Source organism: Dipodomys spectabilis, unplaced genomic scaffold, assembly GCF_019054845.1.
Source record: "Dipodomys spectabilis isolate Male_0828 unplaced genomic scaffold, ASM1905484v1 ptg000140l, whole genome shotgun sequence".
NCBI lineage: Eukaryota > Metazoa > Chordata > Mammalia > Rodentia > Heteromyidae > Dipodomys > Dipodomys spectabilis.
In genome coordinates this window covers 4,843,809-4,987,987 of record NW_024870817.1, presented here as the reverse complement: position 1 = coordinate 4,987,987, position 144,179 = coordinate 4,843,809, and the positions used below count along the sequence as shown (strand labels likewise).

The window sequence follows — 144,179 nt, the reverse complement described above, 5'->3', positions numbered from 1 at the left end:
CTATTTACTCCGTTCAATTATTTTTAAATCCTGTTCAGTTTACCTTGAATTTGTTTATAAAATCCATTATGTCCCTCAATTTATACCACCAACCATTTATTCTGTATAATTGTCACCATGTGCCAGCTGTATTTCCACAATACATGAACTTGTCTGAACTTCTCTGCTTTCCTTATTCTGAACTTCACCTTCCTGATAAAATGTCTTAGATAGCTTTGTAATTGTCATTGGAAAATAGTAACTCATACAGCCTGAAAATTTTCCTGTAGTAGTGCCCAATAGACACGCCAATTGTTTGAAGAGAGAAAATTTTAAGGAAGGCATTTATTTTCTCCATATAAGCCAAGAAATTACATGCTTTCTTTCCTATAAATGTTTCAAAATTGAATACCATGAAATAGGTGGTGCTTAGACAATTGTAGTCCTGTAGGAGACATGGGGATGTGTTCATGTTTTCTGCACTGGGAGTAGGAGAAAGAACAAGGCCTGGGTGCCACAGAGAATCACCTCCAAGAGGAGAAAACAGTTCATTCCTTGTTTTGTATGGTGAAGAGACTATGTAGATATTACTAACTTTTCTAGTAACACATGGTAAATTAGTGGAGAGATGAAAATCTCAGAACCTTCTGGGTTCCTATTTGTCATTAGAGTCATGACCACCAGAACAGAATAGAGAGAGAGTTATGTGAACTTACTTTTACTCATTGTCTTTTAGCAATAAATTTATTGATCAAATTTTCAGTTATTTCAATGGTAGTCATACGGAAATTTGTTCATGAAAAACATTGGTCAAGATTACAATGTTTGTCTTTGAGAAGACATATATATATATCCTTGGATGATGTCTCAGGGTATATGAATAATCTCCCAGTAACTCTGACCTGAATTCACAATAACTCATAAAATTGTGTTCCTCTCATCTAAAACACTCTGGAAGAAATGAAGGAGTATCTGTAGTTGAAGTAGCAGTTCAAGCATCAGCTACTCTGCCAAGAGTTCCTACTCTCCTCCCCTAGAAAGATTATGACAGTTCTCTGTAACACAATGGTTTATTGTTCTCTTGGTTTGCTATGGTTTTTGTATTAGTTACAGTTCTGAGACTGATTACCTATATCTTATATCATTATGCTCCAATCAACTTTGGGAGTTGTATTCTTCACAAGAAGAAATGCAGCATATAATGTAGCACTAAAATGACAAAACTAAACTGAATAATGTCTTCTAGTTAAATTATTATGCATTAATGTTATGCATTTCTTACTACAATCTACAATGTTGAAAATTTACTCATTTTGTAACACTATAGACTGTTAACACTGTTTGTAACATTATAGACTACTGCCATTTTCTTTCTGAAAGCTTATACTTTCTAGCATTTACAAAATTAATTGAATGTGTGTCTTACTTTTTTCCTGGAGTTAAAATTAGCATACGATATTTAGTCATTAAGAACTCCTTAAAGTCAACTAAAATATAGAAATTTTTACTATAGGAAACAATGATCCCATGATGAACAAAACTGATGAAGTTTTTTCATGAAACTTACCTTCTGTTGGACAATAAGCAATGAACAAATAAATATAAATTTGCTAGGAGATCCAGTGATTCAGATCAATGGGAGAATACTTCTAGGAACAGCAATATCCCATTTTCACTTCTACCACAGGAAAAAAAAGTTTCCTTTAATAAATGTTGATGGAATACAAAAAAATATAACAATCAAGGTATAGAATCAGTCCAAATTCCCTTCAACGGACAAATGGATCAAGAGAATGTGGTATAAATACACAGTGGAAATTTATTCATCCATTAAAAAGAATGATATTGAGCAGAAAAGTTCAAAAGCCACGTACATATGACCATATAAGATGATGCTAAATGAAATGAACCACAAGATATGGACACAAGGGGTTTTTCTTTGTTGTTGTTGTTGTTTTTAAATACTATGTGATTTTTTTTGTTTCCTTTGTATGTTCTTCCCCTTATGGTATATCCCCTGTTGTCACTGTACTTAATTTTGGTACCCTGCATCTTGCATATACATTTGTCTAATTTGGGGAGGGAAAGGGGAATAACAAAATGTTGAAACAAGGACACAGGATGATCCATTGCAACAATGATAACCCACAAGACAATGTATTGGAAACGAACTTTACAACTTCGTGAGGTGGGAGAGAAGGGATAATGGGAGAACAACAAGGGAAGGGGTAACAATGCTCAACAAAAAATGTACTCATTGCCTTACTCATGCAACTGTAACCCCTCTGTACAGCATCTTTACTATATAATAAAATTTTAAAAGAAAGATATTATATTATTTGTAAAGAAATGGAAAGACCTAAAGCCGGGTGCTGGTGGTTCACGCCTGTAATCTTAGCTACTCAGGAGGCTGAGATATGAGGATCACAGTTCAAAGCCAGCCCAAGTAGGAAAGTCCATGAGACGCTTATCTCCAATAAACCACTAGAAAACTGGAAGTGGTGTTGTAGCTCAAGCAGGAGAGCACTCACCTTGAGCTGAAGAGCTGAGGGACAATGCCCAGGCCCAGAGTTCAGGACCCACACCGACTAAAAAAAAAAAAAAAAGGAAAGACCTGGAAAAAATTATGTTAAGTGAAGTAAGTGAGGCCTAGAGAGACAATGGACGCTTGTTTTCCCTTTTATGTGAAAACTAAATTTAGATTATAAACTTATAAGTAAATAAGTTTTGTGGTATGCAAGTGTATACAAATGCATTAACTGAAATAAAGTAATTTCAAAGGATAATTCAATTAGCCTAATTTCTTAGAATGGCAAAGTCAAGGTTCAACCAAATAAACACTTGGAAGCAGACACTCCAAAGGGGAAAAGGATAGATGAATGAAGAGAAGAAAAAAAGGAGAATGTTGTCAACAATTCAATGCATATCCTCCAAAATTGAAGAGAGTGATGGGTAATAATTTTGACATGGGTGACAATTTTGACATGGGTGACCTTGATCACAATGCACTGTATTCATAAATTGCTTTGCTAAATGGCAACTCCTAAATGCAACTCCTTAAAGGTAATTTTTCCAAAAGAAAAGAAAATGAGCTTCTTATAAATGACAATAGATTTATTATAGTGGTATTTTATATTAAGAAAATCAGAGTCGTTCTCTTATAGTTTAGAGACTGTAAGTAAATTTGTTTAGAAATATGTATATACAAAAGAAAGATGGAAAATTTGACTCACCTTTGATTTTTTTTTTTTTTGTCAGTCATGGGGCTTGAACTCTGGGCTTGGATGCTGTCCCTGTGCTCTTTAGCTCAAGGCGAGCACTCTACCGCTTGAGCTACAGCGCCACTTCGGGTTTTCTGGTGGTTTATTGGAGACAAGAGTCTCAAGGTCTTTCCTGCCCGAGGCTGGCTTTGAACTATGATCCTCAGATCTCAGCCTCCTGAGTAGCTAGGATTACAGGCGTGAGCCACCAACTCACCTTTGATTTTTTTTTTTTTTATAGCTGTTTAAGCCAGTAGTGCCCATGCGTGTATAATTTTTCAGAGACAGTTGGGATTAAAGGGAAGGGGGCAGATGGATGGAGAAAGGAAGAGTGAGAGAATATATTATTTTCTTTTTTTTCTTTTTTTCTCTCTAAATATTTTTTTATTGTGAATATACTGTACAGAGGGGTTACAATTACATGGGCAAGATAATAAGTACATTTCTTATCAAGCATTGTAGCCTCCTCCTTTGTTTCCCCTTTCCATCCCTTCCCATTATATTATTTTCTTTGCACAACAAATAAGACATTTATAGGAGCAGTTCTAAAACTAATTGTTTATATAACCACTCAGTAGCCTTTGGTTTGCAGTATATGTCATTAGAAGAATAATATGGTGTCTATTAGATATCAAAATTACTCTCATTATCACTAGTGCCAAATCCATATGGTTTTCTATGCTATATTCTAAAATTCAAAGGTAATACAGCATATGTTTGAATTTTTGGTTCACCAACTGAGGTGTATATTAACTTGCAGGCAGTAAAGTGTTCAAGCAGCATGGGTGTCTTTGGACAGTAAGTTGCTAATCAGCCAAACTAGCAAACCATAACAAAAATGTTTGCTTTTAAATACAAAATGGATAAATAATAGTAATTATTATATTTTTCTCCTACAGAGATTATAATTTGGTTTTTTAAAAATCTTCATTAATAAAGTATTTTTAAAGCCAACCTAAAAAGGTGAATTTTTGTACATCATTGGGTTTTTTAAAAAATGAATGCTATAACTATATTTTTCACCCACACATTATGTCCCCCATGATCCTAGGGGAGCAAGAACTGATTAGGGCTCCTCTGAATGGGTCATTAGTTGAGAGAAAGGCATATGGCTCCGAAAGTCATTTACTATTTATTCTGGCAGAATGTTTTTTAATGCATGGTGCAACCTGGCAACACAATGGGAATGATTTTGACTTTCATTTTCTATAAAAAGGGGGGGAAGTAAGGCTTTAAAAGCTGTCGTTTTAAAAGTATTGTTAAGCCTACAGTTATTCAGAAATAGTCTTTACCATAATTATTACATAGAAAGAACAATCCATTAGCTCTTACAAAAAGATGGGCTAAATGAAAATGGATTACTTTACAAGTACAATTTATCCAAAAAGAACAAAGCCATTTTTGTTACATGAGCTATCCCTTTCCTCAGGATTCAAAAAATAAAAATTGCTTTTGTTTTGACAGTAATAATAGAGTTAAATGAAAAACAAATAACATGGATTTTTTTATTAGAATGTCTCATAGCTACAAAACAATAATAAGTGCTTGAAATTAAAACTGAATCAGTTCAGTTATATCAAATGTCAATATGCCTTTTCATAGAAAATGGTTTGCTCAGTTCCCAGGGCATGCATTTTATTTTTTAAATTAATATTAAGATACTTTTAGCATAGACCTAGTCAGATCAGTTCAAGCTAGAGAAATATGCCTATATTAAGCACTTAGTCTTATAAAGGAATGTTAGATGAAATGTGGGATAGGAAAATACTAAAACTTGACAGCTGGCCTCTAAGGGATTGCAATCTAGTGTGGGAGAAAGAAGTTTAAAGTAATTAACCATAAAATAAGACTTAATGTTTTAAGTGCTGTAATATAGATACAATGTAACAGGAGAGTAGAGCAAAAAGGAGGAAATAATTCTGACTAGGGAAGGGAAAGGATTTCTAGAAGTGTTAACAAGTTGCCTTTCAAATGTTCTCATTGTGAAGAAAGAAAATTTAGAAGGAGATAAGGTGGGCGGGGAGGTTTGAGTAGCACACAAAATAGAGGTCAATGGGGGAACTCCCAGAATTGACATTGAATCTACAAGAAAGACCTTTAGATGCGAACCTAGGGGATTTTCACTCTAGGTAATGAGAAAACACAAAACACTTCTAATCTAAGAGTATTTTATGACCCACAGAAAGATAAATGTCTTAGAGAAAGAAGTAGGTTGCGGTTGCTATTGTTCAAGCCTAAGAGTTCATTTAACAAATTATCAATATTTCAGCAGATAGACACATTGTGTCCAGGCACAGTGGTTAGTAATATCTAAAGGCAAAACCATGGGTCAAAAATTACTTTGGAGGGCTGGGAATGTGGCGGTAGAGTGCTTGCTTACCATGCATGAAGCCCTGGGTTCAATTACTTAGTACCCTACAAACTGAAAAGGCCAGAAGTGACACTGAGACTCAAGCGGTAGAGTGCTAGCCTTGAGCAAAAGAAGCTCAGGAACAGTTCCCAGGCCCTAAGTTCAAGCCCCAAGTGGCAATAAATAAATAAATGACTTTGGATACCAAAAGATTTTATGATGTCCACTGAAAAGACTGGAAAAGTCAGTGTGTGTGTGTGTGTGTGTGTGTGTGTGTGTGTGTCTATGTGTGTGTATGTATTTGTGTGTGTACACATATACATATATTCATAGCAAGTATGTGAAATTTTACTAAAAGATTAAAAGAATGCCCATGCTGCAAGAGATCAGAAAGCTCATGGAATCCAATTTTTCTTGACTGGCTGAGCATTCAGAAACGGCTCAGGAGATGTTGATGTATGACGACTGCTGTTTTGCCCCATGTATTCAATCTATATATCTGCTGAATATTAAAGATTCCTATGTAATATGAATACAGGTTTGAGTCTTTATGATAATCTGTATCTCTTAAAGATTACGCCAATATGTAGTTAGATTTGCATGTTTTTATGAGGCTCCCTTTCTTTGCAGATGGTGCTACCAGTGCAGCATCCTATGATTCTGACTCTGATCTAGACTCTGGTCTAATCCATTCTTATACATTGCTGCATGAGTCCAATCAGTGAAGTGTCAGGCTTTGCTTCAGAAAGTGAGAATATGAGAATGACTGATACTTATGTTAAATGCCAAGTCAAGAATCAGATTTTAGGCTTGAACAACCACATTGTGTGCAGAACTCTTGAGTTGCATCCCTTGTTCCACTCTGTCCTAATACCTAGTAGCACATGTCTAATTTACTTATCCCACATGGACTGATGTCACTATAAAAATCCGTATTTCTAAATTAATTTACCTTAACTCCAAATCTTCATTACAAGTTCCCACAAATATATAATGAGCTCATAATATACAGCTTAGTCATACAACACTGCTCATGTCTTATTCAAAATAAATTAATTTGAACATTGTTGTCTGTCCCCTCTGATCTGAGAATGTCCTCCAGGCTATGTGTGTTCACAAGGCGAGTCAGGCCTTCACCAATCAAAATGATCTCAGTTCTATACAGTTACTACCCCTCCGTGCCTTCCACCTAAGAAACAAGACACAGGAGCATTTTGATCTTTTATTTCTTTTACTTTCATTTCTCACCTACCACGTACTCTTAGGATCCTTTCCCAGGAGAGCTTTTCCTTTCCTGGTGTGAAGAGATGAGACATTGCATTGAGGAATATTCTGCGGTTGAATTTCCACATCTCTTCTTCCCCCCTAAACCAGTTTCTAATGAGATATTTGCTAATATAAGATCTTCAACAATCATTGCATCACTAAACTTAAAGCTGAGCGCATATAAATACTAGAGTAGCTATTTATTTACTTTTCTTAAATCTTGTCCTACAGTGATTAAAAAAAAAACTCAGCTTGTAGGATTAAGTAGGAAATAATAGAAAATAATAATTCTGATAACTTTCCATTCAGCCTAGCTATATTTTCAGTTCTTTGAATTTTATTTCTTCAGTAATAAAATACAGTTTTCCAGAGCTCTTAATGGGTAACAAAAATACTAAATAAGATTAATTAGTAGGCAACAGTTGATAGGAAGACTATAATTTTCTCTCATAGTCATAGTCTTTTGACAACTAGTCAACAATTGTTTGTTCCCAAAAGAAGCAGGCAGGTAATATATATGCTTAGGCTATATATCTGAATATTAATACATCTAAAATATTAGTGAATCATCAATTTCTAAGTGGCTGGGAGGAGCAGATAATGGTGCTATCTGCTTGATCTAAAGCAGCTTTGGAGACTTGTCAGATGCCATGATTAATTGGAATTTCTGAAGCAAAAGTCAAGAGTATCACAAAACCATGAACAAACATGAGACATCCAAATAAGCTCCCTCTAGCACAGCTCCATGACAGCCAAGGAACTCAGCTGTAAACTGGAGGTACTTGCTTGCCTTCTAAACTCATCAAAAAGCTTAGCCAACCAGCAAATGATAACAATAAACACCTAACCGTGCATGAAACAAGAAATCAGGGTTTTTTACTTGTATGCGTGCTTGAGCTAGGAGAAATGCCAGTCAATAAACTTAAAAAAAATGAAAGAGGAAAGAAAACAAAAGTAAATGAAAAAAAAAAGAAAGAAAGAAAGGAAAACCAGAGGCAATAACAAGATGACTACTTGAAATCTTTGTCAAGGACTAGGGAGATATGTCCAGGGCGCAATGTAAGGTGGAGAAGCTGTGGTCCTCTGAAAAGTGTCATTGCCAGATGCAATGTAGCAAGCTGTGGTTTGTGAGGCTTTAGGAAATGAGTTGCTTTAATAAGCAGAAAAATTAATCTGAAGTATCTTCCTACTTCTTTAGGTGAAAGACATGTCCTGGTTTTGTTAGGCAGAGATTACTGGTTTCTTCTTTTGGGATTTTCTACACTTATTTAACTTGTCAAGTTCATGTGCTGTTTATGGCAGACAACCTGGAAGCATCTCATTTCTGTCACTCTGACTTAGGTGGAGAGGATGTAGAGGATCTGTGCACGGGGCAGAATTGAAGAGATGCCACACTCCCTTGGGGAGAGATTGGGTTGTTCCCTCCCCTCACCCCTCTCCTCAAGATTGGATTTTGCTTACAGTATCATTATTTATAGAGAATGGGAAACAAAAAATCATGTGCTTTAGCCCTTGATTAAAAAGAAGATAATGTTTTGTTGGAAACGTCTGCAGCAGAGATTCCATCTGCATGTGGCAGCTTCTCCTTCTGAAAGGTTTTGATTTGTCTAATCACAGAGGTCTTTCCCGAATACTAACAAAGGATTCCAAGCAGAACAAATTCATTCCTGATGAAGTCTTGCAGCCGACAACGTGGAATAATTTGAGTCACAGACCTGTGAAATTTGATCAGGATAGAATTAAATGACTCTCCTGAAGTGATATGGCAAATCTCTTTTCAACCAAGAAGCTGCAGCAAAACTAGCTAGTTAATGATGGGTTATTTTTTTTTTTTTTTTTTTTTTTAAATTTAATTTTATTTTATTTGAGAACATACTGTACAGAGGGGTTACAATTACATGGGCAGGATAATGCATACATTTCTTATCAAGCATTGCAGCCTCCTCCTTTGTTTACCCTTCACCTCCCTTCCCAGCCTCCCCCCTCCCCCCCACCCAATCATACCCCCCCTCCCTCCCCCCCACCGACATTGTAAAGCTGGTTTTGACATGACATTTTGTACTTCTCATTGTTGCAACAGGTCCACCTGAATCCTTAAACGACTTGTTTGTCCCCATCTCCTCCACATGTTCTACTGACATCAAATATAGTGAAAGCGGGGGTTACACTGTGGGGGAGGGACGTACAAAGCAACAAAGAAATAATCTTATAAATGCGTTAGAAACACATGCATGAAAGAAACAAAAACATTAAAATACATATTTGAGGTTTTGTTTTCCTAACATCACATTATCTGACTTTTTCCGCTTGACTCATACCTATACTAGATATTGCAAATAAGGGAAACCATGGGACCTATGTTTCTTTGGGCCTGGCTTACTTCACTTAATATAATTTTTTCCAAGCCTTTCCATTTCCTAACAAATGGGGCAATGTCATTCTTTCTGATGGAGGCATAGAATTCCATTGTGTATATATACCACATCTTCTTGATCCATTCATCTACTGAGGGGCATCTGGGTTGGTTCCATGTCTTAGCTATGGTAAATAATGCTGCAATAAACATAGTTGTGCTGGTAGCTTTAGTGTGGCCTTGTTTGTGATCATTTGGGTAAATGCCCAAAAGTGGGATTGCTGGGTCGTTGGGGAGCTCTATGTGGAGTCTTTTGAGGAACCTCCATACTGCTTTCCAAAGTGGTTGAACAAGTTTACATTCCCACCAACAATGAAGTAAGGTTCCTTTCTGTCCACATCCCCTCCAGCATCTGTTGTTGTTAGAGTTCTTGATTTTTGCTGTTCTAACTGGAGTGAGGTGATATCTCAATGTTGTTTTGATTTGCATTTCTTTTATGGCTAGGGATGTTGAACATTTCTTCATGTGTCTATTGGCCATCCTTCTTTCTTCTTCAGAGAAGCTTCTCTTTAAGTCTTTCGCCCACTTACTTAACGCAATACCTATCAAAATTCCACCCTCATTCTTCAAGGAAATAGAAGAGGCAATCCAAAAATTCATATGGAACAATAAAAGACCCCGAATAGCAAAAACGCTCCTCAACGGAAAGAACACTGCTGGAGGAATATCAATACCAAATTTCAAACTCTACTATAAAGCCATAGTAATCAAAACAGCTTGGTATTGGCATAAGAACAGACCTCAGGACCAATGGAATAGAATTGAAAACCCAGAAATGAACCTACAGACCTATAGCCATCTAATCTTCGACAAGGGAGCTAAAACAATAGAATGGAAGACAGACAGCCTCTTCAGTAAATGGTGCTGGCAAAACTGGTTAACTACATGTAGAAAACTAAAGCTAGATCCTTATATATCACCCTGCACCAGAATCAACTCCAAATGGATCAAAGACCTTGAACTCAAAGCAGACACTCTGAAAACATTACAGGATGGAATAGGAGAAACCCTGGGTCTCCTTGGCTCAGGCCGAAATTTTCTGAATAGAGACCCGGAAACACAACAAATCAAAGAAAGGCTGGACAAATGGGATTGTATAAGGTTGCAGAGCTTCTGCAGGGCAAATGACATAGCTAGCAAGATCAATAGAAAGCCCACGGACTGGGAGAAGATCTTTACTAGCCATACAACGGACAGGGGTCTCATATCCAAAATATACTTGGAACTCAAAAAATTAAACCACCCAACAACAAATCCTCAATGATGGGTTATTTTTAATCTGCCTTTGCAATTAGGGTTCTATATCAAGAGGATTTTGGAGATGTGGACTATGGTGGTCCATGCTTGCTTACCTGAAGGTCAGCCCTCACATCATCAATTGTTATTGTTTGCAAAGACCTTCCTAGGATTCTTCCATGCTAGCTCTGCTTCTTGAGAGTGATGATATTTACATATTTTGCCATTTATGTGAAATATAACTTCTTCTAACTTCTGCTAAACTTTATATCTCCTACATTATACATAGTAGAATGTACTCACAAAGATTGAAAATTTGAAGTTAGCACTAAACTATCAGCCCCAGTTTGAACTACACTGATCCTCAATAGAGAATTTCACCTTACCTGGTATCCTGATTAAATATCTTGACTCCTTCTATGTTCTCTTCTTATCAGTTAAGTGCTGTCAGGTGGGTCTCTGAGCACAGGGTAGAGGTGAGAGGGTCAAACCAAAGTTGGAGAGAGTCTCCTCTAATTCTCTACATACCTATCAATTCTGCTTTAGAAAGAAACAATCCAGACATGATGGTAAAATGTCTTCAGAAAATGCTGATAAACAATTACTAAGATATGTCAACACACAAAAATGGAAGATTTGAAGCATGTTTTTAATGTTGTATGCTAATACCTTGATTCTTGGACAGTAGGTATGATGTATACTGCAGACAGTTCAAATAATTAAATCTTAGAAAAAATGTGTGCTAGCAAGTATAAGGTTAATATGACATCCATCTACAAAGGAAAAATGTGGAAAGAGAAACATCTGAGATGGACACACACACACACACACACACACATACACACTAGCTTTCAGAGAAATAAACAGAAAGGTTTAAGATGGCTGTTAGGTGAAGATAACCTTGCTGATGACCCTGCTCATTTTATTGATTGACCCTAAATGTCATCCAAGTGTGGTGATGAGAAACATTCTTTGTAGAACCAGAGTCAAGCAGCTGCAGGTTCCTCACTTCATGTTGTTCAATCAGTGGGTTTCTTGTTGGTGTAAACCATGACTTATCCAGTGTGAATGACATTGTGGGCAGAGGTCAGAATGTGTGGCCGTTACGTACAAGTTTGTATGAAGATGCCTATCTTTATTTTAAAATGTTCTCCAAATTCAAACAATTCCTTTTAAAATGAGCTTTTGCTCTTCTGAAATATGGAAAAATTCCCAAGATAAAAAGAGGTCCACTTCTTAAAAATAATTCATTATGTAATAATGTATTCCGATCTTACACACCAAAATGAGGAATTAATTAATTAATATTACATATTTTTCTCTTTCATTGGGTTACAGGAAAAGAATAAGTTAACCTCATTTTATTTGAATTCATTCATTTCTTGTAAATTCAATTGCATAAATAGAGCGATTGGAGCCTGCAGTTTCTGCTCTATGGCTTTAAATACAAAAACAATCAGTTTTCATGTAACTGAAATTTAAAAATACATTTCGTTTTGCTTTTTTGGTATGAGAGTTTGAACTCAAGCCTTAGCTGAGTCATGCCTCCAACCTTTTTTTCTATGTTTCAGATATGGTGTTATGATTTTTACCTTGGTTGCACTTGAATTGTGATCATTCTGCTTATGCCTCTCACATAGCTAGATTACAAACATGAAGATCATATCTAGCTTATTATTTGAAATAATGTCTTCCTAATTTTTTGTCTGGGTTAGCCTACAGCTCTAATCCTCCACCTCTGCTTCTGGAACTTGCAATAATGTGAGATTTGTACAGAAAATAAATAATGAAGAAGTGTATACTATTGAGTCATGGTGCATTATAATATTAAAAGAATGTGCTCTCTTCTACTGAATTCCTATGTCAGTATCAATTTAAGGCAAAGACAAATGATTTAAATAAGTTTGGAAGTAATTACTAGCCTGTGGTTTATTAGGGACCGAAGGCCTGTGCCACCCAGAGAATCCTTATACTGAAAAAGAAAGCTTGCAAAGTGATGGTATTATTAGGAAGTAAAGTACTTGGGATGTGATTAGGTTATGAAGGTGAAGCTTCCTTAAATGGGATTAGCACCCTTATAAAGAATTCCTGAGAGGTCATGGCAAAAAGTGAGAGACTCAACCCTGTGAAGATATAACAAGACAATCATCTTCAGATTAGGAAGAGACCTTAACAGATCTTTAACCTGTACATGCTTTGATCTTAGATCTCTCAAGTCTCTTCAATCTCAGCCTTCAGGATGATTAGAAATAAATGTTGTTTAAGCCATCTAGGGTATGATCTTCAGTCTGAATGAAGATAGCATTATATTCAACAAATCATTGTTGATCTCTGCTATAACTTAAACTGGGGAAGAATGCAGAAGATATGAAAATATTATTTTGAGAAAATTAGAGACATTTCTCTTGTTGTTCATTTTCAGTAATGTGCATGTTTGGTTTCTGATTTACTAGAACGAATGTGCGAAGTCATTGGGCATCTCCTCAGATTTAAAATATGCAGCTACCAAAAACAAAAAATATGCAGCTACCATGGACAGACCAATATCACTGTATCATGTAAAATGAATAAAAAACCAGAACAAAATTACTGATTATTAAAGATAGGGCCAAATATTAAAGGCAGAACCCCTCTGCATAGAGAAACTCCACGTCAAATGGTCAGCAATCAGACTTAGCCCCTTCGCAGTTTACCACAAACTTTGCTTAAGCCACTGACAAACTTAAGGTTTATCTCCAGCTGTACTGAATTGCTGTATTAGTCACGAGATTACAATAAACATCATTTCTGTAAGGAAAATTTCAATGCACCCCCAACCGTGGGAATGAGTTTCTAATGTTTTGAGATTTAAAATATACTATCCCTTCCCAAGGTTACGTTTTGACTTCTGTAGGCCAAGGATCTGTTTTGACTTTTTGTAATAATATATTGATCATGCTAAGTCAAAATTATGTTTTACCTTTGCTCTTGTGACTCAAGGCTAACCTTGCTTGCTTGCTTTAGTAAACATCACCTATGTGAAACCCCTTCCTATAAAAATCTCCCATGAAAAGCAAACGGAGCTGCTTCTACAGCTCTGTGTGCCACGTGGCTAATAAAATGACTTCCAGCCAGTGTGACGGAATGCTGGTGATTCCTTTCTCCAAGTGTGGTTTCAGGTCCCACCGGCTCATGGAGTTGGGATACAACAATTCACAATTCAGAAAATGGTTAATATCTCCAGCTGCTAACATTATTCATATATTTTCTTCCACACCTTGTGATGCAAGACAAAACAGAAAGTTTTGGGTTTTCTTATTCTGAAGGATAGAAATATTATTAGGGAAAAAATAATTGAACAACTAGTGAATGTTTTGAAAATACTTGGGTAGTATAAAAAATCCTGGCCTTTAGGCAACAGATAAAATTATCTGATCATATCTTAAAAGATATCTGATCATTATCTTAAAGCATTCTTCCTTCAACTGCTGTGAAGTTGTATTTTCTTTGTTTTTTCCTATTGACTCAGCCTTGCTCATTGCCTTGTTCATTACCTCTTTCCCCTTGTGTTCTATAAATATCATTTTGAGAAAAGTATGCATTCTCTCTTTCTATTCTTTTAACTTTATACTTCCATGAATTCGTCTTATTACTGTTGAATTCTAAAGTCTTTTTATCCTTCCTTGCTTCCTTCCTTGCTTCCTTCCTTCCTTTCTTCCTTCCTTTCTTCTTTCCTTCCTTCCTTCGTTCATTCCTTCCTTCCTTCTTCTTTTCTTTTCTTTCATTTGTACCCATGTTTGCTTGAATTCAGGGCCTGGTTGCTGCCCCTTAGTTTCTTTGCTCATCTGCTGATATGCATAGGCTGGTTTTGAACCCATAATCTTCAGATCTTGGCTCCATGATTAGCTAGAATTACAGATGTGAACTATTGGTTCACAGCCCAGACTAATTTCTTTAGCAGTAGCTTTCTCTCTGATTTCCCGGAGAAATGTTATCTCCTCACCTGTAGTCTCTGTATCTGCGTTCTCTGTGCTACTTTTGGTTTATAATAATTTTTTGACCATTTGGATTGGAAAATATGTTTACTTTGTTGCATTTGCTTTGAAATTACTACTCTCAAATTCTGACAACCTTTCCAATTAAAGCATCTTTACTCCAGATCAATACATGCAGTGCACTGAACTGATTCGTTAATAGTCCCAGGCTAATGTCAGATAGGTATAACAATTCAACTCATTAGAAACTGAGTTCTTGATTCACTACTCTCTTCATCTGATCCTTTTTAAGTGCACTTTTCCCTCAATGAAGGATACCATTTTACATATTGTTTTATAACCCAGTCATGTGCTACAGACATGTCAGATCTAACAAACCATAAAGCAAGACATTTGGCACATGTTAATGACCATTAATAAATAATAATATTCTCTAAGATATAGCTCATTATGAATCCAGTTATTGGAATCTTAAAAAAAAGTAACATTGAGTTATTTATGACATAATTCTGTTTTGGAAGATACAAACAAATCATTTTAATGTTCCTGGAAAATACTCAGAGGCACAGTTAATTTTTGCCTAGTCTTTTCTATATTATGTAAAGTTCAAAATAGATGATATATTTTAAAATATACATTACTATTACTCATAGACTGATTTCAGAAGCATTTAAATAAATAAATGTCAGTATTCAGGAGATAGCAGGCATAGCTTTCTTGTGGATAGTAGAACATGACTCAAATGTTTGATAACAACCACTCCTGTTAAGCCTAGGAAAGAAGTATAATAGGGCCTGATGGACATTCCAAATCACTTACATATCTCTGCTTTATCTCATTGGAGAGAACATGTCTATCAAGTTATCTGTTCGGAAATGGTGGGATTATGAATCTGTCTGGAAAATTCAATATACCCTCCAAAGGCAAAATCATCCATGCTTTACAATTTTTTGTTGCATAAAACAAAAGAAATCACCAACAAGTGAGCACATGCACAACAGTCAGTTTTGTTATGCTTTCAGTCTGCCATTAGTGGGAAGCCTGTTGTAAATGATTTACCTCTGTAAGCCATGAGTGTGCTAGATTGTACCAAAAATGAAGATCCTTAATGTACCTACAGTGGCCACTATGTTCATGGAGCCATAAGTACTGTCTATGCCTGGTATCACAGTGTATGTTGTGGTTACTGTTGGGGAGAGAAAATACCTTGAATAGTTGATTTTGATTGGAGGTGAGTGCCACAATAGAAAGGAAGGTGAGTAAAGGCTGGTGTTTACTAGGAACCTGGGTATCACTACATAATATCTCTCAAACATGGTCATTGTACTCATAGAGAAAACTTGCTCAATTCCTAATTATAAAAGGAATCCCCAATAATCTCTATCACCCTCAGGACCAGGCATCAGGAAAGTCTTCCAGGATGGCCTCTATCTACCTTGACCAAGAAAAATTTTCACAGACTAAACTTCTCATAACAAGTTATCGATCAGTGACTGAAGGCTCTTAAATTCTCAGTCTCTTTTGCTTGTAGATGACCTTGTAATGAAGACTGCAATTGAGTACAGTTAGCCTGTTAGCATGGGTAATTGTTGGACAACGCTGTGTTTCATAGATCATTATATGATTTAGCATTATATGTAAGTCAGAGACAGTTTTCAATTGAAAGTTGATGGGATTTTTGTTTTGCTACTTTAAAATAATAAGCTGAGGGACAATTTGAAAGCTTGTTGGATATCAGTTTCCTATGAAAACAAAGCTATGTGTACATTATCTACTTTTTCCCTAGGTCAAAATATTCTGAAGGTTTATAATGGATTTTTTGAGCTATTACAAGGAAAATGACATTTAGAATAACTTTTGAGTGATTAACTACAGCATGTCAAAATAGAAGGATGAGATGGGCATCAGTGCCTCATGACTGTAATCCTACCTACTAAGGAGGCTGACATCTGAGGATATTTGTTCAATGCCAGTCTAGACAAAAATAGTCCCTATGACACTGTTATCTAAAATTAAACATTCAAAAACCAGTAGTGGAGCTGTGGGTCAAAGTAGTAGATGCTAACTTTGAGCAAAAGAGCTCAGGGACACTCAGGGACATTCAAGGATATTCAGCCAGGCACTGATGGCTCAAGCTTGTAATCCTAGCTCCTCAGGAGACTGAGATCTGAGGATGGTGGTTCAAAGCCAGCCCAGGCAGGAAAGTCCATGAAACTCTTATCTCCAATTAACCACCAGAAAACTAGAAGTAGCACTGTGGTTCAAGTGGTAGAGCACTCACCTTGAGCTGAAATGCTGAGGGGCAGCACCCAGGCCCAGAGTTCAAGCCCCACAACCCACAAAAACCAAACAAAACAAAACAAAGTTAAAAAAAAGCAAAAACAAAAACCGAAAGATGAGTCAGAAACATGGAAAGAAATGGTCTGCACAAGTGAGTTGGGTATAAGAACTAAATTTTAGGCAAAGGCGGGATAGAGTTTACGGATAAAGGGAATAAAATGGGATGAGAGAGACACATAGTGCCACAAAATAGAGGCTTTTATAAAGCAGGTTGGAGATCCTTGGATTAATTCAAAAATTCATGGGGTTAAAGGCAAAGGATAGATGTCATCCGCCTGACTTTGAATTTGCCTTTGTGTGAGAATGGAGTTATGGATTTAGCAGGTCTGCATAAAGGATTTTGTAGTTTTCCAAGTGAAAACATATAGTATCCTGATTTATAGTGACAAAAAGTTTTAGAGAAAAATTTATATGTTCAAAAAGTATTTGAAGTTTCATGATTTTTAATTAATATTTGACTGTTTAGAAGGATTGAAGAAGATGGATGAATCCAAGTTTTGTTCTGAGTAACAGAATGAATGATGATATGTGTTTAGATGGGAAACATTAAAGAAAGGAAAGGAATAGAAATGAGTAAACGACTTCAGAAGATATTACATCTGTCAATAGGCAGTTGTGGCTATGAGTCTTGAAGAGGATGATTTAGGCTGAAAAGCTTCAACTAACAGTAGTGCAGAAAACATCACCTTGCTCACAGAAATGGAGGAGATTGTCTCCAGGGAATTTGAGCTTGAGAAGTGAGGTAAAGCAGTGCTTGTATTAGTGTATTAGTGTTTACTGAACCAGTATGGGCTTATTGTTCATCAGGACCCAAAGTAAAATTTGTTAAAAGATGTATAAATACCTCTTATGTTAAAGGCCTTATAAGAGCAATGATAGACTTTTGCATATTAATTATGGTTATGTGTAGAGGTATTAGGGCTTGAACTTAGGGTTTGAGCACTGTCCTTTAGATTTTCACTCAAGTCTAGTACTCTGCCACTTGAGCCACAGTTCCATGTTCAAGTGTTTGCTAGTTAAATGGAGATATGAGTGTAGACATTCATTCCTGCCCAGACTGATTACAATCTCTAAATCTCATACTTCTGAGCAGTTAGGATTACAGGTGTTAGCCTTTGCTCTCAGCTTTGCATAGTAATGTTTTTAAGTGAGTTTTGGACCCTGGGCTTCATGCTTGCTAGCTAAGTGCAATACCACCAATGTCATACCACCAATGCTGTTTTCTTATTTGTTTATTTTCTTACTTCTCCAACTAGTATATCTTCCATGTCATCACTTAGTAGTATCTAGCTTTGAGTCACATGAACAGAGTCTCACAATTTTTTTCACATTTTTTTAGATTTTTTCACATTTTTTTTTCTGACCAGGGTGGCCTTGAACTGTGATTCTTCCACTGTCAGCCTCCCACTTACCATTACAGGCGTGAACCTGCAATTGTAGCACCTTACTGAAAGATTAAGTTTTCTTCTTCTTTTTGTCAGTTGTGGGGCTTGAATTCAGGGCCTGTGCTTTTTGCTGAAGGCTAGTGCTGTACCACTTTGAGCCACAGCTCCATTTCTGGTTTTCTGGTGATTAATTGGAGATAAGAGTCTCACTGACTTTCTTCCTCAGGCTGGCTTTGAACTGAGATCCTCAGATCTCAGCCTCTTGAGTATCTAGGATTACAGTTATAAAGCACCAGCCCCCAGCAAAAGTTTTAAAGTTTGATGTTAGCCTTGAATTTAACATAGCCTTCCTCTGCCATGCAGCAGTTAGCCAGCTGTGTCAGAGCTGTAAAAACAAACCATTACTGTGGTCTGGACACAAATATCCTGGCAAGAAGTATCTGCAGAAGTTAGTTTCTCCAAGAAAATACACTTTATTGAAAATATTAAGTTTATGACTGACTTGTTATTTAATTCTTAGTAAGTGCTCACTAAATAAATAGCTGCCTGTGAAAATCTACATTTTGGAGATTTTAGTGGGGTGAGGAGAAAAGTAGAAAGAATAATTCCACATTTGTAGAAAGTAGAAAAAAATCCATTCATGCCTAAGAGAAATGACAAGGGAGATAACAGTCCCTTAGACCTGAAGCAAAATGTTAATCATTGTATTTGAAACTATTTATCTTTTAGTAAATGAATTTCATTATTATAACAAATCTTTCTTTAGAATCCATTACTGTACTACACATTGATTTTATTCACAGTTCATGTTACCTCTGTATTATTCCAAAGGATTACAGGCTAATTAAATTTTAAACCCTGTCAGGTTTTAGTTGTCACCTTAGAAAATAGGTAGCCCAATCACATCCTGCCCATGCGATTGGAAGAAAGTCCTTCTGGAGGGATGTTCTTGAGGAAGCAGTCTGCTCTGAGACACCTTAGAGACACATTGCCCTCCCTGGATTCACCTATTCAAGATATCTTAGGCTCTCAAGGGCACTGAGGGATAACTTTCAAATGGTAGGTGGCATTCTAATGCTTGTTGTGTTTTCACACAATGCAGGCTTTGATCATGTTGTCACTTCCCTTGACGAGACTCAGATAGAGAGGAAGTTCAGTCTGCAGCCAGTGCTATCACACATTTTCCAATTGCCTTTAGATTTCCCAAATACATTTCCATACCAAAACAAGGAGTAGGAAAAATGAGGTAGGTGAAACAAAGTCTTTTTTTCCCCCCACACTGTCCCTTTTATTTTTTATTTTTATTTATTTATTTATTTATTTTTATTATAGAAACCCAACCTTAAAATAGACTCAGGGTGATTTATCATTTAATGAAAATCACCATGAGGTTTGAAGTCAAATAGTCTTATCTTCTTTCTCAGGCCTCCAGTGGAGAGCTGACCTGGCAGTACCATTGGAGAGAGAACTACCATGACTTTGTGGACTGACTTTATTCACAGAGGGACATTTCAAAGACACAATGAAGCCGCATGTCGCCTTCAAATCTGCTTTGTCTGGGGATGTGCGTGTCAGCTTTTCCAGAGAGCAAAAGTTAGACAAGTTCATGGGCATTGTGTAAAGGAGAAAGGGAGGAAGTTCTGAGGACAATAGTTAGAAGCTGCCCGGCCTTCACCCCCCAACGCTAAGAGGACATCCGCAGCACTACACTGTGGCTTCAGTGGTTATGTTAGTGGAGGACTGCAGGGAGGCGCGTGTCTGTCACAGACATTCACATGTTCACATTCCCATAACCTGCACACCCTAGAAAGCAATGATGAAGCAGAACTCACCTGAAACATTGGTTTTTTGCTTGGCACATGGCCATGTAAATGTCTCTGTTGTCACCACAGACTCAGGATACCTGAACTGGGCTGTGAGAAATGCCTGGGTATAAGAAGAGATTAATTTCACCAATTGCTTCTGTTTAATTTCTCTTTATTGCTTTTCTCAGGCTTCTTTTTCTTCCTAGTTTCGTCTCACACAAATTTCAGAATTTACAACAGAGAATGGGTGTTGATGTAGGAAGAATGAATGCAAATGTTAGAAGAGGAGACAAAAGGATGATATTTAAGAAAAGATGGTTGTCACTCCACATTTTGCAAATATCTGTGAAAACAACTACACTAGGGATACAGAGTGATGAGAATATAATGTCAAAACGATTGTAATTTTATTCCTAAAGAGATTTGATGTGACCAAGAAGTCTCATCATCTTAATTATAAATAAATGAAGACATTAGTTTTATGTTGTCTAAAAAACAAATGAAGAATATCTTCTGGAGCTAATGCCTTTTCAGAATAGACAATGAAGAAGCATGGTGACAATATCCAATGTTATAAAGAACATAACTAACTCCACAGTGATTTTTTTTTTTTTTTTTGATCTGTCATGGGGCTTTGAACTCTGGGCCTGGGCGCTGTCCCTGTGCTCTTCAGCTCAAGGTGAGCATGCTACCACTTAAGCCACAGCGCCACTTCCTGTTTTCTGGTGGTTAATTGGAGATTAGAATCTCAATGGACTTTCCTGCCTGGGCTGGTTTTGAACCAAGATCCTCAGCTCTCAGCCTCCTGAGTAGCTAGGATTACAGGCCTGAGCCACCTGTGGATTTCTTAATTCCCTCAACTAGAGAGACCTCTTATCATAACTGGAAGTAAATGGCATTTTTATTTACTTGACTCTACAGCTCCAATTCTAGCTGTTTGGTGGTTAATTGGAGATAAGGGTCTCAGAGACTTTCCCTGCTAGGGATGGCTTCAAAGCATAATCGTCAGATTTCAGACTTCTGAGAAGCTGTAACTATAAGCATGAATGCCCACTGGCACTGGTATTGTTGACTTTTGTTTTTATTTTATGTTTTATTTTTAACCAGGTTATTATTCACATACAGATAAGCCACAGAATTTAGTGTCTCACACCTAACTGAATTCAATTAATAAAAAATATTCTTAGATTCTTTTTTTGGATTTTCTACATGTAGAATCATGTCATCTCCAAATCAATTTTAGCTGTTTTCTTTGTTTCCAGTTTGAAAGCATTTCTGCTTTTTGCTTATCTAATTGCTTTGGATAGCACCTCCAATGCTATGTTAATAGGAATGCTGAAAGTAGTCAGCTTTGCCTTATATAAGAAACTAAAAAAAAGTTTGGTTTTCCCCCATCAATTAAGTTGATAGCTATGGGATTTTCATAAATGATCTTTATTATATTGAGAAATTTTCCGTTCTGCACCCCACCCACCCCCAAGGGTTTGAACTGAGAGCCTCATGCTCTCAATGAGTTTTCTTGCTCATAGCCAGTGCTCTACCACTTGAGCTGAGCCTTTAGCCTGGCTTTGTGCTGTTAATTAGAAGTAGAGTCGTATAGACTCTCCTTCCCACGATCTTTTTGACCCTCACTCCTCCAGGTCTCAGCTTCTAAGTAGTAAGGATTTCAGGAATGAAGCATTGGCTCCAGGCTAGGAATTTCCTTCCTTATATAAACAGTGAGGACAGTGTATCAAGAAAGAATATTAAACTTTGCTATGCTTAGATATAGGTTGAGTGCAGCCCCAGCTTCCCCATGGTTTCATGTGCTAGAAGCTAAATCCTCATTGTGGAGATTTGAGAGGTGATGGAACCTTCTAGTAGTAGGTACTGGTGAGATAAAATGTTAGGTTGTTTATTTTGAAATTCTCCTTCTTCATGATGTACAACCTCTTTGATGGGTTACTGTACTTTGATAATTTACTGAGGGTTTTGGCATCAATGTTAATCAGGGGCATTGCTTGGTCTTTCTCTGCTCCCCTTCCCCCAAGTCAATCTCATCTTCCTAACATACAGAATGTCAACCTAATGCTGACTTAATGCATTGAGTTAACAAATTCTTTCCAATTATATTTTAGAAGTGTTTAATAAGTATTTTATTATGTTTTTTTTTCCTATGAAAATTTGGTAGAACTTGGATATATAGACATCTTGTTCTGGGCTTTAATTTGGTGCGAGGTTTTTAATTAGTACTTCAACTTCTTTGTCATTAGTGTCTTAGAGTTTCTTTTGCTTCTTTATTCACTATTTGTAGATGTAGTATTTGTGGAAATTTTCGGGGAATTCATTTTTCTTGGTTATGAAAATTATCGGCATGTAATTATCATATAGTTTCTTATGAACCCTTTCTTACTGGATCATCTGATGCAATTTTCCTGTTATCAGTTTCTGTATAGCTGAGAATTTTTTCTACTTTTGGTAGAGACAAAAATATTACCTAAGTGTTTATTGATTTTGTTATTTTTTTAAATACAAAATGATTTTTATTGGTATTTATGTATTCACTTTGTTTCTTCCTTTTGGTAATTGTGGCTTTAATTTATTCTTTATCTACAGCTGTGAGATAAAATGTTACGTTTTCTATTTGTCATCTTTCTTTCTTTACTTCTTTTTTTGAACTTTTTTTTGGGGGGTGGCTTGAAATCAAGGTGTGGACACTGTCCGTAAACCTTTTTGCTCAAGGCTAGTGCTCTAGTACTTTTAGCCACAATTCCCCTTCTGGTTTTTTGGTGGTTAATAGGAGGTTAGAGTCTCACAGACTTTCCTACCCCACGTGGCTTTGAATCTCAATCCTTAGATCTCATCCTCCTGAGTAGCTAGGATTTCAAGCATGAGCCAAGAGTTCCCAGTTTGTCATAATTTCTTTTTAAATGTAGGTTTTATTGCTATAAGCTTCCTTCTTCTGACAAGTTTTTTTGTTTGTTGTTGGCATTCTCTAGGGTCTGGTAAGTCGTATCTCCAACATCATTTGTCCACGTTAGTTTAAAATTTCCCTATTTTATTATATTTTGATGTATTGGTTATTCAAGAGCATGCTGTTTAACATTTACATATGTATGAACTTTAAAAATCTGTCGTTAATATGTTTTATAACATTTATATATAAATAATATATGCTATGATATCTTCCTGAGTTTTTGTTATCCAACATATAATATACTCTGTGGAATATTAATAGATGTATATTAGAAAAAATACATATTCTGCTGCCATTGGGTGAAAAGTTCTGTATACATTGATTATATCCATTTTGTCTAAAATGCAGTTCAATTCTAGTGTGTAGTAATTAATATTCTATCAAACTGATGTGTAATTTGTTGAAAGTGTGGTATTAAAGTCCCCTACTGTTATTGCAATACCCATATCTTTCTTTATATTTATTAGTATACACTGTATACTAAGTGCTTTGATGCTAGATATATCTATATCTATCTCTCTCTATATATCTTAATGACTGTTATGTTATATTCCCTTGATAATTTTAAGTTTTAGCATTGAATGATTATAATTTCAATCATTAAATTGTCATTCTTTTATTGAAAAATTATCACTTTTTTGGAAAAATTTTACACCTAAATTCTACTTCATCTGAGATGAAGCTATTCCTCTTCTCACTCAGATGGAATATGAGAGTATTTTCTTCTACTCTTTCATTTTCAAACTATATATAATCTTGCTTGAGGTTGTAGTATGTCTCCAGAAATAGCACATAACTAGATACTACTTTTTAAAATGCATTTAGTCATTGTATCTTTATTATTGACTAATTCAATTCATTATTTATGGAAGGACTTGATTTCTGATAATTTTGCATATCTTTGTTCAGTTTTTTTCCGAGGATATCCTTTTTGGTTTGCTTATTTTCTTCAGCACTGTTTTGATTCCGTTCTCTTTATCCTTTGAGTATTTAATAGCACTGTTCACTTTTAAGTTACTATGAAATTTACTTAAAATATTTTATAGTTATCATTGACTCATGCTAATCGCAACCTAATTTCAGTTGCTTACAAAAACTCTAAATTTTTATTCTCCCTCCCACAATTTACATGTTTGTAACATAATGATTATTATATCTTTTTGTATTATATATTTCTCAACAACAGACGGTCATTTGTAGTATTTTTGAGGTTTCTCCCTCATACAAATGAGTTATTTGATTTATGAAGTGTCATACCAGTGTTGGAGTATTCCGTACTGGAGTATATTTACCTTTATCTTTGAATATTAGGTTTTCTTATATTTTCATATTGGTAATTAGCATCTTTTTGCTTCCACTTGAAGAATTTCTTTAAGCATCTTTGTGAGGAGGTCTTAGCATTGATAAATTTCTTCAACTTTCATTTATGCAGGACACCACAGAAACTTAAATGCAGTTATGCTACAGAAATTATGGTCATAACTGGCCCACATTGAAGATGTTTATGTTTATTAGTTGAAAAAATATGTAGATATTTCACCATAAATTTAAATTCCCATGACATGTCTTTATAGCCAAGTTCTACCAAGGATTAGTTTTGATACTAATATATCTTAACCATTTTCTAGAGAGAATATTTCTAACTCATTTAATTAAGTCTGCATCTTTTTTCTGAAGCAACTCAGACCATTAGCCATGGATTTCTACACATGTAGGCTGGTGTGAAATGTAGTACACTGAAAATCTGAGAAGCATACCTCTGTCTAATTCTTCAGTAACAGTACTGAGGACTAAGAGATAACGGTGTCCTAGATCTATTTGGAGAAGGTTATCTATTATTAGGAAGAAGAAGAAACAGGTATTGCTAAGATATATAAATTTTATATTGTCTATTTGCATGAAGAAATCTGTAAATAAAATCAGGACATTTACATTTTTCATTCCTTACTTGGCTTTAAAATTTGTTCATGATAGGTAAAGTGATTTTTGCATTAATTGGAGGCTATTAGGAACATTTAACACAGAGAAAGTATTTCATAGCCCTAAGTGAAAAGATGAACATATGAATGAATGTCTTCATAACTTCTTGAATTTAGTTTATGAATATAAGCATGTGGTGAGACATTAATATAAATGTAACATTCTAATGATAAGTTTTAGATCCACCTAAGTAAATGCCAAATTGCACTGAACTTCAATGTACAAAATAACTGCATTTTAGTCATAAATAATAGGATTGTTAAAATAATCATATAACATTTTCCACTCCAATCCTTGTATTAGCTGGAGTATATTATGGTAGCCCTAGGATTTATAATGGCTTTAATTTCCCCCTCAAATCTATTTTATAGCCTCAATTATGTTCCAGACAGTTTGAATTGGAGACGATACTGCAGTAAATAACCAAAGTCAACTTCTTGCATTCTCAAAGAGAAGCAAAAAGAAGTAAAAACTAAGTGAAACACAGTTACCAGCTTGTCATGAGTATTAAGGGAAAAATGATGCAGGAGAGAAAAATGAGTTTAAATGTAACATAATGTAGTTGGGACAGGCCCAGTGAGATGATGACACCAGAGAAAAGTACAGAAGATGAAGTGACACATGAGACGTCGAAGCTAGAGGAAACTCCAGGAGTGGGTGAAATAGTGGAAATGCTCAGTCAGAAGCAGGGCTGGTGAATGAGATCACAGGGGAGCAGTGTGCTGCACTGGAGTGGAGGAAGACAGTAGGTGATTGTCACTTATATGTCACTTATAATCTCGGGACTGCCATGTTTGAGTGAGTTGACAACATTGGGAATTTCAATCAGGACTTTCAATCAAAATAATCTATATGGATTTATGCTATTTATTTAATATAAATTTATATTTGAGAGCCCATCCTCTCCTCTCCCCTCCCCTCCCTCTTCTCTTCTCTCCTTTCCCTCTTCCTCTCCTTTTCCTCTCCCTTTCCCTCTCCCCTCCCTTCTACTCCCCTCCACTCCTTTCCCCCCTCCTCTCCTTTCCCTTCTCCTCTCCCCTCCCTTTTTCTCTTTCTCTCTCTTGCCTGTCCTGGGGCTTGAACTCAGGTCTTGGGCACTGTCCTTGAACCTCTTTGTGTTCAATGCTAGTGTTCTATCACCTGAGCCACAGCACCACTTCTGACTTTTTCTGAGTGGTTTATTGGAGATAAGACTCTCCTGGCTGAGTTGGAAAAGATCCTCAGATATCAATCTACTGAGTAGCTAGGATTACAGGAATGAGCCACTCATGACAACGAAATTTTCTCATTTATTACTATAAGTTCAAATCAAGGCTATTCCCTTAGAGTTCAAATTTCTTCTTAAACCAAAAAATGGAGTTTTATTGCAGTTTGTCACCTATCCATTAATACTGAAAACATACATATAACAAATGAAAGGAAATGAAATTCTAGCAAAGTAGTTGATGGTCTAAATTATACTAGGTGTAGAGGTGTTTTTCCCATTATGAAAATCATAGGCTTACCTGCACAGAACACTGATAAGAAATGTGAGGTAAAACAGACTATGAAAGACATGTTCATGTATTCAAACATTTTACCCACCGCTGGATTTGGACCTGAGAACAGATCGCAAAACCTATACTTCCTGTCCAATGAGCTGCGAATTATCTAATAAGGTAGTGCTAAGGGCCTTTATGTCCTGACAGAGGCCCAAAAGGAGCCTTCAATATCCATTTAAGGAGTAATGATGCATTCTGGGTCATTTGTAGAAAAAACTATGTAAACATACATATATATGTATATTTATATAGTTTCTTACTCATAATTGAAAATAAAGGGATATATATATTTATATTGCACTTTTTTCAGTGTTACCTATTGATCTTGTTCAATGAAAGATCACAGATTAGGAATTTTTTAGAATAATGTGATAATTAGATTTTTTTAAATGGATAAAAATATCAGACACTGATGTTATTATTTCATCAGACACTGATGTTATAGTTTACAGCATAGTAGTTTTTGTATTTTGTGTATGGTAAGCACAACAACCTTGTAGGTACAAAGCCTCTAAAACTTTTGCTTATTAATTGAATAATGCTAACCTGATTTCCTGTCTCAAGCTACGAAGATTTTCTTTGTAATTTAATATTATTTAAAGATAATGCATTTCATCAAGTATGTTGAGTTCTTTTTGATTAAATTTTAGATGTGACAATTTGTAGTATTCAAATAAGCTAATGTTGCATGAAAGAAATAGTCCCACAACTTACTTTGAGAATTCAGAAGTAACAGAATGTAATCAATACTAATTTATAGTTATTAGCACATTTTCACATTATCATTACTATTTATTAACTGTCAAAAGAAATGGGAAAATGCAATTTCAATATTCACTCATCTTAATCACTCATTATCATAATTTTTTTCAAGGCTGGTACTCTACCACTTGACCCACAACTCCACTTCTGGCTTTTTGCTAGTTAATTGGAGGTGAGAGTCTTTTGGATTTATCATAATTTTTAGAGAACCAAATCTTCAGATGTAATAAATATTTAAATTTTGCAATTATTCTGTCAGTATCGTCACTGTTAAGCAGCACTCAGATTGAGAGAAGTCAAATTGTTAAATGTGTGTGACATTTGTTTTTTGGAGTCAATGTAACACAATGGTTAAATAATTCATCCAGTGGAAGTATTAAGAATTTACTGGGTGTTCATTATGGTGACAAGCTATCTACTCAAAACAAGGTGAACTGATAAAATACAATCTAGGCTCTAAAATGATCAACAATATTTAGATATTAAAAAATTATTACAAGCCAGGCTCTAGTGGCTTGTGACTATAATTCTAGATACTCAGTAGGCTGAGATCTGAGGATCTCCATTCAAAGCCAGCCCAGGCAGAAAAGTCTCCTTGAGACTCTTATTTCCAGTTAGCCACTCAAAATCCAGAAGTGGAACTATGGTTCAAGTGGTAGATGGTTGGCCTCAAGCAGATAGCTTGAGGACAGTACCCAGGACATGAGTTCAAGCCCCATAACAACAACAAAAGCATAGCAATAATGATAAAATAGATACAGTGTTGAAAGAGTGGGAAAATAGACTAATTTCTGACCTGAAACTCAAATTATAAACAGATGTTAGCCAATATGTTTAGTAGCCATGAGTTAAAGAGAGAAAGGATATTGTAACTGAAAGAAATAGACCAGAGGCAATGGAAAGAGTTTGGAAAAAAACATGTATTCTGATGCTGCTGTGAAATATTCAGTAGATGTCTGTTAATGTCTAGTTGGTCTATGCAGTTGTTTAGATCTGAGATTTCTATGTTGAGATTTTACCGGGTTGATCTATACAGTGGGGAGAGTAGGAAATGGACTCATTACCTTGATCATGTAACTGTAACCCCCTGTACAGTATTTTTACTATATATATATATATATACGTGCATATATATACATATTAAAAAAATAAAGTCACCAACAATTAGTGCCTTTGGATCTATGTGTGGGGGAACCTAATAATCAGCAATACTCATAAGACAATATGTTGGAAATTATCTGTACAACTTAAGGGGGTGGGGAGAGGTAAAGAGGGAGAAAAATGAAGAAAGGGGTAATAAGTTAGACAAGAAATGTAATCACTACTTTACTTACACAACGACAATATTTTTTTAAAAGATGATAAAGAAAAAAATAGTTTGGAAAACAAACAAACAATACTGCTTAGCCCTGATGAAGTTCAGGACATGCTACCGTCCAATACAGCCCCTTGATAGTTGAGAAAATAGCAGATACAGGAAGACCCTTTTCATTTTACTTCACTCTTCTTCCTTAAAGCAGGATAGAAGATCTAGAAAGGCCACTGTAATTTTCTTCCTTTCACTCTAGAAGACCCTCCTTCAGGGTGTATCCTCTTTCTATCCCAAGCTAAGGAACATGTTTATCAATGAGCTACCGAGACACAGAAAAAAAATCTGAACAAATTAGCTAGGTCATTGTCCCTACTGTATCTCAAGTTTTCACTATTAGATCACATTCCATTATCTAACCCTGCTTCTCTCAACCATAAAACTATACAGGTGTCCTCTTTCTTTATAGGTTTTCATTGCCAAAGACACATACATCATGCAAAACATGATTTTTGGTTTGTGTGTAAAATGTATGTAAAAACATACATATAGATTTGTATGTTTTTCTTTTTTTAATCTGTTCCTTGTTACACATGTATCAGCCATGACCCTAGAGATGGGTGAGAAAAAGTCAAATCTTTTGTCCAGTATATGCCCTCAAATTTAAGAATTAAGTAATGCATTTAGTGAGAAAAAAAAAAAAGAGCTCTTGAGGGCTGGGAAGGTGGCTCAGTGGTAGAGTGCTTGCCTTGCACGCATGAGGCCCGGTGTTCGATTTCTCAGCACCACATTAGCAGAAAAGGCCAGAAGTGGTGCTGTGGCTCAAGTGGTAGAGCATTAGCCTTGAGCTGAAGAGCTGAGGGACAGTGCCCAGGCCCAGAGTTCAGGCCCCATGACTGACCAAAAAAAAAAAAGAGCTCTTGAAAGACTGATGAGCTAAAAGTAACAGAAAAGTACATTTAGCTCTGTAACCACTATCATTTACTATAGTCAAGGTCCTTGTTACTTTCAGTGCATTTTCTTTTTGAGATACCCTGACTCCTTTGCAGCAATAGATTTAAAAACCTGTGTGAGGAAAAATGTTTATCTGGTGAATCGACCCATAATTAACAGAACTATTTTCCTTGTGATATGCATGTGTGAATTTGCCCCATACAGAGAAACTGACTTTGAATCTGAAAAGCTGGAGGTAGGATGTGGTCTCAAAATTATTCTTTTGAGTATTACAACACAGTGATTTTTTAATAAAGTGATTTTTTTAAACAAAGATGATATACAGTCAGATAGAGTACATTTCTTCTTGGAGGTTGTCACCCTTTCCCTTACTCTCTCCCAATTCTTCCCTCATATTCCCACACATAAGTTGTATTGTTCCTTTCCAACATAGTGTCTATTGAGTAACACTGCTGCATTTATTCACTCTTTGTCTCTCCAATTCTGTTCCTCTCCTTACCCCTCCAAAGACAGAGAAATGAATAAATATGGAACACAAATTTGAGTGTCATCTTTTCTCAAGGGCCATGCTAATCTTCTCTGTATCAATCCAACATTAGTATATGTGCTGCTGAATTGAGCACCAGAAAAAAATTAACATGGAATATGTTCATAAAATAAAATGTTAAATAATACTGAATATTTCAAAATATTGCTTAGTGCATTAACATCAGTATAACCCCCAAATACCATGGTAAGAGATAAACCTGATGGTAAAATGGTAAAAAAAAAATATTTATTGAGGTTAAGACTATGCAAAATAAACTACATATTTAATAATATAAACATGTAGGGATTTTTTTTCATGCAGAAATCAGATATTTTGCAATGCATTTGTTATAATGGTAGCCTGGTTATATTTTTCAGTATCTAGTAATCCCAGCAGATTACAGAAAATTTCCCATAATTAGAAATATTTTCTATCATTTATTGTTCCTTAGCATGTCTATGTTTCTGACACTGTGGGATATTATTATCTGTTGTTAACAGACAAGATGGAAATCAGATTTCACAGCAAATGAGATTTTATAGGCATCCTCAAAGACTTTGTAGGTCTGTGAACCACTTCACACAGACACAACCAGGTTATGAACTCTGGAGGTCACACCACAGTTTAGCAAAGAAGGAATCCCTTGAGCTTTGCTGTCTCAGTCAATAGTCATTAACCCTATGTTGCTATAACTATTATCATCCTGGTTCAGTAAAAGAAATACATTTATTTTTAGAAGCAATCATCTTCATGTCAAGTTCTCCATTTTAAACTTTGCCTGTTGTTGCTTTTCCTTCATCGAGGTCTCTGATTTTACATTAAAAAAATCACTCTTATACTAAAGCTACCAGCACAACTATGTTTATTGCAGCATTCTTTACCATAGCTAAGATATAGAACTAACCCAGATTCCCCTCAGTAGATGAATGGATAAAGAAAATGTGGTATATATACACAATGAAATACTATGCCTCCATGAGAAAGAGTGACACTGCCCAATTTGTTAGGAAATGGAAAGACTTGGAAAAATTATATTAAGTGAAGTAAGCTAGGCCCAAAGAAACAAAGGTCCCATGGTTTCTCTTATTTGCAATAACTAATATATGTCTGAGACAAGCAGAAAAGGTCAGATAAGAGGATGTTAAGCCAAATGAACCCCAAGATAAGGACACAATGTTTTTTTTTCTTTCTTGCTATTGTTTCTAACATATTTATAAGGTACCACATGATTTTTTTGTTGCTTTGTATGTCCCTTCCCCACAATATAAACCCTGTTTTCACTGTATTTGATGTTGGTATAATTTGGGGAGGGGAAAAGAAAAACAAATTGTTTAAATAGGGATACAGGTGGACCCATTGCAACGGTAAGATGTACACCCATTGCAACAGTGAGATGTACAAGACACTGTTGAAAAACACTACAATTTAGGCTGGGGGGAGGGGCTGTAGTTGTGGAGATGGGAGGGAATGGATGGTAGGGGAAAAACAAAGGAGGAGGCAACAATGCTTGATAAATGTACTCATTACCTTGCTCTTGTAATTGTAACCCCTCTGTACAGTATTTTCACACAAAAAAAACATTTAAAAATCACTCTTGATTTTACATTTGTTGGAGTTGGGTTACTCTACTATTTACATTCTTTATTTGGGGCCTGGTTTCGCAACTTTCTGTGCCTTCCAAGTGCAAAAGAAGAATGTGGCCAGATGAGGATTCTGAGGGTTCCTTTATTTTCCCTACTAATTTTAAAGTGCCTGTAAATTGGCAGTAAATTTTTATTATCTTTTTCAAGGGCATCAATTATTGTGCATAACAATAGGCGCTCAGTTCTCTGCTGTTGGATAGCACCAATGCACCAATGTGCCATCTGCATTCAAGAATGAGATTTCTAACAACTCAATACTAATTTACCCCCAGGAGATATCTGTGCTCCACCTCCCAACATTAATGAAATAGATTTCCCAGTAAGTAGAATCTTATTACTTAATTTCCCTTCCACCTTTGATTCCAATTACATACTGAATTCTCTTGAAGCAGGCACTGACATGAGATTGTACAAATTGGTAATATTAAGGACCGACACATATGAACTAGCAAGGGAGGAAGAACAGGCAGAAAAGGAAGTAAAACTTTAAAGAATTTTTCTTACTTGACCCCCTGGGGACTAGCTGGCAACTCAAGAACTTATAGTGTCCATCATAATTCTCTCATCTTGGCCCAGGAGGGTTTCATCTTCATATAATTGCCTGCATCAGTAATTGAACATAGAAAGTACTAATATTGGTAAAGGCATTTCTGTTAAATGAGGTTTAAAAATAAACTAAGACAGTGTATCTTGTGTCTTTCAGAATGCTGATCATTTAGTCCTGCCTGTCTCTTACGTCATAGACTCATATTTCAAACTCATATTCTTCTCTCAAATTTACATTTAATTTCAAGCAAATGTATTTGGCTCTAAATTTCTAAGAATATGTGAACAATGCCTGATCATATAGTTACTATATCCACACTGGACTTATTTATAGTATTGCCCTATGAGATTTCATGGATTTTATCTATGCTCAATATGGTCTATTCTCATTTTGCATCCAAATTGATCTTTTTTACATTAATTAGATCATTCCTTTGCTAATAAAATAAAGTAATTCTCCCTGTGAAAGCTAGATTATTTCTGTGACTTACCAGATAATACAAAATTACTTCTCAACTTTGCACCCACTTTTCTACTTTTCTAATTTAATCTCCTATTACTTACTCTGTTGTCTGTATTCCAGCTGCACTAATTTTTAGCCCATTAACTGTTTGCACCTTCCTTATTATGTTGTCATTAGCTGTTTACCATCAGGTTACTAATTACCTTGAATCACTTGATCCTCAACTGTTCATATAGTTCAGTTAGCCACATAGATAGTATGAACACTATTTTCTTTTCCCTTGGCTAATTGGCAGACTGTAGAACTTTTGTGAGGGCAAAATTCTACCCATGACTGAATTGCCTCCCAAAGTTTCTGTCTCCTAAAATCATTACATTAGAAATTAAGATTTTAAGACATGGATCTTGGAGGACACTCAGATGACACCAAGCCTTAATTTGTTCAGGAGTGCACATGTAAATTACACAAATAGGTGGTCCAGAATGACATTTCAAGTACTTTGATTCAATCACTGATTCTTCCTTAGCTTATATCAATGGCTTTTCAGGGTGTTATCAAAGACCTATTGATAGAGAATAAAAATTCAAGTATGATTCCTAGATGGGTAAACTTAATAGATGATTAAGTGAAAAATATGCTGCTGCTGTACTTAAGGCTGATCTAGGTGTACAGCTACTGATATTCTTGGCATTCACTTAGTATCAAAGTAAAAACTGGTTTTCACTAGTTGCATAGGGGCTTAGTCAGACAAAGACTGGAGGAAAAAAGCAAGTTTAGAATGTCATATGCAAATGGATTAGAGGGAGGGCAAAAAGTTTGTTAATCAGTGTGTCTGTCATCTCCATGTGTTCCTGAGCATATGCTAATACACAGGAGAATCTTAACCACAGGCTGATCCTACTGAGTTTTTAACTCAGTTTTCAACAGTGTTTGTACAATGGGACCTTAAACAGATGATCTAGAGTAGAAGACATGGAATTATGTGTAGTAAAATAGTGTGGGGTTCCCTTTATTAAGGATGTTTAACTATTGCTTTGCTGAATGTGTAAACTATCAGGAACCGAAATCTACCTATGTCCTTCATATGGTATTTACTGAGGTAAAAAAAAAAATTGGAAGCTTGTCGAAATGAAACAGAGCCTTTCTATACTGGAGGAAGAAGCAATATAACTTCATCAAAACTGATAGTGGTATGGAGATAAATTTGTTTTCTTAGAGATGTAGTTGTTTTGCCAAATGTGTAATATTCCTAAGTCATTGAAATGGTATCTTGTGCATTTCCTCAGAACAGCAGGCAATTTCTTAAAACACAAGAAGAATCATTGCCATAATCATTGCCATGAAACACACTTGTCCCAACTACACCTGCCATCATCACACAATATTTGCCAATATAATAGAATGACCTCCTAAGTGCCTGGCAAAATGACAGCTCATCATCAAGATAACATGTAGATGCAGGAGGATGTCCACTACCAGATGTAATACACAATAAACTACTCTCCAATAGATGATGTTTGTGTTCCTCAAATCCAGAATACAAGCTCAATAATAAAGACTGAAACTATCATTAGCTGACCTTCCTATACCTTTTGTTAATACATTTTGGAAATCTGTGTTTCTTAGATTTATAACTCAAACTATTAAAAGCACTGTGTGTTATTGGGCAAATCCTTCCTCTTGGAGACACAAAAAAGATGCCACTCAGTTTGAAGCCTAAGATTGCAACCTCATAAATTTTTACTTTCCCTGATAGTGAGCTAATAGAAAAGGAGAGGAGTTACCATGCCAGCATAGATAATTGACACAGACAGAACAAAAAGCTGCATTATGGGTTATAGTGAAAGTAAGAAAGAATATGTCTGGGATTTTAAAAAGTTACTTAATGTCTCTTGAGACTTCAGTGCCCATAAATAAGTTTGAGTGGACAGTTCCATAATCAAGTTCCAGCTAAAAGCCAGATAAATGTTCAGACACCTAGAATGAATGTCTGTGCACACTTTAAGAAACAAGTACAAGATATGGAAATAAGAGAACAGAAGTAAGAAACCTAAAATGAATGTAGACAAGAGATGATGAACACAAATCACCTTGGAAACATTGGCAGGTGGTGGAACTGTAGTTACCCAAAGAGCTACCTTTAATCTTCTGTAACTTTGTAAGGCTTTAACTAATTGGAGGATTGGTTATGACTGGAATTAATGGGAGACACTAGGCCATAAGGTTATACAGTAATATCACTTTGAATGCTACCTATCTTCTCTTCCTCACCTAAGATTCCAATAACTGACTAGGCAAACAGCATTATACAGGTAGTTAGTTGTTTCAAGAATTTATTTTATCTTCTTTATAGATTTTTTTTATTGTAAAGATACTGTACTGAAGGGTTATAGTCACATGAGTAAGGTAATGAGTACAATTCCTATCAAGCATTGCTACCTCCTCCTTTGTTTTTCTCCTATCATTCCTTCTCTCCCCACCTCCCCAATTCCTCCCTCCCCTACCCCACCCTACACCCAGAAGTTGTAAAATTTGTTTTCAACATAGTGTCTCATATATCTCATTGTTACAATGGATTAACCTGTATCCTTATTTCAGCATTTTGTTATTTCCCTTCCCTTCCCCAAATTAGATGTATATAAAAGATGCAGTGCACCGGAATCAAATACAGTGAAAACAGGGGTTATACCGTGGGAGAACATACAAAAGAAACAAAAAAATCACATAGTACATTATAAGCACATTAAAAACAACAGTAACAAAAATAAAACCTCTTGCGTCCCTATCTTAGGGTTTACTTCAAGAACAATTTTCTTTTTTCTTTTTTTTTGGTCCGGTTGTGGGGATTGAAATCTGGGCCTGAGCACTGTCCCTCAGCTCTTCAGCTCAAGGCTAGTGCCCTACCACTTGAGCCACAGCGCCACTTCCGGTTTTTTTCTTTTTGCTTATGTGGTGCTGAGGAATCGAACCCAGGGCCTCAGGCATGCAAGGCAAGCGCTCTACCACTGAGCCACCTTCCCAGCCCCCCAAGAACAATTTTCTTACATATAGTATGAATCACATATGGGAGCTTAGAATTTATATGTCAAAATAAGACATTGAGAGCTCTAAAGACTCATCGAGAAACACCCTGTGAAAGATGAAAATGTCATTCTCTAATACCTTGAATCTTGACACTCTTATAAGGATCTTCAAGTAGGGGATACATATTAAGAACTAGTTCTTATTTTGATGTAGACATTCCTCCTTTTCTGATATACTTCCTCTGGCTCCTCACTTCTGCTTCCAAGGAACATTTCCCAAATAAACTACTTCCATTAAGAACTTTTCAACGAGCTGAATATATTGTTCAGGTGGTAAAACACCTGCTTAGAAGTTAAGTACCTGTGATAAACATAGTTGTGCTGGTAATTTTAGTATGGCCTTGTTTGTGATTGTTTGGGTAAATGCCCAGAAGTGGGATTGCTGGGTCATAGGGGAGCTCTATGTGGAGTCTTTTGAGGAACCTCCATCCTGCTTTCCAGAGTGGTTGAACAAGTTTACACTCCCGCCAACAGCACAGTAGGGCTCTCTTTTGGCCACATGCCCTCCAGCATCTGTTGTTATTAGTTTTCTTAATTCACCATAGCTAAGATGCCTTCAGTAGATGAATGAACAAAAAAAATGTAATATATATATATATATATATATATGTATATATATATATATATATATATATATATATATATATATGGAATTCTATGCTTCCATCAGAAAGAATGGCACTGCTCATTTGTTAGGAAATGGAAAGACTTGGAAAAAATCATATTAAGTAGCCCAGACCCAAAACAATATAGGTCCCATGGTTTCCCTTATTTGCAATAATTAGTCTAAAATGTCTAGGATAATGTTATCAGATGAGCAGAAAAGCTCAAAAGCTATTAACATATGACCATATAAGATGATTCCAAGCGAAATGATCCCCAAGATATGGACACAAGAGGTTTTACTTAGTTATTATTGTTTTTAATGTACCTCCTCCTTTGTTTTTCCCCTATCATTCCTTCTCTCCCCACCTCCCCAACTCCTCCCTCTCCCAGTCCCCTGCACCCAGAAGTTGTAAAATTTGTTTTCAGCATAGTGCCTCCTACATCTCATTGTTACAACGGATTAACCCGTAACCTTATTTCAGCATTTTGTTATTTTTTTGCTTGTTTTATATGTTCTTGCTCCTATAGTATATCACTGCTGTCACTGTATTTGATTTTGATACCTTGCATCTTGTATATACATTTATATAACTTGGGAAGGAGAAGAGGAATAACAAAATGCTGAAACAAGCACACAGGATGACCCATTGAAACAATGATACTCACAAGACACTATGTTGGAAATGAATCTTACAAATTTAAGGGTGAACTGTGTGGGAAGTAGGGTAGGGAAGGGATAGTGTGAGAAAAACTAAGAAGGGGATAATAATCCCCAACAGGAAATGTACTCATTAACTTACTGTTGGAACTGTAACCTCTCTGTACAGCATCTTTACAAGAAAATATAATTTAAGAAAAAGAGAAGTTCAAGGGCCTGAGTTAAAATCCTAGAAACCACCACTACCACAACAACAAACAAACAAACAAAAACCCTTCAAACTATTCATATGGATCCCATGGTAAAATGAATATGTATATTTTATCTGAATAGATTATTTAATTTTATTATATTTTTAGGGTCTCTGTATATATGCTATTGGTATTATTTGAATCTTCTTGTCAAATAAAATATAATTTATCTTATTACTGTGATATGACTTGTCTTGATTTAATCATTCAACTATAAATCCTGCTCAGTGTAGCTCACATCCTCTGCTCAGGCTGTTTCATGATTGCAGAAGATGTGCCAGTATAGTTTATCCAGAAAGTGTGATTCTATCTCAGCAGACACAGATCTTCCCTGCAAGTCTGTTCCATATCTTGTCAAATTACATCTAGATTGTATAGATGTAAAAATTGATAGCTTCTTGTGTGTGCACAATAGCAACAGTTAAGAAATGTTTCTCAAATGGAATTAGAAATGGTCTCTAATATCCATTAGTACCCACAGGCCAGAAGATACTTTCTGAACCTATAGATCAAGATTGGTGATCCTATCCACTAGATTCTCTGTGCCATTGTAATTCTGGGCCTACTACAAAGTGTTTGTCAGCAAATGATATTGTTTGTTTCATTTACCTGTCTACTTGTTCATTTACAGTTTGAAATTATGAAGAAGGTATTGCTAATGTTTAGCATTTTAGTAAATTATATATGGGTGTGTATGTGTATGTGGGGTGTGTGTGTGTGTGTGTGTGTGTGTGTGTGTGTGTGTGTGTGTGTGTGTGTGCATGCTCACATGTGCACCAGTTGAATTCAGGGCCTGGGTGCTATCCCTGAGCTTCTTTGGCTCAAGGCTAGCATTCTACCACTTGAGCCACAGCACCATGTCCAGCTTTTTCTGAGTAGTTTACTGGAGAAAGAGTCTCATGACTTTCTTGGCTGAGCTGGCTTTGAACTGAAATCCATAGATCTCAGCCTCCTGAGTAGCTAAGGTTATGGGTATGAGCCACTGGCATCTGGCTATGACTTATATTTTATAGGTGACTTTTTAAATTTTTCATATGATTAGATTTGAAAAAACATACAGAAAATCTACTTTATAAAATTTACAGTGAGAATTCATGCTATCAAGTACTATGGAATTGGATCAAATAAGTATATAAATAAATGTTTACTTTTGATTAAAAACTGTAAACTATTAATCCAATTATTAGAATATTATTCAATCATACCAATGGCCTTTCAAAAGCAGAAAGGATACATGCTTTCCTACTAGTCTTTATATTCTGATTTTGAAAATTTCTGTAAATAAAATTTAAAATTAAGATAAAGGCTGTCTCTCTCTCTTTCTCTCTCTCTCTCTCTCTCTCTCTCAGAAAAAAATAGGTATTGACCTATTAGGGAAGGGATGAATATGAAATGGTGGAGTCTGCTCATACCTTGTTATTGTTTTATACCTAAGAGACAAATAATCTTTTTAAACAAAATGGCCTTATGCTCAATCCTGGAGATTAACTGACACAGAAGACAAAGCAGAACAGCTCCAGTGGTAAGGATCTTTCCTGGAAACATCTGCTACCAGCTGAGAGTGTTTACAGTTATGCAGCAGTGGCAGATGTGCTCAGAGCTGTCCATCTGCATGCTGCTGGAAGTCTGGGGCTAGGAAGCTGGGCTGGGCAGTCAACAGAGGATGAGGACACTGTCTTATCCCAAGGTTGAGAAAATGCAAGTTAGTATACCATAGCAATGGTTTCTTTCTGTGGTACTATAGGACCAGTACTAAGCTAATTTAACTTGCAAAAGCAATAGTGTAAGTGGTGAGACTATTCTAAGAAATGTAGCTGTTATTACTATTTTATAAAGGGGAGTGATTGTTATAAGGATAATATAGAGAATAAATCATTTACAGACTTGAAAATAGTATTAATAAAATATTTGGTCTAGGGTGAAAGAAAGCAAATAAAAATTTTTTAGGTAAGGTTACACTATATATTCCTGGTCACAAACTCCATCTATATCGAAGGTTTCAAATTTGGATCCTGCTTCTTTAGTCTCCCAAATGCAAAGCATATTCCCAGCTGAAGCAAAATTCTTATTTGTCCTCTGTTTTGTTATGGATTTGTTTCTTTTATGTTCACGAGAATGAACATAATGTTCATGCTCTCTAGAAGAAAATTGCATTGTAAATAAGTTATTTAAACTCATCTACAACTCTTCAAAAACTCAGCTCTTTTACTATATTAATATATGTCCTGAACTTTCATGAGAGATGTAGACAATTGTCACTTATGGAGTTGATTTTTTGTGGAATACATCATGGATTACTCTTTACTCGAGAAGTTTATACTGTTGACTGAGTTAGAAAACAGGTATCTGGAAGCAAAAAATAAATGGTTATATTTGTGTTGATATTTAATGTGTTCACATAGTTTTATTATTGAAGTTTGATGCTGTATTGAGCAGTCAAGTGACTGGGATCTTGTATATGTCGAGGAGAGATCTAATAATAATGCATTTTTATATCTAGGACTCTTCATTATATTCATGGACTCATGAGCAGTGAAGCTAATGCACAGGGGAAAACATTGAACTGCCCTTTGAAAGTGGAGATAGGAAGAGAGAGACAGGGGACCAAAATCAATAGTGAACTGATGAGTTTAGCCATCTGCAGAAGTTCACCCTTAAGTGATTTCTGCAGGCAGTCACTAATGGAGATGAATGGAACTCCCAAATTCAATCAAAATATTTGGATTGGAATCTCAACTTAGATTCTGCAGTAATATGATAAATTTTGTGATACATAAAGTAATCATCTTAACAGAGGAGTACCAAGTTGTGTGTGCATATATATATATATGTTATGTATATTCATATATGCATTCATAGACGCATATATGCATATGCACCTACACATATATGTATATACACATGCATATATATATATATATGTTTACATGTATATATAAATATAGATATGTAAGAGCAAGAATATGTGGTAGCTAGTGGCTCCCACTTACAATCCTTTATACATATATATGTAAGATAGCATCATGTGATATATCTATATATATATGATATATCTATATATGTGATTATATATCATATATATATATATATATATATATATATATAGTTTCCCTAGACTCATTTCACAGACACCTCCCACACACACATACACACAGACATAAACACCCATGTGTTTGCAGGCTGAAACTGGCAGTTTTCTTCACACATACAGGGAAGAGAAACTGACTTAGAAGGTAGTTGTTTACATTAATAGAGGTAATAATGCAGCTTTGAGGTAGGGGCTTCTGGACATAACCAAAGCTTAAATTCTATATTCTTTGAATTATTCTTTTTATTTACTCACATGTACTTCCAATATATGCTCATAAAGTAATGATAGAGTTTGTCCTTCCAGAGGAGGACAGGGAGGAATGCAAATTTGCTGTCAGTGGGTCAGGTTCATATCCTTTAACCTCTTCCATAATCTTACTTATAAAATTAGAATATTGCAGTATTTAGCTCATGGATCTGTAATTACAATTAAATCAATTGATGTACTTAAAATAGCTAGACTCTATTTGGCTCAGATTATAGTCAGTTTACATATTAACAACATAAGATACATGAATTGGGTATATAACATTTGGGGGTTACTATGAGCATATATTCATTCTATTTTACACCAACAGCCTTAAGTACTAGCAATTCATATTAGTTTGATTCAGTAACCAAAAATGATCAAATATTCTTGAAAACATTAAAATCATATTTCAATCAACTATCTGTGGCATCTTTAAAAAGAAAGCGAATAATCCACTTTAATATCTATTACAGATCATTTATGTTGGCAGTACTGACCTTTGAACTCATAACCTTTTGCTAGCACCACTTATTTAGTTGGCAGTCAACAATTTTTGTCACACCTGAAGCCTTGAAGTTTTCTTGCTGATTTTCTTGAAATGGAGTCTAACAGACTTTTCTTCCCAGGCTGACTTTGAACTATGATTCCCTGGGTCTTAGCTTTCCAAGTAGTTAGGATTCTGAATGGGAGCTGCTAGCTCCTATCAATATCTGCCTTTTAATGATGCAATGTATAGTATAAAGAAATATAGGAATAATAAAATTTTAGTATTATATTACAAAGTATGTTGTTGGTTTTGCACTTATATTTTGAGGTAAATGAAAAAAATTATGTCCAGTTTTTAATTATACAAAATATTATTATAAAATGGTTCATTTTTATAAAAGCATATTAAGGGAACAATTCTGGACATGATTTGTTAGGAAAAAACTTATATAAATGTCTTATTTTCAGAATTTGTAATATATATTGCAGTGTCTTTTTAATTCCTGAGAGCATGTTAGAAATGTGTGAGGATAAGTTTATTATTTTATAAATCGTTCTCCAAAGAGAAATATGCCCATTGTTTCAGTATTGAACACATCTGCATGCATTTTAAAAGAATAAATATTTGAAGCTATATTTTATATAGAAATAAGTTATTTAAGAAACCTGATATTAAAGTCATCAAAGGTTACCAAATGTCATACTCAAATCTTATAAGTTCTGTAACATTAGCTGGTAGAGTTCTGTTTAATGAGATCTGGTCAAATTCCCAGAATAGACATGCTTTATGAATCTTTGAAAGTAAGTGTAATGACACCTACATAAATAACATCTGTGTTCATGAACCATTGTTAGTATTGTTTCAAAAAAATGTTTCCTAAAGGCTTAATGTAGAATGTGGCCTCATGCAATCACAGTTAAAATAGTCTCAAAAACAAACAAACAACAATAACAACAAACACAGTGCAGTGCAGGGTCTGCAAGTATAGATTCAAAAGTTATGGAAAGCCATGGAAGAAGACTGAAGTTGGTAGTCTTTCAGATCTTTCCCAGGCAAAGTGTAGGCAGCAGCAATTTGAAGAAGAAATCACAAGTTAATATGCTGCCCTAGAACACGTAAGCGTAAATGTTACCCCTCATGTCCGCCAGCTATTGAAGGTGAAGTAACTCAGTCACTTTAGTCAGCAGGAGTATAAGTTACATAGAAATGACTGTCTCTTGAAGAATAGTCCATTTTTCAATAAACAGTGGGGAAAATGTTAAGGATTTTTTGATGTTCGTGGAGCTATTGACATGGCTTATCTCCCCATAAATGCACTAAAGTAAGTGCAAGGATGAAGGATTGTTAAAACTAATGGTGTAATGTTGACATATAGAATGAAATCAAAGGCTTGGATATTAAAAGTAAGAGAAAAATTGAAAAAGAAACAAAGGTTTTAATTTATTTTATAATTTTACAAATAGTCAATTATACCCACTGCTATACACAAACAATAGGGAAACAATGTTGAACAGAATAAATCCCACAGGAAAAAAAAATAACCTCATTTAATTTCACAAATGACATAAGAAATACTCAGTAGCAATTATCCTGTGCAGCAATTCTATCTCTGTAAACTCTTTTTTTTCCTGCTATATACATTTGAAACAAACACTTGTGCTTTTGCCTACACAACAAAACAGTATTTAGTAAAAGGCGCTACTTTGATGGAAAACACAATCCGAAAATTGCTATTGAAGTAATGTTGCCAGCTGATGACTTTTATTCCTTTGCCGTTTTCCTTTTCTATTATTTGTTTTGATTTTGAGGGAGTTAGACACAGTAGTCTCTTACTGTAACTCTAGGCATAGACAACATAGAATTCAGTTATAAAGTGGATTTCCCTTAGCAGGTTAATAAATGAAGTCTCAAAAGAACTTCTTTTTTTCTAAAGTGGCCTTACTTATCTCCAGAGTGATTCTCAGTTCAGACCCTGAAGATGTTCACATAACACAAACCTAGTGTGCACATATTACAGACTTGGTGTGTACAGACAAATACACATATATAACATTGTATATATATGCATCACACGAGTCTATTTGTACTACATAGGTATATTTATAGCACATATAATAAAATATCTATTTCTAGGTGGGATTTGTTATCTTTTATTAAATACAAACAATAACCTCACTCAATTTTTAAGACATTGGTATATTGATACTATTTGACAGGGAACGTCCAAAAATTGTAGCCATAACAACTAACTATACATAATTTTCCCCACACCCCTTCCACAATTATAGTCCTTACAATAACCACATGAAGACAACGCTTTTATGAATCAGATCCACATTCTATGCAGCACAACTAGCTGGCTCAGAAATAAATTAACCTTTTCTTTGAAGTAGATTTGAAACTAATTGGTATTTACATTACCCCAGCTTCTTTTTTTAAATAAATCACTTCTATAAGCATATATGTAGAAATTCCATTAACAATTGATTTACAATTCATATGATACACAGCACATGAAGACATGGGAATGCTCAGCATCTTCTTTCAGGCAGGAAAATTTCCCCAGTGGTCTCATTGGTCCTGTAAACTAAATCATTAAGTTTGCCCCGAAAATCTGATCCTGACTCACTTTTTATTTCAACAACTTAATTCTAATTATAGAACATGGAAATGTTTCCTTGGCCTACTCACATCATCAACACAGTAACAACCTAAAAACCAGGAATTTATTAGTCAGCTGCCTGAGCATTGCCAGGGACAGGGTTAAATCATAGAAAATTAATAAAACATTAAAGCTGTGAAATATGATACTATCAAGAGATCAACTCCTAGATAGCTCAAGTATAATATATGTATATATGTAAATTTTGATTTTTTCTGATCACTTACACACCTGTCAGTTAAATCTCAACCCTTTTTTTCTTCTTGATCTTAGTCTTCAATAACCTCCTTGCCATTTTCATATAAGAAGGCTCCAGTAGACAATGTGGGGGAGGGAAAAGGAGGAAGGAGCAGATGAAAATGTGTATATTATTGAATGAAATGGTCCTGTACAGTTTGTCTTCTTTGAGCATTAAATTCCTTTAATTGAATTCATTCTTGAGTACTGAAAGTTCCCTGAGATGAACAAAAGTAGTTTCTGCCAAATCTCAAGCCCTTTTTTATGCTGAGCATTTTCTGATCTGGGCAAATATTTGGAGAACACAAAGCCTAGGGTAACAAATCAAGGTGAAGAAGTTGAAAGGCACTACCCAATGTGTCTATGAGACAAGCATCAACACACAGAACAGTGAATGGCAGACATGTGTTTGCTGTAGCCTTAAAATTACTTAAATACACTTGTTTGAAAATGCACTAAAAATGGCAAGGTGTCTGGCTGCTGCTTTTAAGGACATACTATTAATGAGTGTCCAGGTAGATTTTTACCTGTACAAATGTACAATTTCTAGATTTCTTTTTTTTTAATTCATGCTAATGGCTATAAGAACATTTTATTATAAGCAAATACTCCAATCTCAGATTCCGAAAAGCACTTATTGTACATTGTTTTAAGCAAATCAGACTTTTCAACTTAATCTTTAAAACTTGTAGATATTTATATTTAAAATTTATATTAAGTTGTATTATTTTAGCTACTAGCTTCCCCTGATGCACTCTGTTTTGCATTTTTAGAGACACATGAATTCTCAGAAAATATACTCTTCTGTATCCCAACATTCTTCTATACTTTAAAAAATAATACCATGTATCATTAAAAATATTAATAAGCATATTACTGTGAATTTCTTTTCCCATGATAATAACATGATATATACATACACATATGAATATATCATGCTCTTTATTCATTTATCATATTTTTCTCCCTAAGAAACACAGCACATATCCTTCATGCTATTTCTTTCCTCAAATTGCCTTCCCCAAGAAACAAGAAGTCATGCTAGTTGTTTCAGGACAAAGTGGAAGTGAGAATTCAGAGCTTCTGCTTTCAAAAGAGGTTATTACCATCAGAATCACCTACCAGTAGAAGTTACCAGAAAACTAGAGTGGTGGTCAAGTCTGTTATTCATTGTTATTTTAAAACCCTTTATGAATAATACCATGTTCAGTATCACACATTCAGTATTAATATGACTAAATTTAACTGAAAAATATTAGTCAACTTAATTCATTTTAAGTGCAAAATACTGACACACAGTTCCATTGCCAAGCTTCTTAAAATTAATCATCTCAATTATTAAACAATACTCGTGTTATTTCTATACTAAGAAATTTAACAATGATATAAAGACTGTGATGACCAGAGAGGTATCGAAGAACTAGAGGTCACATTTCAGATATATCAGTCAAATATTATTCTAAAGGGCAAACTGCTTCCACATATTTTTTGTTTTGTGAAATGTAAAAGGCATAACATAAAAACAAAGCTTGAGTTTGGAAATTTTAAAATGCTTAGAGTCAGTTTTACAGTATAACAATATGTTCATGAAAGAAGAGTGGTTTGCTGTATAGAAATATGAATATAATCTTTGGTACCAAAAGTGCAATTTCTGCTAAATTTCCCATCTTGGAGAGCATGTGACATGTCTCCTTTAGAATGGTTCACTTTAGAATGGGATGATTCACTTTGGTTGGTACCTTCTTACACCATTGGAAAGTAATGTGGAGGTTTAGACTTGTGCAAAATAAAAATTTTAAAATTGGTGTGATTGCTCTTTTTTAAAAAAATGTAAGAAATTTAGAAAATATTTGATTTTTATTTTTCTCATTCTTATATATTTTCCATTTCTATATCTCAGAAAAGGATTTCTAAGCACCCAATACCCAAACCAAAGGAGTTTTGATTACAAGAAAACAATCAAAACATAAATAAGAACACAAAACACATGATCAGACTCAGAGTCCCGACTGAAGGCATTTACTTGAGTGGTTTGATCTGATGGACTTCACTGCTCAAACTGTTTTCATCAAGATTTCTGTTGACAAGGGCGATCTAACTTCTCAAGAACTGAGCTGTGTTCATTCGTGGGTTCCTCGTTTGATGTGCTTGGCATTGCAGTGGCAGCCAGACAGTGATGAACATATTTGCTTTGTTGCTTAATGATGAGTGCATTGTTGGATCTTGTAAACACTACTGATTATACATTCAGACTGTATTCTTAGTGGAAGTGGCACTTACTAGGACCCATGAAGTCAAAATATTGAATTGTTAGAGCACTTAGCAGGTATTTCATCAGCTGGTCATGGATTTCACATGAATTTCCTTATCAATTTTTTCAGTGAACAGGTAAATATTGAAAGTAAGTCTTACTTTGGATCCTGTTTTCAAATCTTCAGAATCATCTTTCATAAAGAAATGTATGTTGTGTCTTTTGTGTGTGTGTGTGTGTGTGTGTGTGTGTGTGTGTGTGTGTTTTCAACTGTGCTTTATTGCTTCATACACTTTCCTGTTGTCAGTTTTAGAGCTCCTCGATTATGCAGCACGTTTAATGTTTTGAATTCTAATGGCATTCTGTGAGGACTTGCATTGGAAAAGTACCTATATTTTAAGTCATCATAGTAATGGTATTTGACAGCTTTTCCATTCAAATCTTTAGGGAATGGCCAGAATCCATATAGATGAATTTCGTCACAGAATCTTGTAGCAAGTGTATACATGAGGAGGCCTGTGCTTGGCCGTTTGATGGGAACTTTATTTGTCAGCCAGTAACTAGGAGAAAACAAAAACAAAAAAACAAAAGATCAGAGGAGTTTAGAGTGACATAAAATGGACAACATATCAAACATGTAATGTGGAAATTTTAAATGTATCTTGTGACCAAATATGTTAAATGATTACTGAAAAATTAAATTTTAAGCATTTAGAAAGTCTTGTATTTTGAAGCTATCCTCATCCTTCATTTCTGTTTATTTATAAGATATAAATCACCAGGGGACTCAAATGAAGGTAAGTATTGTTTTGAATATCAGGATCAAGATGGATTATCAACACATATTTTATAATATACAGAATAGAATCTTCTCAGAATGGATTAACTATGAATACCAGAGGTGATATCAAAAAGGTTGGAATTAAATAATCCTTATAGGAAACATTAATTTGAAATTATACCTACATATTTTCAGAATACCTAACATTTGAATTAAAATTCCAAATAAATAAATACCTGCTTTCATTATGTCAGATGAGATTTTTGAATCCCTAAGTTGAAAATTCAAACTATATTAAAAATATTAAAAGCCATATTTTGATGGCACACATCTGCAATCACAGCTACTCAGGAAACGGAAGTAGAATTATTCTGAGTCTGAGATGAGCAGAGATAAAAGTAACGTGACCCGACACCAAAACCAAACTGATGAGCTGTGAAAGTGGCCAAGAGGTAGAACAATAGTTTAGCATATTCCAGGCCCTGGATTAAATACTCAGGACAACTAGATAACTAAGGAAGTTAAAAGTATTACCTCCACAAGTGAAAAACAAACAAACAAACACTAATAATATTGAAAGGGTGACATTGATCAAGCTATATTGTATTAATAAGTTGCTCGGTTAAGTGACACAAAATCCAATTTATTGTATTCATATGTTACTTTGTTGAATATGTCAACTCATTTTACAACTATTTAAAGATAAAATAAAGATTTTTAAAATACACTGTAGGATAATTGATAAGTCATATATCATCTATACAGTATAATACTGAAATACACGTTGCTATGTATTCCAATGCTTTTAAGAATTTCATAATAGTTAATTACAAAAAAACATTAAGATAATTCAAAATGTTAAATCTACCATTGTTGCCCAAGTCTTTTGGCCTCAAAAATATGAAAACTCTTAAATAAATCATCACTTCTACTGAAAAGGGGTTTTCCATTACTTTTTGACATATTCATTGCCTTTAAAACAATGAGCTAATATGAAAATAACTAAAAGGGGAAGAGTGTCTATTTCCCTTTACTTCACAAGTTGTCCTATTGTAAATATAGTTAATGGAGTTCTTTCTGTTTGTCTTCACTATTGATTTCAATTTGAGGTAACACATATCTTAAAATAGAAATGTAGAAAAAAATTGTATTACTACGCATTGCTCTAGTTAATGCATGTGCTTTTGAATTAAACAGTATTCTTTCATTTTTGTATTTTTGAAAAATGAAGCCTTTCAAAAGAAAACAAGATATATTTTGAATACTGAATATGAACAAAACAAACTTGAAATGCTATTTTTCTTCAATTGCTTCTAGATGTACCATACTTCTAAACCTCTCCAGACACTTCCACCACAAGAACACTTCACTGCGATTCCCTATTTCTCCTTTCTAATTTTTTTATTCTAATGATAATTGGCCTGACATTTCTTTTCTCTTCTTCCTTTTTATTTTTCTTTTGTAGTGTTGGGGATGGAACCCAGGGCTTTCTGTGTGCTAGATGAGCAATCTACCAATGAACATTTATGTGCCACAATTTGACCCAATCCCATTTCTACTTGCTCTCATGTGTTGGATAGCATAGGGTAAATATTATAAGCTATGTAAAATGTATTGATTTTCGTTGTAAAGAGCATATGTAAGGGATTTTCAGATTAAAAAAAAAACACCTAAAAATCTTTCTCATTACCCATAGGTACCCAAACTGAGTAAAAACTAAATTTGTACATAGTTCAACTCATGAAAGAAACACACAAGGTGAATCTATTCAGAAACGTAGTTAGTCTCCATTTGAAGACCTGAGATTGATGTAGCCTGAAATTTTCTGTGTTCTAAGAAAGCAAGTGCTATTACCATGAACAGATTACTATAGGAAAGTTTTGTGAGTATGATCTGTAGTAATAAATGTCAGAAGGAGAAACTGGTGAATAAAATTACATTTATTTATAAACTTCTATGGTGGGTTTGCCAAATTGAAACTCAAATCATAAGGAATATTTTATGGGAAAATAACAATGATTGCAAAATATAGCAGTATGAAAATTACATTGATTTTTCTCTAAAGTGAGTAAAACAACAGTAGTCTAAAATAATATAGTTTTATTAATTCTCAGGGATTCCAAGTCTTATCAATAAATAATTTTTAACTTCTAATTTGGAAAGTACAAGTAACTGTATTTAGATACATACAAAGACCCAAGTGATTTCTATATGGAACACAAATTAACTACAATGTTATAAAGATAAGCTGAAGGTGAAAATAATTTACTTCAACAATTCAAAGCAGAGATGTGTTATCAGTCAACCTTTTTGATCCACAGTTGTTCCTGAGGTACTACATTCAAAATTCATGACTGCTCCCTAGCCATAAAAGAAATGCAAATCAAAACAACACTAAGATACCACCTCACCCCAGTTAGAATGGCTATAATCAAGAACTCTAACAACAACAGATGCTGGAGGGGATGTGGACAGAAGGGAACCTTACTTCATTGTTGGTGGGAGTGTAAACTTGTTCAACCACTTTGGAAAGCAGTATAGAGGTTCCTCAAAAGACTTCACATAGAGCTCCCCTATGACCCAGCAATCTCACTTTTGGGCATTTACCCAAATGTTTACAAACAAGACCACACTAAAGCTACCAGCACAACTATGTTTATTGCAGCATTATTTACCATAGCTAAGATCTGGAACCAACCCAGGTGCCCCTCAGTAGATGAATGGATCAAGAAAATGTGGTATATATACACAATGGAATTCTATGCCTCCATCAGAAAGAATGACATTGCCCCATTTGTTAGGAAATGGAAAGGCTTGGAAAAAATTATATTAAGTGAAGTAACCCAAGCTGAAAGAAACATAGGTCCCATGGTTTCCCTTACTTGCAATATCTAGTATATGTATAAGTCAAGCAGAAAAGGTCAGATAATGTGATGTTAGGAAAATGAACCCTTAGATATGTATTTAAATGTTTTTTTCTTTCATTCGTTTCTAATGCACTTATAAGATTATTTCTTTGTTGCTTTGTATGTCCCTTCCCCACAGTATAACCCCTGCTTTCACTATATTTGATGTCGGTATAATTTGTGGAGGAGATGGGGAAAAACAAGTCGTTTAAGGATACAGGTGGACCCGTTGCAACTATGAGAAGTACAAGTTATGTCGAAAACGAACTTTACAACTTTGGTGTGTGTGTGGGGGGGGAATTGGGTGGGGGGGGGGTTGGAAGGGGGGAGGCTGGGAAGGGATGTGAAGGGTAAACAAAGGAGGATGCTGCAATGCTTGATAAGAAATGTACTCATTATCTTGCCCATGTAATTGTAACCCCTCTGTACAGTATGTTCACAAAAAATTAAAATTAAAATTAAAAAAATTCATGACTGGTTCCAATGCTTGGGGGATAGAGCACCTTATTTAAAAATAGTAGAGAACTTCAACATTTTTTTGTTTTCTTATACCATATATGTTAATCTATGCAGACTAGTTCATCTTCACAAGAAAAAGTAAATCTTATGTTGTTTGGATTTCTAAACTTCAAATTATTACAAAGTAAAAAACTATTCACTTATCAAAACATGTTTGGAGAAACAATAAAATAAATTACTTATCTGACAAAGTTTTAAAATGCATCACTGGAAAAGTAGATCTTAACAAATAACAGAAAAATGTAATAGATAAGGTGAAAAAAATTTAAAAAGGTCTTAACTAAGTTCACAGTAATAACATTCTATGAATCCGAAAATCACAGAAGCCTAAAGGAATATTGTTGGAAAGAAGTACTGTGAGTTTAATGATGTGCTCAAATTTTATAGGCAGATTGGAATGATCAAGATTCAAGATGTGGAACAAATTCCACATCTGTGAAAGACAAGGATAAATACTCTTTTCCAACTCTGTTACTATATCCAATTAGATATATAATAATATTGTAAGCCACACTAGTGAATACAAGTTCAAGAGTCATACTTAAAACTACCTAGCTACATAAAAGCTGACATGAAGAAATTAAAACTTTTATGATGACTTAATTCAAAGTTAGAATACTGACTTGTTTTAAAATCTGAATTAATAAAACTCAATTTAAAATATCATTTATTAAGATAATGAAACTTCTCCACTGAAATTCAGTACAATAGGTGCTAATTTACCTTAAAATTATATTTTTAATAAGATGGTTTAAAATTTAGCACAATTATGTTTATCGCAGCATTATTCACCATAGCTAAGATATGGAACTAACCCAGATGTCCCTCAGTAGGTGAATGAATCAAGAAGTGGTACACACACACACACACACACACACACACAATGGAATTTGATGCCTCCATCAGAAAGAATGACAAAACCCCACTTGTTAAGAAATGGAAAGACTTGGAAAAAATTATATTAAGTGAAATAAAAGTAAGCCAGACCCAAAGAAACCTAAGTCTCCTGGTTTCCCTTATTTGCAATAATTATATATGTCTAGGATAATCTTACCAGAGAAACAGAAAAGGTCAAAAGCTATGAATATATGACCATATAAGATGATGCTAAGTGAAATGAACCCCAAAATATGGACGCAAGAGGTTTTTCTTTTGTCTTTGTTGCTGTTGTTTTTAAGTACTATATGATTTTTTTTACTCTTTTGTATGTTCTCCCCCCATGGTATAACCCCTGTTTTCAGTGTATTTGATTCCAGTGCCCTGCATCTTGTATATACATTTTTCTAATTTGGGGAGGGGAAGGGAAATAACAAAATGCTGAAACATGGACACAGGCTGACCCCTTGTAACAATGAAGTATACAAGACACTATGTTGAAAATGAACTTTACAACTTTGGAGGGTGGTAAAGGGAAGGAGTTGGAGAGGTGGGGAGGGAAGGGATAGAAGGAGGGGGTAACAATGCTCAATAAGAAATGTACTCATTATCTTACACATATAACTGTAACCCCTCTGTACAGTATCTTTACAATAAAAGATTAAGAAAATAAAAACAAAAAAGAAAAGCAAGAAAACAGCAATATATTTATTATCAAGTAATCCAGCTTACATGTACTTAATTTTTTTTAGGGAAAATCAGGGTATAATCCATGAATCTGTAGGTGATTTGAAGATGTAATGATATAATGGGAAAAAAATTCTGACATGTAACATATAACAAGAACACAGACATACATGAAAAGTTGCCTCCTCTGAGTCTCCACATCATTGTATCTTACAATATATTATGATCATTTATACACACATAATTAAGCTAATTCCTGAAGTTAATTTTTGTCTTTGGTGATCCTTCCTTCCTTCCTTCCACAGTAGAGGATACTGAGGCCTGGGTTTGGGAAAAATGTAATCACATGATTAAGGTCCTGGAGGATGTAGGTGACAAAAACTTAATTTAAGATTAACTCTGGGGCTGGGAAGTTGGCTCAGTGGTAGAGTGCTTGCCTTGCATGCATGAGGCTCTGTGTTCGATTCCTCAGCACCACATAAGCAGAAAATAGCTGGAAGTGGTGCTATGGCTCAAGTGGTAGGGTCCTAGCCTTGTGCTGAAGAGCTGAGGGACAGTGCCCAGGCCCAGAGTTTAGCCCCCACAACCGACAAAAAAAAAAAAGTTTAACTCTGCCTTGCTGTGCAAGTATTTTGATTTTAACTAACAAGGCCATAGGTTCCTCAGCTTCTCTAGAGTTTCATTTTACAACAGAGTGGACTGGGTTGAAAAATAAGTTCTATAATCTTATAGTAATTAGTGATTTAACTAGTGGTGTGGTCTATGCATAAAGCTTTTTGGCACTTTCATACTGGACTCAATTTTCCTAATGCACACTCTCAGAAGTGTTCTAAGTCAGAAGATGATTTTGGTTTCAGTATGTAATTGACCACATTTCAAAGGCCAAAGGTGAAGACACGATTTCAAAGGGTAAGAATTTCCATGAGGAAATACTTCTTAAAAACATTGTGAATTGTCATTAAAATGAAATCATAAATTTGTAATCTCTAGAGATCACATGTCAATATACTTTTCATTGTGCCCTTTATATACAGAGCTCTGTAGTAAGAAAATGTACAGAAAGTCAAAAAAATCTGCAGTGGTCCTTCACATAATACAGTGTTTTATAAAACTTTATAAGCTAAGCTCATTAGAGGCATACAACAATTACAGAAAGGAAAAGGAATTGGGAAGTTACTGTAGTCTATGTTCAGAAGAAATTTGAATAATAATTCTGTAGCTTGATCTCTGTGTCATATCTAGCAAAAATGTATGCTATTTGTATCTTCCTTCAGTCAGAATATCAACTTTTTTCTTTCTATGTAGTTATGTATTATGTCAGGTTGACTTTAGATACAGTGGCCAAAAAAAAATCCTAGGTAAACTTATTTTGTGTTGATTTTACAAATTATCTCATGTGTTATTAGTGAACAGTAACTGCTTACTATAGTAATTCTCTCTACTCTGATAATTTCAAATACTCCTAATCATCTTAATAAAATCCTGTGATACCAGGTTTATCAGAGCTATGTGAATAGCATTTGACAAAGTTAGTTAAAATTAGACATAATTCTGACCTTCTGTTTTTATTTTTGCCTTTAAACATCAGACGTTGAACGGACTACCTATTCAGACAATTGCTGCATATTTGGCACAGTCTTACCACTAAGTAAAAAGTTCTCTCCAATTTAGAAAAATGAATAAGGACTGATTTCTTTTCAAGAAAAGATGTACAAATAGCTATCGTGTATATAAAATACATTCAATGCCATCGGTCATGAGGGATCAATACCACAATGAAATCCAATTCTACATCAACTAGAGTAGCTACAATAATAATTTTTAATCAATTGCGCATGGAAAATTAAAATCATAAAGCTTCTTTGGAAATAGTCTAAATAAGTTTTTTCAGAAGGTTAATTATTAAGCTATTATAAAATGAAGAAAATCACATTCCTGGATAAATAATTAGAAAAAAAAAATCTCTGGCCAAATGTCTGTTTGACTCCCGTGAGTCCCCTTTTCAACTAAGCCTCAATACTGGCCTTCTTTGTTCATCCTTGCCTAGTGCAGTTTTAAAAGATACCTTGCTTCATCATTATAATGTGAATTGTCCACCTTTGCTGAGAAATCACACCTGATATGGAATCAAGCCCTTTCATGTCTGAGTTTTTAACCTGTCTTTAAGAACATGTCTAATAGGCCTGCTTAGCATTAATCCCCTTATCCTTAATGCTTTTCTTAGTAACTTTTCATGCCTCAATCTGCAATTTGGCTAAGAGTTCATGCTTGTCCAGGTATTCTCAAAAAGAGTTCAGTTATACTTGAGATCATTTTTTCCCTAATGAAAATGATACAGAATAAATTCTGTCTTTAAGTTGTTTTTTTCCTCTTTAACAAGACTCTAGGGAATTTAAAAATTCTATTTCTACAAAATCTTGCACATAAATACTTAAATTGTTGTGATTACCAATGACCTCAATGTAAAAGTAACTCATTTTTATCTAATGCAATGAACAAGTATAATGGGATATATGCCTAAAATCAAGTTTCTCATGATAATTAAAAGGAAGTGCATAAATAGCAAAGGAGGAGACTTGTAAAAGATGTTCCAATTATATGAAATATCTAGAAAAGACTAGTCCATTCAGACAAAAAAATAATATTGGTAGCCAAGATGAAGGCTCAAGAAACAGGAGAATATCTGCGAATAGAAAAAGGCTTTCTTTTGGGGTGAAGTATTCTACAAGGATTATGATGGTGATTAATCAGCTCTATCATTAAGCCTAAAAAGAATTCAATTTAAATATTCAAATATATGAATTGTAAGCCAGTGATGCTATTAAGAGGAAAGAAATATTATTAAATTGTTTTCAACACTAAAGAATTGCATAATTGTGAATTTTATCCTCAAAGAAACTCTGCAGTAAACTCTGCAGTTTTATAATGGAGATTATCCAGCTACAATCATCAATGTATCTATTTGTATAAATTATGAATACATGCATACATACAAACATATATATCTTATAAATAATTTTTAAAAAAGAACTGGAAATAACTGGGTGATTTCATTATATAGAAAAATTCAGGGTCTTAGAATAAAGTCACCTATTACAGTATGAGTACTGAATTTTTCACCTTTTGAGATGTAGCTGTTCTCGGGTTCCTAATTTGTAAAATAATGTTAAGTGGTGTTGCTGTATAGAATTCTAAATGACACTTTAGTAAATTATTTTTATATAATAATATATTTATATATTATTTACTCTGGGCATAGGCTCTGTCCTTGTGCTCTTTAGCTCAAGGCAAGTGCTCTACCACTTGAGGCACAGTACCACTTCTGGTTTTCTAGAGGTTTACAGAAGATAAGAGTCTCACGGACTTTCCTGCCAGGGGTGGCTTTGAATAATGATCCTGAGATCTCAGCCTCCTGAGTAGTCACCGGCTCACTTTACTTAAGCCTAGCTTAAGTAAAAAAAAAAAAAAAAAAAAAAAAGATTATATTGGCTTTATGTTATAAATTTCAATCACAATACAAAGGCATATTTATATAATGTCTGGTTAGTTTTAGATTGGCTTTTGGTTTTGTTTTAAAATGTTAAAAACAAGTTTTGTCCTGTTTGTTTCTTAATTTTTTGTCTTATTTGTGTATCAGTCTTTTGGTGGGTTAGGAGGGCAAAAAATGGTGGGACAGGGTGGACAAATACATCAGTGGTACTCAACAGACACTATGTTGAAAAGGAACTATTCAATGTGTGGAAAGAGATGGGAGGGGGAAATTAAGAAAGAATGAGGAAAGGTGACATTGTCCAAAAAGTAATGAACTCATTACCAGACTTGTGGGAAATAGTAACACCCTTGCACATCACCTTAATAATAACAATAATGATAATATTTTGTGTCTATGTTCTACAACTAAAGCTTGAATAATCATCTGGCAAAATTAAACAAAACAAATGAAAACAAAGACCAAGTTACTTTTTGAACTTGATAAGTTTTGAAAGGGGAAAATGATAACAATATATCCATCTTGACTATGAACTCAGTTCAATATAGCAATCATGAACTCACAAAAATACACTGTGGAAGACATTTGTCTCATAAGGTACTTTCTTCTAGCTCCACTGATAGAATAGAAATTCAGCAGGAGAGTCACATTTTCCCCCCTTAGGATTTTTAAATAAGAATATAAGTTGATGGGTATAATTAGTTAGTCTTCATAACAATAAACTTAGAAAGGGTGAAACAGAAAAACCTTGAAAATGAAAATGTGATTGAAATGGCTTTTTGTTATTGTTATTGTTCAAAAGGAATATTTGCATAACAAAGCATCTCAAATTATTTGTTTGGTGATTGGTTCTTAGGAAAAAAATCTGAAGACAAGGGTTGTGAGGGAGTAAGTTTACAAAGTTGGTGAGCAAAATTTTTCACCATCTGTCTGTTAGTATATTCAAGTAACATTTTATATGCTGACTCAAATGTCTTGTTTAAAATTCCATAAAGCAAAAAAGTACACATGAATGCAGAAAGAGATATATCTACAGAATATAGAGTTTCAGGAAAAGTGTAATGACTACTTGAGAATAAATTCCACTTAAATATGAAGATTAAGTTATATATACATACATAGTCTTACATTGAATCACCAGTGGTGAAGCTAGTAAAGTAACTCTGGAGTCTTTCAATTTACTAGTATAATATAATATTTCAAAGTAATTCTCTAGTGAAGAAAGCCAAATGACTTTAAAATTTTGGGGACCTTCTTTGTGGGAAAATTTTGTGGGCCTTGCCAGATGATCCTTCATTTTAAAGATATACAGGGGAAAAAGGTCTGTTAATTTTTGACTTATTGTGTACTACAGTTAAATAAGGGACACGGAGACTTGCTTATATTATTAAACAAAAATTAATGCATAGAACCTAAGAAGGAAGAAGGAGCCAAAGTAAGTCTTCTTATTCTGTTTGTTAATTAAACCAGAAATTATACTTCAGTGGTGGCCAAAGATATGAAGGGTTGGGAAAATAACATCATTAGCCCACCAGCTGCAACTGTGATTTTCTTACTGAGGAAGAAGCCTGTATTTAGGAGAATGGAAGTAGAAGTAGTGTAATAAACACAATTGTAATTGTATTCAAGTCATATTATTTCCCTTACTTTGAAACTCCAATTACTATTAAAGAGGGACAGGAAATTGCATATTTTCAAAAGAGGGAAGAGCTAGAAAAACTGACAAGACAGAATATCAATCTACCTAATTATAATTTATTCCATTACTATTAAGCATCCTAAACCAATGGTGTCAAAATGAAGTAATGAACATGGAAATAGGACATGAATTAATGACCATATTTGATCATACCTCTATTGGTTATTAAATATTTCTGCAGCATAGTTATGACATATATCATATATAAATATATTACATTTACTATACATACATATATATCATACATAATGTACTTCATATACATGTATTATATATCAAATACATATGATAATAAGATTGATCTTATAAGAATTTAAGGAAGTTGAGAAATCATTGGCTTGTAACCCTAACTAAGTGGGTGACTGAGATCCAGAGGATCATGATTCTAAGCTAGACTGACCAGAAAAGCCAAGAGTATATCCCCATGGAGGGCATCACTTGCCTGTGATCCCAGCAACTATGGAAACCCTAAAGTAGGTAGATCGTGGCTCAGGTGAATATCCAGGTGGGATGTGAGACCCTATGTAAAAAATAACCAGTGAAAAACAAGCCTGGAGATGTAGCTTAAGTGTGTACAAATAGTAAGGTCCTAAGTTCAAACAAATTTCAGTTAAAAAAATAAACAGATAAACACAAGCAAGCTCATAATAGTGTAGAACACTTGCTATTTCCATTGCAAGAATAATTTTTAGATTAATTTCAAGCAGTGAAATCCTGAAAATGGCCAGTTAGCCTTAGCAATTGACTGTTGTCAACAAAAATTATGTTATTTACAAATGAGACATCATTGTATAATTATGTAGTTATATATTATTTTGTAACTATGAAATTGACATTAAGCAAATATTTTGTCTTCTTTTTTATTGTCAGGTGATTACAGAGGGGTTAGTTACAAAAGTAAGGTAATAAGTACATTTCTTGCCAAACTTGCTACCCCTTCCCATATTTTTCTCCTATTTCCTTCCTTTTTAACCTCCCACCCCCTAAGTTGTACAGATCATTTTCAACATATTGTCTTGTGTACATCACTGTTGCATTGGCTATCCCCTTGTCTGTCTTCTTTATGCCTCCACTTCTCAATTTTTGATGGCTAATCAGAGTTAAGAACTCAGGAGCTGGGTGCCAATTACCCATGCCTGTAATCCTAGCTACTCAGGAGGCTGAGATCTGAGGATCATGGTTTGAAGCCAGCCCAAGCAGAAAAGCCCATAAGATCCTTGCCTTCAATTAACAGGGGATAGACTGAGCAAAAGATATCAGGGACAGCGTCCAGGCCCTGAGTTCAAGCTCCGTGACAAATTAAAAAAAAATCTCAGAAATGTTCCTGCCTGGGCTGCCTTTGAATCTTGATCCTCAGACCTCAGCCTTCTGAGTAGCTGGAATTACAGGTTGAGCCACTGGTGCCTCGCTTAGAGGGCTTTCTTTACCTTGGATTTCCAGAAAGTCTTAACATGAGTCAAGTTTTTAATTAAAAAGTCTTTATAATTTGCACGATTACATAAAGCAGACTGCATTCTTACCACAAACATTCATTTCTTTTCCTCTTACCATTACAGCAGTACATTTGATGTTGCCAGTGATCTAGTTTTTCTGAACAATATGCTTGAAGTAAACAGACTACCTGGTTTGCTTGTAAAACAATTTTACAAATGTAGTTATATAGACTAAGGAAAGAAGAAGGGCATCATACTACTAAATAGTGATTTGCTGGTGTTGTTGTAAAATACTCAGGCCAGTTTTCATATTCTGTCTCTTGTCTATACTTCAGAGCTGACTATATAGTCCAATCTGGGAAAACATTGCTCTTTTACAAACAGAAGTTTGACTTAAGTTTCAATTTCCAGTTGATTCATCAAAACAAAGATGGTTCAGAAGGGAAAAATCTACAAATTGCTTACATCTGTTCGACCTAAAATATTATTCATGTTCTGCCAGTGATGATGTCTAAGCCATCTGGGGAATGTGATAGGTAGGTGGTGGGGAAAGTCTGTCACAATGCAAAGAAGAAATAACATGTGTGAAGAACTGAAAGTTATTTTATAGCTTAGTATGTGCTTTGGGGGCTTTTTGGAGATATGCAAATACTAAATTTATTTACACACAAACTATAGGTTCTTACCTACTGGATCATTTTACACACAGCAAGAATAAGCATACTTGTTACATAAATTAACAGATTACTGAAGGCAAGAGTTTCTGAGATATACAAGTAAAACGAATTGTTAACAGAGCATTATTAGGTTTGAGGATATTTCATTCTAATTATTAAAACTGAGATAACTTATAGGTATGCTTTTCATTGTAAAAATGTAGTTATACATTATATATTATGTTACATGTATGCAATGCACTAATACAACTACATATAAACATAGTGATTTATGTACTCATATATTCACATCTCACAGGAACATTACAATTATGTGTGTCAAAATTCATATTTGACAGTAGTGTATTAAACTTAAAAAGTTGGAATATCAATATGATTCTTTCAGTACAAGCAGAATCAAATGTTTTATATTATTTTTTGATACTAGAGATAATTTATTGACTGCCGATGCAAATGTCAAAAAGCCCAGATGAATTCTTCCTTAAGTAAAGGTATTTCATATTATGAAATGTATTAGAATAAGTTTTATTCTGGTTCCAACTGTTTAGGACCTTTTGATATGAAGGTATAAATGAAAAGTAATAGGCTTCCCATAGTTTCATTGCTGCTTATTTGGGTATACCTGTATGCTGATGAGTACTAATGAAATTGTAGAAAAATGTTTACAGTAGCTCTATAATCTTTTTATTAGCATATAGAAATTACATCAAGGGGTTTGTGTTATTTCATTTGTGCCTATTGTGTGATTTGATTAAATTTACCATCTCCCTTGTTCTTTCTTATCCCTCTTTCTGTCTTTTAAAAATAATCTTATGTCCTTCTCCCATAGTATAATCCCTGTTTTCACTGTATTTGATTCTAGTGTCCTGCATCTTGTATATATATATATATATATATATATATATATATATATATATATATTCTAATTTGGGGAGGGGATGGGAAATAACAAAATGCTGAAACAAAGATATAGTGTAACAATGAGATGTTGAAAATGAACTTTACAGCTTGGGCAGGGAGAGAGAAGTTCGGGAAGTGGGGAGGGATGGGATGGTAGGGAAAAAACAAAGGAGGGAGTAACAATGCTCGACAGGAAATGTACTCATTACTTCTGTAACTGTAACCCCTTTGTAAAGTATCTTTACAATAAAATGAATATATTAAAAATAATAGTCTTAAGCTTGTTCACTGAGTTTCTGTTAAGAGTACAACAAGAAATCTGCAAACTTCATTATAAGATTTGTGCTAGTACTGAAAATATTATTGAATAGAATAAGCTAATATCTAGTAATAAATATAAAACCCTTCTTTGAAATGTAAGTTGAAAATGCCTGTGTTTTGCAAGAAAACAGCAAATTGTATTGTGTGAGTGTGTATGTGTGTGTGTGTGTGTGTGTGTGTGTGTGTGTGTGTGTGTGTGTGAATGTGTGTGTACTAAACCTGGGGCTTGAACTCAGGGCCTGAGTGTGGTCTCTGGGCTATTTTACCCTCCCTCTACTGTTCTGCCACTTGAGCCACAGCTCTGCTTCCAGGTTTTTTGTTTGGTAATTGGAGATAAAAGTCTCACAGAGTTTACTACTCAGGCTGGCATAGAATGGTGATCCTCATGTCTTAGTCTCATCAGTATCTAGGATTACAGGCATAAGCCATCAGTAAACTGAATTGTTTATCTTGAAGCTGTGTGACTTATAAGTGTCACCCTCTCCGCTTAAATACAAACTAAGGAAAATTTGTTCCCAGAAAATTCTTGACATACAAAAACAAGAAGTACTGGAGCTACTTCTGCTCATCTGCATATTGAATTTGTTGATAAGTAACACCGAACTACAACTTGAGTGATGCATTGGTATTATCTTCCATGGAAACCGTGTGACTGTTTTTCTCTGGAGACATATGTGTCTCAGTGACAGCTGCACTACCCCAAGATGCTGAAGTGGCTCATCTTGACCTCTACACCCTGAATTTCACATTCTGAATGGTAGCTGGGGGATACCAGAGAGATTTTTTTTTTTCACAGTGGGTTGGCCCAGCATTTAATGAAGCTCTCCTTAGCTTCTGAGACAAATTTCATATGGGGCCACAAGACTCTAAGAAGCACAGCATGTATATTTATCACTTTAAGTCTCCCCTAATAGTAGTGATGTTCATGACAAAATGTTATGGGACCAGTAGCTCCTTTCATGATCACCAGCATGTTGTGTCTTATTGTATGTAGCACACTGCTCTGATTCTAGCGGCAGTATGAGCATGACCTATACAGTGTATAGTCACTGGTGAGCTGATTCAAACTTCAAGCTATGTATTTGCATATGCTAATTTATGGATGATTCATTTTTCCATTTATTTATCTAAGGATCCTCCAGTGACCACCTGATTTGGCAAACCTGCTGTTTCTGAGGTTCTCCACCACCAAATAAACAAAGATTAAAGCAGACAGGATCCCTATTGTAGGTTAATTAACAGCCTCTATTTCATAGCTGAGGGCTAGGTAAACTCTTTGTAAAGTTTAACATAAAATAACAATAAAAACAGAAGGACTGTGTGCAGTGTTTTTTAGAGAGAAATCAAGAAGAATTCTAACATGTAAATACAGTGATACTCAGATGATTCCTGAAAAAGTAAAATCCTTTTTCATTCTATGCCCTTTCTATCTGGAATACTTCACACTCCTTGTTTTTCAGACTCGGCTCTTCTCATCTTAAAAGGAGACTAATTTACTAATCCACTGGCAACCAAATAGTGAAAAAAGTAGAACTATCATCACCTTGATCCTACTGCTCCTACAGGGTCACTCTGCCCCAACACATTGTCTAGGCTCTGTTCTGTTTCATCATATTCATTTCCTTTCATTCCCTACCTACCATTTCTGATATCCTGTCCAATATCCCACTAAAGCTGGAGTCTAGTTCCAGCTGCAGTTACTCTAGATGAGTCAAGGCTGAAGTGGTGGTCCCTAGATAACCATTTCACTTAAAAAATAAACATCCCTCATCTAACTTATTTGTTATCATAGTAGGGATTAAAGTCTGGTCCTTATGTATGCTATGTGCTCTCCCATCTGACCAACACCTCAAGTAATTTTGCTTTTAGTCTCTTTTCCAGGCAGAGTCTTGCCCGATCTGGTAGTTCTCCAACTGTGATCCTTCTACCTCTACCCATGGAATAGTTGGGAGTATGTATGTGTACTTGGCTAACTTTCCCATCTAATTTATGTCTGTGTGTGTGTGCACACGCGCGTGCGTGTGCATGTGTGCCACTCAGGGCCTGGAAACTGAAACTGTCCCTGAGCTTTTATTGTTTTTGTTGTTCAGAGCTAATACTCTACCACTTTACTACAGCTCCACTTCCAGCTTTTTGGCAGTTAATTGGATATAAGTATCACAGTCTTTTCTGCCAACACTAGCTGAGAACCACAATTCTCAGATCTCAGCCTTCTAAGATCTGAGAACAGGTGTGAGCCACCAACAACCTGCTTCGACCTAACTCTTAAATTTTCTGCTTATTTCCCTTGAAGTTTTGTGAAGGGATATAGTTGACATAATAATTAAGACATGAGATATCAATATACTCAAGTAAAAATGAGAGCACTTAAAGAATCTAGAGCCGTAACTTTATTTAAAACATCAACTCCAAAAATACTTTATAAACAACTTATCTACAAATTCTAAACAGAATATACTTTGGTTTAAATACTACTTTAATCTTTGTTTTAATAGACAGTAATTTACAATAACAGAGACTTTATATTTATATTAAGACGGAATGCTCATTTATACTTAAAGTAGAAGCATTGCTTCAAATCAGTTCACGTTTTAGATCTTATCTGTTCTTTCCCTAGTTAATGACCCACATGGGCATTTTTTTCCTTTGAGGCTCTGATAAGACATTATGGTATTTTCAATTATCACTAAAATATGAAACTGAGTATCTGGGACATATGCCTGAGGGATGTCTTTCCAAAACGCAAAAAATCCTAAAGATATTTTGGTATCACAGATGTTTTGTTATTGAAGATATTTCAGTATCACAGATGTTTCACTTTCAAACATGCTTTAGACCATAGAAGCTGGAATAAGAAGAAAGATTTCCTGTCCCCATTAATGATATGGAGGAGATTGCTCTTATTTCCAAAATGTCATTCTCCCTCTTTTCCCCTAATATAGGTTAGTACACTAAATGTATTAGAGCATTCTAAAAACTTAATACATTCCTAGCTAATGTTTCTACTCCTCTCCTTTTCTTGCTTTTTATAGGTCAGTTTAGACAGTTATTAATTTCTCCAAATTTTAACAAATCACGCTCTAAAATACTTGTATAGGTTCATTATATAATGAAACACTAATTTTATAAAAGTACAGTTCTTCTCGTAACACTTTTTGCTCAAAATTTTCTACTGATTCTCTATTTTTCAGAAGATTGAAGGCCCTTGCTACATTATCCAGAGTGATATCAAACTAGAGAATTCTCTTTTTGTTCTCATTCATTTCTGTAACTGTTCTCATTTTAATGCTAAAGCATTAAAATGCTTCTCATAATAACCCCCATCCATATTAAATTTTGTCTACTCTAGTCCTCTTCCTCTTTCCATTAAGGAAATATCCCCCTCCCCTCTGTTCAGGGTCCCAAATGCCACTTTTTAATGAAGTATATCATTACTGACCCTGATAAAAGTAATTATTTTTATGTCACTTTATGTTTAATTATCCATTCTAGCATCATAGTTTTTAGTTCTCACAGTATATAATACTCTCTTTTGCAGCAAAAAACAAAATCATTGGGACAGTTGATAAGTTGTCAGAAAGCCTTGTTTCATACCATTATGCGGTGTATTAAAGACACCTTGCTCTAGATTTGAAGGTGAATTAGGAAAACACTTTGACCTCTTACATGTTGGGGGATCTGCACAGCTGTATGTGTTGTAAGTTTGGTGTGTTCTTATTTGTTTGCATATTATCCTCCAGGAAAAACTGTCAACTGCTTGAGAGTAGAAGTAAAACTTAATCAGCTCTATAACCCTGGTTCCTAGCGTAGAACCTTGAATGTAGAAGAAGAATTATGTTTTCTACATTAGTGTAAAAGCTGAAATTGAGAAAGATAAAAGAGATCATAAAAGAAAACCATTTATCTAAATCTTTGGCTTTGCTTTAATCCATTCCTCAGGTTCCTCATGTGGAAAAAAAATGTGATACTAGAAATGACTCTCAAAGTCATTTACTTACTGTGAAAATCACTTTAATAATGACTGTTATTGGGTTTTAGTGATATTTCAAAACAAAATGATTACCAAAGGCATCTGGGGTTTTATAAGTGTCACTTACTCTGCCTGAAACCTTTCTTCCTGTTCTTGAGATTAATTAAAGTATCACTTTTTTCCAGCAGGCATTTTTCTTTTAATCAGTATCCTAAATCAGTTCTGCTGGAAGGGTCCCTCCAAAAACACCCATTCCTCCTCAGCTTGTCAGATTGTACTTTAATATCCAGATGCAGATACCATCATGATAAACTGTCCACTTAATCCAGATTTGTCTTCTAGATCTAGCAAATCACTTTCAGTGGCATTTGTTTAATAAAGACTTGTGAGTAAGTGCATTGAAGAATTTAAAAAATGTTTAAAAGAACAGAAAATATCTTAATCAAATGAGTATTAAAATAACAATCAAAAGAGGTTAGCTACTATAAAATAAAATACAACATCTACTTATGCACACAGTCTGAGTATCTCCAGTGAAATGATACTCCTCGTTAGTCACCTAAGTAGCTGACACTATCAGTACATGACATTTTGTTTCACTCTAAGGTATATGTTTGCTAGAATTACAAAAGTAGACAAATAAAACAATAAAACATGAGTTCTGTTAGTTTGTGGGGCAAGAATAGAATGCTCAAGCATTAGCATGTTGAATGTTAGAGAATAAATACAGTTTTCTATCTAATATAAAGGATATATACTTGTTTGTGACTCTACTAATTATAATTTGGTATCTAAAGACATTTAAGCAGCGCTATAAGGTATTATTCTGACGCTTATTTTAGTTAGATGGTTTGGAGTTTCTGAATTCTTTAATGGATTTTCTTCTCTCAACTCTATTCTTTTTTCCTCACATTGTCTCTTGATACTGAATATATTTTTTCAAGGCCATAAAAGAAATGAAATGGGAAAAAGAAGGAACTAATATTCTAAACTCTTCCAGTTTATATTCTTTTATAAGTGTAATAATATATATATTACAAACTTGAAACCTGTTTCTATTTACACAAACATCTCAATCACTAATTGCAAACATATTGAGAAGCTCTGATCTTCGTGCAAATGGCACTTATTCTTTCTTATAAGCACTTATTCTTTCTTATATCTCTCATGAGGTTTAGCCAGTGGTTTATAGAAGTATGAGATATTCTGTCAAGTATCATCCTCCATTTTGAAAATAGTTGTCATTTTCTACAAACATAACCAATTAATGTTATGCCCCCATAATTTTGAATAAATGAATAAAGTAATGCTAAAAAAGCACACATTTTAAAAGCCTACCTTTCAGCCAAAAATAGTTATGACTAGTTGACATTTTAAAATGTCCAATGCTAAGCTGGGAACCTATGGCTCATGCCTGTAATACTAGTTACTCAGGAGGCTGAGATCTGAGGATCATGGTTCAAATCCAGCCTGGGCAGAAAAGTCCCAGTGAGACTCTTAGCCCCAACTAACCACTCAAAAACCAGAAGTGCTGCTGTGGCTCAAGTGGTAAAGCACTAGAACACTGAGACTCAGGGACAATGCCCAGGTCATGAATTCAAGCCCCACAACTGACACAAAAAAATACCCAATGCTATAAAATATAACAAATTAACTTCATAGAGTATTGCTTATACTATTTTTCAGATATATTTTTCTACAAAATCATATTTGTTCATAGGAAACTTCTCATCAGAAAATACTCTTGCCACTCTGAAAAACAGCAAAACAAATTCTAAAATGGAAAATTTCATTGTAAATGCTGTGACCATCAATTGGGATTACAAAAATAACTTGGAAGAGACAGTAGACGTTTAACAACAAATTGCATAGTGCCATTACATCTGCCAAGTATGGATTGCTTATATTTCTTTGGGAAATGCACATTAGAAGTGTTCCTGTATTATTACTATTCACCAAAATGGAAAGATAAATATCAGTTGTCTGAAGTCCAAGTTCCAAGATATATAAGTGGAAATGAAAATAAACTAGAACAGCTGGAGTAGATTACTTTTTGAAATCAAGGCAAGGCATAATAAGATATGATCACTAAGTACTCTATTTCTTTTTCTAACCAAAGCTTTTTCATGCTGCCATACACTTTATTAGAAGTCACTATGATATATTTAAACAAAACAACAGAAAAAGGGAGTTTGTGTCTAGGGAGACAGAAATACCTGGAGAGATGTTATTTTTTCCTAATTACCCAAAGGAGAATTTGCTGAATCTATTTTGCCATGATGAAGTACTGAGCACTAAATCTAGTTTAGTATTTATGATGCCCCAGATATTATTCTAAAAATGCACTGCATACAGCTCAAGTGTTCTTTTCAGTAGTTAAATGATGTAGGCATTCTTAATAGCCCTACTTTACGGAATAAGCAAATGGCTAAAGATCGCTGAGATGTGGAAGGGGAATTCAAATGTCTTCCGGATTTTGTGCTATGTTGAAGTAGGTCTCTGTAACACTACTGATTTGACCAAACTAATTTTAGGCAGAATTAGTTTCAGATTTAATATTTAAACTTTTAAAAATTACGATGTGATTAAGTATCAAATATAATACTTCACGGCCTCATTGGAGATGTCCTGAGGTGAGTCATTAGTTATGTTGGTCTAGCTAGTAAAAACACAGAGAAGTAGATTTTTTTTTAATCGTTCTTGGGGCTTGAATTCTGGGCTTGGGTGCTGTCCCTCAGCTCTTCAGCTCAAAGAGAGCGCTCTACTGCTTGAACCACAGCACCACTTCCGGTTTTCTAGTGGTTATTGGATATAAGAGTTTCATGGACTATCCTGCCCGGGCTGGCTTCGAACTGTGACCCTCAGATCTCAGCTTCCTGAGTAGCTAGGATTACAGGCGTGAGCCACAGGCACTGGGCAGAAGTAGAAATCTTTTCAAAACCTAATGTAGAAAGAAGGTTAACATGCTTTCTTCATTATACTTAGTACTTCTTACTAAGTATAACTTGGAATTATGTGATTTACTCTTCTGTGATAAGTGTTAAATGACATGTTGACACATCTAATTAGGCAAATCAAAGTTTTCATCCCATATTGTCAAGGAGAACATTTCTTTGAAATAAAAACCAATTTAAGCAATTGAATTATATATGCATAGATATACACATATAAAATTAGAAAAAAAATCTAGAAACGTGATTTATAATTTTCAGATTCTACTTGTACTTAGATTTGACAGACAGCATTGATACTTGAAACAGAATGATATCCATCAAAGAAAATTGCCACGCTTTTGTGCTGATATATAGAGAATACTTGGAGACTTTCTGATTTCCATGTGAAAAGTACTACCATGTCAATTATTCTCACTATGGATTTTACTTGGAGCTCTAATGGAAGTCTGGGACATTTTCTTATTAGTATTAAAATACACACACACAGTACAACATCTTAGAGTAAAAAATTGAATATTATTTTAATAATTAAATCTACTTTCTACTTATAATATAGAAGTCAGTCAGAGATGGTTTAGTAGAGTCACTGTTGAATGACTCCCTAAATGAAACACAGAGAGGAGAGGGGGAGGGGGAAAGAGAGAGAGAGACAGAAATCTTTGCAGATTTATTTTCCATACCATTAAATTAATTGGAAAGAGAGTGAAATAAGATAATTTATGTATTAACCTCATTCTTCCATTTCCAAATGCCATCCCTGGGACAATTCTGCAACAGTAATCTACAGACTCTATTGCTTTGTTTGATATCCTGTTTTTTGTTCTTGTACTGTCCACTTCAAGCTCAGAAGTCTAAACCTTTCCAAATCAAAGCACTGAGGAGACAAACATATTCTATGCAGAAACTATAAAAAAAAACAGAGAATAGACTTTAACAAGTACTTAAAGTGATTTATCTATTTACACATGCGCGCACACACTCACACACACACACACACACACACACACACACACACTTTGGTCAGACTTTTCAGAGACAATAAATAAATACCATTCATAAGTCTTGAGACCAGCAACAACATATTACTGGTATTTGGTTATTCATCAGCCAGTCTTAGATTGCATTGTTTCCCTTAAGCCAAATGCTATATTGGACTGTAATCTCTGCTTCTTTCATGCAGACAGGGCAGTTTATGCAAACAAATGATGCAGATTCCCTATCTGCAATGCTGAACATTATTTCTATACCCAAAAGAAATAAAATATTTTAGATCTAGTGGTTTCAATGTATCTGCATTTAACCAATTAATGACTTTAGGATGTGTTTATATTAAATATGCGCTATTTTATTTTGCCAGTACAGTCAAAAAAATTATCATTTTGCAAAGAGATATCAACTTTTAGAAAATATAATGATGCACGATTTTAAGGATTATTACAAAAGTTATATTTTTGCACTTTGGTTGTAAGCTGGGGCTTGAATTCTGGGCTTGGGCGCTGTCACTGTGCTCTACAGCTCAAGGCGAGTGCTCTACCGCTTGAGTGGTGCTGTGGCACCACTTCCGGTTTTTTAGTGGTTTATTGGAGATAAGAGTATGATGGACTTTCCTGCCTGAGATCCTCAGCACTCAACCTCCTCTGTAGCTAGGATTACAGGCATGAGCCACCGGAGCCCAGCTTCTTTTTTTTTTTTTTGACCAATTTTGGAACTTGAACTCGGAGTCTGGGCACTGTCTCTGTGCTTCTTTTGCCCAAGGCTAGTACTCTACCACTTGAGCCACAGCACCTCTTCCAGATTTTCTGTTTATGTGGTACTGACTGAGGAATCAAACCCAGGGCTTCATGCATCATGCTAGGCAAGCACTCTACCACTAAGCCACATTCCTAGCTAGTGGTGAGATTCTTTTCATTATGGAACAAATAAGAAATAATACGAAATTCCCAACCAAAACATCTCTAAATTGATAGATGAGAGGTATAATAAAACACCAACAGTGTTAATGATGGGCTGCTCTATTGTACATTATTATTATTTATTTTGTGTCAAGATGTAAATCTTCATTAACATTTGCTTTAATAAAATATTCCATTAGACTTCTAGAAGTAGAACTATATGAACAACAACTGCATATATATATAACTGTAATGTATACATACATACTATGCATATACATAAATGATATATGTTTGCTGTGCTATGTATCATAGAAAAATCACAGATATAAGCTTATTTTTAGTTATGAATTGACACATATTTATAGTACAAGAGGATTTCATTGTAATAGTACAGTGTACTTTGTATAAGGTCACATCCACTATTATATTCCTATTCCAGCTTTTCTCTTCCCAAATCTTCTTATAGTTTGTTAAGTTTCATTGTGCTGTTATTTTGGGAGACTTTTGAATTTTTTATAAGAAATTGTTTTCATCTATGTACTTAATTATGACTAAAGATAATGACTTAAACATAAGCTAAGATCAAATAGTATACTTCTTTAGAAAGATTAAGTCAAAGGCCAGCAAAATAAGTACCAAGAAATGGGTACTTACAAGAGGGGCAGGGGAGGGCTAAGGAGAGGGATAGAACAGCAAAGGGAGAAGGGGGAGAAGAATGCAGACAGAAAATAATTGTATATATCACAGAACTGAAAAAAAAATAAGGGGAAGGTGGGTTGAAGGGGATGAGGATGTGGAAGAGATGATATACATCCACATATATTGTATATAAAACTTGCACTGTTAAATGGCAAAAAATCCAATACATAACCTAAAATTGAAGAGAAGTGAGGGAAAGGTTGGTTGGGAGCAGTGGGTGCTAATGTTGAAAGAATGTTGATAGAGGCGCCCATTGTCATAAACTGCTGTGTTGAATTGCAACTCCTTTGTATGACTACTTAAGGATGGTAAAAATAAATAAAAACCATCTATGATATTTTTGCTAATATATTAATTTTCATGCTAATCCATTGAGAAACCTTATTTGTATTATGTAAGTAAACATGTGTCTTACCTGTAGGAATTAATTTTATAATGACCATGTTTCCAGAATATTTTTTTAAAAAGGAAAGAAATCCTGTCAAAATTCTCTCAAGCATTGTAATAGAAAAATTATAATATGTGAATTGTGTTATATCATAATGACAACTCATAAGATTATAAGTTTCTATATTCTTTTAAAGATGAAAATATAGGGAAGTAATAGTACTACTAGGGTAAATATCCATTTTTAACAAACACTATAAAATTTGAATGCTATTCAAAAGCATTTAGCCAGGTTAAGGGTAGTAACAGGGAGAAGAATTTTTTTTTTTGTCAATAACACTTAGAGACTCCACTTTAAGGATTGCTACATAAAATATCCATTATATTTGATTAGTGTTATAGATCAGAAGAGATGAATTGAATAATAGCTATCAGTCTTGCTTTTGTAGATATCACTGTTGCTATTACATTTGCATTAAGCAAACTGAACTCTGATGAGATATATAATAAAAGGAAATATTCTAATCAATGAGACATATTTCTGATAGAGTTCCCAGTGTGATAGAAAGGATTTCATTTGATGAGCCTATATATTAATGGATCCACTTTTTCTTCACCTAACACATACATACACACACACACATACACACATACCACACACAAGCACACACATCTCCTTGAATGACACTTCCATTCACAAAACTGTTGTCAAATTTTCTGGAATTCTGCCAGCTGGTGACATTTTGTCTTTAACTTGGAATTGAACATTTGGGAGCATTTAAACTATGAAAATCAACAAATGTTGTATATCCAAGTTTTTTCATTTTCCCTGAGGGAATCCCTGTTGAACACTTGCACACTTGCTTAAAAAGAAATTCCATTAGTGAAATGCTATTGAACATTTTGCAGTAATTTATCCCTCAGTTTCTTAAACTGGTGTCAAAAATACACATTTGTGGACAAGCTTCAACACATTTTAATAAGTAATGTATTTATACCAAAGAATCAAATACTGTCATTTTAAAAGACCTTTTAAATTATTTAGTCTTCTGTACACTTAATCATTGCATCTAATGAATCAGTAATACCACTAATTGTAAAACCACACACACACACACACACACACACACACACACACACTCTTTTACACCTAAAAGAGGATGAATTATGTTACTGGTATCACATTGGCAGGAACAGGTGGTGCTTAGAGTTTGAAGATCATCATAACAATGTCCAGACCATACAACACAGCTACATTTCATTTTACCTCGCTGTTATCATGAAGAAATAAGAGACTACTGTTGTTACATCTTCTAATTTCTAAAGAAATTATAAGAGATTGATATTTGTATTTAAAGTCTCATAGCTTAATTGTTGGCAACAAATTCATTTTTTAAGTATCTGTATTGTTCAATAGGTCAACAGACTCTAATTCAATGATAAGTTGTTTGTTTGCTACCTGTATTCTAAAGTGAGGAAGAGGTACAGAAATGCCAAGGAGATATTTGTATATGAGAAATAAGAGAAATCCTGTATTTTAATGAAGACTGCTGTTAGATTAAACTATTAATAAATAGGCAAGTGCCATATGAACACTGAATAATAAATATAATACATCAGTCCTAGAGGTAATATCCAACTTGCACCATTATAATTCATATTTTAACATTAGTAACTGTCTGCATCTGGGATACTAGAGAAATAAAACCTGTTAGATTAAATATTAAAAATCAAGGTACTTCCATTTTTTTCTTTATTTAGTTATAAGAATAAAAATAATTTAAATTCAAGTTGATGGCATTTTTTGTAATTTTGTAGACATGACTCATATAACTAATGAATATTACACATGTATTTTGTAAAAGTTCCCTTAAACATATCTTCATGAATATATTCTTTGATAAAATAAATATATTTAAAATCAAACGAAAATTACAACTAAAGCATTTCCTCAGATTCGGTAATGGTAACCTTGTTTTTCCAATACTATGTCACCCACATTAAACTATCTAGCAAAATTGTCAAAACTGCATTGAAGCTGGGCGCTGGTGGCTTACATCTGTAATCCTAGCTACTCAGGAGGCTGAGATCTCAGGATCGTGGTTCAAAGCCAGTTTGGGCAAGAAAGTCTGTGAGACTCTTACCTCCAATAAACTACTAGAAAACCGGAAGTGACAATATGGCTCAAGTGATAGAGCACTAATCTGGAGCTGAAGAACTCAGGGACAGCGCCCAGGCCGAGAGTTCAAGCCCCACGACCAACAAAATTCAAAAAAAAAAAACCTGCCTTGATAATACATGCCCTAAAATCCTATAAATTTTTTATCAGCATAGACTTTTTAAGAATTGAGACTCAAGTGTACAAATTGCAATGCCTTCAGGCTGAATAAATATTGACAGTAAGATATCTCAAATGTAGTTTGCTTGAGCTTTTCATATAAAAATGGCACACCTTCCATCCATTTTCAAGGAATGGTCTTGTTTTTCTTTTCAGATGTTAGCTGAAAGCCTAAGCAGATAAATGAACCTAAAGTAAATGAAATGCTTCAGTATCCAGTTATAGAAATGCTGCAATCTCTTTCGAATTTGGAAAAAAATGTATGCAGTGAAATTTTATTATAGAATTATTTAGAAAGTTGAGCTTGAAGTTTGGGATTTATATTATCATTAGCTACTTTTATTACTTATTCGGTCTTCCTTTCTGAGAAAAAAAATCTATTTTTTGGCCACAAAACACACAAGTCAGAAACCAATGAAGATATATGATAAATAGGAATCCATTCACTTTTCCAATATTGCCTTGGCAGAATACAAAGTTATCTAAATCAGTAGTATGATATTGAAAAATTACATATTAAGATGAAAGATAAAATGGCACAAATATCATCATCACTGGTCTAGAGAGGGACTGGAATCAGCAACTCTGGCTTGTACCACAAAATGAATGTCAGCTTTAGAAAAATGATGTGCCTCAATCGTATCAGTAGTACAAAATGAGGGATTTAATTAGGTCATAAGGATTAAAATCCTTTCCATATTTTTCCATGTGTATATGAAGCCTATATATTTTTCAATATGTTTTTAATTTGAACTAGTCACTCCTGATCCTAAACTTTTATATCCTGTTCTTCAGTCTTACTGGTGGGAGACAGCAACTTGTCTATCGCTGAATTAGAGTATACTGTTTGGTTACATACATACCTACTCCCTGCCCCACCTAGCCTACTAAGGCAAGCACACATATAACCAATTCTAATTTCCTTTCGGGTAAAGGGTAGAAGCATTTAAAAGAGGCTATGAAACTACTTTTCAATATGTTGCTGTTATGGAATAAAGAACAAGCTATGTAAATGTTTTCTCATACTATCAACTAACAGTTTGGTTAGAAAGTCCCCAATCTACCCTAAGTAATGAAAGATCCTGAGCATTCTGGGGGTTGCAAAATCCCCCTCTCATTCCCCCCCACTCTGCTGCAATTCATTTCATTGTGAATCACAATGTTTGGATGATAAAAAGTCATTTCCTTAACATTCAAATACCAAAGCGGAAGCTGTGCCTTTCTATCTTGCTGGCAAGTCTGGGGTGCATCATGTTTCAGCAGCTTTCTGTTTTCCTTAGATTTCCCCCCCCCCCCCTTTCAGCCTGTTTGCTCTTGTAACATTCCTCTTCTTGGGTTATTTAAGGATATATAAAACTCAGTGCTCCAAGTTTTCTTAACACATTAATCACAAAGAATAAAACAAATGAAGATGGTTTGTCATCATGTTTTTGTTAAAAATCTGTTTCTATGATCCTTGACCCCCACCTTAACTATTTGCAATCCTAGTATGTCTCCTCATCATCACACTCTGTCTCACTGAGAAATGCAAGATGGATTTCCTATGCATGACAAGTTAAATGAGGAAATCAGAATATGAGAAATGCTAATCCTACCTTATATCATGTCAGAGAGAGTGCAGAGAGTCATATATGTATGTGGACATGTTTTGGCCGCTTTGATTTATTTCTTCACAAGTTGTTAATTTCAGTACTCCTATAACTGTTTATTCTTATTATCTGCTAATGCTTTCTAGAGTAAATTTTTGCATGGTAAAATCATATGGCTCAGATCCTGAAGCTTTTTGTATAATGAGATACTGATTAACACTATTATTTATTTGAATACACAATGGGAATTTCTTTTTCCTTAGCTGTCTTAAAGGAAGACCCATATGCAATAGAGTGATGGCACAACACAAGGATGAGTATGTCTATGAGTTAATGGTTTAGACCTTTAGCTACCTCAAATCCTGCTTGGAATCTCTTCTGTGAATTCTAGGCATTGACAGCTCAAACATCCAAACACTTGCCATATCACCTTGTCCCTTTCTTATGTGAACCTCTGGACCATCAATCTGGAAATTCTGACACTGGAGAATACATATTATTTTGTTATCTTCTTTTCAGTTTCAGTCCTCCTCAATCTCCTGGGATATGACAGTACTCTATAAATGTTTAGTGAAACACAAAATTTGCTACAGCATAAGCACACTGATTCATTTATATTTTGTACATGTTGTGATATTATGTGATTTCAATTATTTTACTGCTTTGCATGGACTTTTAAATGAAAAAATATGTATTTCATTCTTCACATAGTTTATAATTAATAATTTATATATTCACCAAATATTTACTTGCACATAAAATGGTAACTATTTCTCATTCTTTAAACTTAGCTTATTAATTTTGAGACCAACATTTCTTGCTGTTGTAGACATCTGCTTCAATAAAAGATAGAGAAAAATATATTTGCCTGCTTAATAAACTAAAAATAAATAAGTAAGTATGCTGGCAGTACTGGTAGTTCCTTGTAGTGACTTTTATCGATGGAGACATGCTGATGGAGTATTTGCAACATAGATAGGTTCCACAAGATACCAAGTTCCAGTAAAATGCTCATCATAAAACAACAAACAAAAAATGATGAAAATTCAGCAAGGAACCTACTATCCAACCAACTCTGTCTCCATAATTTTCATTATTTTAAACTAGATCTTGTTAGATATTCATAATTACAATAGAGTTTTTTTCAAGTGTTGCTGAAAAACAGATACTTTAGTGTAATATTAGCTGGTAATGTGTAAATGTTTTGTATTCAGCTACAAGGAAGTTTCTGCAGACAGCTTGCAGAATTCTGTATTGATCAATGGATTACAATGTAAAACTACAAATTTAGCTGCAAGTGATAATCTTACTGTTTCTATTTTACTTTTTGCAAAAAAAAATATTGGATGAAAGAGAAATAAGAAACTAATAATTTATTAGGACAAACTTTCAAAAAGATTAGCAATGTATCATTGAATCCGGGGCATTTTAGACTGCTAAAATATAAACAATTGTCACATTTTTTAACTATTTGTACTTTGTAAAAATATCATTTTTATTTGAAATAAGAAACAAAGGAGGAGGCAACAATGCTTGATAGGAAATGTACCCATTACCTTGCTCATATAACTGTACCTCCTTCTGTACAGTATTTGTATAATAAAAAACATGAAGAAGAAGGAGGAGAAGGAGGAGGAAGAGGAGGAGGAGGAGGAGGAAGAGGAGGAAGAAGAGGAGGAGAAGGAGGAGGGGGTGGTGGTGGCGCTGAGCCGGATGCTGGTGGCTCACACCTGTAATCCTAGCTACTCATGAGATCTGAGGATGGGGTTCAAAGTCAGCCTGGGCAGGAAAGTCCCTGAGACTCTTATCTCCCATAAACCTCCAGGAAACCAGAAGTGGTGTTGTGGCTCAAGTGGTAGAGCTCTTGCCTTAAGCTGAAGAGCTGAGGGACAATGCCCAGACCCAGAGTTCAAGCCCCATGACCCCCCTCCAAAAAAAGAAGGCTCTATATATTGCTTTGATGCTAAAGCTTAATGGATTTTGGCAAATTTCACTGAAATTGTAATGAAGATCAAGAAACTCAGTTTACACTCTTTGTTAAAGAAAATTTATACATGGTATGTACCTTGAAATTCTTATTTTAATTTTTTTTACCAGAGGGTGAAATGGACCATTTTATTGATTTTTGTCATCTGGGGTGTATAAGCAAGGCTTTTACAGGGGTGTGCTTCAAATGGGTAAAATAGGCCACATAAACTGTACTTGCATTACAAGTTTTGTATTACAAAACTTGTTACAAGTTTCTCTGTCTGAAACAAGCATTTTTTTTCCTGGTAGCAATTGCCAAACCGTTGCTCCATTTGACTATCCATGTGATCACTGAATGATGGTCTGCAGGGTAAACTATTACTGGGAAAAACTGAGGATTTATAATTCAGTCCTTAAGTTACTGATTTTCAATATTGCAATAAACCAAAGCAAAACAAGATCGAAAGATGGAATAGGAAATATGGCTAAATAATACCATTGCTGCAGTACTGAAATCTTTTCTCAAAAAATCATGCATTTGGCATTTGGCCAAATACATAACAGTCATTTATATGGTATTTTGAAATGAACTTAACTGTGAATCCTAACCATGATCCATTTGTGTAAACTTGCACAATAAATGGGTTAGTAAGACTAATGGATATCAGTGGTGCAGCAGTTCCACATTATTTTCCACACCTTGCTCCTGAAATTACCCCAACGTATTCACAAGTCCTTTATGACTACTTTCCTTTAACTTCAACAACTTACATCTGAATGCATATTTTTATTATCTGTCCTAGATATTTGAAAGTTAAGTCTTAATTTCTCATTGAACTAAAATTTTCTAAATTAGAACTAACATCTTTTGACAGATAAAGAATCCTTCAATATATGTACAAAAATTCTTTGATGTAACTGAATACCTAATGACCTATAAATAGTAACAAAGACTCAAGTCTCTACGATGTGATAACAAGTGCTTTTCCTTAAAAGCTGAAGAAATAATACAAAATTGCACTCCCTTCCCCTAATTGACAGTTCCAGCATTAAATCACTTGAAGAAAATGATTAGACTCATGAACACTGATCCAAAAACGATAATTCACATTTTAATATATTACAACCTGACTAGGGCTATATTGTCAGTCATTCTTTTTTTGTCTCTCTGAATGTCATTTTCTGATTTCTTTCACCCATTGAATGTAAAAATATGAATAGTTTACATTCAGATCTTGAGTTGTGAGAAATCAAGTGCAGGTGTTATTCTCAAACTGGAATCTGTAGTATCAAATAACTAGCTAACTGGATCTCCAATTCCTAGTTTTGTGTAAGAGTAGAATTAAAAGGAATTGTCAAAAGGGAATTAAAATATTTTGTTGTCATAGTCTTCAAGCGTATTTTGTTAAAACATATATGCACAGTGTTTTAAGTGACTTGGGAGAGGAGATTTAGAGAATAGTGAAGAACAATAATGGCCTTCCCTCCATCTCTTCTCAATCATACTAGCATGCCATGAGTTCTTTTGAAACAGGCAAAAGAATCTGTCACAAATGGGTTACCTTTGTTACAATTCTAAAGCAAGTTCTGAATCTTTTTCTTATACTCTTTATAACTGATGTATGGAGCTAACATTATAAATGCCATTAGACAAAAATTGGAAACTATGGCCTCAGGCTCTGTCTATGTTAGAGACCATGTAGGATCTCAAGCTTGCTGATTGACTGTGCTCAATCACATGAAAACAAATAATCTTAGCTATTACTCTCATGTTGAACTACATCTATTTCAAGGATATTAGAAATGTTAACTTTTAAAATGTTTTGGTAGCTTTAAGTCAACAACATTTCTCTGCATATTCAATATTTAGTTATGTTTATTCTCTAGAAATATAGTAACATATTTACCTTTTAAGTTCATAACTAATGATTTTAACATATATAAACAATCTCTGAATGGTATTATGTAACTATTATGTAGTTACCTGGAGATACATTACAAGAGCTTAATGCAGATTAATTTATCACACATTCTACATATTGCTCAATGTTCCTCTTTTCTTCCTGAAAGGTCAGAAAAATGGGAAATTCTGGGTTGATTGAGAAGAGTGAGTCTCTTAGAACTAGAAACACAAAAGGAAAACCAAAGACATGCACTGAATGTAAACCTATGAAAAGAAGTCATGTTTATGCTGTAGTTCTTGAATATAGCAGTATAAAACTATATTTTTAATTTCTAATTTAATATTTATTTTTTAATATTACAAATAAACTCATCTCCCTGACTGAAGTATTTATAGAAATCACATGATAAATTAATATTCTGTACAAGCTAGCATATTAATTAAAAAGAATAAGGGTATGTACAATGGAAATTTTGTCGGATTCTGAAAGATAATACTCAAAAGAAAACTAACTTGCTAAATTACATGAATAAGTCACCTTCTTCAGGAGGACAGGAAAAAATTGTAGATGATGAACCAGCTTAAATGTTCCCCTGAATATGATCTCTTTAATACCACAGGAGGGTAAAAAATTCTAGCAAGCTCAATATATACTGAGCACAAGCTGATAATATTAGTTTAATTATTGCATTGATAGAAGACAAGCTATCCAGTTTCTGTCCTGATTATTTGGATTTAAAATTTTCTAATAAATCTGCCGCCTTTTCTATTACAATGTGCCATGGAGAATGTCATTTCTAGTGTTTCTCCAATTGATAAGAAAATCTTTCGCTTGATTCTACTTACTTGCCAAATTCATTTCTTCTTTTTTTCATCCTTTTTTTTAATTTTTGAGTAAATTTGTCAGAGTTTCAATAGTCTTACCATGGAACTCAGATTTCCCTCAAGCTGATGGATCCCTTCCTCTCAGCTGGAATTACAGGTATGTGCCACCACATCAGGATCTTTCCTGTTTCCGGAATTTCTCTGAAGCATAACTTTGAGATGAATTCCAGTTACTTTAGCCCAATGTTTTCCTATCCCTGTACACATGTGCCCTTTCCTTCAATATAATGTATGCAAGGAATTTGTGTTTCTTATTAGTCAGATTGATAATGAAGAAGTCTGTTTTTGTTGTCATAAAACTTACCATCTAAATCCACAGAAATGAACATTGTTCATGACTCCTCTAAAAGAGATGAACATCACTTATGAGGAAAATAACAGAAAGAGCACTCAGGCCAATCTCATTCGAAGTACTACAGTCAGGACTTGAGCCCAGCTGGAGCTTACTTTTAAACTGAGGTTGAGGAAAGAGTAAAAATGGATTTATGTAAAGAAAAGAGAGAAGCACATATCAAAGAGGACATTGAGAGTAGGCCAAGGTCACAGAAGTGTCCAGATTTACCACTCTTTCAAAGCAATTTTGGGTACACTGCAAAGAGTTTGTCTCCACCAGACATGACCAAACAATTAGACAGTTCATGGGCCCAAAACAGCGTGGAAGTGGAAGTTATTGTCCAGCTTGGAGCCCATGTATTTGTGAATGTCTTCTCAGATATAAACCTACCACTTTATCACACTCTCCAATACAAAATAAATAATGGAAGCTTCTGGGAAATAATATTGTGCTAAAAATAATATTGTACTAAAATAATATGTGTCAGAGTAACCAGTACAGGAAGAAATACTCTATCATGGAAATCTTAATTTAAAAGGTACACACTCTTCAGTGTCTAGCTACTCAAAAACATCAAACTAGGACACACATTTTATAAGAAAATATTGCAGCTGTGTTGTTCAAAGGTCAAAATAGAAACCACATGGGAATGTTTTTAGAAGAAAGCTATATTTAAAACAAGTAAGCCATATTCAGAAAGAATTTAGAGTGAATATTTCCGTTTTCAAAGTGTTTTTTTTTTAATTGTTTTTCCTCATGTGGCTTTGGATTGATCTATACTCCAAATAATATATTTGAATGAATTTAAAATAAATAATAAATAAATTTCCTGAAGCCAATTGATATACTTCAGCTTACTAGAGACTATACTGAAAACCTGATCTGGTTCATAATTCTCTGTAAGTTCATGGTGTTCACATGAACTTAGCCTGCAGAGGAAGGCTCTAATTTTCATATAGCTTTTTATCTCGGTACACACAAACAGGCTTATTTTTATATCTGAAAGATGTACCCAGGAACTTAAATCTCAAAAATGATGTTTTGTGTTACCCTTAAGACTGAAATGATTGATGCTGCAAATCACATTGAAAGCAATTCATTAAAATCTATACAAAAATAATAAATTTATTTAAATAAGTAATTCTTGTTGTCATACTTCTAGTACTAAAACTTTCCTAATCAACAAAATATTTTGCAACACAGTGACTATTGCCCAAATTAAAATTTAGCTACAGATGTTGGAGCATGAAAATTAATTTCCAAGAAAATTAATTGAAAGAAGATATTGTCTCTTCTATTATAATGATCAAAATTTTAGCGAGTCATGTACAGAGGGTACAGACAACATATTCGAGGATGACAGAAAATTAAGCAAAAGAATGAGTGCAGCAATTTGAATATTCCCATATATAATGAGATCCAAAGTACAGGTCCAGCGATATGTGGAGTCCAAAGACATCTAAATGATTATTTATGTCAAATGTGGACCACTTGGGACTTTCAAAATCCTATATTGTTTTAATGAATTATTTTAATCTTGTTATTATATATTTTATTCATACCCATTAGGCTACTTTTTCTCTTTTGCAAGATTCTTCTTAATATGAATCTAGAAAGATTTTTTCTTCCTATTTAAATTAATAAGGCCTTCAAAAATAATCATAAACTAGAACATAATCTCAAATGCCATTGTTTTGTGACTAATAGTTACATTTTGAAGCCCCTACAAAAACAACAACAAGACTACATAAGTGTCTAGAGTTAGTAAGGCATCATAATTTATTTTAAAAAGTTGAAATAATTAAACCTGACCATATGATAATTACCTGAATGATCCTGTGTTCAGGAATCTTCATTTCTAGTACCAGTTGAACTTTCTATTTGCAATTATCATACTTGGAAATACCCTCACATTATAAGATCAGGCCAGCCCTAAAATGCATTTTTTTCAGAAGAATCAACAATTAAGTAATCATCAGAGGATATGAAACTATTTTGCTAAGCTCTATGAACCACAGGGTTTCAGAGAAGTAAGTCAAAAAAGATGTAAAACACATTCTTGAAGGACAGGTCTTCGGGGAGGTTGAACTGGCTTTCATTTCATGTAACTCTTCTTTGTTTTGTGAGAGTTCACACTTCCTTATTCTCTTTCAGAGTTCTAACTATCATATCCTATCGAGATGATATATTGTATGCATAAATATACATTTGAGAGATAGGTAACTCTAGAACTACTTATATACTTGCCACATTTTAGAACTCAATTGCTTACTTTAAAGGAGACTATGGAACTGTATATGTAAGTAAGGCTATGAATTGACATCTTTCTATAATATTCAAAATCAATCAGGCCAAATAATCCCTAAAACACAGTAACCATAATAAAAGTATACCAGACATTAAACTAGCGGTCACAAGTTTGGTTTTACTTCTCTTTTGAAATTCAATCCTTCTGAATTTCCTGAAACAGTATATATCGAAATATTTGTGACAGAAAACTGAATAATACCAAAATAAGAGTATTCATAAAGCAAATAAAAATATCTGTAGATTTTACATTTAAAAATAGTTCAGCTGGCGTACTGGTATATACCAGTAATTCCAGCCAAAGGGAAGCTGAATCAGGAGGTGCAATTGACCCAAGAGTTCAAGGCCAAGCTGGGCAAGAGAAGTTGTTAAAACACAACAAAGCATCTGTGAGGTCATCATTGTTAAGCATATATAATTTTACTGAAAAAACAACTTGTTAAGAAATATGAATTCAAATCTAGTAATTCAGAATAACTCTAAATTTTCTCATTTGATTCCTGTAGTCAGAGAATATTCCAAGTATTTGGTGTTAATTCTTAATTAACTATTACTGGAGTACATATATAAGATGATATTCAACATTGTTATTTTAAAAAGGTATTCTAAACATCATGTATTATGCTATGAGCTTTGTTAAAAATGTATCATTCTTTTCAAAGTCAAATTCAATTGCCAGGGTTATTTATAATTTTCTTGAAACCTCTTACATTATAAATATAATGGTGATAATCTCAATCTAATTATAACAAGACAATTTAACTGTGTGGAATAAAACAATACAAGAAAGTATCTGGAGTTGAAACAGGAAATTGCAAGTCCTTGAAGAAAGTGTCTCAATAACAATACCAAATCAAACAAAAACATCTTAGTGCGGTCTTCACTCAGAATAAGAAGCAAACTATTTTTTTATTCTAGGTTTGGAATCCCTTATCTTTTAGGAATTCTGTTCATTGTGTTTAATAGCTCCCCTGAACCATCTTTTTCCTTCCATGTCCATGATTCTGTCTTGTATCTTTACTTTTCTGTAACAATTATAAGATGTTTTCTTAAATTTGGACATAAACTATGCTTATTTTGGGGGGGGCGGCGGGGGGGGGGGGGGGGGGGGGGGGTCCGGTCATGGGGCCTGAATTCTGGGCCTGGGCGCTGTCCCTCAGCTCTTCAGTTCAAGGCTAGCGTTCTACCACTTGGGCCACAGCGCCACTTCCGGCTTTTTTCTTTTTGCTTATGTGATGCTGAGGAATCAAACCTAAGGCCTCATGCATGCAACGCAAGCGTTCTAACACTGAGCCACCTTCCCAGCCCCATGAACTATGCTTCTTACAAGGTATATGTGTTTCCTTTCCCAACTTACATTTCTAATTTATTTTCCAGTACTCCACCAAGAGCTGCATGTGTACTTAATAATTTATTTGTTTCAATTTCTTCAAATGAGGCAGTAACAGGTAGTGTTATCTCAGTTATGAATTCTCTGTCTCTCTCTCTCTGCTGTGTATATGTCTTGCTTTGTCTCTGTGTCTCTCTGGGTTTGTTTCTCTGCTTCTATCCCTGTAACAATTGTTATTCAATTTTTAAAGTCAATTTGAATACAAAATCCACACTTCTTTGTGAACTTGAGGAAAAAATAATTTGTTCCTAGAAACATATCTTCTGATTATGCTTTACCATTATATATACATGTATATGTATATATGGATATATACACATATCTTACCATTATATATGCACATATATGCATTGTACATATATTTATGTTGTCTTATTTTCTTTCTTTTTCCCCTTCTTTCCTGTTCCTCCTCCCATCCCTCTCTTTTCCTTTTTTTTTTTCTGTGCTTGAAATCAGGGCCTCACACTCAACACTCTTGCTCTTGGCTAGCACAGTTGAGTCATGCCTGAAGCATGACAGTTTGCTGGTAAATTGGAGATTGACTATCACAGAGTTTTGCTCCCAGCTGGCTTCAAATTGCAGTTATCTAGGCCTTTACTTCCTCAGTAGCTAGCATAAGCCAATGTATTTTTTTAAAATTAGTGATCAGTTGTTTTTCATTTTTCTGTCTGCAGTATCTGATACTTAATACACATTCAATAAATACACAGAATTAACATCCATGAGTTATACACTTTATATACTTACTGTGTAACTGGTTACATTTGGTCTACTGGCCATTTACTACTTTTAAACAAGAGATTACTTATCATATTTTATTAAACATATATTGATAAAAGAGAAATGTCTTAATTTGTAGAAGTGACTGCAACTTTGGGGTGAAGCATTGAACATATTATCTCAGAGAATTTCTTTCTTCTCCCTGGAAGCCTCTTAGCTACAGATTATTTTTAATTACTCTTTAAATACATCTTCCATTCATACTTTTTCAATATTGCCTATTAACCCTTAGCATTTCTGTTTTATGTTTACTTCTTACTTATCAATTTTACAATGGATTCTTACCCTGTAGTATAGCTAAATATAAAAATCAGTGGTTAGAGCTGGATACTGGTGGCTCATACCTGTAATCCTAGCTACTCAGGAGTCTGAGACCTGAGGATTGTGATTCAAAGCCAGCTCCAGCAGAAAAGATCAGAAAACTTTCATATCCAATTAATCACCAGAAAACCAGAAGTACTAGAGCTAGGCTAGTGTTCTAACACTAGTGAAAAAAACTGGATGGCAGTACTAAGGCCCTGAGTTCAAGCCCCATGACCAACAAAAGAAAAGAAAAGAAAAGAAAAAAATCAGTGAGCAGATATAAATAACGGACAAGTTCAACAACAGCTTTTTCAGGAGGATGAATTAAAATGAGTACACAAAATAAAGTAATGTTTATGAATAGAGTAGCCATTATAAGATAAAGGAATCTATAGCCAGGCGAGATTGCACTAAGGCTCCTTCCATATAGAAAAATGTTTATTATGAGTTCTACTGTACCAAGGACAGATTTGTCCTTTCCAGTCACTTACCCTCTGACAGCATGAATAAGTCTCAGTGATGGATACGCAGTGCGCACTTTCAGTTTATTCTTAAGGATTAATGCATTAACCCATTCCACGTGCTTCTCTCCTCCTTTGACCATGAAAGCAGGAATCCAAAGGACACTGTCATTCAGCATAGAAAGTCTATGCACAAATTTTTCTCTGTCACTCTCATTCCGAAAGCCTCCAAATGCTCTTTGCACAACTGATGGGTTCATGGTAATAAAATCTGATTTAGTTCCCACATCTGCAGCAAACTCCACCACAGGAGCTAGATTACACCTAAAGAGGAAACAATTAATGGACAAATGAAAAATAAATATGAAACAGTCCCTCATAAAACATATGTGTGAAAAGAAGAATGAAGGTTGAGCATGCTATTCTCCAACATATAAAAACATCCAAATATAATATACATGGTAAAATTATATTTTGACTATGTCACCACATGTTTAGGATATGCATATCAAGTATTGGACTCAAAGTGCCATTTATATTCAAATTGTTGTCTAAGAATAATCTTTATTCTTATTTTCACAATGCTATAAGATATGAATTCATAATAAGCAAATTTACATTGGTAAATTCACAAAGGCTCAGTTGGCATGCCAAAAGCAGTCTAAACCATATGCCATTCTGTAAGTAAAACACATTGGACTTGATATTCCAATCTGCTCTGCTTGTCAAACGTAACTCTGTTCATCAACTTTACACACAGAGTCTGACTTTTCTGTACTCTGAAGTTAGAGAAAAAGATCAGTTCTTGACAGCAGTTTCCACAAACCAAATTTACAAGTGTCTGCTATTGGCCTTTATGGGGAAGAAAATGGAGATATCAGAATAAATATGACTATCTGAGAATTTTAAGGAAAGTAATAAAGTTTTTAGTATGAGATAAAAATATTGCCCTTTCTGTTTTTTACAGGGAGATCCTCAGGGTACCTATTTTTCCTATTAGGTCATCTCCATGTCTAGAAAATACATTAGTAAGAAAGAACTAGAATGTGTGAGACTGATCTTTCCACAGAACCACGTGGATGTATTAAAAGCCTGGACCTGATGTTATTCACATAGCTTGTTTCTACTGTTGTACTAGAAAACTTCTTTGAAAAACACCTTGTATTTTTCTGCTACTAATTTGTGATGTTCCTTTGATTCTATCACATTAATCTTTGGCTACATGACTTGAAATTGCTTTTGTAAAAACCTGTTTTAACTTGCTAAAATAAAAAAAGAAGCAGGTCTTAATCAGATGATAAATTTTTAAAAAGAATTTAAACTAACAAGAATTTACCATCTGAAAAATGTCAGTTTATTTAATCTACAGCTTGATGAAACACGCACACACTGAAAATACAGCTTTTAACTTTCCTTTTATCAGTACTCCAAGAGAAAGTAAATTGAATAAATTTTATATTTAGGCATTTTTGAGGTTTGGTTGTGTTATAAAACTTCCTATATTTCTCTTCTTGTATATTTTGTTACATTAATTAATTCACAAACAGGTTAAATTTTAATGAAAACGTCAAGGTGTGTTGTGCTATTAAAATTCTACCTGCTTAGACTTCCTTATCTCAATTAATTAATGCTTTCTGTTATTGCCCAATTCTCTTCATTAGTTATAACAACCAATCTCTTTCATTTCATACACTTTCATCTCACACACTTAATTACCTAAAGTATATTATTAAGGAGAAAAATATTAGCAGATGATAATCTGTAAATTAAAGTTTAATATGTATTTTTAAAAGAGTTTTGCATTTTCAATTCTACTATCTTCAAACACATCATATCATAAAATAAAGAAAACTTGTTTTCCTACACAAAAGCCATTCTACTGATTAAGATTAGATATTAATCTTTCCCATTACCGTAGCACATGTAGGACAGGAGAGCTTTGCAAAACCACTGCTGCACATGAACATATGTCAAAGTATACATTCTGCCATGATCTCATGGGATAGCCAAGATTTGATAATATTAGAAGCATTAACATGTCAACCACACAAATATTAAAGTGAATTTGAAGTACTAATCAAGCTGATTTAACATGAATCTAATTTCTGAGAGAAAAACAAGTATATTCTGAAGGTCTTATTATGACCTGTTCTTCACACAAAATTTGCTAGAACTTACAAACATTCAAACTGACATGCCACCCAAGGGTGTGTGTGTGTGTGTGTGTGTGTGTGTGTGTGTGTGTAAGAGAGAGAGAGAGAGAGACAGAGACAGAGACAGAGAGACAGACAGAGGAGAGAAAGCATACATATTTTTCTGCTACAATCTTCAATAATTGCTTTTAGAATATTCTTACTTCATTTTCTCCATAACATAAGAACATGTGAAAGAGAGTGAAAACTACATCTGCTTGATTATCTTTTTATTTTTTCATGAATAATATGTTCTTAATTGTTCTCTCTTTACTTAAATTTTTAACCACATATATTAATATTAAATTTCCCCAAGCTACCCCATACATTGCCAACATGTACTCTTTTAAGACCACACACACACACACACATACACACACACACATATACACACATACACATGGTCTTATATATCAAAATTGTCTGGCATATACCTCTTTAGAAAGCCAGATGATGATCAATTTGTGTATTGAAGATGAATATTTTCCATTTTGAAAGCAAAATGAAGATTATAGAATATTTCTAGGGAGTATTGTTGGTCTAGGAAACAAACCAACATATTTGGAAGCATTGATGAATATAAAATGAGTAATCACAATCAGAGAATAATAAATTCACTTGTAGAATTGTGACAACTTGAACATGACCCCAACAGACATTACAAAGGATGGTAACTGGTAGAATGAAAACCACAAGGCTAAACGACAGAATAAAATTCATTCTGTTCTGGGGCTGGGATCTGGCTTGTCACTTTCTTTGAAGCAGTATGTATACTTATTACTGCAAAGAAAGAGTAATATCATGTATACATGTGGCCAGTAAATCATTGTGCATGTGCCAGATGTGTCATCATATAATTGACTGAAAGTAACATATTCAAGGGGGGGAAATTAAGCCCAAATAACCAACCAGCTATGTTGCATGCAATTCAGCAGTTCAGGAATTGGGTAAACTCATGATTATTACTAGCAACAATACTGATGATAAAGCAAGAATATAAATATGATCTCAATCACAAAATCTTAATCTTTCTAAAAATCTTCTTAGAGATTATAATATTCAGAATTAACCGAGATATATGTCAAGTATTTATGAGGCTCATGTTATTCTTAACTGTATAAAATAAGTGAGCATCCAACTTCAAAATAATGGAATTTTATGAGCCAAAACTGCTGATCACATAGATTAGCAGATCATTGAAGAGACTTAGGCTATGTTGTCTTTCTTCAAATTCAATTTTTGCTACCAAACTGCTTTTGACAAATCAGACATATGAATTTGTTACGCAAGCTTCTTATTACTGTTATGTTCTCAATTCTTTGTGTTGATTCTGCATTATTGATTAAACTCCTGCAGCAGTGGGAAAAGCTCCAGTTCCACTGGAATTTGCTTGGAGTTTGTTTTTTGCATCCCTATATCACATGCAATAGCTTCAGAATTCCTTTCATATAAAATTGAATAGACTTCATTTCTCAAGGTAATAAAGTATGTATTTCTATTAAAGTAAATTAATTGTAAAGCAGCTTTCTTTTGACATATATATACATACACACAATATATAAAAGCATATATATATATATATATATATTGAAGTATATATATATATATACTTCAATTCAATTGTCATTCCTTCCTTTCCCCTTCCTCCATTCCTCTGGTTCTTCCCTCAAGCAATCCTGTTTTTACAATCATGTCATATTATTTCTGGAAGATTGTGGCTTGGCTTTTTTTTTTTTAGGTTTGTGGTTACACCCTCAGTACTGTTAGAGAGGAGATAGAATAGGTAACCTGTAGTCTGACTTTCCTGATGTGAAGGAGGTAGGCTCCAAATAGACCTGAAACAAAGCGCTTGAGCTTGTGGTCAGGAGAAGCATTATCTACACACAAGATGAAGAGCTATAGTCACTGTGATTAGGAAACATATCCTAAGGTTGATAGCATATAAAAGAGAAGTGGGGGGCTGGGAAGGTGGCTCAGTGGTAGAGGGCTTGCCTTGCATGCCTGAGGCCCTGGGTTCGATTCCTCAGCACCACATAAGCAAAAAGAAAAAAGCCAGAAGTGGCGCTGTGGCCCAAGTGGTAGAACGCTAGCCTTGAGCTGAAGAGTTGAGGGACAGCGCCCAGGCCCAGAGTTCAGGCCCCATGACCTGACCTCCCCCCTCCCCCCAAAAAAAGAAAAGTGAAATCTAACTTTGCAATTTTAACCCAATGTTTATACATACGATGTATTTTGGAATTATGGGCAATTATGTGGAAAAAGTTTTCTAACATTGAGAGCTAGTTTTTAATTTCAAGCAACCAAGACTTAAGCACATAATACAATAGCCACTCAGCTCTGATATTGCACAAATTCCAAGCAGTTATTAAACAAAGGATTTTAAAGATAGAGAATGTTACCTTAACATCTATGCTTCAAGTCTTTTGAGAATAAGGATTCTTTAAATGTTAGCAAAACATTAAAGAACTTCTTGATAAGATTTTGATTTGTGAATCACAGGATTAAAATGTGTTTACAAATGGAATGCCAATTTGTCATAAAGAATTATAAGAAATTAACATGAAAAATCATTTTGAAGATGTGCAGTTTTAGTATGGTGGATCGACACCCAAAAATACAAGCACATACAGCAAACGCTATGCTTGCTGCTAAGATTCACAATGATAATATTCTCAACTTGACATAAATAAATGGAAACAACTCACATCTCGTAAAAATAATTATGTGACTAAACACAAGAGGAAATTTTTTCACAAACCCAGATTTGTTTTCATTCCAGGCAAGGGTGGGAAGAATAGTGTCATATAATTTCTTGGGAAATCCACAGAGTGAAAATAGAAATCACACTCATCCTAGCAGATTTGTATAATTGAGAAATTACATTAGACTGTCTTTCCCACTTTTCAATCAAAACAAAAAGGCAATTGTTCATTGTAAACATATTATTGAATCACGTAGTGTTGGGCAAGGGTGATCAATAAGGCAGAATTATTTGAAAAAACTGATAAGTTGAACATGCATGTAGTATTTTCTCAACTTCTGCTTAAATATTAAAGCAAAATGCTTCTTTTCTTTCTTTAGCCATCTCTGCCAGTAGCCATGTGGCACTAGCATTTCCATCCCAACATGCATGACCTTAAGGAAATTAACCTGTCTAATCTTATAATTACTTTTTGTTTTTCTTTATTGAGGCAACATTGATGAGTAAAAATAGTTCTAACATTAAACTTTTTCTGTAAATGAGAATCACAATGATTATGAGACATGAAATAAAAAAAAATTGAGAACCTGAAATGAATTTAATTTCCTCTTAAAATTTCTTTCCCTATGTTATTAATACAACCTAGGCAGTGTTAATCTCTTTTGCATCATCCTCTTTCCTTTACAATCTACGGTAGTTGTAAATTTTTTTGGGGAGGGGTACGGTTATGGGGCCTGAACTCTGGGCCTAGGCGCTGTCCCTCAGCTCTTCAGCTCAAGGCTAGGGCTCTACCATTTGAGCCAGTGTGCCACTTCCGGCTTTTTTCTTTTTGCTTATGTGGTGCTGAGGAATCGAACCCAGGGTCTCAGGCATGCAAGGCAAGCACTCTACCACTGAGCCACCTTCCCAGTCCCGAATGTAATTGTAAATCTTTAGAAAGTCTTTTAGGCAAATCTAAATGGAAAGATATGACAAATAGAAATATCATTCTGAAAAACACTTAGGAAAATCTAAACTTTCTTTACAACACATTTGGCAAATTAATTTGGGCAAAATTTAGTTTTAGATTCCTAGAACTTGGAGCATAGATGACTGATGGAGCGAAATTGTCATGATTTTAAATATTAAACATATAAATTTGAGTCTACAGGGAATATGGGAAATTTCAGACATGCAGACATGATCAATTGTACTTAAAATGAAGACTATAAGTCAAATATTCAGAAGAATAAGATCCTCTAATTAAAATTTCATAATGTAATAATTCATAGGTAATAATGAATGTCTTTATATAAAAGTTACTATTTGACATATCCAGAGCTAGATGCCATTTGGCTTGCATACAGTATTGTATGTAATTCATACAATGAGCCTCTATTATATTTTTGCCTTGATGAGAAATATGAACTGAATTACAGTAAATTGTTCAAGAGTAAACAAGTTCAAGACTAAATGGTAGATGCTGATTTAAAACTCAATACCCTTAAATTTCAAGTATCACTTAATGCACTTAATCCTTTGTAATATAGAAGAATCACCAGGACAAATATTTGGTTACAAGTTTAGCTCCCTGTGGAGGTGACTTGGTTGAGTGTTCCATCACATACTGACCCTAATGGCTAGTCTGAACTGAACATCTCCGTGCTAAAAGGTAAGATTCTCCTTTCCTCACTACCCTGAGACCACTCTTCACAAATGGGTACTAGGATCGAGTTTTCCTAGGTGTGGAAGATGAGAAAAGTCTTTTTATTGCATTTAATTGAAGTAATTATACTAGGATGTATAGGCTCTTCTCTTTCTTATTTACAGGCTTATATTTTATTAGAATTGTGCTCATTATTAAAGACTGCATGAAATACTGTGGGAAGGATTGATCATCTTTAGCACTAGATCTCATATTTTTTTAATAGTAAGAGAATAGGGCAGGGAAGGTGGCTCAGTGGTAGAGTGCTTGCCTTGCATGCATGAGGCCCTGGGTTCGATTCCTCAGCACCACATAAGCAAAATAAAAGAAAAAAAAATAGTAAGAGAATAAAAATTACTTCAAGATATTCAGAGACTACTACAAGAGTTACTATATTCAATAAACTTAAATGGATTATGAAACTCAAAACTATCCTCTGATACATCAACTAATTCTTCCCAGGTTCAATAAAGACCTGTATTTCTTTATTACAATACACTTGCTAAGCCCATCATACTGGCAAGAATGAATCTGGTTATTCAAGAAGAGGCATTATAGCCTGAAAGTCTCATTGTAAATACACATTTTTAATCAAATTTTGCATTTATCAGTTTTTGCCTTGGAGCCTATTTAATTTTGAGTGGTTTGACTAATTACAAGTTAGCACATGTCTTTCAAGAAAGGATTTAAAAAATATAGTAGCACAAAATGAAACAAGAATAAGTGGTTAAAAAAAGATATCATAAGGGCAATGATTAGTAGATTTTAGATAATTTTTCTCAATTAAAAAAATCTAACAGCCAGGCCCTGGTGGCACATGCCTGTAATCCTAGCTACTCAGGAAGGTGAGATCTGAGGATCATGGGTTCGAAGCAAGCCTGAGCAGGAAAGTCCGTGAAACTCCTATCTCCAATAAACTGCTCAAAGAGGCCCAGAGACAGTGCCCGGGCTTCTGAGTTCAAACCCTAGGATCAGAAAAATAAATAAGTAAAAAGTCTAACAACTTCTAATTATCAGTGCATTACATAATTGTGTGTATTAATGAACATTGAAGACAGAGTTCAATGGCTGTTCTTGGTAACTTGACAATGTATTGACAAAAGGCTACAGAAAAAAATCTGCAATAGTAACTGAATGAATACCTATCAATTCAAGGAGCTAATTGTTGTGTTACTATATTCCACTTCTTAATAATCTCACAGTAGGTACACAGTAACTATGTTGTGTCATCTTCCTTCATTTACTAAAGGCTATAATGAGTAATTTCAGTGAGACTTTAGATATGATCACTCAGTATTATACTGTTAAAACTGAGACCAAAAGTAAACCAATTCAGCTGTGATACTCACTAGACACTATGTTGGAAACAAATGTTACAACTTGGGGCAGGGAAGATTTGATGGGGAAGATTGGATGGGAAGGGGAAAGTAGAAGAAAATGAGGGAGGAGGAGGTAATACTGTTCAAAAAGAAATGCACCCATTATCTTACTTATGTAACTGTAACCCCTCTGTACCTCACCTTTACAAAAAAATTTAAATAAAAAACAACTATATATCACAAAACAGTTATTAAAATATAACTGTTATATTAAATTAAAACAGTTATATTAAATTATTAAATTATATTAAATTATAACAATTATATTAAAATATAACTGTTTTGTGATTACATCTGACATTTGTTTACTTAAATTTTAGTAGTGTCTATTATCTGTTACTTAGATCTTATCTAATTTCTCTTCAAGTCACCTCTTCTTGCTCTTTGTATTCAACAGCCAGAATCAACTTTTGCTAAACTGGAAGAAAAGTGATTTCTTGGAAAGCTGGTTGGGTAATAAAAATGAGTAAAATTATGAAAGCCTCAAATAATTGGTTACATTTCTAGTGTAACTGGCTTTCCCCTAGTACTAGAATTTAGCCTTTGAAATCTCATGTTATCTAAGGTCATAAACTTTCAGCGAAATTATCATTCCCTACTGCCAGGGAAATTAGAGTAAAAATACCAGCTCTACTTTTTTTTAATAGTAGACAACAAGGCTCTTTCTCCACAATTATGGATTCCCTCAAATAACAAGTATGATTATTCAGAGTAAAGTGGTCAAAAAGACAACAAATATTCAAGCAATCATTACTTATCATTCCTTTTGAATTGACCACATTTTCTAGAGTTTTGGTATCAGTCATCTCTGTCAGTGCACACTGCTTCTCTTTGAAGAGTTTTACTACTCCCAGGTTTCTTTTGGCTTAGTGAGAGAACCTTACCTATCTTTCCACCTCTGCTGTCAATTCCTGAAGTCACTCATTGCCTTAATGTCACATGTATTCAAGTGATCAAAGTAAAAAAAAAAAACCAAAAAAAAAAAAACAGTGTTCTTTCTTTCTATTCTTTCTTGCTTGCTTGCTTTCTTTCTTGCTTTTTATTGGTTGTGGGGCTTGAACTCTGGGACTGGACACTATCCCTCACCACTTCAACTCAAGGCTAGTACTCTACCACTTGAGCAACAACACTACTTCCCATTTCCTGGGTTGTTTATTGGAGATAAGAGTCTCACCAAGTTTCTTGCTTGGCTGGCTTTGAACTGTAGTCCTCAGATCTCAGCCTCCTGAGTAGCTAGGATTAGAGCAGTAAGCCACAGGTGCCTTATCCTGTAAATACTTTGTTTTGTTTTGTTTTTTAACTTCCTAACATTAAGTCATAAGCCCTTTTTTTCTGTCACCAAAACAAGACCATCAGAGAGTCCTTTGCACTCTTTACTTCCTTTTTTTTATTAATTGTCAAGGTGATGTATAGAGGGATTACTGTTATGTAAGTAAGGTAATAAATGAGTACATTTCTTGCCAAATTTCCCCTTCCCTCATTTTTCTCCTACTTTGCCTGCCCCCAACCCCCAACTCCAAGTTGTACAGATCATTTCCAACATATTGTCTTGTACATATTGCCATTTCACTGGTTAACCCTTGTCCTTTATCTCATCATTCTGTTGTTTCTCTTCCCTTCCCTAACTCAAATATACATATGTGTACGACCAGGGTACCAAAATCAAACACAATGACAGCAGGGGATATACCACAGAGGGAAGAACATACAAAGGAAACAAAAAACTCACTCACTTCATTAAACAACAGCAACAACAAAGACAAAGAAAATCTTCTTGTGTCCATGCCTTGGAGTTCATTTCAACCACTCTGGAAAGCAGTATGGAGGTTCCTCAAAAGGCTACACTTAGAGCCCTGCAATGACCAGGAATCCCACTTCTGGGCATTTACCATAGTGATCACAAACAGGCCATACTAAAGCTGCTAACACACAACATTATTCACCATAGCTAGTATATGGAACTAACTCAGCTGCCCCTCAGTAGATGAATAGATCAAGAAAATGTGATTGATATATATCTATATGTATATACATACATATAGATAGATATATACACACACAATGGAATTCTATGCTTCCATCAGAAGGAATGACAATGTCCCATTTGTAAGAAAATGGAAAGACTTGAAAAAAATTATATTAAGTGAAGTAAGCCAGACCCAAAAACATAGGTCCCATGGTTTCCCTTTTCAATCACTTGTTAGCAGATGAACAGAATAGCTCAATAGCTATGTACATATGACTATATAAGATGACACTAAGCAAAATGAACTTCAAGGCACTCTTTACTTTTCTTATACTCATCTCTTACAAGCCATCAAATTCTGTTTAGTATACAAACCTCCCCACTATCCAGCTGGGATCCCTTTTTACTTACTGTTCTTACTTTAATGTTTCTATTGCCTACATGATTGAATAGTCTTACAATTGCCAATTCCATGCTTCTACATATGCCATGTATGAGTAATCTTATCCAGTAATAAATGAAATTTAAAATCTAGTGATCCAGGATCTACTTAGTATCTATTAGAGACCATGACTTTGTTTCTTAAGGTTGAACATTCCTTTATGTAGAAAGTCTTTATTCTTCATAGTTAAGTACCAAATCCTGAATTTGATCACTTTAATAAGATTTTTTTTTGTTTTTTTTTTTGGTCGGTCGTGGGGCTTGAACTCTGGGCCTGGGCGCTGTCCCTCAGCTCTTCAGCTCAAGGCGAGCGCTCTACCACTTGAGCTACAGCGCCACTTCCGGTTTTCTGGTGTTTTATTGGAGATAGGAGCCTCACAGTCTTTCCTGCCCTGGCTGGCTTTGAACCGCGATCCTCAGATCTCAGCCTCCTGAGTAGCTAGGATTACAGGCGTGAGCCACCAGCGCCCGGCTAATAAGAGTTTACCTTGTGCTATCTTGCTTTTACTGAAACAACAGTGATAATGAGTAGCTCTCTCTTTGAACTTATCACATTGTGTAATGGTTGCATGGTTATGTCAGTTTCTCCTGCTACAAAGTAGGTTCGTCATGTCATATCTAACTTCTCTTAACGTCACTAGTGCCTATCAGTTTAACATTCAACATTCAATATGACAATATCTTAAACAAAATGCTTGATAAAGTCAGTCAACTGCATATTCCAAAAGATGAGTGTATATAGACACACATGCAAACAAGTACACAAACTAACTAATTCTCATGCCAACCTAATGGACCATTACTATCATTATTTTACTAATAGTAAACAAAGACAGAGGCTGATAAGTCTATGATCATTTTGGCTTCTTTATGCTAGAGCTGGGGTTCCAGAAGGTCTGATTTTAGATTCTACATTCCAAGTATTTTAATACGTGGATTACATAACTAAATAAAAAATATGAACATAAAAATAAGTTTAATTTTTACATTCCTTGAACATCATACTTTTCATAAAAATTGTTAGAAATTTAATATTCTGCTACATAGATAATCAAAGTAATTTTTATATAATTTGTTAATTCTACCATTTATCATAGAGCAGTAAAATCTAACTTGATTGGTTTTCATTTTTATTACAAAAATAACATATATTTTTATAAATGCATTATGTATGTAATATATATTGTGCATATAATACATATTGTGCATATATTCAATATATTTTATAATATATATATATATACAATATCTATCTATCTAAACACACCAAGCTGGATTTATTTTTTTCATTATAAATATCAAATTCCTTGAAATTATGTATAGTATTAATGTCAGCATATCTGCTAAATCATTCCTTTGTTATGAGAGGAATTTAAAAAGAAATTTCAGAAAAATGAGTGGGAGAAACTTCTCAAAGTGATTGAGAATTCCTTTTTTTATTGTCTTGTGTAAAAAATATGAGCTATTTAGATTAGGAATCTGTGACTAATTGGGAATTCTCAGGATGTATTAGAACACACTCTGGCCATAACCTTCATGAAGATGGGCTAATCTTCTGATCTATAATTGCTCAGAAGTTACCACTGTTTTGCAAAAGGAAGGTCTGATACATCAGGGAATTTATGTCCTTAAAATTGCTGTACATTAACAACAGTAAGCAGGAAGTGGTGCTATGTATGGTTCAAGTGGTAGAGCAGTAGCTTTGAGCACAAAGAGTTCAATCCCTTCAACCAAACAAAAGAAAGAAAAGAAAGAAAAGAAAAGAAAGGAAGGAAGGAAGGGAGAGAGAGGGAGGGAGGAAGGAAGGAAGGAAGGAGAGAGGGAGGGAGGGAGAGAGGGAGGGAAAGAAGGAGAAAGAAAGAAAGAAAGAAAGAAAGAAAGAAAGAAAGAAAGAAAGAAAGAAAGAAAGAAAGAAAGAAAGAAAGAAAGAAAGAAAGAAAGAAAGAAAGAAAGAAGGAAAAGAGTATGCAGTACTCATGAAATATTGCAGTTGGTATTTTTATCATCCATGATGGAAAACTATTTTTCCCTTTGCAATTCACAAATAAATATGGATACAGGTTGATCCATTGTAACAATGAGATGTACAAGACACTATGTTGAAAATGAACTTTACAATTTCAGGCACAGTGGGCAGGGGGAGAGGGAGGAATTAAGGAGGGGGGGAGGGAAAGGATGGTAGGGGAAAAACAAAGGAGGGGGTAGCAATGCTCGATTGGCAATGTACTCATTACCTTATTCATGTAATTGTAACCCCTCTGTACAGTATCTTTACAATGAAAATATATATTAAAAATAAAATAAAATAAATAAAAATAAAAAATCTACTATATGACACTGCAGAGCTGGTAGGAAAAATATCCTTTTTTCCTTAATATATGTTTTTATTGTAAAGATGCTGTAGAGAGGGTTTACAAGTACATGAGTAAGGTAATGAGCATTGTTTCCTATCGAGCATTGTTACCCCCCCCCCTTTGTTTTTCCCCTACCATCCTTTTCCTCCCAACCTCCTTAACTCCTCACCCCCACCCCCAACATAGTGTCTTTTACATCACATTGGTACAAGGTCAACCTGTATCCTTTTTTTTTTTTTTTTTTGATCGGTCATGGGGCCTGAACTCTGGTCCAGGGCACTGTCCCTCAGCTCTTCAGCTCAAGGCTGACACTCTACTATTTGAGCCACAGTGCTACTTCTGGCTTTTTTTGCTCATGTGCTGAGGAATTGAACCTAGGAACTCATGCATGGGAGGCAAGCACTCTACCACTGAGCCACCTTCAATTTAGAAGCTATACTTTTTTTTGGCAGGTGTGGGGCTTGAACTTTGGGCTTGGGTGCTGTCCCTGAGCTCTTCAGTTCAAGGCTAGCACTCTACCACTTGAGCCACAGAGCCACTTCCAGTTTTCTGGTCATTAATTGGAGATAAGAATCTCATGGATTTTCCTGCACAGGTTGGTTTTGAACTGTGATCCTCAGATCTCAGCCTCCTGAATAGCTAGGATTACAGGTGTGTGCTACCAGTACTTGGCTAGAAGCAATACTTTTATGGATAAAGATTATACTGGTACTTAGAAGTAATTACAAAATTTAATGTTTACCTTACAATTTTTGATTTTTATTCAAAAATTTACTTTAAGTCTTTATATTCACGGCATGGATATAAGTAGGACTTTAGTATAAGACCTAGGGAAGGTTTATTAACTGGTCATTTGTGATTTTTTGCACTTTTTCAAATAAATTTTGAAAAAAAACAAAATGTTTAAATAGGGATACAGGTTGACCCATTGCAACAATGAGATGTAGAAAAACTATGCTGAAAAATAAACTTTACAATTTAGGAGGTGGGGGTAGGGGGGAGTGTAGTTGTGGAGGTTGGAGGGAAGGGAAGGGAAAAACAAAGGAGGAGGCAACAATGCTTGATAAGAAATGTACTCTTTACCTTGCTCATGTAACTCTAACCTCTCTATATAGTATTTTCACAATAAAAAACTTATTAAAAAAGATTACCATGTTTTGACACAAAATAGGACTGCAACTAAGTAAATATAATAGCTATCAGTTCCTAAGTTGGGCCATTTTTAAGAATTTGAAATCTTTTTTTTTCGTTTGCTGGTGCTGGAGCTTAAACTCAGGGCCTGGGCACTGTCCCTGTGGCTCTTTGTGCTCAAGGCTAGTGCTCTACCACTTAAGCCACAGCACCACTTCTGACTTTTACTAAGTAGTTTACTGGAGATAAGGGTCTCATTGACTTTCCTGTCCAGGTTAACTTCGAACCAAAGTCCTCAGATCTCAGACTCCTGAGTAGTTAGGATTACAGGTATAAATCAGTGGCATCCCAGCTTTGAAATTTAAGAATACCTCTGTAATAACATATAAGTAGTTATACTTTATTAAAGGGGAAAAAAATCTTCAGTTTGTGGTTCTTTGGATCCTGAGTTAAAGTAAACTTTGAAGTAAAAACACTTAATGCATAATTTATCTCCCCGTGTTTCAGTTGAAATTTTATTTTAGTTAGATGCTGGGAATCAAACTTGGGACATTGGACTTCCAAGGCAAGTGATCTACATTGAACTAAATTCCCATTCTCTCAAGTCATCTGATGTGTCCTAAATACTTATCACATATAAATAAAAGCAAAATAATACCATCAACAACACAATACACATGATAAAAAATATGTGGAAGTAAAGTTTACATATTCTAATAAGTTGAGTGCATAAGTGGTTAAAAACAAAAACAAACAAACAAAAACACAGAAACATGACATGCTCTGTATTATCCAGTGTTGGAAATGAATTATCAACCTAGATTCTAAACTTAGAACGCTACACTTCCCAATGTGATGATTCAAAGTTTTTACATTTTTAAAATAAATATTTAATTAAAATGTCTTTTGTTCCTAATTTAGAAGCAGTATCAGTACTAAGTTCTTGAGAAACATGAAGGTGTGCGTGCACACATACACAAATATGCTCATACACAGTCACACAAACATTGAAAAGTATTCTGACAAAAAAGAGTGTGAAAGAATAAAACATTTCTGTCTCCATTAAGAGATAATGATTCTTAACCTTTGGTACCATATATCACATATATGTGTGTGTATTTTATGTAAAATACAATGCTTAGAGGAATAGCATAAGTGGAATAAGACTTGAAGATCCCCTGCTGTAATTTCAGGAATTTTGGTGATTTCATTACCAAGAAGATACACAGCTATGTAGTAGATATAGCTCTGATTACTATGTTAGGGTTTTCCCCCCAACTATACTTTATGATATTGAGGCAAAATAACTTTTCTTTCCTTTGATTATATGTGAATTTACTTGGTCTTCTTTATAATTTCCCTTTAAATTGAGACTTTCTTAAATATTGCCCTTATCACATTTACAATCATTTGTATTTAAAATTAAAAATTAGGTTTTTCTTTGAGTTAGAAAATATATACTCTTCTTGCTTACATTAGGAGGAAAAGAAGAACTCTTGTAGTAAATGAAATAAATGCTAGATTCGAAAATAATATTAAGTGTTTGAATTCTATAAGTTCATGAATGAGAGGAAAATTTGTTCATGAAATTAAGTAACTAGAAGGGAAAAAGTCAAAAAACAATGTAAGCTAACAGGATCTATTCCAAAGGCATCCACTAGATCATAAGGAAATAGTGATAGAATTTCTGAGTCAGAAATGAATTTATGGGGGCTGGGAAGGTGGCTCCGTGGTAGCGTGCTTGCCTTGCATGAAGTCCTGGGTTTGATTCCTCAGCACCACATAACCAGAAAAATACAGAAGTGGCACTGTGGCTCAATTGGTAGAGAGCTAACCTTGAGCTGAAGAGCTCAGGGATAGTGCCCAGGCCCAGAGTTCAGGCCCCATGAACGACCAAAAAAAAAAAAAAAATGAGGCCATTTAGTTCAACTGCCTCTATGGGCAGTCAGATTTAGGAAGTGAAGTTCAAAGTATCTTACATTTATTTGTGTTCTAAATCACACTATATTTGGATGAAATATCAATAGGAAGAGCCAGGTTGCATTGTTCAGACGTAGTCTTCATGAAAGAGCACATTCTGCCTAGCCTCCTTGACCTTTCATTGCTAATGTTTACATTTTATTTGTGCATAATCCATAGAAATAATTATAGCACCAGGAATATACTAAAAGTTAATCCTAAACCATCAGAAGTAAAATTCTAACGCTTGTGTATTATGTTTGTGCTAGACCCTTGCACATACCCTCAGGTATTTCTGTACATAGACAAAAACAAAAGGTCTGGTTTCATTTCCTCATATTATATAAAAAGAATCTTGGGCTTAGAGAAGTAATTTTATTTGATTTGGGGAGGGAAAGGAGAAGCATAGAAATGGTGTGACAAAGGGTGAACTCATTCAGCAGTGATACTCATTAGACCCTGTTAGAAATGAACTATACAACTTGGGTTGTTAAGAATTCTCATGGAATTTGACAGGTTCATATAGTCATCCCATATTCTTTGACCAGCTTTATCCCCTCTGTCACTTTACTTCAAATTAAATGTCCTTGTACAACGAATTGTTGCTAATAAAAATGGAGATAAAAAAGATCTGGAATATACTCTATGAAAGTTTCTGAGAGGCATGGTGGCACACCCTTATGATGCTAGCTGGCAACATAGAGATAGAAGGAATATAATTTCCAGGCCAGCCTGCATTATATAATGAGAGTGAAAAAAAACCAAAGTAAAATTGTTTTCGATGTTTCAAAGTAAACATATAATTAAAACCTCTTGAGTTAGGTCAACACTGACTATTGTTTACAGTTGAAAGAGATAAATGTTTATTCTTCATCTGAAAAAGTTTAAGTATTAATTGAGAAGAAGAAAGCTGTGTTGCTCTCTTGTTAACTTACTGGATTTCCTCAAGGAAGTTACTAAAGTTCCCGGTCTATGTAAAATGAACTTTGTCACACTAAGCATAACTACCTCAAAGGAATTTTCATGAGAAACAATTTGGGTTGTTCAGGATTGTTTTTCTTTTAACCATCTGTCATCAAATTTGTAGTGCATTTTCTAAAAGTGATGTATTCTCTTAATTGCCATTTGCACACAAGTTCATATTGTTGCTGCCCATTAGGTTCTCACTTGCTTCCTCTGTCCAACTCCAGCATACAACCTGTCTTAGCTTGTTCCTTGCTGTTTTCATGATTACAGGTTGAGCTTTGTCCTAATATCAAAATCCCAAACTTCAAATGGACCAAACTGGATGTTGTTGAGCAGCAACCTGAGACCATGAGGGATGCACAATTATCCAACTGCAGCTGCACTCAGAATGTTGTCTGAAACTACCTTCAGGACCATCTAAGGTGTGTATAAACAAATGGATTTTATGCTTGGACTTCTTATCTCAAAAATATCTGTTAAAAAGCTGATAAAACTCCAAAATCCCATGAACTTGCAGTCCAAAACATTTCACAATCTTTCTCTCTATGTAACATATGACTTGATTACCTTATTTCTTTTACTGAATGCCTCCCAATGTACTTAACGAAACAAATTGCTTAATAGGTCCTGCATTTTATTTCTTTTGCTCTCCCTCTCCAACTTTTCTTCTACCACTCCATGCCTTCTTCCATTCCAGCACATTGAAATTACCCTACACATCTGTGGTCATAGTAAAACCTGTGCTTCCATGTCAATGTCCCTTTGCACATCATACTTTTTATTTATTACTTCAGTCCTTCTAACTATGAATACATGCATTTATATACTTCTGAATATATTAGTTTTCTGATCACAACAAGGGGTAACAATAAAATCTAAACAGGAAGAAATAAACTCATGATCTCTAAAGGACATTATTGCACTATTTTCAAATTCCATGAGAATTCTTAACATTATATTATGATTCTTCATCATCTATATATCTATACATCCATGTGGTTCTTCATCTCAAATCAAATAATGTTATCTAATGTCTTATACCAAGCCATGGAATACATTCAGCTTTATGTCTTACTGATTCCATAGCCTGAGGTTCCTCATCACGCGTACAATGAGAAATCACGAATATGTGAAATGATTTACTGAGTCATCCTTCCTTGTTGTGAACCTCAGCGCTGTATTTGGATTTAAGCAATTGTTTTCCACTTGTAAGGTTTTCCACAACAGGAAATAGTAACCAAGTAGAAGTCTGTTACTCATGGTAAGAGGGATAAAGGCTTATGGTAGACTTTGCCAACTTGATTTATGGAAAATTTATGTCATTTTACACATTCCATAAAGTTCACTGTAGTACCAATATTAATGCAACTTTGTGCCACATCAGTAAGTGAAAAAAATCTTTTTAATCAATAAATAAAATAGTCTTTGTAACATTTTTTTCTGAAATGAGATGTTTTATATTTAAAAATTGTTTTATTGTCATTTCCATTTCCCCAATTATATCTTATGAATGGAATCCTTTTTTTTAATTTGTGGAGGGGAAGGGAAAAAACAAATCATTTAAATAGGGATACAGGTGGACCCATTGCAACAATGAAATGTACAAGTTGTTATGTCGAAAAATGAACTTTACAACTTTGGTGGGGGGGGAGGAGGATTGGGGGCGGGAGAATGGGAAGGGATAGGAAGGGGAAACAAAGGAGGAGATTACAATGCTTGATAAGAAATGTATGCATTATCCTGCCCATGTAATTGTAACCCCTTTGCACAGTATTTTCACAATAAAAAAGTGACATTAGAAAAGACAGCTGTATATCACATAACCCCATAGCAATATCCACAGTAATTTTCCTATTCAGCTATAAGTTTAAATTTTTATAAGCCAAATTACAATGTATTTTGCACATAGGACAGATTTTATCATTAAAATTAGTTGAAAAACCCTACAAATATTAGCCTTCTAAAACTAAAAATGTTCATAGATCAAAATTACAAAAGTAATGTAGATATTATATCACATAAGTATTGTTATTATTGTTAAAATATAAATTTAAAATATAAAATTGCTATTTGTCTAAATAAAATTTTAAAAATTACCCATATTTCCTCTATTTGGCTCTCTACAACAAACTCAGTTGTTTGGTGTATCTTATTGAGCTAAGAAAAAATGTATTGTTTATGAAAGTGGAACACATCTATCTCTATGTGTATATATATATATATATATATATATATATATATATATATATATATAACACGTGGACATTCTATTTTTACGTTTAAAAAACATAAAAGGATTTAGCATTCATGGATAGTTCAGGTTGTTATTTAAAGTGTGTGACAATTTGTCTACCAATGAGAATGAAAAAGTGATTGCATTTTAACAATTCATTATGTCATTCAAGGTAGTCAATTTCTCCATTTTTTTTCTAAAATATATTATCTTTTCTCTTTGAAAGACAGATCATCACAATGAAGACTTCTTCTCCATATTGTTTCCATTTCCTAAGAACCTATATTTATTCATTACATTTATAACTAACGTTAATACTTAGATTTGTGGATACTGTGTTCATTCAGTTTCATTTATTTATACTATCTCTTTGTTATTCAATAACAGCCAAGGCTAGTTATTCAGTGCCACCTTAATATATAATTGATGATTTTGATATGGCTAATCAATTCAATTGATTTTACATTTATATCAGGAAATGAGAATATTCATTCCTAATAAATTGACTTCCCTTTGGAAACTTTGTGAAATTTAGCACTAAGTTACATTTTATCCTAAATGATAAAGTTTAAGCAAAGTCCATTCTTTGTGTCTGTGTGTGTGTGTCTTTGTTTTTATTATCAATAATCATCAATTTAAGTTTCCAATTATATTTTCTACACTGTTATTTTATGATAAAAATCTCTGCTATTGACAAGTCTGTTATAATTAACTTCATTGGACAGTGAAATATTGTTTATTTAATATGCAATGTCTAATAACTGTTAAGGACTCTGTTTCTATGATCCTCAAAATCTCTGAAACAAGCACTGGACCACTTCTCATACTTATGTATATTTTTGTGAGTGTTTGGGGTCATCTTCCTTATATTTGACATCATTTACATTTAATTTTGGAATTCAGTAATGCATAACAATATATGAATAAAGCCCAAATTTTAATCAAATCCTATTGAATTTCTTCATTCACTCCATCATTCAATACTATATTCAATTCATGCTATATCTCTTAATGTGCCAGCTTTATTGATAGGTACTATTATAACTAAATTGGATATGATAGAAAAGCTCCAGCTTGCCTAGAATGTACTGCCCCAGCCTGAATATCCCACATCTCAGAGCACAGTGAAAACCTGAACACCATGATTAAATGCAGGTTCTAGGTCAACAGTCGATGTTCAAATTCTGAGTTTCTGTATTTCTGACAAGCTTTCAATTAATGCTCTAGTTTAAGAGTCTAATTTGAGTAGTACTTATGTAAACATTTAAACAATTCTATTACTACACCACAATTTGAACTTCTTGGGTTTTATGAGAAAAAGTATTCTTGTAGAATAAATGAGGTGGTCATGGAAAAGAAAGATGGTGTTCAGAATATGGATTGAGGATACTGCTTAAGAAATACAAAAGGATGGGGCTGGGAAGGTGGCTCGGTAGTAGAGCGCTTGCCTTGCATGCCTGAGGCCCTGGGTTCGATTCCTCAACACCACATAAGCAAAAAGAAAAAAAGCTGGTGACGCTTTGGCTCAAGTGGTAGAGCGCTAGTCTTGACCTGAAGAGCTGAGGGACAGCGCCTAGACCCAGAGTTCAGGCCCCACGACCAGACCCAAAAGATAAAAATAAAAAATAAATATAAAAGGTCCCAGACATATACTAGTTACTACAAATATGGGAAACCATGGGACCTATGTTTCTTTGGGCCTAGGCAGGGGTGGGGTGAGGGTAGGGGTCTTAGCTGAGGAGGTGGGAAGGGATGGTAGGGGAAAAACAAAGGAGGAGGCAACAATGCTGGATAAGAAATGTACTCATTACCTTGCTCATGTAACTGTAACCCCTCTGTACAGTATTTCATAATAAAAAACGTAATTAAAAAAAAAAGAAATACAGGGCTGGGAAGGTGGCTCAATGGTAGAGCACTTGCCTTGCATGCATGAGGCCCTGGGTTCGATTCCTCAGCACCCCATAAGCAAAACTAAAAAGCCGGAAGTGGAGCTGTGGCTCAAGTGGTAGAGTGCTAGCCTTGACCTGAAGAGCTGAGGGACAGCGCCCAGGACCAGAGTTCAGGCCCCACAATCAGACCTCCCCTCAAAAAAAAAAGTAATACTAAAGGTCCCAGACATATACAAGTTACTGCAAATATGGGAAACCATGGGACCTATGTTTCTTTGGGCCTAGGCAGGGGTGGGGTGGGGGTGGGGGGTCTTAGCTAAGGAGGTGGGAAGGAATGGTAAGAGAAAAACAAAGGAGGCAACAATGCTGGATAAGAAATGTACTCATTACCTTGCTCATGTAACTGTAACCCCTCTGTACAGTATTTCGCAATAAAAACATAATTTAAAAAAAGAAGAAATACAAAAGGACCATCATATCAACAGTTCCAAGGTCAAGAACCACAAAATTATCTCAATTGATGTAGAAAAGGCTTTTGATAAAATAAAACATGCATTCATGTTAAAAGCTCTGGAGAAAATATGAATAGAAAGAATATTCCTTAAAACAATAAAAGCCGTATACCACAGACCAATAGCCAATATTATACTTAAGGGGGAAAAACTGTAACCAATTCTCCTTAAAACGGGAGCAAAGCAACCATGTCCACTCTCTCCACTCCTCTTCAATATAATTTTGGAATCCTTAGCCAGAGCAATAAGGCAAAAAATACATTAAAGGCATTTGCATAGGGAAGGAAGAAATTAAACTATCCCTTTTTGCAGGTGACATGATATTATACCTTAACGATCCCCAAAACTCCATCGCCAAACTTTTAGTGCTCATAAACCACTTCGGCAAAGTAGGAGGATACAAAATTAACCCACAAAAATCTGTTGCCTTTCTGTACATCAACAACATACAAGCAGAAAGGAAAATCAAGGAAACAACCTCATTCACAATAACCTCAAAAAATAGGAATTAACCTCACCAAAGATGTAAAGCAACTATTTAATGAAAACTATAAAAGCCTAAAGAAAGAAATCATAGAGGACACTAGGAAATGGAAAGACCTTTCATGTTCTTGGATAGGCAGAATTAATATAATGAAAATGGCCATACTGCCAAAATTGATATACAAATTCAATACCATTCCCATTAATCCCAATGATGTACTTTACTGAAATAGAGAAAACAATCCAAAATTTCATATGGATCAACAAAAGACCTAGAATACTAAAAGCAATTCTAGGCAAAAGAATAAACAATGGAGGGATCAGAATACCAGATTTCAAATTCTACTATAGAGCCATAATAACAAAGACAGCTTGGTATTGGCATGAAAAGAGACACGAAGACCAATAGAATAGATTAGAAGATCCAGAAATAAAACTACATACTTACAGTCAGCTGATATTTGACAAAGGAGCCAAAGATGTACAGTGGAAGAAGCATAGCCTCTTCAACTATTAGTGCTGGGAAAACTGGTGGCCACATGCAGAAAATTAAAAGGAGATCCCAGCCTGTCACCATGCATCAACATCAACTCAAAATGGATTAAAGACCTTAACATTAAACCTGAAATTTTGAAACTACTGCAGAACAGAGTAGGAGAGATACTAGAACTCATAGGCACCCTATAACAGGAATTTCCTGAACAGAATCCCAGGGTCACAATAAATGGGAGAGAGACTCCATGAATGGGACTACCTTAAAATAAAAAAGTTTCTTCACAGCTAAAGACATAGCTCCAAACTAGAAAGACAAGCAACCAATTGGGAAAATATATTTACTGACAATATATCAGACAAAGGCCTAATATCCATTATATATAAGGAACTCAAGAAACTAATCCCTCCCAAACCTAACAAACCAATTACTAAATAGGCAAGGGAACTAAAGAGAGACTTATCAGAAGAAGAGATGAAAATGGCAAAGAAACACATGAGGAAATGTTCATCATCCCTGGCTGTAAAGGACATGCAAATAAAACAACCCTGAGATACCACCTTACCTCAGCCCACATCCTAAATTCAGCCAATGACAAATGCTGGTAGGGATGCAGAGAAAGAGGAATCCTATTGCACTGAAAGTGGGAATGTACACTAATACAAACACTTTGGAAAGCAGTCTGGAGGTAACTCAAAAAGCTAAATATAGACCTCCCCTATGACCCAGCCATACCACTCCTAGGTATCTACCCTGAGCAACAGAAACCAGGATAGGAAAATACATGTACCTTCATGTTCATTGCAGCACTGTTCACAATAGCCAAGCTATGGAAACAACCCAGATGCCCACTAAGGATGATCCACAAATTGTGGTACCTATATGCAATGGAATACCATGCAGCCATTAGAAAGGACAAAATAATGGCATTCATGGGGAAATGGATGGAACTATAAAAAAAAATCATTTTGTCAAAGCTCATAGAATTCACAAACTTTATAGACCATGAAAATGACAATTTGCCTCATGGAGGTTAAAATGTGTTTGTGACTTTAACTATCACTATCTCACAATACTGTAAAAGTTGGGAATTTATGTAACCAATCAAAAAATATGTAATGGGACAAATTATGCATGATTCTTAATACTCGCCAAGCATATCTCTCTCTCTGTCTCTGTCTCTGTCTCTGTCTCTCTCTCTCTCTCTTTCTCTCTCTCAACACACATACTAGAACTCCAAAATATGGAAACAAAGTTCGATGTTCAACAGTTTGTTGTTTTTTGTTTTGTCTTGTTTTTGATGACTCTCTATTCTTTGCCTTGTCTATGGTATATCATGTGCACATCTGAGGGAAGGTGAGGGGGAGGACACAGAATCAGTGAAAAACAGGTGAAAAAGTACAGCACTAGAGCTCACTGGCTGCACTGCACATGGATGAAAGTGAACCATGAAACTTGTGGGTAGAGATGGGAGAAAGGGAATGGCAGAGATATGGTGCCAAAGGAAGGAAATGTACTTATTACTTGATAAATACAAAAGTAACCACGCTGTATACCACCTCTAAAACAACAATAAAGCAATTAAAAATTAAAAACAAAAGAAATACAAAAGGACTCAATAGAATAAAATGGTTTAGGTTAGAAGAAAGATGGTGAAAGATACAATGAAGTAAAAGAATGAAGAATTACAGTAATAAATTAACATAAATAGACATTCCAACTACTTATGCAGAACTGACAAGTTAGTGTTTTTAGGCTATTATTCAATGATTGTGAAATCATTGACATTTATTTTTTTCTAGTATCACTGCTTAAGCAAGTTAAGATGTGACATTCGATCAAATAGTATCAGTGATCAATTACAGCTGTTAGTTATCACATCCTCAGAATCATGACATTGTGCCATAGACAGATTCACCTGTTTTCCAGTCTGGACATTTTTCTTCTATGAAAAACTTGCACAGATAGGCTACTTGTCACTTCACACAAAAAGTTGTGCTACTTTTATGACACATTTTAAAAGTAATGACTGTATATTGTATAGTGGGATAGTATATTGTGTATTGTTGGATAAATGTTAGGGAGGATATGGAAAGTTGTGGAGTTCTGTTGTTCTGATATTCTGTGATCAGTCAACAGATAACTAGTCAACAGTCAAAGAAATTGAGTATATAAAAAGCTATCAAATCCTGACATTGGTGACTCATGGCCATAATCCTAGCTGCTCAGGAGACTGAGATCTGAGGACCGAGGCTCAAAGACACCTGGGCAGGAAAGTCCAAGAGACTCTTATTTCCAAACCACCACCGGAAAAACCTGAAGTGGCGCTGTGGCTCAAGTGATAGGTCACTAGCCTTGAGCTGAAGAGCTGAGGGACAGTCTCGGCCCAGAGTTCAAGCCTCACAACTGACAAAAACAAAAACAAAAACAAAAACTAACTTAAATTAAAACAATAAAATATAAAGAGAATAAAAATTTGTATCCAGTATCACTTGCAATAAACTGGGATTTGACTCTTGTATCCCATATTATTATGATTTTCCTGTGTAGGCATATTCTAAAGTCATATTCTTTCTGTCTCTCTCTCTCATCCATTTAATTATCACCTTCTGGATTTTTTAAAATAACCTATTTTCTATCCACCCATCCATCCATTTATCATCTATCTATCTTTGTATTTTCTATATATCCCTATGTATCTATTATATTTAATGAATCAGACAATACAAACATAAAATGTTACTGCCATAATTTTTTTCCTTATTTCTGTCTTTACACATCATTACTATTGATGTTAGAAGTGAAGAATCAGTCAAGCAACCCCTCTGTACAGTGTGTTCACAAAAAAATAAAAATGAAAAAAAAGAATCAGTCAAGCAAATACTTGGAATTGCTCTTACATTAATTAAATAAAAACGATATTGCATAAAATTAAGCCTCCCTATACTTAACAATATGAGATGTGAACGCTTTTCGAAAAGGTGAATTCTTCCTCAAGAAGAAAAAGAGAGTACTTGAAACACAATTACATATGCAAGTTATTTTTATACACTTTATGACCTGTGTCTACTCTACTGTTGAGAAATCTGATAGAGGAAAATCATAGTTTCTTGCAGTCTCAACAAAGTAAAAGCTAGAGTTTTCAGACTTTCAATTTCTTTGAAGAAATAAGTCTGAGAGATCATTGTAAAATAGTATTTCTTCTCATCCTCTGATTAGCTTGCTTCATCAAGCAGATAGTAAATGGTTGATCCATACGAATTATACTAGTCAAATATTTGCTAGTTTCCAGCCAAATGATGGATTTGACGTCACATGGCCTTCATCACATTTTATGAGCTACTGTTACCAGGAGAGATTATAGGTCTAAAAGAATAAATGTTCAACTTGTGTCAAGAGACTTATATTTTCCTATGTTGGTCAAACTTCTTTTTGTGCAACCATAACTGTATATATTAAGAAATGGACCACCTACCTATATCTTGAGGTATACAAATATAAAAATGCATTGATCATAATATGTTTAATACTGTTGTTTGAAATATCATTTTTGGAACAAGAGATTCAGGTTTTCTTGCAAGAATACATTCTGACACATAGTAAAGATGATAAGATTTCATTCCTTTATATCTGACCCATGTCATAGAAAAGGTCATGCTGAAATTCCAATTGATACTGAATAAAGATTTTTATCTAAAAATACTGCTTTGACTTAGAAATATATAGATCAACTTGGACACAAGACTTTGTTGAATCTGATTCTTGGGAAGTTACTCCAATAACAAGTTCCCTCACCAACCAGACCAGACAGGTCATTCTTCTTCAAAAACTTGTATTTCATCAAAAAAAGAAAGAAAGAAAAAGGAAAAGGAAGCCAGGCTCCAATGGCTTACACCTGCAACCCTAGCTACTCAGGAGATTGAAATCTGAGGATGGAAGTCAAAGCCAGACTGGGCAGAAAATCCATAAGACGCTTATCTTTAGAAGTGGCACTGTGACAAATGGTAGAGTGCTTTGAGCAAAAGAAGCTCAGGGACAGCAATTCAGGCCTTGAGTTCAAGCACCAGGACTGACAAAAAAAGAAAAAGAAACAAAATACAACACACACTGGCATACAAACAGCCAGGCCAATCACATCTACAACTACAAAAAAATTACACAATATATCTCCAAAAATGTTAGAAATTTAAAATATTCTATTTTTTTACTAAAAAGTTGAGATAGTTCTAACATTTTGGTATGGGTAGCAAAGTAGCTCAAAGAAGAATGAGACTTTGTTGAATTGTAAAGCAAATATTCTAAAGTAAATATGGATAACAAAGGATTTCAAGAAAGAATGAGTTTTTATTAGATTTTAAAGCAAATATCTAAGCCCTGTTAGGATATCAGAAGTCTGGATTTATGCTGTCTTTGGAGACCCTGTGACCATAATGAAGTGATTTATTGGTTGTTGTTAATGAACTATATTAGAATTGTGGGATTGGAGGATTACCACAAGCATCAGGCTATTAAGCAAAAGCACAATACAACTGGCAAAATAGAAAATAAGTATTCTAGAGAAAATATAAAACTTCTAAAATAACTTAAAACTTTACAGGCTGAACGTTTTCTTTTGCTAACTCAAACAATGGTATCTGTCATTTTTGTACTGTATTTAAATCAGTCACGGTCATACCTTCCAACTATTCATTATAAACCATCAACTTCAAGATTAAGCCAATTTGCTTTTTACTCAAGGAAAAGTAGGTAATATTAGACTTTGTTTTATTCTTGAAATAATTTCCTTGATCTCAGAGTTCCCTATGTCCTTTAAGCTTTTAAAAAGAACTAAAATACAGCTCATGCAAGCATTGGGAGATGTAGTTCTTCATTAACATTGCCAGACATAGGAACAACTTCTGTGGTTAATTTGTTTAGAGAAAACTATCCTAATTAATAAAATTGAAGAAAATGAATCATATATCAATTGGCAAGAAGACACAGTACTTATTAAGAAGTTACAAAATTTTCATTCTCATCTATTCTCTTAATACTTTTGCTCATTTGCTATTTCTTATTTTGAATGACAGCTTTTAAATGATAATTGAACTTTGTCATCACTTGCTATTCAGTTGCAACCAACTGCTAGTGTCTTGTTTACTGCTTGAGTAAAAAAAAAATCTTCAGCATACAAGTATTGAGAAATGCCTTTAAATATGTTTGCTATTGAGTATTATAGACTGTGTTAGGTGAGCATTCATAAATTCATAATTAAAATGATAATGCAAGACCCTAAGGAATCACTCAATTAGCTATTACATAACAAAAATGTTTTTACTGCAGTGATGAATTCTATACAAGAGGTATTTTTTTCTGACAACATCAGATTTCTTTGCAGGAAAATAAAAAAGCAAACAAACCTGAGTTATATTCCTCTGGTACACATATTAATCAAAAAACACCTCAACTTCTAGTTTTGGAAAGTAATAAAAATATACAACAGAGAAAATAACATGTCCGTGACAATTGTTTTTATGCCTTTATTAAGATGCTTTGCCTTACTTTCTATATATCTTGGTTACTCCATAATACAAGCATGAACTTACAGGATTAGTTGCTATTAGTTCTTACTAAACTTAGAAAATATCATAGCTTGGAAAAGTGCAAATAGCTACCTAAAGTTCTAGTCCTACCATCTACAAGACTCAAACACCAACCAATGGTTTTCATATTGCGAGTTAATATAGGAAGGTTCAACCTCTTTGTTTCAAATAAAATTTGAGATCATAATAACTAGTATATGTCTGGGACAAGCAGAAAAGGTCAAAAGCTATGTACATATGACCAGATAAGATGATGTTAAACGAAATGAACCCCAAGATAGGGACACAAGTAGTTTTTTTTTCTTTCTTGCTATTGTTTCTAACACATTTAAAATGTATCATGTGATTTATTTTGTTTCTTTGTATGTTTCTTCCCCACAGTATAATCCCAGTTTTCACTGTATTTGATGCTGGTGACCTTCATCTTTTATATACACTTTTCTAATTTGGGGAGGGGAAGGGAAAAAACAAAATGCTTAAATAGATATATAGGTGGACCCATTGTAACAATGAGAGGCAAAAGACACTACGTTGAAAAATGAACTTTACAATTTAGGGAGGTGGCGGCAGGGAGTGTAGCTGTGGAGATGGGAGGGAAGGGATGGTAGGGGAAAAACAAAGGAGGAGGTAACAATGCTTGACAGGAAATTTTCTCATTACCTTACTCATGTAACTGTAACCCCCCTGTACAGTATTTTTACAATAAAAAACATATTAAGAAAATTTAACATAAGGCTGAGAATGTGGATTAATGGAGAACACTTGTCTAGCATGCATGAAGCCCTGAGTTCTATTCCTCAGTACCACATAAACAGAAAAAGGCAGAAGTGGTGCTATGGTTCAAGTGGTAGAGTGATACCATGAGCAAAAAAGAAGCTCAGGGAGAGTACCCAGGCCCCAAGTTCAAACCCCAGGACTGGCAAAAAATAATATCACCAACCTGACCAATTGGTTTATTCTTCATGAACACTGAGTCTTTTAGGAATAATATAACAGACATGGTATGAGTTTAGAAAACAAGATGACTCTAAAACATACCAAATGTCACATTCAGGACCCCTTCTCTATAGCATCTCACTACATTAATAACACTAAAGTTACATAAATTTAACCAAAACAAAATTATGACATAAGATTCATAAAGTTGTTATAACTATAATGTAACACATAGGGTTTTGTTGTTGTTGTCCTTTTTTTAAAAAAATTTAATTTTATTTTATTTGTGAACATACTGTACAGAGGGGTTACAATTACATGGACAGGATAATGCGTACATTTCTTACCAAGCATTGCAGCCTCCTCCTTTGTTTACCCTTCACCTCCTTTCCCAGCCTCCCCCCACCCCCCAATCCCAATCCTTCTCCTCCCCCCCCCCCCCCCACCGACGTTGTAAAGCTCGTTTTGGACATGACATGTTGTTGTCCTTTTGTGCCAGTCCAAAGGCTGAAGTCAGGGCTTGACCACTGTCCCTGGACCTTTTTTTTTTTCTTCTTAAGGCTAGTGCCCTACCACTTGAGCCATACCTCCATTTCCTCATTTTGGAGTAATTGGAATTAAGAGTCTTGTGGACTTTGCTGCCTGGGCTGGATTTGAATTTCAATCCTCAGATCTCAGCCTCTGGAGTAGTTAGGATTACAGGTGTGAGCCACTGGTGCATATGTGCCCACCTCATAATACATGTTTTCTTTTAAAATAAATTGAATAAATGAAAAGGCAGATAAAAAGAAACAAAGAGCATCTTTTTTGCCCATGCTAGGTAGTAGAATAAAATCCAGATAAGGGCTAGATTAACAGTTTACTCCATAAAAGAGAGTAAGAAGGCTTCTGCAGTAATTACAAAGAGAGCTTACATCCTCTTCTGAAGTCTGGTTACCAAATGTTTAGAAAAGTTAACAACTGGACAGGTGAGAGTTTTAAAGGAGAAGATGTGACCCTCTTTGTATAGGTATCCAAGAATTGTATGAATGCAAGACCAAATGAGTTATGTGCAAGTAATTTCCTCTCATGCAGAGTGGGGTTTGTTCCCATGCATCTTTCTTCATGCTCTCCTCTTTCTTTTCCTCATCTCTCCTTCCTTCAATGCATATTGCCTGCCTTCTTGCCTCCCGACATTACACAAACATTAACAAAACATATAAACACAGGAGCTAATTTCTCTAAAAACTAAAATGAAACTTTGTAAATGTATCTCTCCCACATTCTATTTAGGAAGATAAACAATAAAGCAATAAATATGTAATGCAAAACTGCAAAAGGAAACAGGGACAGATTCTGGTAGCGGTAGAATATGTACAATCCAGGAAGATTGGGGCTTCAGAATTAACGGAATGTGACGCTTGGGAGATACGTTAATCAACTATTACATACTTCTAAGAAAAATGGTGCTTGGGTGGCAGGAGAAATCACCAGATTCAGAATAAACTTTGGATGCAATTTTCTCATGATTTCTAAATAAAATACTAAGGAGGGAAAAGAATCAAGACTATGTTGAGGTGATTATATTTTTCCCATGCATATTAAACCTGAAGAGAAACTTAAATATATATGTGCCCATGGGAGTATATGTAATTCCAAAACAAAATAAACCCAATAATTTATGTATGTCTGGGTTCACTAAATTTCCACACTGTAGTTGAATAAATGCTACCTAACATGTTCCTTTTTATATCACATTCTGTAGTCTGATCTAAAATTTCTAGTTTCATATGCAGGTAATATTTATAGGATATTAGTAACTATGGAATAATCTAGCAGGTTGTAGATTTACAAGAATGTGTTGGGAGAATGTGAAATGATGTTTCAAAGTCCTAAAACTACACTAAAATGCCTAATAAATCTAATTTTGTTGCAATATATCCATATATCATAACTTTTGTAATTCCACATTAATCTTCTGTGGAACTATTTCCATATTATTCAAAATTTCTCAAAGTGTTTTTCCCATGCTACTTGTTTTTGTCAGTTAAGAAGGCAAATAATTTTATGTTTGAACATGTGGGTAATATATACTCAGTAAGTCTGAAAATTGAGGTTGAATATGTTGAAATGCAACTGATTGAAATGAAACTGCACATTCAAGTTCTCAAATAGGAAGCTGCAAAGATAATCCTCCTACAGAAACGTTTACTGTCATAGTGGCCCCAGACCACACAGTAGAACTGAAAATCTACCAGCCAGTACTGCTGTAAGGCAGATTCAAGTTTTAGGATAATAGAACATAAAGTTTGGTCAGGTAAATAGTGTACTAGAGAAAATTGAAGTAGACAGAATTTGAGTTGGATTATTATAGAAATGATAAAAATATATTGCAAGTTAACAATTGGAGTTTAATGATCTAAAGAGAACATATTTTGTTTTGTTTTGTTTGTCAGTCATGGGGCTTGAACATTCTTCCTAAGCTGCTTCTGCTCAAGGGTAGGGCTCTATCACTTTGAGCCACAATGGCACTTCCAGTTTTCTGGTGGTTAATTGGAGATAAGAGTCTCAGGGACTTTCTAGGCCAAGCTGGCTTCCAACATGACTCTAAGATCTCAGCCTCCTGAGTAGCTAATATTACAAGTGTGAGTCACCAGTGCCCAAGTAGATAATACAGTTTTTAAGCATACAAATTAGGCACAAATATTGGGTACCTATGTCATTAAAAGCTAAGAAAGAATTATCCATATCCTTAGATTCATGATATTTTGCAGAATGAAACACGGAGTTGATTAGTAGTTATGTACAGTCGCAATTACTCATAAAATTCTGGGGGCAATGCTGCCAGGTGGCCCAGTATTTGTATTTGGCCAGTGAAAGAGAGCACAGTTCTTACATGCAGAGGAAATAAAAAGAGATGAGCAGCAGGATTTCATGTAATGAGAATTTTTCTCACCAATAGACTAAAGCCCAGCAGTCTGTAAACTTGTATAGCCTAGCCAAAGACAATTGTAGGAGAGAGAGATAAGGAGATGGGCCTGCAGTTTCTAGGAATGGAATGCAGGGAAAATGAAAATAAGAGACTATGATGTAATTCAAGGAGTGTCATTAGGCCCTCTTAATATAGGAAGAAGGTAGAAATCCACTTCCAAGGGGTACAATGTAATATGAAGGAATTATTTTTTTCAACTGGAAAAAATGCAGACTCCAGTCCGCAGACCTTAGGGGACAACAAAGACAGAACAGAAATTAAAATCAAAGCATGGATCTTCAACTACAGTGCCTAGCTTCTTTCATTGCCACCATGTAAAAGCAGTGTTCAATTTAGAGTCAGAAATCAAGTTGCATTTAACAGCTTGGGCAAGCCTCAAGGCCACAGTTAAGAAGTGAGTCATGCTAGAATTGTCTTCCAGTGCCAATCACCTTTCTAAATTACCTTCTTTACATTGCAATGCCTTTCATTATATGTGTCTTTATGTGTGTGCTTTGGTCACTGCACAAACGCTAATAACTTTACAATTCCTTTATATCCAAATGTCAGCCAGACATCAGTGTCTGAACCTCTTCTGTTTTTATTCTCTCATCATGAATCTTTTTTTCTTTCACTTTGAATGATTTTTTTTCCCATGTACAGGGTTTATCTTGTATTTCAATTAGTTTAAGAGGTCAGAGTTTCAAAGACTTATTTTCAATCAATATTTAACCCTGAGCTTGAGAAAAGGTAAAATAACAGGGTGTAATGTTTATAGTTATCTTTGTTACTATCATTGCATTTACGTAATAATACAGTGGTGTGATTTTTTTCAAGGCTAATACAGATTTTTTTTGAAAATCCTGTCTTAATTGTAATTGATAAATTCACAATGTATTACTTTATTTTGAACACTATTTCAAAAAGATTTTTTTTGTCAGTCACAGGGCCTGAACTCTGGGCCTGGGTGCTGTCCCTCCGCTCTTCAGCTCAAGACTAAAGCTCTACCACTTGAGCCACAGCACCACTTCCAGTTTTTTCGGCTTATGTCATGCTGAGGAATCGAATCCAGGGCCTCATGTATGGACGCAAGCACTCTACCACTGAGTCACCTTCCCAGCCCCTCAATAAGATTTTTTAAGATCTCTATTTTTACATGTACTCTAGTGTGTCTTCAGGGATTCAAATATTTGCCACTCGGTATGTTTTCCCTCTTATCGTTCTCTTATACAGACAATTTTTATCTTTATATCACATATCATGTTTTACATTTCAATACATCTCATTCATTCAGCAATTTCCCCCCAAAGAAGTAAATTGAATCAAAACACTGATATTTGAATTAGTATTAGTGATGCAATTCACTAACAAAATAGTTCATCAGATGTCTTTGTCATCAGCAAAAAACCACAGAGATAGCCATGTGGTTCTTATCTTTGCTCTTCTTGATGTGATGAATTATATTAATTGATTTGCATATATTGAACCAGCTTTGCGTCCCTGAAATGAATCCTGTTTGATCATGGTGTATGATTTTTTGGATGAATTGTTGAAGTCGATTGGCCAACATTTTGTTGGAAAGTTTTTGCATCAATGGTCATCAAAGAAATGGGTCTAGGGGCTGGGAAGGTGGCTCAGCGGTAGAGCGCTTGCCTTGCATTCATGAGGCCCTGGGTTCGATTCCTCAGCACCACATAAGCAAAAAAGAAAAAAAGCCAGAAGTGGCGCTGTGGTGCAAGTGGTAGAGTGCTAGCCTTGAGCTGAAAAGCTGAGGGACAGCGCCCAGGCCCAGAATTCAGGCCCCACGACCGGACCCCCCCCACCCAAAAAAAAAGAAATGGTCTATAGTTCTCTTTCTTTGATGAGTCCCTGCCTGGTTTTGGGATGAAGGTTATGATGGCTTCATAGAATGAGTTTGAAAACAGAAACTGTCAGACAAGTTGATGTTAGGCTAAATGAACCCCAAGATAAGGATTCAAATGTTTTTTTTTCTTTCTTGCGATTGTTTCCAAGATATTTATAAGATGATTTCTTTGTTGTTTTGTATGTCCCTCCCCCAAGGTATAAGCCCTGCTTTCACTGTATTTAATGTTGATATAATTTGTGGAGGGGAAGGGAAAAAACAAACTGTTTAAATAGGGTTGCAGTTGGACCTATTACAAGAATGAGATGTACAAAACATTATGTCGAAAAACGAACTTTACAAATTTGGCGGGGTGGGGAGTACAGGGGATGGGGGGTGGTAATAGGGGGGATGGGGGTGATAGGGTGGAGAGGGGAAGGGATGGTATGAGGAAACAAAAGAGGAGGCAACAATGCTTGATAAGAAATGTACTCACTATCTTGCCCACATAATTGTAACCCCTCTGTATGGTATTTTCACAATAATAAAAAACAAAACAAAAAAAAACACATAGATACATTTAACTATGTGAAAAACTCAAAGTCTAAAAATTACTATCATACCATAAATACCACAAATATTGAACAATGAAGGCAATTTGGCCAAGAAAATAAAATACAAGCTTTATAAACTATGTTTTTTGACTCTCCCAAGTAATTGTGAAGAAAAATATATAATTAGCTTACATCTACCACCTCACTGCATTACAGTCTTGATAATTCATTGCTCTACTAATAATAATAATTATATTTTTAGAGTTTGAATATATAGGGCTGTGTGCTTGTTTGGCTTATGCTCTACCTCTTAAGTCACATGTCATCATTGTTTTGCGTTGTACTTTCCAGTTAGGGTCTCATGCTTTTGAATGGGATTTGCCTGGGATCATGGTTTTCATGCCTGTGCTTCTAACTTAACTTGGAATACAGATGTGAACCACCTTACCAAACTAACTTTAGGTTGGTTCTGAACTGCAGTTTATTTTAATGTCTACCTCCCAACTAGCTGGGATTACAGGCAATGAACCACCATGCTTGACCATAATCCTCATAATTTCATACAAACATTTAAGTTAAACAAAGGTAATGAGTATAAAGATGATATTAAGAAAATGTTGTTTTTCATAAATCTTACATATAATAAAATTTTTATTTTCTCCAAGCCTGAAAACTAACTTCTGCCATTGATATAATGATCAGTTAAGCAGCAATCTTAATTTTCTATTCTATGTTAGAGGTTTAGATATGACACAGCAAAGGACATGAAAGACCGATGTTTAAGTCCTTAGTGTTTAATATAATAATAAATTCCAACATTTCTTCCAATTTTGTAAGTAAAATGCCTGGAAAAACACAACCTGTAGGATGAGAAAGAAACTTACCTTATTACAAAATTGTGGCTGTCAATCTCCTTTCCACATGCACTGTCTAGAAGAATGCCAGAATTTCCAACAACTGCACAGGTTTTAAACCTGCGATTTTTCATTGGTGAAACTTCTGGTAGGAGGCTGTGCAGATCCTGAGAAATGTTGAGGGTCCTGCGTCGATCCAACACATAGTGGATAACATCTCCAGGCTTAAAGCTACTCTTGACCACTGAGACATCTCGCTCTGCATCTAAGAAGCGAAGAATGTTCTTCCTGCAGGAAATCCAAGAAAAGCTTTGCATTAAGGACATATCCAACATCTGGCAACTTCATTTACAAAGTAACATGTAAAACAGACTAATAAACTACTAATTTCAGGTGGTAATTTAACTATCCAATTCTATAGGAATAGATTCTATTGGAAATTATAATCTGCTTTAAAAAATACCTTTCTTGTAAGGTTTGCAATTTTTTTTGGTAAACGAATAGTTTATATTGCCATTTGTGATAGGAAAAGTAAACAGACTTCATTTATAAGATAAGCTAAAGAAAAGTTAGTTTATTGTATATAATAGTTAAGATGACTAGACTTTGTATAATTAAATATTCTGTGTTATTCAATTTTGTGTAGTCATTTTTAATGTTGTCTAGTTAAGGTAAATGGAAATAGCTCAAAATTATGTTGAATTATCCTACAGTGAACACTATTAAAAAGATTTCCCAGTGAACATCATATTTATGCAGCTTGTGCATTTTGTAAATATAATTAAAATTGTAGCACTAAATGTCTATGAAATTTTTCTTCCAAATTTGAGCATAGAGGAGATAATTTGAGCAGAATCAATGAAACGATAGGTAGAAATAGCTTTGGACTATGTATCAGAGATAGATGACTGTTTCTTGTCTTTTGTACCCTTTTTCTTGTCCGTATTTGACTCTGAAATTTTCCATGGGCAATAGAAGTCATCTGGATAGTTCCAAATTTTTAAATCCACGTCCACTGAGTACATTGTAGAATGGTCACAAAATTAGTTTTCTTAAAGGAGAAATGTCTATATGAAATACACAAGGACATTAAAGAAAAAAGCTTCTCAACCAGCTTATCTGGCCATTGTACTTTAAGTTCTCTTTTTAATTAGTGACTTAACTGATGAAATCCTTAATATGACATTGTTCATGGATGTGAGAACCTATGCAAACACACACACACACACACACACACACACACACACAAACAAGTACCCAGGTACTTGTATTAATAACTAGGTATAAATAAATAGGTAGATAAGAAAACATACAGCAGAAAGCTGCCAGTATTGCGAAAGTTAAGCACAATTTTAAAAGGCACCTGATAAATCTATTGGTGTCTCATAAGTTGGAAATCATACAATATATCTAATCAATATGTTGCCCTTGGAAACTTGGTTTACATGTTGGTTTATGTTAGTTTCTGCTTTTTAGTAAGACACTGAAAGTTGAAAGCTGGGATGAAAGTTCTAGGACCTCCAGCAATTGTCTAGATTTCTAAAGATGGAGTGTAATCTATTATTTGTGTGGGGCATCTAATTAAGTGGATACTCAAGGGGTTTCCCAACTAGCAACAGAAATGACCATGAACTGAAGGTATCCCAGCAAGAAGAAGCATTCTACCTTGCCATGTAACTCTATAGATTCAACTGACATTAAGTTGGAGAAGGAAGGGACAGATTACAATAATTAAAGTTGTCTTAGTAACTATGTACAGAAGGAATCTTTGTAATATATAAAACTAATGAAATCACAAAACTGATAGAAATACTATCCAACACCATCATGATTTATTTTAAAAGAATACAGATTACAAGAGAATTATTGTTGAAATCAGCAACTATGGGTTTATAAATTGAAAATCTACAGAAGTCATTCATTCTAGGAAGAGCACAGTGATTCTACACCCAAAGTGGAAAATATATGTTTTAAGAAAAAGCATTATCTTTGATATAGACTCATTAATAACCATTTAGTTTGGGGGAAATGGTGAAAAACTTTAGCACATATATTTCAACCAAAATTTATTTCCTGTGAAAATGACAAAGCGGGCTCTAAAGCAGAGACTGCACGGATGTGGTTTGGTTGTCAGCTAGATGATGTTATCATTTTCGTTTGAACAGAATTTAAATGGATTGCTGTAGAAGGCTTTGAAGGTGTGTTCAACCAGATCTGGCTTGGTTGGTGAGTAGGTTAGAGGTGAAGATAGAAAAGAGGATTTTGGTAGCTCGGAAATACAAAAGAGAAAAGCCCTTTCAGCTGGTCATAAAGGCAACACTGCCTTTACTAGTAATTAGTAATGAGAGGGACTTTCCAGTAACAGTGCCTTTGCTGTGGCATAAAACAATTAGCAGCAAAACACCTTAAAATATGTCAAATATGTCTTATAAACACCTTAGTTATGCATCTTTATCGACTTTGTTGTTAGAAAAAATGATGTTAAAATAATACTAAAGGAGTAGACCAATTTTTAAAGTAAATGATTCTATCTCTTAGAATAAAATATACTCACTTGAGTAGCTCCTAAGATGGTTATATATTGTGTATTTTTCCGGCTCATTGGTAATTTATATTTTTAATAGTAGCAGCAACCATAGTAAAAGTGCCTTTCAAAGCAAATTTCTTTGGGGGAAGTGTAGTTGTAGAGGTGGGAGGAAAGGGATGGTAGGGGAAAAAACAAAGGAGAAGGCAACAATGCTCATGTAACTGTAACCCACTATACAGTATTTTTACAATAAAAATGTATTAAAATAAAAATAAACAAATAAATTGAAAATTAATCTAAAAAATACCGTGAATACACAGAGGCTTATCAAAATATAAAAGTCAAAGTTTTGGGACCAAAAAAAATTTTTGTCCTGTTAAAATGACAAAAGGGATGATGCCAGTATATCTTTTTCTTACATATAACCAATCATTTAATCCTTAAATATGTACAAGAAAAAAGATCTGATGTTAATGCATAGAGGACTGAAAACAACTATTAGTAAACAATAAAGAAATGTACTCATTATCTTGCCCATGTAATTGTAACTCCTCTGTACGGTATTTTCATAATAAAATTTTTTTAAAAAGCAATAATGTGACTTAAGTAAATAACTTTTGAAATTGTAAAGAAAGACTAAAAATATTTTTTTAAGTTACAGATGTATATAAAAGTTTTGTGAAAGCCCATCACCAGTGGCTTATGCTTGTTATCCTAGCGACTAGAAAACTGAGATCTGAGGGTTACAGTTCAAAGTCAGTCCAGGTAGGAAAGTCCTTAAGACTCTTCTCATAACTAACCACCAGAAAACCAGAAGTGGAGCTGTGGCTTAAAGTGGTAGAGCACTAGTCTTGACTGAAGAAGCTCAGAGACAGTGCACAGGCCCTGACTGACAAAAAAAAAAAAAAGTTCTGTGAATTAGAGAAGTCCAGCTTTTCAGACTATAAGTATATTGAGAAATAAAAGGATAAAAACCTCTATACTTTATAAATATAAGTAACTGTTATTAAAAACATGAAAAACTTTTGTGCTTAAAAGCTATGAACTGAAAGATTCCTAGTTTCATGAAGTATGCTTTCGTTAACAACATAATTGTTATGAATTTAGCAGCAAGCTAAACAAATGATTTCAGAATTGAACTCAACTTCTAAGCTCCAAAAAAGAAACTATAACCAGCAAGAGCAAATGATAACTATACAGGCTGTATCTGTACATGTTGATCTAATATGCGGTCAAGTTACTAAAAAATATTCTAAGAGGTTTTCTGTGTATGACATAAAAGAACAATGAAAAATTACTGGTAGGTCTATAACTGTCATTTAATGTTAATGCAGCTTTGAACGTTGCTTTAGACAGCAAACATTTACATCCAGTAACTGTTCCAATGTTGTAGACAAATGAAACTATCTGAAGATGCATTTCACTCTCAGTGGGACCAAGATTCTTAGTCATAATTAACTTTTTGTGAGGTAAACGCAGCTTAAGCTGAAAGGTTGGTTTCGACTGTTAAACTGACAGAAATAGATACTGAACAGAAACTTTTCAACTGAATTTTCAAATAGAACTTCCCATTTAATATCATCCATCAATGCAAATAGCCGCCTGAGTCCCAGACAATTAACTACACAATGTTTTCACTTATGAAATGTTAAATATAGCTAGCCGGTTACCAGATACCACTCTTTCCTCTCTGTAAGTTTCTTGCCAACATAAAGCACAAGTATGCTAGCAACTAAAATTCAATTTAAAAGGCATTAGCCTGGTCAGAAGGTTTTGTGTGATGTATCTTAGATCTGGCATATATCACGACTTGGAAAGCAAATAAGGTTGTGAGCTATGTATTAAGAATCAGTATTTGCACATGTTAGGCAGTGACTGAGAGCAAAAATAAATAAATAAATAAATAATATACGAGTTCATTTGATAATTGCATAGAACAAAAATGCCTCAAAAAATATCAAGTGTTTTTTTTTCATGTCTACAAATAGGTTGTCTTAAAAGATAACTCCAACAAATCAATTTGTTCTGAAAGGATGGAACTGGTAGATTGTTTATGATGTCTGTTTGTAGGGTACTAGCTATTATAGTAAGATATTATAATATCAAATAATACACTGGAAGAAAAACTCACACTTGAAGAAAAATATCTTAGTATCATTTACTTCTTGGGCTATCATCTGGTATTTGCTCCAGAACTTGGTAAAATTGGATGAGTGATGTATTTTGTAATCTCAGATTTAAAAATGTCATGTACTCCATAAAGATGCACTTTGTTTTCTTTTTTATTGTTAAAATACATCCTTCCAAGCCAATGACTTGTTCTGTAATAAGACTCTGCCCAACAATCAGGCAGGACTGAGTTTCAATCTTGTATCTGCCATTCTACAAGCTAGATAAGCTTCATGCCTTAAGATTAATTCTAGAGGTTACATATTTACTAAAGTAAGTAGAAGATGGTTTCAGAATTGTGTAGAGATCTTTCTCCAAAGTAAATCTGTGATTGTAATATGAAGTTCTTTTTTTTTTTTAGAAAGCCTATATAGTTAACCCACAAGTCTTTTTTTAATTTTTATTTTTTTTATTGTGAAAATACTGTACAGAGGGGTTACAATTACATGGGCAAGATAATGAGTACATTTCTTATCAAGCATTGTAGCCTCCTCCTTTGTTTCCCCTTCCCATCCCTTCCCATCCTGCCTCCCTCACCAAAGTTGTAAAGTTCATTTTCGACATAACGACTTCTACTTCTTATTGTTGCAATGGGTCCACCTGTATCCCTATTTAAACGATTTGTTTTTCCCTTCCCCTCCACAAATTATACCAACATCAAATACAGTGAAAGCACGTTAACCCACAAGTCTTATATGTTAAGGAACTTTGGTGTGACACTAAACTAAAAATATTTTTCTAACTATTCATGTGACTATGCTGTTCTGATGATAGCTGAGTTCATATATATATATATATATATATATATATATGGTTTTTTTTGCGGGGGGGGGCCAGTCATGGGGCCTGAACTCTGGGCCTGGGTGCTGTCTATCAGCTCTTCAGCTCAAGGCTAGCGCTCTACCACTTGAGCCACAGCGCCACTTCCGGCTTTTTTTCTTTTTGCTTATGTGGTGCTGAGGAATCGAACCCAGGGCCTCATGCATGCAAGGCAAGTGCTCTACCACTGAGCCACCTTCCCAGCCCCAATTTCCAGTAAATTGCAACGGGCAGTGATTGCCTTGCTGAAATGTACTCTGTGAACTGCTTTTCCTGGTCCGAATTCAAATGCTGCAATTGTGAAAATACCGTACAGAGGGGTTACAATTACATGGGCAAGATAATGAGTACATATCTTATCAAGCATTGTTGTCTCCTCCTTTGTTTCCTCTTCCCATACCTTCCCATCTCCCACCCCCCACACCCCACCCCCACCCTTCTACCCCCTGCCAAAGTTGTAAAGTTCGTTTCCCGACATAACGACTTGTACATCTTATTGTTGCAATGGGTCCACCTGTATCCCTATTTAAACGATTTGTTTTTTTCCCTTCCCCTCCACAAATTATACCAACATCAAATACAATGAAAGCAGGGGTTATATCGTGGGGGAGGGACATACAAAGCAACAAAGAAATCATCTTATAAATATGTTAGAAACAATCGCAAGAAAGAAAAAACATTTGCAAACTCTTCTTTTTATTTGTTTATAATCTATGTTATGTGTAGGTATGAGCTAAGAAGTGAATAGAGTCTTGCATGGTAGCACACAACTGTATACCAGGCAAAAGGATCAAAAGTTCATGGCTAGCTCATGCCAAATTAGCATGGTAAGACCCTGGCTCCAAAATAGCATACAAATAAAAAGGAGAGGGGTATGATTCAAGTGGTAGAGTGCTTTCATAGTATGCACAGTAAGACCTGGTTTTAATCATCTATATGAGGGGGGAAAAGAAAAATGAGTTCATAACTCAAGCAAATGGTTCAGCCTCTTATCTTTTACCTAATGAGATACTCTTATAAAGACTTGGTGCTTATATCTAGTATATGTCTGAGTCAAGCAGAAAAGGTCAGATAAGGCGATGTTAGGGAAATAAACCCTAAGATATGTATTCAAATTTTTTTTCTTTCATGTGATCGTTTCTAGCACATTTATAAGATTACTTCTTTGTTGCTTTGTATGTCCCTCCCCCACAGTATAACCCGTGCTTTCACTGTATTTGATGTCGGTATAATTTGTGGAGGGGAAGGGGAAAAACAAATCATTTAAATAGGGATCCAAGTGGACCCACAGCAACAATGAGATGTACAAGTCATTATTTCGAAAATGAACTTTACAACTTTCGTGGGGGGGGGGGAGGGGGACGTGGGGGGGGGGAGGGGGATTGGGTAGGGGGTGAGGGGAGGATGGGAAGGGATGGGAAGGAGAAACAAAGGAGGAGGCTACAATGCTTGATAAGAAGTGTACTCATTATCTTGCCCATGTAATTGTAACTCCTCTGTACAGTATTTTCACAATTAAAAAAAAAAAGACTTGGTGCTAGTGTTTAAACATTGAATAATTAGCTTTTTTTGGGGGGGGGGGGTCTGGTCGTGGGGCCTAAACTCTGGGCCTGGGCACTGTCCCTTAGCTCTTCAGCTCAAGGCTAATGCTCTACCACTTGATCCACTGCGCCACTTAGGGCTTTTTGTTTTTTGCTTAACCCAGGGCCTCATGCATGCAAGGCAAGTGCTCTACCACTGAGCCACCTTCCCAGCCCCTAATTAGCATTTTTCTAATGCTAAAAACTACAATCATTTTATTGTGTATTGATTCCATTTTCCTGAAGCTTCAGAGCTCTGATTTACATATTTAAGTCTAAAAGGCCTTAATTTAGACATATTTACCAGCAATAATACAACAAAACTACAGAGGAAGATAATATGTTCCCTGTTTCCATAATTAGGAGGGTGTAGCACTAGATTTCCTTATTAATAGGATTATAACAGAGAAAATTATTTTCCTGGATATATGTAGGTATTGAGTTTCGTTTTAAGAGTTCATTTCAGCTAATGCTATCTAGTCTGGGAAATAAGGCAGAAGTACAGAAATTGTATTATCTGAGTTTTGCCCATTTTTTACATGAGCTCACAGAAACACCATCTATGGATAGATCAACTCTACTTATAATGTCAACAAAATAGAAGTTGATGATCTGTTTCATCTACTTGAGAAAACCTAAGGTCAGAATCAAGACTCAATAGGAAAAAAAGCAATTTTCAAAATCTATGCTCATGCTGTGCAAATAAAAGTATCTCAAATATTAGTAATCAGTTGAATATTTTATTCTACTAGTATAAAACATTATATTCAAAATACTCATATTCATCTTTGTTTCTTGATATGACTTCATTTTTATGATTTTATTTTCTTTAGAAAGACTAAGTAAAACTAGTTCACATTTTATTAAAGAATTCATACATCCAGTGATCAATATAAGTTGGATAGAGCTAATTAATATATTTGAGAACATGATGTGAAATTTTTGTGTCTTAGTAAAGAAACTCACCTTATCTCCAGGACCAAAGAGGAATTGATTTTCCAACCTTCTGTAGAGTGCTGGAAGATTGATGTCCCAGCTTTTCGAGTAATTTTATCAGAGCTATTGACAAGTGATCGGCTTAAACTCAATTCACCATCTCTGAAAGAAAACAAAATTACCAGCTTTGTGAAAGCAAGAAGCATTTTGTCTAACTAGCACAACATTACTGTTGAAAAAAATCAAACACTATATTTTTTCCCTGTTAGAAGGAAAAATCTAAGAACCATAAAAGTTGTTCTCATAATTAAATGAGGTCAAGAGTGATGGGTCTTGCATTTAATCCCAGGTGCTCAGAAGGTAGAGATCAGGAGAATCACAGTTCAAGGCCATCCCTCAAAAAAAAAGTTAGCAAGATCCCTTCTCAGTCAGAATCTGAGTGTAATTGCATTTGATTCCCGATAGGAAAAAAGATATAGGTAGGAGAGTTGCACTGTGAAGCAAAACTATGGGACCTCCACTGAAAAATAACCAGTGCAACATCGATACTCACAAAACAATATATTAGAAATGAACTGTACAATTGGGGTAAGCTTGGGGGAAGGGAAAGTGGGAGAAAAATGAGGGAGTGTTAACAAGTTCAACAACAAATGTACTCACTACCTTACATATATAACTGTAACTCCTCTGTACATCACCTTGAAAATAAATTTTTTTTTAAAAAAAAGGGGGGGCTGAGAAGGTGGCTCAGTGGTAGAGCGCTTGCCTTGCATGCATGAGGCCCTTGGTTCAGTTCGATTTCTCAGCACCACATAAGCAGAAAAAGCTGGAAGTGGTGACATATGGTTCAGGTGGTTGAGCGCTAGCCTTGAGCTGAAGAGCTGAGGGACAGCCCCCAGGCCCAGAGTTCAGGCCCCACAACTGACAAAAAAGAGAGAGAGAGGGCTGAGTGCATGATAGAAGCCAATAGAATGCCTGTTTAGCAAGCTTGAGACCCTTAGACCAAACACTGTATCTGTCTCTCAAAAAGAAATAAATAAATAAGACTGCATCACAACATCCTTGTTTGGGGGGGTGGGTTCCGGTCGTAGGGCCTGAACTCTGGGCCTGGGTGCTGTCTCTCAGCTCTTCAGCTCAAGGCTAGCGTTCTACCACTTGAGCTACAGTGCTGCTTCTGGCTTTTTTTCTTTTTGCTTATGTGGTGCTGAGGAATCAAACCCAAGGCCTCATGCATGCAAGGCAAGCGCTCAACCACTGAGCCACCTTCCCAGCACCCAACATCCTTTTTAAAATGGAAGTTATTTTTATATAAAGAAAAGAGTTCATGATACTTAAAGAAAAAAATTCTTATCAAAGTCCTGCTTTCTACTTGTAACCACACCCCCACAACTAATTCTGCTTAGATGATAGAAAGAGAAAGTATCTCCTTTCATAAAAGGCACAGAAGCATAATAGGAAGAAATTTTGTTTGAATTATGGATACTTCAGAATATCAGGAGGTCATGGCATGATTCTGAAGCTTGCTAGTTCTTGCTAGTTTCTAGGTCATAATGGCCTTATTTTAACTTTGACAATCATAACAACAGTATCCAATATGAAATGACTTTAAGGATTAAGTGGTTCTTTGTATAAAAAATAACTTGTGAAGTATTATTAGTGTTAATTTTAAAAACTGCCCTTAGAACAACTAAAAAATGAGGTATTTCAGGGGAGAGAGATTGGATCAAGGAAAAGAAAAATTCATTTGGTGACAATTAGTCTTAGAATTTTCTACTTTATCAAGAAATGGAGTACACCTTTAAAATCAGTGTTTTCAGGACCATGTATCAAGTAAAATGGTAGTATTTGATGCTATATGTTGATGAAGATAAGAAACCCCTATGATATCATTTATGTAATTAGGGTATTTATAGCTAAATGATTCATTATTCAATAGACTCCTCTTTTTTTACTTTATTGATGGAAACCCAGATTCCAAGAATGAAATAACTACTACTAATGGCAAATGCACAAAACTCATAGCTACCTCAATATGCGCATTTATTTCTTTCATGTCAACTTTTAATTTTCAGACTCTCCAAGATGTGGCTAAAAGTAACATGAGTATTTGTTCAGTCATGAAATCTAAATGTGTGTTTATTATGTGGGCAATCCTCTCTGACTATCAATGGAACATTTCTTGTGTAACAGCTGTTGGATAAAGTCTATAATTGAAGGCTTATAGTGTGGTATTTTGGTTCACATTCTTTTTTAAACATGAACCAGCTCAAAGCATCATATCAAGTCACTCTTTGTGAAATTTAGAGCCCTATAAAAAATTAGTATTTTAAACAAGCTTACTGATGAAAATCTATGTCTCTGGATGGCTAACAATAATCACTCACAGAGGTCATTTAGAGTGTGAGGAAACATGAGGTTGTATTTTATTCTCAGTGTCCCAGAAGTCAAATTTCATGTTACACATTTAATGATAATCATTGCATTTGAATGAAAATGTAAATACAAACAGAAGTTAACCCATACTATTTTTGAGTATATATACCCATTCTCTTAAAAGCATATAACATCAGTACTTTGGGGAGGGAGGGAAGTGACTTTCCAGTCTCATACCATCAATAACTATCCTGATAATACCATTATCTTGTTTCTCACAAACTGCTGTGATTATAATAAAATTTTGTGCTTCCCATAATTTTTCATGAATGTAAACAGAAACATGGGCTTATACTTCTAAGGTTATAAAAGATTGCTGAAATGACATGGACAAACATTGTTACCTGCCCAATGTTCACTATAACATACGTGTAAACTTTTCAAAATGTCTTCCATTAAAAAAAAAAGAACTTAAAAAGTTGGCATCGGATCATGAATATGATGTTACTATTGTAACATATAGTAACTATTGTTACTATTGTAACCATCATGTTACTGTAGTAACTATCCTGTTACTATTGAGGTTTGAATTATTTTCATTGAACAGACTATGGGTCAGAGATCAGGTTTTTAATCACTGGAAAGAACTTTGAATGAAATCCTGTCTACAAGTAATCACATTTCCCTTTATAGTCAATGGGATTTATGTGTGAGAAGGCCAAACTAAGTGCAGTCTGAGGCTCTAGGGATTTTTTTTTTTTTTGTATAAACTTAAACAAACACCAAAGGATTTTTCACATGTGATCTTAGTAGCACTCTTGTCTTAGAAAAGACTTCCTTCCTGTGAATGCAAGGCATGAAGGATGTTTCCACCCCCTGATTGTTTCTCATTTCAAATCTGCCCTGACTTTTGAACAGCTGCACTGAAAAAAAAAAAAAAAAAAAAGAGTTTTTTTTGCATAGGACTATCTATAAAAATACTCAACACGCATTCTTAAAGGGGAAGAACAAAACACATCAAAGAAATCACTCAACATAAGAGCAATATAGTACAAAGTATTCCTGCTTATATGTAAAACAGAAACATCTACAAAGACTATTTTTTTGGATACCAGTGGCAGAAAATTGGTTTTTGTTACCTACCATTTACTAAAAGCTTTTTTCTCTTTGATATAAGTCCAGGTTTCACCTCAACTTATTCTGTCAGGGCTGCAGTACACTGCAAATGTGATTAAATTCACTGCTGGAAATTAGGTCCCTAAAGTCCATTGATCCCCATGGAGAGTCTACATGACCTGACTTGGAATGAACATGTTCCCTTTGCACTAAGTTAAACTTCCTTCACAATTTAAAACTGTATAAAAGTCATTTAAAAAAATTGCTTCACACTAAGCCTGAGCATAAACAGAAACCAATTTTATGTTTCTATTCCCCATGTGTAAAACAACTAAAAGTAGAGATGAAATTGTGGATTCTAGTACAACTGCAAACAAAATATTTGAGGTAAAGTCCAAATCCTTGATTCCTGCTTTATAAAAATGTTGCCTACTCTAGAGCAAATTGAACTTGTTTGACATTTGCAATATGCTAAGTATGAGTGATTTTCGCTTATCTGCAGTCAGTTTTATTAATTTCCAAACTAATGCTATTGATTACTTAGTGAAATTAACTAATGTGTATAGGATTTTTTTAAAAAGGCTTCTAGATAATAATAAAGGAAAGGTAAGCTAAAGTCTCATTTGTGATTAACTAGAAAAATAGGGTTGTAAGGTAATAACCAACACAACTATTTGTAGAAACTGAAGTTTGTACAGTTTTGTCTTTATCTCAGTAAATGAGCATGCAGATATATCTTACATGTGAAGATCTTAAAACTCGTTTTAATTATAATTCCAAATAGCACATAGACCCAAATAAATCACAGACTAGAATCCCCATTTAGAAAAACAATAGGAAAAGTCAAGGAGAGACCATTCAAAGCACCCTGAGTTAAACTTTATCGGTCATGGGGCTGGAACTCTGGGCCTGGCTCCTGTCCCTCAGTGAGGGTGTGTCTCAGTGAGCCACAGCGCCACTTCCGGTTTTCTGGAGTTTTATTGGAGATAAGAAAGGACTTTTCTGCTCGGGCTGGCTTTGAACCACGATCCTCAAATCTCAGCGCCCTGAGTAGCTAAGATTACAGATGTAAGCCATTTGCGCCCAGCCCTACCTAAGTTTTATGGAACAAAAATATACGTTGTACGTGTTTAATAATTATTACTTGAACTATTGCGGAATTTTCCTAAAAATAAAAGCAAAAAAAAAAAAAAACAAAAAAAAAAAAACCCTGCTAGTATTTCTGTAGAAATATGAAAAGTGGGTGTTAGGTGGAAAAGTTTTGCTGGTAATCTCTTTCTTTCTGTCCAGAACCACTATTGAACATGTCAAATAAGAAGAGTAATGCTACATTGATTGTAGATAGGACCTCCCAGGAAAAGAGGACAGGGGTTAAAGACATAAAGAAACGGCTTGCTTTTTGAGAGAAGAAAGAGGCGGGGGGACCAAGAAACAAAATAACAGGAAATGTGAACCAAAACTTGTGAGGGGTGATGCTGTAAGATGAAAGGATTGTAGAAGATAGGAACTCCTGACCACCCACAAGGCGCGCAGTGCCCCCCAAAGGCCAGAGCCTGCCTCCTTTGCTTCACTTTTACATGCAGCATTGACCAGGGCTCCAAACCAGAACCTTCACCGATAAGGTAGTCATCTCATCCCCAAACTGCTCTGTCCACCTAGCCTGCTGAAGAGGACAGTCAATGAGATAGTGAAACAGTTTGATGAGTGAACTCCTGAGAGTTGGAAAGAAACCACGAGTTTTCCATCACTAGCCTTTCCACTGAATTTTTCATGCAGGGGCGGGGGTGGGGGAGGGCGAGGGGTGGACATTAGCAATCTGAAAGTCCTTCTCTTTCTCAGCATCTACAGATTTACTTCTGGGGAGGCTAATTCCACACACCGATAAATAGCCCGAAGGCAGTACAGGTTCTAGGATGCTTCCAGGCATCTGTGGGAGAAGGGTTGCCGGCTTGCTGCCTTGCTTTCTGAAGGGCTGCAATTACGGGGTTTAATTAAGGAGGAGGAGCTGGGTTGCTAGCTCAGCAACGAAAGTGATTTTTTTTTCTTTTTGGCTTATTTTCAGCCAAATGACTTTGATTCCTTCCAAAAAGGCAGTTCGCCTGTTTTATCACCCATTCTTCAGACTCGCTGCTGGCTCCCCGGGATGAAGGGCTGGACCCACTGCGCATGGCGCTTCCTGTTTGGTTCATTCAAGCGCCCGCCCCAAGCCTTCACTAAAGATATGGGAAGGGACCACAACTCAGCTAGAAAAGGCTGCGGGCTGAAGACCCAGCCCAGCGAGCCCTACCCGCCAGCCGGCTCCTGCACGCCCAAGGTTTCGAAAGGCCGAGGAAGAAATGTCTCCGGTGAAATGTGGGTGTCCCGAATCTGGTCATTCCCCTGGAGGGACTCCTAGTGCGCTCCCCGTGGGTGCTCGCAGTTTGGGGGCAGGGAGGGGGCTCGGAGTGGATGTAGGGTAGTCTGGGGGGAGCCCCTCGCCCCCTTCCACGCCCTGCCCACTCTTCTTCCCCAGGGTCCCGAGTGAATGGTCCAAACCCTCCAAGTCCTGTGGAGATGGAACCTCTTTGTTCAGGCTCATCCTTGGAGTCCACTGGCCCAGAAAAGAAGGAACAAAGGGCCTCTAGCCTCACGCCCCAGCCTCCGCCCCTCTCACCAGAGCTCCCACGAGCTCCCACGATCGCGGGTCCACCACCTTCCCAAAGAAGCCTTTGTCTGCCTGACAACCACAGGGCTGGCGTGGGTATTTGCCCACGCCCCCAACCAACACTTCCTTTCTGACAATTGGCATGACAAGATTTCCACACCATCCACTTCTTGGTAGAGGACCCTGCAGGGTGTTTGTATTTATTGTTTCCTTTCGTCAGTATAGACCTTGAAAAGGTCTAGCGATGAATAAAAATAGAAGAAAGAAAGGGAAAACAAAATCCTGTCCTCACTCGCGCGCCTCCTTTTTACTGTACTGCTGCTATCCTGATGCTTCACAGAAAAGCGATTCCTTCTGTGAGGATAGACCTGCGTTTTGCTCACTTAAATGGGAGGAGCAGGAATACTAAACGGCATGCAAGAAGTTGAGCCGGGTGTTAACGGTGTGTTAACGGTCCCGTGACACTCGCGTACAAACACGCACAAAATGACAACCTCATTCTTCTTCGATTTAGCAATGGCAGGGAAAAATAAAAATAAGAGCGGCAGAGTTCCTGACCGTGGGTGCCTGGGAAAGGGAAGATCACGGCTACAGGACTTTGAACAGAGTTGACAGCTGGGTTTGGCATCCTCAGAAAAACGCTACGGAGCTATTCAGTAGCACAAAGTTGCACCACCCACTCCCTGGGTAAACTTCAAAGGCTCGGGGAGCAGGGGAAGGGGGCGGGAGGAAGGAAGTGTGATATTTAGAGAACTTAACAACGGGGCAAGGAGATTCTGAATTCATCTAGGCGAACTCAAGAAATAGAATCCAGCCTGTGAAAATACCAGCAACCAGTTTCCTTCTAAAACTGTAACCATGACACCCTGCGAGTTTCAGCAGTGAAAGAGCAAATAAGGGAGTATCTTGGATGGTACTGTAATTGCAAACTCAAAATTAAAAAAAAAAATCTACATCTTTTCCACCGGACCCCAACAAAGAGCAGAAAATCACAGGCGACCCTTGTCCTTGTTTTCCTCTCTATCTCTCTAGATAGAGCAGAAAAAGAGGGGCAGGCAGCCTTTTGGAGAATAAAGACATCTCGCTTGAGTTATGCCCAGGGACTGAAAGCACAGGAGCACACGAGTTCTTTGTTGGCAGTTCTGCATTTACTTCTGCTTGGGTAAGAAAAGCACCCAGCGCCAATAACAACTGACTCCACCGCACCGGGCAAGTTGAACTCCTACCAGCAACAGCACAAGGAAAGCATGCATACCACAACAACAGCCTTTGTGATTTAATGCACGATACCACCAGCCACACACGAGCTCACACCAACACACCCACTATCCCAACACCATCACTGTAACCCGTCTGTGCGCACACTTCATGTATGGCGTGACTTTTTGTTATATCCTGAAAGGAAGCTTTGCATTTACCCGACGAGTTGCGTCTCCTGGCGCTCCTCAGTTCTTGCTATTTCTTTTGTCTTATAAAAGATCAGGAGCAGACTTATAGTGCAGATCGTCCACCTCTTCCTAATGGAGCGCATCTTGGCTGCCTGGGAAAGTCCTGGTTGTCCCGTTTCCCGCACCTTGGCTGGATTTCAAAGCTCCGTTTTAGGGAAATAGGCGAGGGAGGCGGCTGGGGGAGGGGGGGGTGTGATCTAGGGGGGGAAAAAAAAGGCGAAGAGAGCGCGGAACGGGGATCCCAAGATCAGGTCGCTAGGGTCCTCTAGGGCCGGAGCTCCTCACTGGTCTTCCACCGGTGCCCAGCGGCCAGCCGCTCAGTTCGCGCCAGCCAGCGCAGCCCCGGTCTCTCTGCGCCGCCTCCCAGGGGCTCAGGTTTCTTTTCAAATGTGACACCTTGTGCTTCGGAGGTGGCGGCCGCTTCTGCAGCTGGGTTCGGGGGCGTCACTGGCCCTTCCCTCTAGCTAGCAGGGAAATGATGAGCAAAACCAGCCAATCGCCAAGCGGAGGGGGCGGAGGCTGCTGTTGCCTTGCGATGCTGCCGGCAGCTTGGATAGTAACGTAGCAGGCTCAGTCTGCACCGTGTGGAGAGAGGAAGCTCACACTCACACGCGCGTGCTATCACACACACACACACACACACACACACACACACACACACGATCTTCTAGGACATTAAAGCGTCAGATTTCTGGACACAGAAACCCTAGATGCTCTGTGGACAGCGTATCTCAGCTGGAAAAATGATGAGAGTCGCGTCCCATGGGAAGAAGGCTTTGGATCAAGCTGGGAGTTCGGGGTTGGTAGCTAGAGGAGTTGCTTGGCTTTTTGTTTGTGTGTTTGTTTTGTTTTGTTTTTTTTTTGTTGGTGTTTTCCCCAGCTTCTTTGCTAAACGTTCAAAGGCGTACAGGCAACAGCACGCCCTCTGAGGTAGGTGGAAGGGATCTGGAAGGAGGAAGGAGGGGAACGCTGGTCATTCCGTATACAAATCAACCTGGTAAGTACAAACACGTAGAGGAGCCAATTAGCGCATCTGTCGCGCTGACCGGGTGGTGGATAACATGAGGAACTCGGCTTACGAATCTGCAAGACACGAAGTCAGAGGTGTCATCCGGAACTTTATAGCATAATGATGTGATTCGTTTATTGTGCTTTGAAACTCCTCACGAAGAAGTTAAAAAAAAAATCCTCATGTCTTTACCCTTCATTGCAGAAGACAGGATTACCGGGAAGAACAGCTGCCTACAGACACATTCACATGCTCAAACAAGCAGAAAAGGAAGGGCGGGGGGGGGGGGGGGGGGGAGAAGGAAGGGCAGGCTTTTCTCTGAAAGTCTTATCGATAAGTATTTGAACATTAGATGTTTCTCCTTCTCTTCTTGCTTTACCATTTTCTTTCCTTTTATCGTGTGCTATTCACACTTTTTGAATTCTGTATTCCAGTTTTGGGGTTGAATTCGTTTTCATTAGTCTTTGCTTTCGTATCTCACTGGGAGAAATGCTTGTTAAAGACAGTTGTACCACATCTCACTTCTGGATTTTGCTGTGGAGCTGGGACTCAGAAATGGCATAGAAGGCAATGTCTGGAAGTCAGATTTCTCGTGTTGCTATGCACTGGTCCCAAGATCACAGAGACTTCTGATTCTCTCTGGCCTTGAATTCTTCTCTACTCAAGTTGAACAGTAGTTCTGGTAGCTATCGACTCTTGGTTTTCGGGGTTAAAACCTTTCAGTGCTTAAAAATGTGAGGCCCATGACCATTCTTCAGTACAAGAGCTGTACATCCCCACTTACCTGGATAGACAGCTTAAAATAGCAACAGCCAACATCTTTGTTTACAATCACAAAGTTCCGGGGGCTGGAGGTGTGGCTCAGCTGTACAATGCTTGCTTAGCTGTGGGAGCCTCTGTGTTGGATCCCGTGCACTGAAAACACCTGAAAAAGGGGGATATCTAATAATAATTGCCACAGCTCACTTGTGGTTCAAAAAAGTTTCAAATATCCCAGTTTTCAAAGGCTTTGTCTTTACAGAAGAGTGAACTAAAGGTTTGGATACAAAATGCCCCAAGGAGCAATAATTATGAGCCTTTATTGACACTACAAGTGGCCCACTGGGAGTCTTTGAGTTTATTGATGTCTAGACAAATAGTGCTTGCATTAATGCATTTCTATTACACTGACTCCTCAACTAGCTGAAACAGCAAGATTAAAGTAATTTCTTTCTTAAGGGGAACTGAAAGTTGAAGTGCGTCATGGTTTGGATGCTAAATACTCTATAGTAAATGTTGAACTTTGAACAGTATACAAACCTATTTTGGACTTTAGATAAAGCTTAACTCTTACCAGGAGAATGCAATTAAATTCTCCCAGAATTTCTTGAGGTGCGTCAGGTAAACTAAGAGGACACAGAAACATAGGGGTGAGAAACACCATCTAAGCAGACAGAAACCTGAATTGTTTAAAGAGGAACAGCTTTTAATCTAGATAATTTTCAATATGGTACTAAGAACTAGATGTGCAATTGAAAATATACACTTGGTATCTAAATAAGTATCTGGATCTTGGTATCTTGGGTAGAATTAGACAGGCAAGGTGTTTAAGCTTTTGCTACCAGGGAAAGGGAACTTCCTGGTGGAGGGTACAGAGATTTTAAGCTTTCTAAAGGCTAAAGGGTAACAAGGGCAGAAGGGTAAATTAGTGAAGGGAAAGGAATCTTGTACAGCCTCAAACAGGAATAAATGAACAGCGGTTCTTAGGGCAGGTCAGTATAGTTAAAACAGGAAGTAGGAAGGAAGAACATGAGTTTCAGTGTGATCTTATGATTTTGCAGCCCCACAACTTGAAATAGTCTTCCTAAACCAGAAAGCCCCAAGGAAAAAAAGTTTTAATTCATTTTTGCAGCTGTAAATAACACTTCATCCAAATAGGAAAAATTCAAACTCAGCTGCTAATCTAAATAAACTCTAAGAACTAGATAGAGAATGGCATAAGGCAAAATTAAATGTCCAGAAGAGAAAACTTGAACTTAAAAGTTGTTATATCTGATGTTGATAGGTAGAGAGGCAAATTTCTGTTGAAGAAAACAATTCTGAAAGGTGATAATGACTCTGGGAGACTCAAGGACTTTGGCTTCCTATAGTAAAACAACTTAAAATCTTTGAGTACGATGTAATATCATAGTGAGATAGAAAATATGTATCCATATACACATTTGTCACTATTCACAACAGTTCTGAAATTACTCATATTGCATATGTAAATAGTGTATTTGGTTCTAGATGCTATCTTAATGCAAATGCATGTTTTGTTTGCTTGACTTTGCCCTCAAATTCAGCTTGGGAGAAATGGACTGTTTCAGTCCCATTGGTGTGTTTTGATGACACATCACAGGTGTTTGTTTGTTGTTTGGTTAGTTCAGTTTATTGATTCACTGAGACTATAATGCTAGTGATTCATCCTCATACTGTGAGTATGTGACTGTGTCTTGACATTAGCAATGGTATATATATATATATATATATATATATATATATGTATATATATATATATATATATATATAGATTGTTTTAAAATAGTAATAGGTTTACCTCCCCCAAAGCAGAAAATAAACATTTCTCTGATACCCAAATCTACACATTAACAGCTTTCCTTATGATCAATTTACATATATATGATGTAATATATACACATAAATATTACAATCTATGTATATAGATTAGATTATCATGCCATTATCATCTGCATTCCATAGTTCACATGAATATTGTTTTCTTGGTCTTGTAAATTCTATGGATTTTGACAAATGAATGACATTTATCTGCTATTACTGTATACTACCACATAGTTTTACTGTCATAAAATATCTCCATTCTTCGGCCCCAGTCCCTCTCTATTGCTAATCATTTTACCATCACAAACTGGCAATTCTATTTACTAGGTAGACCTATACTTTCTTAACACAATGTGGGTATTTGAGTGATAGTAACTGCTTCAGTCTGAAAGGCTTGCTGAAGTGAAAAAAAGACATTTTGTCATTTCCCTGTTGTAGAGCAGGATAGCAAAATACTATGTTGAAAAGGGCCTGCTGGGCTTGATGTACTTTGAGGCTTGAAAAACAGAGATAATCTTAATTCTGAGAATCAGAACACCCAGACACAGTGCCAGTTAAGAGATGATCACCATTGCTGGTTGTGGAGAAGAAATGTGTCTGAATTGGCTTGGAAAAGAAATTTGAACAGAGGGAATCTCTGGCAACAAAAATCTGTGGTTGTTGGAAGCCCAGTTTTTTTCCAGGTGAAGAGAAAAATCCCTATCCCTGAGGATCATGGAAAAAATAATACTAAGCCAATGAATGACATAGTATTCAGATTCTAAGTCCTGCCACCTGGCTTCCTGCATTCTCTGCTAGGTAAGACTCAGAATAAAGAACTCATTTTCTTAAAGTCACATGATTTACATAATTTGATTTAGGACTGCTAGGCCAAGTCTGAAAGCACTCAGACTCATCTCTAAGGATTTTATCTTAGCATGTGTTTGCCTGAAGGCCCTAAGTCCAGACTCTCCAGATCATATGACTTCAACCCCCTATTCTCCAATACAGGGATGTTTATTGCTGGGCAGTGTTTAAGAGCAATATAACACCTCCCCAGGGACTATTGCCAATGTATCCTTGCTCCCATGGAAAACTCAGAGCTCCAAGTCCAGACTCTGAATTATGTAACTTCCCCTCAGGGAGGGAAATGGTTAGATAAGTCTGAAAATACAGAAATCAGAAGAAGAGGTTCTGGGTCCCCTCAGTTTTCTCTTTAATAGTACAGAATAAGTGTTCTAGTTGACACCCCATTTTACAACACATTCAAAGAACTTCCTTAGTCTTAGATGCTTGCTATTTCTAGCAAGCGCAAATTGAGGAAGAAAAGGTTTAATGCAGTGAGACCTGCTTAGTGCACAAGCCATAAAGCTGACCACAAGTCAGCAACAGTTCTAAGCAATTAAGGAAGGAAATTTTTCATATTGAAAGGAGCTCAGAAATGGACAACTAACTCTTCTGTAAGATACTGAAGCTAACTTGATCTTGATATGAGCAGAGCTGAGGATCAGCCCCAGTACCCTGAGAAGTGCTAGGGCTTGGTCACTGAGCTCTACTTCCCTACTTCCTGCTACCAAAGATCAGTAGACAGAAATAGGATCTTACCCCAGGCATTGCACTCTCTTGCCTGGATATTGACAACATTTCAACTGAAAGATTAGAATTGACTAACTATCTAAACAAATGGTTTGTCCTCAGATGCACAGAGTTCAATTAAGAAACAGTAAAAAATAAAAGCAACATGACTCTTCCAAAAATATGTGTAATTCCACAGCATCAAACATTAAAGATAGTGAAATGAGTAAAATTTCAGAAAAAAAATTTATAAAATAATTCTAAGAATGACCAAATTAAAGAGGACATGAATAGAAACCTCTGAATAAATAAATGGGAAAAAAAAACTAAAGAGTGAATGAAATAAAGAAAATGAAGGAAGAATTTTTATAAGGATGTAGACATTCTGAAAGAAACATTGAAATTCTGGAAGTGAAATGTCCAATATATTTAACAAATTTAAAACTACTCTAGGAGCAAAGCCAAATGGAAGATACTATACAGGATTGAAGACAAGGTAGATGCATCTGAACATAAATAAGAAGACAAAAAAATAAACTAAAGAAGAATGAATGAAACATGAATGACACCTCTTAAAACACCAAAATTAAAAGACTATTAGGAAATCAAATCTATAAATTGTGAACATAGAAGGAAAAAGTACAAGTTACAGTCATAGAAAATATATTCAACAAAATAATACCAAAAAACTATCCAAAACAGAAAGGTAATACAAGACCAAGTTACTCTTAGTGCTCCAAACAGACAAGATAAGCAAAGAACCTCTCTAAGGAATGCATGAAAAAAAATAGACATACAGAAAAAAAGAAACAATCTGGAAAATTTCAAGAGAGAAATATTAAATCACCTATAAGAGCAAATTCATTAAAAATATATCTCTCAACAAAAACTTTAAAGCAAGATGAATCTTTGAAGCCCTAAACAAATACAACTACTAAACTAAATTATAGAGTGCAGTAAAGCTATTCTTCAATATTAAAAGGAAATAAAACTTTCCATTATAAACAATACTAAAATAATTCATTACCAGTAAAGATGAAGAAGATACTTAAAATAATACTATACAACACAAAGGAAAATAAACACAGCCATGAAAATACAGTAAGACTATCACTATATATAAAGAAAATGAGGAAAAAAGCATCAAACATTACAAAGGCAATAAGAAAGATGGCAAAAATATGAAGTTTTGAGTATTAATGAACTCAGTCTTTCAGTCAACAGTTACAGATTAATGACTGGATTAAAACAAAATTACCTCATCACTTTTCACAAATGCAAATATAAGTTTATAATGAACAGATAGACAAGGATTTGCAAAGGAAATGCAGACTGAAAGTAGAAGTAGCTACATTTCTAGTTAACAAAGCCCACTTCTGACTAAACTAGTAAGGAGAGACAAAAAGGTCAGTTTCTATTTATAAAGGAAAAAAAGTCATTTGAAAGGATATTTCAATTGTAAACACATAAATGGATAAAATTGGGGCTCCCTATTTCACCTTATTTTATAAAGCAAACACTAGTAGACACTAAAGAATAGACAGTCCCTAACACAATAATAGTGGATGATACTAATCTTCACTAATACCAATTGGTAAGTCATACAGACTATGTATCAACAAAGAACATTTGAGTTAAATAGTATAAATAAAATGGAGTGAGCAGCTGCCTTCATAGTATTTCACACAAAACCCTCAAAATACACATTCTTCCCAGCCTCACACAGAACTTTCTACAAAATGAATCATGTGTTTGAATATTAAACAAACTTGAACAAATAGAAGAAAGTTTGTATAGCCTTACTTATTAGAGCTCAATAGAATAAAGTTGAAAATTAATGGACAAGAGACTTTAAAGAAATTAATCAGCTGGGCACTGGTGGCTCACGCCTGTAATCCTAGCTACTCAGGAGGCTGAGATCTGAGGATCATGGTTCAAAGCCAGCCCAGGCAGGAAAGTCCGTGAGACTCTTATCTCCAATAAACCACTAGAAAACCAGAAGTGGTGCTATAGCTCAAGTGGTAGAGTACTTGCCTTGAGCTGAAGAGCACAGGGACAGCACCCAGGCCCAGAGTTCAAGCCCCACGACCGACAAAAAAAAAATTAATCAGATATAAACCATATCTATTGAATGACATGTGAGTCATTAAAGAAATTTTTTTAAATAATAAAGAATGTTAAATCAAAAATGTCAAACATAGCTGGGTGTTGGTGGCTTACGCCTGTAATGTTAGCTATCCAGGAGGCAGAGATCTGAGGATTGTGGTTCAAAGCCAGCCTGGGCAGGAAACTCTGTGAGATGCTTATGTCCAATTAACCACTAGAAAACCATAAGTGGAACAGTGACTCAAAGTGAGAGCACTAGATTTGAGTAGAAAAGCTCAGGGACAGCTCTCAGGCCCTCAGTTCAAGTCTCAGGACTGACAACAACAACAACAACAAACACTTAAACATAAGTTGCTTTTAGAGCTTTTAGAATATATTCCAACTGGTTCTGAAAAAAAATCTTCTGTCTCTAGGTGCTTATGTTAAAAAAGAGATATTAAATAAACAACCCAAACTTTTTGATAGACAAGAACAAATGCAATTAAAAGGCAGTGGTTGGGAAGTAATAAGAAGAAGGAAGGCATATACTAACTGAATGAACCTGAAGAATCTACGAAACAAAAATTTGATTCTTTGAAACAACAACAACAACAAAAACCCAGTGGTAAGCGGATAAATAAAGGAAGCAAATGAAAGAGGAAGAGGATGCAACCATAAAGTGAGAGTTAAAGAAAGATGATAACAAAAGATCTATAAATGGAATTTGCAAGGATTATTAAGGAACTCTTTGAAAACTTATGCTCTAGATTGGTGCTGGTGACTAACTCAGCCTATCTACTCAGAAGGGAAGATTGTAAGGATTATACTTTAAAGTGAACCTGGGCAGAAAAGTCAGTAAAACTCCATCTTAAATGTCGTGAAATTGCCATAGTCACTTACTACCATATTCAACTATGTTGGTGTGATAATTGGGTGAAATTGAGTAGCAACTGACCATCTTACTTTCTATGTAACTTTTGCTTATTCCAGAATTTTTATCCATTGGCTTTATTTACATAAGGCCTGAATGAATTTTTTGTTCTGAATGCTTAAATAATTATATTCGAGGGTGCCAGTCATTGTTTCCTATTTAATATATTTAAATCATAACAATATCAGATTTTGTAAAGTGAGAAGTTAAATAACTAAAGCATTTGTGATTTAAATTTGAAGGCTAAGTCTAAAAATGCCTAGTCTGTCAGCAGGAGAAAGTTGCTCAGGGAAAAATGAATCAATAGACACTTATTGGAGAGAGCCTGTGGGAATAAAAGAAAAATAATGAGTCTATTTCACATCTGACCAATGCCTTCCCAACATAATATAAATAATTGATCTTTCCTCTGCATTACCACAATCACAATTCTCTGCATTCCACCAGAAATCTTTATGTCAGTGCCTAGGGATTACACAAAAACATGGCCAAACCCAACAGGCTCGCAAGCATAGTTTATGTCAATTTTAGTAGTTGATAAGAGCTCAACTTGTATTCTAATCACTGCAG

The 144,179-nt window shown here is 35.2% G+C and overlaps 1 protein-coding gene and 1 non-coding gene across 3 annotated transcripts; both read right to left on the bottom strand.

Annotated features, from left to right (window-relative positions):
• Nucleotides 1-30,031: 30,031 nt before the first annotated feature.
• LOC122117386 lies at nt 30,032-30,133 on the bottom strand. The gene has a single exon (XR_006149138.1). It is a non-coding gene; the product is annotated as a U6 spliceosomal RNA (small nuclear RNA).
• Nucleotides 30,134-42,531: 12,398 nt separating this feature from the next.
• On the bottom strand, nt 42,532-135,863 carry St8sia4 (ST8 alpha-N-acetyl-neuraminide alpha-2,8-sialyltransferase 4). 2 transcript variants are annotated; one of them, XM_042690833.1, is made up of 6 exons: nt 135,400-135,863; nt 127,879-128,010; nt 119,848-120,105; nt 84,749-85,042; nt 46,517-46,826; nt 42,532-46,484 (listed from the first exon to the last, which is right to left on the bottom strand). In XM_042690833.1, exons 1-5 carry the CDS (start codon nt 135,510-135,512, stop codon nt 46,544-46,546), a joined length of 1,080 nt encoding a protein of 359 aa, XP_042546767.1. In that variant the 5' UTR covers nt 135,513-135,863; the 3' UTR covers nt 42,532-46,484; nt 46,517-46,543. The 2 variants fall into 2 exon arrangements, with proteins under 2 accessions (XP_042546767.1, XP_042546766.1); XM_042690832.1 differs by having other exon boundaries at nt 42,532-46,826.
• Between the last annotated feature and the right edge of the window lie 8,316 nt (nt 135,864-144,179).

Coding starts and splice junctions, on each gene's coding strand:
- St8sia4 (XM_042690832.1), bottom strand. CDS start 135,512: ATGCGCTCCATTAGGAAGAGGTGGACGATCTGCACTATAAGTCTGCTC. Junction 85,043..119,847: donor AGCCACAATTTTGTAATAAG/GTAAGTTTCTTT, acceptor TTTCCTCTTTAG/GTGTAATCTAGCTCCTGTGG. Junction 46,827..84,748: donor CTTATTCATGCTGTCAGAGG/GTAAGTGACTGG, acceptor GTTTTCTCCTAG/TTACTGGCTGACAAATAAAG.